The 127,760-nt window shown below is 43.5% G+C and overlaps 2 protein-coding genes across 3 annotated transcripts; one reads left to right on the top strand and one right to left on the bottom strand.

The window, feature by feature from the left end:
- Positions 1-11,545: 11,545 nt before the first annotated feature.
- Positions 11,546-30,629, bottom strand: LOC109887181 (CD81 antigen). The gene is made up of 8 exons (XM_031832949.1): positions 30,367-30,629; positions 27,729-27,843; positions 20,970-21,067; positions 16,188-16,262; positions 15,700-15,813; positions 15,259-15,360; positions 13,508-13,591; positions 11,546-13,433 (listed from the first exon to the last, which is right to left on the bottom strand). The coding sequence occupies exons 1-8, from the start codon at positions 30,430-30,432 to the stop codon at positions 13,368-13,370; spliced, it is 720 nt and encodes a 239-aa protein (XP_031688809.1). The 5' UTR covers positions 30,433-30,629; the 3' UTR covers positions 11,546-13,367.
- A 16,937-nt stretch (positions 30,630-47,566) lies between these two features.
- kcnc1b (potassium voltage-gated channel, Shaw-related subfamily, member 1b) lies at positions 47,567-113,860 on the top strand. Of its 2 annotated transcripts, none has more exons than XM_031832948.1 (4): positions 47,567-49,350; positions 72,921-73,905; positions 82,567-82,743; positions 112,775-113,860. In XM_031832948.1, exons 1-4 carry the CDS (start codon positions 48,769-48,771, stop codon positions 112,906-112,908), a joined length of 1,878 nt encoding a protein of 625 aa, XP_031688808.1. In that variant the 5' UTR covers positions 47,567-48,768; the 3' UTR covers positions 112,909-113,860. The 2 variants fall into 2 exon arrangements, with proteins under 2 accessions (XP_031688808.1, XP_020328867.2); XM_020473278.2 differs by lacking the exon at positions 112,775-113,860 and adding an exon at positions 94,918-95,437 and having other exon boundaries at positions 47,569-49,350.
- Positions 113,861-127,760: the final 13,900 nt, after the last annotated feature.

The following is a 127,760-nucleotide window of genomic DNA, read 5'->3' as shown; positions in this document are numbered from 1 at the left end:
CATTTACAATTGCGACCTGGCCAAGATAAAGCAAAGCAGTTAGACAGATACAACGACACAGAGTTACACATGGAGTAAAACAAACATACAGTCAATAATACAGTATAAACAAGTCTATATACAATGTGAGCAAATGTGGTGAGAAGGGAGGTAAAGGCAAAAAAGGCCATGATGGCAAAGTAAATACAATATAGCAAGTAAAACACTGGAATGGTAGTTTTGCAATGGAAGAATGTGAAGTAGAAATAAAAATAATGGGGTGCAAAGGAGCAAAATAAATAAATAAAAATTAAATACAGTTGGGAAAGAGGTAGTTGTTTGGGCTAAATTATAGGTGGGCTATGTACAGGTGCAGTAATCTGTGAGCTGCTCTGACAGTTGGTGCTTAAAGCTAGTGAGGGAGATAAGTGTTTCCAGTTTCAGAGATTTTTGTAGTTCGTTCCAGTCATTGGCAGCAGAGAACTGGAAGGAGAGGCGGCCAAAGAAAGAATTGGTTTTGGGGGTGACTAGAGAGATATACCTGCTGGAGCGTGTGCTACAGGTGGGATATGCTATGGTGATCAGCGAGCTGAGATAAGGGGGGACTTTACCTAGCAGGGTCTTGTAGATGACATGGAGCCAGTGGGTTTGGCGACGAGTATGAAGCGAGGGCCAGCCAACGAGAGCGTACAGGTCGCAATGGTGGGTAGTATATGGGGCTTTGGTGATAAACGGATTGCACTGTGATAGACTGCATCCAATTTGTTGAGTAGGGTATTGGAGGCTATTTTGTAAATGACATCGCCAAAGTCGAGGATTGGTAGGATGGTCAGTTTTACAAGGGTATGTTTGGCAGCATGAGTGAAGGATGCTTTGTTGCGAAATAGGAAGCCAATTCTAGATTTAACTTTGGATTGGAGATGTTTGATATGGGTCTGGAAGGAGAGTTTACAGTCTAACCAGACACCTAAGTATTTGTAGTTGTCCACGTATTCTAAGTCAGAGCCGTCCAGAGTAGTGATGTTGGACAGGCGGGTAGGTGCAGGTAGCGATCGGTTGAATAGCATGCATTTAGTTTTACTTGTATTTAAGAGCAATTGGAGGCCACGGAAGGAGAGTTGTATGGCATTGAAGCTTGCCTGGAGGGTTGTTAACACAGTGTCCAAAGAAGGGCCGGAAGTATACAGAATGGTGTCGTCTGCGTAGAGGTGGATCAGGGACTCACCAGCAGCAAGAGCGACCTCATTGATGTATACAGAGAAGAGAGTCGGTCCAAGAATTGAACCCTGTGGCACCCCCATAGAGACTGCCAGAGGTCCGGACAGCAGACCCTCCGATTTGACACACTGAACTCTATCAGAGAAGTAGTTGGTGAACCAGGCGAGGCAATCATTTGAGAAACCAAGGCTCTTGAGTCTGCCGATGAGGATGTGGTGATTGACAGAGTCGAAAGCCTTGGCCAGATCAATGAATACGGCTGCACAGTAATGTTTCTTATCGATGGCGGTTAAGATATCGTTTAGGACCTTGAGCGTGGCTGAGGTGCACCCATGACCAGCTCTGAAACCAGATTGCATAGCAGAGAAGGTATGGTGAGATTCGAAATGGTCGGTAATCTGTTTGTTGACTTGGCTTTCGAAGACCTTAGAAAGGCACGGTAGGATAGATATAGGTCTGTAGCAGTTTGGGTCAAGAGTGTCCCCCCCTTTGAAGAGGGGGATGACCGCAGCTGCTTTCCAATCTTTGGGAATCTCAGACGACACGAAAGAGAGGTTGAACAGGCTAGTAATAGGGGTGGCAACAATTTCGGCAGATAATTTTAGAAAGAAAGGGTCCAGATTGTCTAGCTCGGCTGATTTGTAGGGGTCCAGATTTTGCAGCTCTTTCAGAACATCAGCTGAATGGATTTGGGAGAAGGAGAAATGGGGAAGGCTTGGGCGAGTTGCTGTTGGGGGTGCAGTGCTGTTGTCCGGGGTAGGAGTAGCCAGGTGGAAAGCATGGCCAGCCGTAGAAAAATGCTTATTGAAATTCTCAATTATGGTGGATTTATCAGTGGTGACAGTGTTTCCTATCTTCAGTGCAGTGGGCAGCTGGGAGGAGGTGTTCTTATTCTCCATGGACTTTACAGTGTCCCAGAACTTTTTTGAGTTAGTGTTGCAGGAAGCAAATTTCTGCTTGAAAAAGCTAGCCTTGGCTTTTCTAACTGCCTGTGTATAATGGTTTCTAGCTTCCCTGAACAGCTGCATATCACGGGGGCTGTTCGATGCTAATGCAGAACGCCATAGGATGTTTTTGTGTTGGTTAAGGGCAGTCAGGTCTGGGGAGAACCAAGGGCTATATCTGTTCCTGGTTCTAAATTTCTTGAATGGGGCATGTTTATTTAAGATGGTTAGGAAGGCATTTAAAAAAAATAACCAGGCATCCTCTACTGACGGGATGAGATCAATATCCTTCCAGGATACCCCGGCCAGGTCGATTAGAAAGTCCTGCTCGCAGAAGTGTTTCAGGGAGCGTTTTACAGTGATGAGTGGAGGTCGTTTGACCGCTGACCCATTACGGATGCAGGCAATGAGGCAGTGATCGCTGAGATCTTGGTTGAAGACAGCAGAGGTGTATTTAGAGGGGAAGTTGGTTAGGATGATATCTATGAGGGTGCCCGTGTTTAAGGCTTTGGGGAGGTACCTGGTAGGTTCATTGATAATTTGTGTGAGATTGAGGGCATCAAGTTTAAATTGTAGGATGGCTGGGGTGTTAAGCATGTTCCAGTTTAGGTCGCCTAGCAGCACGAACTCTGAAGATAGATGGGGGGCAATCAGTTCACATATGGTGTCCAGAGCACAGCTGGGGGCAGAGGGTGGTCTATAGCAGGCGGCAACGGTGAGAGACTTGTTTTTAGAGAGGTGGATTCTTAAAAGTAGAAGTTCAAATTGTTTGGGTACAGACCTGGATAGTAGGACAGAACTCTGCAGGCTATCTTTGCAGTAGATTGCAACACCGCCCCCTTTGGCAGTTCTATCTTGTCTGAAAATGTTGTAGTTTGGAATTAAAATGTCTGAATTTTTGGTGGTCTTCCTAAGCCAGGATTCAGACACAGCTAGAACATCCGGGTTGGCAGAGTGTGCTAAAGCAGTGAATAGAACAAACTTAGGGAGGAGGCTTCTAATGTTAACATGCATGAAACCAAGGCTATTACGGTTACAGAAGTCATCAAAAGAGAGCGCCTGGGGAATAGGAGTGGAGCTAGGCACTGCAGAGCCTGGATTCACCTCTACATCGCCAGAGGAACATAGGAGGAGTAGAATAAGGGTACGGCTAAAAGCTATGAGAATTGGTCGTCTAGAATGTCTGGAACATAGAGTAAAAGGAGGTTTCTGGGGGCGATAAAATAGCATCAAGGTATAATGTACAGACAAATGTATGGTAGGATGTGAATACAGTGGAGGTAAACCTAGGTATTGAGTGATGAAGAGAGAGATATTGTCTCTAGAAACATCATTGAAAGCAGGAGATGTCATTGCATGTGTGGGTGGTGGAACTAATAGGTTGGATAAGGTATAGTGAGCAGGACTAGAGGCTCTACAGTGAAATAAGCCAATAAACACTAACCAGAACAGCAATGGACAAGACATATTGATATTAAGGAGAGGCATGCTTAGTCGAGTGATCAAAAGGGGCCAGTGAGTGGAGAGGTGGGTTGGTGATTTAGACAGCTAGCCAGGGCATCGGTAGCAAGCTAGCATAGGATGGAGGTCTGTTGTTAGCCACCTCTTGCGTTCCGTCAGTAGATTAGTGGGGTTCCGTGTGGTAGAGGGGATTAATCCAAATCACACAACAACAACAAAAATAAAAACAATAGATATAGTTATAGAGGCCCAAGAAGAAAACATAATAATAATAAAAATAAATATTATATTCAGATAGCAGCCGGTAAGACAGCTAACGGTTAGCAGGCCGCAGATTGTCGTTCAGGTAACGTCGCGACGGAGGAGCCAGCTGGATAACTCCTTCGGGTAGATAACGTCGGCAGTCCAGTTGTGAAGGCCCGGTGGGGCTCTGCGTAGGCAGTAAAACGGGTCCGGATAGGTGACTGCAGCCCAGGAGTGATTGATGGAACTCAGGAGTGATTGACGGAGCTGGCTAGCTCCGGAATAATTGATGTTTGCTCCGGAATCGACGAAGGCCGATAGTCACACGGATAGCAGCTAGCTAGCTGTGAGATCCGGGTATGAATGTCCAGAGAGCAGTCGAAATCCAGGGACATGGAGAGAAAAATTGGTCCGGTATGTTCCGTTCCGAGCCGCGCTGCGCCGTACAGAACTGGCGATAGATTTTCGAGCTAAAGGATAGCTGATGACCACAAACCGTGGTTAGCTGAATACTAACGATTTGCCAGTAAAGGAGCTAACTAGCTTCTGAACTAGCTTCTGGTTAGCTTCTGGATTAGCTTCTGGCTAGTTTCAGGCTAGCTTCTTGGAGTTTCTGGCTAGCTTCTTGGAGGATTACAGATTTGAGGTAAATAATACTTTTTTATAAATATACATTGGTGAGGCGGGTTGCAGGAGAGTGTTTTGAAGATGAGTTGATGGAAAATAAAAATAAAATGTATGTGAAAAAAGTTGTAAATATATATATATACAGGACACGACAAGACGAGGACAAAAGACGTCTGAACTGCTATGCCACCTTGGTTTATATCATATTTTAATATAAATATTAAAATGTCATACAAAGAACAGCATACAAACAAATGGATAACATACGTTCATAGATGAATTTGACTACACAAACTTACAAACAATTACAATGGCAAAGTCACAATAATCACAAGAATGGCTTCAGATCAAAGTCTACGTTGAGACCGAAGGGAGCAAAGGGTCGTTAGGTTAAAGATCCAGGCAGCCTCTCGTTTTAACAATACATAATAAGGAGAGATCCACATTGCCAGATGGAGAAAAGAGAGAAAAGAGCACACTTTTCCTCCAGTCTCAGCTCTGTTGTATGGAAGAGCTACGCCAACGAACTTCCACTGGGTTTATCCTTCGAGGAGCCGTGTCGTAGACTGTTGTCACGTTCTGACCTCAGTTCCTTTGTTATGTCTTTGTTTTAGGTTGGTCAGGCCGTGAGTTGGGGTGGGTTGTCTATGTTCTTTTTTCTATGTTGTGATTGTGTTTGGCCTGGTTTGGTCCTCCTCTCCTTCCACCACAGACAGCTGTTACAACTGTGGAGTCTTAAGAGGACTTATTTCCCCCGGGGTTTTCTTTCACTTTTATGTGAGTTATCTCACAGATAGACAAAATACCTGGATTCAATCGGATCGAGCCGTTAACCTCGGCGGTAGCCGACACACCCTCCTTTCTGCTGATGTGTTTTGGCGTGTCGGAGGTGTTAAACTTCGTTGGAGATGTCAAATCAGTGAGCAGCTGCTCTTGATCATTGTCCCGAAGCCACGCCCGTCCCATTGGCGTTTCAGAATGACATAAGTGTAGGCTATAGAGAAATAGTAGAAAATCGTTATCAAATCAAAATGTTATTGGTCACACACACGTGTTTAGCAGATGTTATTGCGGGTGTAGTGAAAAACGGAATATATTTAAGTATAAGGCCAGGAGCCCCTTGTGGATTCGACAGTTCTAACACAGTTCCACCTCAGACAAAACAAACGCAATGCGGATGTCGGCTAAAGCGGATTTGATTGAATAGAGACCCTAAGTATTCATATATTAAAAATGCAAGGTAAAACCTTAAACCCTAGAACATTATAACACATTTATTAGCCATGTATAACATATTGATAAGCATTATTATATTGATCAGTCCAGATACTATGATTCATTTGGCTACAACAGGTGTATAGCCAATTGTTTTCTTCCTAGCAGATGATCAGAGCCCAGAACAGACTTCAGAGGAACAGTAGCTGAGAGACCATCCACTACAGGGTGTTGACTCAGAGAGACCATCCACTACAGGGTGTTGACTCAGAGAGACCATCCACTACAGGGTGTTGACTCAGAGAGACCATGTAGTACAAAAGAGTCAAGGAAAGTGAGTGGTCGAGGGTGAGGAGAGGAGGGTGCAAGCATCTGTGACAGAGGGAGATTTATAGGAGGGGGAGTTTCCGGGTCTGGTGCTTTTTTCCACCTACAGTATTGTGGTGAATTCAGGGGATAGCTGTTATCGGGACTTGAACCTGGGTCCCTGAGAGTGTCAGCCCAATAGCTGTTACTCCACGAGGTCTAAACCTCTAGATAAGGTTGGTAGATTTTGTACAAATTTTGTACTAGATTGTGTACTTGTTGATGGTATGTTTAATCATCTCTATCACATCTATAACAATTATATTAAGAGGTAAATATATCTACAGTGGCTTGCAAAAGTATTCGGCCCCCTTGAACTTTGCGACCTTTTGCCACATTTCAGGCTTCAAACATAAAGATATAAAACTGTATTTTTTGTGAAGAATTTACAACAAGTGGGACACAATCATGAAGTGGAACGACATTTATTGGATATTTAAAACTTTTTTAACCAAAAAAATGAAAAATTGGGCGTGCAAAACTATTCAGCCCCCTTAAGTTAATACTTTGTAGCGCCACCTTTTGCTGCGATTACAGCTGTAAGTCGCTTGGCGTATGTCTCTATCAGTTTTGCACATCGAGAGACTGAATTTTTTTCCCATTCCTCCTTGCAAAACAGCTCGAGCTCAGTGAGGTTGGATGGAGAGCATTTGTGAACAGCAGTTTTCAGTTCTTTCCACAGATTCTCGATTGGATTCAGGTCTGGACTTTGACTTGGCCATTCTAACACCTGGATATGTTTATTTTTGAACCATTCCATTGTAGATTTTGCTTTATGTTTTGGATCATTGTCTTGTTGGAAGACAAATCTCCGTCCCAGTCTCAGGTCTTTTGCAGACTCCATCAGGTTTTCTTCCAGAATGGTCCTGTATTTGGCTCCATCCATCTTCCCATCAATTTTAACCATCTTCCCTGTCCCTGCTGAAGAAAAGCAGGCCCAAACCATGATTCTGCCACCACCATGATTGACAGTGGGGATGGTGTGTTCAGGGTGATGAGCTGTCTTGCTTTTACGCCAAACATAACGTTTTGCATTGTTGCCAAAAAGTTCAATTTTGGTTTCATCTGACCAGAGCACCTTCTTCCACATGTTTGGTGTGTCTCCCAGGTGGCTTGTGGCAAACTTTAAACAACACTTTTTATGGATATCTTTAAGAAATGGCTTTCTTCTTGCCACTCTTCCATAAAGGCCAGATTTGTGCAATATACGACTGATTGTTGTCCTATGGACAGAGTCTCCCACCTCAGCTGTAGATCTCTGCAGTTCATCCAGAGTGATCATGGACCTCTTGGCTGCATCTCTGATCAGTCTTCTCCTTGTATGAGCTGAAAGTTTAGAGGGACGGCCAGGTCTTGGTAGATTTGCAGTGGTCTGATACTCCTTCCATTTCAATATTATCGCTTGCACAGTGCTCCTTGGGATGTTTAAAGCTTGGGAAATCTTTTTGTATCCAAATCCGGCTTTAAACCTCTTCACAACAGTATCTCGGACCTGCCTGGTGTGTTCCTTGTTCTTCATGATGCTCTCTGCGCTTTTAACGGACCTCTGAGACTATCACAGTGCAGGTGCATTTATACGGAGACTTGATTACACACAGGTGGATTGTATTTATCATCATTAGTCATTTAGATCAACATTGGATCATTCAGAGATCCTCACTGAACTTCTGGAGAGAGTTTGCTGCACTGGAAGTAAAGGGGCTGAATAATTTTGCACGCCCAATTTTTCAGTTTTTGATTGTTAAAAAAGTTTGAAATATCCAATAAATGTCGTTCCACTTCATGATTGTGTCCCACTTGTTGTTGATTCTTCACAAAAAAATACAGTTTTATATCTTTATGTTTGAAGCCTGAAATGTGGCAAAAGGTCGCAAAGTTCAAGGGGGCCGAATACTTTCGCAAGGCACTGTATGTATATACATGATATATGATATATGTATATATGATGATACAGAATTATTAAGTAATAAATAATAAATAATAACAATAATCAAAGGTTCTGAATTAATGCTAAGATGGTTGTCAATATTTACACTGCTGATCCATACATCCTGATGTTGTGTTTTAATACAGAGACAGAGAGAGAGAGACACCCAGTTGAGATGTTACTAACTTCTACATACCGTAACCACGACAACTGGAATGCTTACAGGACACACATTTTTACTTATTTGATTTATTTAACATTATATTTAACTAAGGCCAGTCAGTTAAGAACAAATTCTTATTTACAATGAAGGCCTACCCCCCCCCCCCCCGGTCAAACCCGGACGAGGCTGGGCCAATTGTGCGCCACCCTATGGGACTCCCAATCATGGCCGGATGTGATACAGCCTGGATTCGAACCAGGGACTATAGTGACGCCTCTTGCACTGAGATGCGGTGCCTTAGACCACTGCGACACCCGGGGGCCCAAAACAAGTAAAAATGTTTTACTCTATTCTCAGGGTAATCTTGGTTAGAGTTCCTGTGGTAAATCGGCTCGTCATCTCGGCAACCCAGAAAAAAAAAAATGTCAGCTATGTTATGGCTATATCGGTCCATGAGAGATTAGTTGGCTCCTGACATTTAACTGGGGTTGTAGAACTGATGGCTGATGAGAGGGAATAACTGACACAGAGAGAGTGTATGTATGTGCGTGTGTGTGCGTGCGTGCGTGAGTGTGTGCGTGTTTGTGTGCGTGTTTGTGTGTGTGTGTACGTGTGTGTATGTGTGTGTGTGCATGTGTTTGTGTGTGTGTGCGTATGTGTGTACGTGTGTGCGTGCGTGTGTGTGTATGTGTGTGCGTGCGTGTGTGTCTGTGAGTGTGTATGTGTGTGTACGTGTGTGCGTGTGTGTGTACGTGTGTGCGTGTGTGTGTGCGTGCGTGCGTGTGTGTGTGTTTGTGTGTGTGTGTGTGTGTACGTGTGTGCGTGAGTGTGTGTATGTGTGTACGTGTGTGTGTGTGAGTGTGTGTGTGTGTGTGTGCGTGTGTGTGTGCGTGTTTGTGTGTGTGTGTATGTGTGTGCGCCCGTGTGTGTCTGTGTGTGTGTATGTGTGTGTACGTGCGTGTGCGTGTGTGTGCGTGCATGCGTGCGTGTGTGTGCATGTATGCGTGTGTGTGTGTGTGTTTGTGTGTGTGTGTATGTGCGTGCGTGTGTGTCTGTGTGTGTGTATGTGTGTGTACGTGCGTGTGCGTGTGTGTGCGTGCATGCGTGCGTGTGTGTATGTGTGTGTACGTGCGTGTGCGTGTGTGTGTGTGCATGTATGCGTGTGTGTGTGTGTGTGTGTGCGCGGACAGGTACACTAAACCAGTTTGGAGCGGAGCAGAGAGGGTCTCCAGTAGTTGTATCTGTTGGTACCTAATGGGCGTTGGTACACCTTCCCAAGGTTCGGGACGAGCAGTACTTTGTGGGGTTGAGCAGACACTCCTATTGAGGATTGAGAATAGAGGTGGGTACCAACAAGTCTGAGAGATGAATCAAGCATGTGATTTTTAAATGACATACTATACTGCCCTACCAAGCAAAGAGGCAGTAACTGCTCATAGTGTGGAACTGAGAAAAATAGCTTTTATTTACCTTGGTTTAACAGTAACTTTGTGCAGTCACTGCTAACATGACCTCCATTTTCTCCTGAATACAATACAATAGAGGCAGGATACTTGTCCACATGATTAATGTAGAAAAAGAAATGACATTAACAAAACATTCGACCAAATGAGCAGTTATTACCTTCTTGCTTGGTGTTTTGGTTAGTAGGGCAGTGACATGTTCTACTTGGTAGGGCAGTGACATGTTTGGGTTAGTAGGGCAGTGACATGTTTTGGTTAGTAGGGCAGTGACATGTTTTGGTTAGTAGAGCAGTGACATGTTTTGGGTTAGTAGGGCAGTGACATGTTTTGGTTAGTAGGGCAGTGACATGTTTTGGTTAGTAGGGCAGTGACATGTTTTGGTTAGTAGGGCAGTGACATGTTTTGGTTAGTAGGGCAGTGACATGTTTGGTTAGTAGGGCAGTGACATGTTTGGGTTAGTAGGGCAGTGACATGTTTGGGTTAGTAGGGCAGTGACATGTTTTGGTTAGTAGGGCAGTGACATGTTTGGGTTAGTAGGGCAGTGACATGTTTGGGTTAGTAGGGCAGTGACATGTTTGGGTTAGTAGGGCAGTGACATGTTTTGGTTAGTAGGGCAGTGACATGTTTGGGTTAGTAGGGCAGTGACATGTTTTGGTTAGTAGGGCAGTGACATGTTTGGGTTAGTAGGGCAGTGACACGTTTTGGTTAGTAGGGCAGTGACATGTTTTGGTTAGTAGGGCAGTGACATGTTTGGGTTAGTAGGGCAGTGACATGTTTTGGTTAGTAGGGCAGTGACACGTTCTACTTGGTAGGACAGTGACACGTTTTGCTTGGTAGGGCAGTGACACGTTCTACTTGGTAGGGCAGTGACACGTTCTACTTGGTAGGGCAGTGACACGTTTTGCTTGGTAGGGCAGTGACATGTTTTGGTTAGTAGGGCAGTGACACGTTCTACTTGGTAGGACAGTGACACGTTTTGCTTGGTAGGGCAGTGACATGTTCTACTTGGTAGGGCAGTGACACGTTCTACTTGGTAGGGCAGTGACACGTTATACTTGGTAGGGCAGTGACACGTTCTTGGTAGGGCAGTGACACGTTCTACTTGGTAGGGCAGTGACACATTCTGCTTGGTAGGGCAGTGACACGTTCTACTTGGTAGGGCAGTGACACATTTTGCTTGGTAGGGCAGTGACACGTTCTACTTGGTAGGGCAGTGACACGTTCTACTTGGTAGGGCAGTGACACGTTTTGCTTGGTAGGGCAGTGACACGTTCTACTTGGTAGGGCAGTGACACGTTCTACTTGGTAGGGCAGTGACACGTTCTACTTGGTAGGGCAGTGACACGTTCTACTTGGTAGGGCAGTGACACATTTTGCTTGGTAGGGCAGTGACATGTTTTGCTTGGTAGGGCAGTGACACATTTTGCTTGGTAGGGCAGTGACACACTTGGTAGTTATGTTGGTTGGACTTGGTTGGAAATTGTTCTAAAATACGTGGTATGTTGAATATTATAAACTGGGTGGTTTGAGCCCTGAATGACAACAAATTACTATTTACTGCTCTAATTACGTTGGTAACCAGTTTATAATAGCAATATGGCACCTCAGGGGTTTGTGGTATATGGCCAAGGCACCCAGCATTGCATCGCGTGTAAGAACAGCCCTTAGAAGTGGTATATTGGCCATATATCACACCCCATCGGGCCTTATTGCTTATTTAGACACTTATTACATACTTTAAATGATCTTTACTCATTACTCTGATCTGAATGGTAGAACAAAATCGAAAGTGAATTAAATTCGTGGTCACCGAAGGGGCAGAGAACATGCAAGAAGCACCAGCAGTGCCATCCAATAGGACTCTGCCCTCTGGTGGTCAAGAGTGAAAATAAAACTTAGAACAACATAACACAATAACAAACAAACCACAACAAATACATAGAGAAACAGACAAAAAGGTTTTTAATAGAAGTATAAATTTGCATAATTTAGTTGTGGTTCATTATGAATTAGATCCTTATAGCTTTACTATGCATGGCCATTCCTGTTAGCGCCATTATCTTGGAGGAGGGAAGGACGGCCTGGCACCCTATTCCCTATATAGTGCACTACTTTAGACCAGGGCCCCATATAACTATGGTCAAAAGAAGTGCACTATATAGGGAATAGGGTGCGAGCCCTGGTCTAAAGTAGTGCACTATATAGGGAATAGGGTGCGAGCCCTGGTCTAAAGTAGTGCACTATATAGGGAATAGGGTGCGAGCTCTGGTCTAAAGTAGTGCACTATATAGGGAATAGGGTGCGAGCTCTGGTCTAAAGTAGTGCACTATATAGGGAATAGGGTGCGAGCTCTGGTCTAAAGTAGTGCACTATATAGGGAATAGGGTGCGAGCTTTGGTCTAAAGTAGTGCACTATATAGGGAATAGGGTGCTATTTTATTAGTGGTTGGTAGGCAGGCAGTGCTTGAAGTTGAATAAGCAAAGGTTCTGTCCGGTGTATATATATATATATATACTGTACCCGTCAAAAGTTTGGAAACACCAACTTATTCCAAGGTTTTTCTTCACTGTAACTATTTTTCTACATTGTAGAATAATAATGAAGACATCACAACTATGAAATAACAGATATGGAATCATGAAGTAACCAAAAAAAGTGTTAAACAAATCGAAACATATTTTATATTTGAGATTCTTCAAAGTAGCCACCAAATGCCTTGATGACAGCTTTACACACTCTTGGCATTCTCTCAACCAGCTGTGTTATTATGTGTTATTTCATAGTTTTTATGTCTTCACTTGTATTTTTTAAATTTATTTTAACCTTTATTTAACTAGGCAAGTCAGTTAAGAACAAATTCTTATTTTCAATTACGGCCTACCGGGGAACAGTGGGTTAAACTGCCTTATTCAGGGGCAGAACGACATATTTTTACCTCGTCAGCTCGGGGATTTGAATGTAGAAAATAGTAAAATAAAGAAAAACCCTTGAATGAGTAGGTGTGTTCTGTATATTAGAGTTAATATTCTATAAGACGTTGCCAGTACTGTACTCAAGCTGTAGGAAATGTGAGATGTTGGTACTCTGTACCAGTGAGCACTGTTCTAACTAAAGCCCTGTTTGTCAAGCTATCTGTGAGTTACTCCCAAATGGCAATTCCCAATGTAGTGCACAATGGTTTACTGACGCCCCATGGACCTTGAGGTGAAAAGTAGTGCACCATAAGGGAACAGGGTGTCATTTTGGACTCACACAATGATTGTGTACAGTTTATACACCATACAACCTTGGAGAAGCACTTCTGGAAAACATACAAAACCTTGGAAAAGCACTTCACGGAAAACATACAAAAAGCTCAAAGATAACAAGAAAATAGTCAAAAGTTTAGCATTAGAGAGATGCTGAATGTCTGTTGGTCATCGACAGACTCAAACAGTCAAATCAATTTTTATTGGTCGCATACCCATATTTAGCAGATGTTATTACGGGTGTAGTGAAATGCTTATTAGGAGTATTGTTAAAACATAGAAAATACTGTAATAAAATCTAGTCTCTATTTATAATACTGATAGAAATGTACATACTTCTGCAATATAAAAAGAAGTAACCAGGAACTACAACACGTAACATTTTCAATCCCCTTCGATGACTTCGATCTGTAGAGGATTTGTGTACATTTGAGCCCCTCCACCGTGGTTCTCCGGTTCTATGGTTCCTTGGTTCTAGTAGGGTTCCGTGGTTCTAGTAGGGTTCCGAGGTTCTAGTACACTGGGGCGGCGTTGCGAATCCCACAGCAGAGAACCATGGTGAAGATCATCTCAAAGATCTAGAATGAAAATCAACATCAACAAAGGAAGTCCAACAGCTGTCCAGGCGCGTCTCCACGGTAACACTACTCACCATGATGACAGCGACCGCCAGGGCAACTAGACCAATCAGGTAGAGCTTCTCAGAGAACAGATCCTTCAGTTTCAGATGACAGCTCTAGTGGGAAGGGAACACAGAGCCAGAGGGTATCAGGACCTTCATTTAAACTGCTGTTTTTCCCCCTCCTGCATACTACTGTGCCATATAAAGCATTCATTCATATAATACATGGTGTTATTCTCCTCACGTGTTGACAATATTGAAGTAGCAGTGTTTACACATATGGAATTGCAAATTCTGTACTGCCATTCCTTATCTCTATAAAACAAATCTTAAATTACAGCTCAATTTGAGCAAATATTGGAGACCCAGGTTCTAATCTAGCTTGTTACAAAAGCAGAAAACCACCTGTCTGCCTCATGTGATTTTTGACATGTGATTTTTGTCATGTGATTTTACATGGATGTGTGTGTACTGCAGTGGAGGCTCCTCGGCGGAGGAAGTGGAGGATCATCCTCCTCAGTGAATTACATAAACAATAAAAATGTAAGTTATCCTTTTTAGATAAAACTATACTAAATATGTTCACATGTCATCAAATAATTGATTAAAACCCACTGCAACATGGTGTAGCTGGAGGACAGCTAGCTTCCGTCCTCTTCTGGGTATATTGACTTCAATACAAAACCTAGGAGGCTCATGGTTCTCACCCCCTTCCATAGACTTACACAGTAATTATGACAACGTCTGGAGGACGTCCTCCAACCTATCAGAGCTCTTGCAGCATGAACTGACATGTTGTCCACCCAATCAAAGGAACAGAGAATGAATCTATTACTGAAAACATAAGCTACTGCTAGCTAGCACTGCGGTGCAATTTTTTTTGGGTGATAGTTGACTCAAAGAGAGAGAAAGAGAATAGTTGAACAGTCTTGAACAAATTTGTTTCTTTAAAAATGAAGGAGAAACAAGACCGATAGAGAGATATATTTTGTTTTTAAATAGATATATATATTTTTTTTAAACTTTCACTTACTTAGCTAAGTGACGGCAACTGGCTAGTTTAGCCTACTCAAATCCCCGGCTCAAATAGAGAGGGATGCTATGTTAGCTAGCGGGCTATGGCTATCCAACAGAGAGGGATGCTATGTTAGCTAGCGGGCTATGGCTATCAAACAGAGAGGGATGCTATGTTAGCTAGCGGGCTATGGCTATCCAACAGAGAGGGATGCTATGTTAGCTAGCGGGCTATGGCTATCAAACAGAGAGGGATGCTATGTTAGCTAGCGGGCTATGGCTATCCAACAGAGAGGGATGCTATGTTAGCTAGCGGGCTAAGGCTATCAAACAGAGAGGGATGCTATGTTAGCTAGCGGGCTATGGCTATCAAACAGAGAGGGATGCTATGTTAGCTAGCGGGCTATGGCTATCAAACAGAGAGGGATGCTATGTTAGCTAGCGGGCTATGGCTATCAAACAAAGAGGGATGCTATGTTACCTAGCTGGCTATCCAACACTGGAACTCTTTCAAGTCAAGGTCAACTTTCGGTTTTATAAATGTATTGCCATCGGGTTTACTAACGTGTTAGTTCTAGTAGCTATGTTGACTATGGTGTTAACTAATATGGTGACAACAATGTACAGTAGGCTGTCTGTAGTGGTTAGTGTTTATGTAATGAAGGTTTGGCTTGGAAAGTCAACCAATATGCTGTAATAGAAATAATCATTAAAGACGTTATTGTTCTCCATCTGAAACGGCACCGACTACCACCGGTGTACTGTACCGAAGGTTTCAGCAGGGCATCTTCCAGGCTCTTCTTGGGACACAGGGCTCCGGTTACTTGTGCGAATAAGGGGGAGTCGTCTCCTTTACCACAGCAGTCCAGCTAACGAAAACACAGGTAGAGACAACCGATTAGTCATGCCATTTCTTGATTGATTCATTGATTGATTGGCAATTTTTCTCTCCCCCCCCAGCCCTCCCGTAATGTGCTACCGAACCATCACACAACAACTATCACATTGAGGAGAACACATTTCATAGAGGTATTGTAACAAACATTAAAAGACCCCACTGAAATAACTCTGTAAATCAGCCGTGCATCTATTTCTCTCATCAATGACAGATATATTGTCAACCAACTACCGCCATATGATCACATGACTAGATTACCACTATGACAAGTTAACAGACGTATAGGATGCTGGTGAGAGTGGTGACCTACGGTCTCGTGGAACACCTCCAGGACTTTGATAGCAGCTGTTTTGCTGGGAGAGTCTACGACTTCCACGGACTTGATGTACGCCTCGTCATAGAAGGTTATCATCTCCTTGGAGATCTGGAACAGAAGGCTGTGGATGAGGGTCTGTGTGTGTGTGGATGGGGGTCGGTGTGGGTGGGTGGGAGTCTGTGTGTGTGGATGGGGGTCTGTATGTGTGTGGATGGGGGTCTCTGTGTGTGGATGGGGGTCGGTGTGTGTGGATGAGGGTCTGTGTGTGTGTGGATGGGGGTCGGTGTGGGTGGGTGGGAGTCTGTGTGTGTGTGGATGGGGGTCGGTGTGGGTGGGTGGGGGTCGGTGTGTGTGGATGGGGGTCGGTGTGTGTGGATGGGAGTCTGTGTGTGTGGATGGGGGTCTCTATGTGTGGATGGGGGTCTGTTAGGGTGTGATCTCGTGTCCTACTGTGTGAGTTAGGGTGTGATCTAGTGTCTTACTGTGTCTCGGTTACTGAATCCCCAGATCCCAGCAGCCACCTCACAGACGAACAGGCACACCAACATGAAAAAGAACTGAAAGAGAAACAAACATAAACGGTTCATTTGTCAACCTTTTATAATAAGGTATAAATGTAATCTCAGGGCTTTACATTATTCTACTTTACTGAGGGCCAAAATCTAACTTGATTTTACACTAAAATGATTGGACCATGAGAGAGTGAGCTGGAGGGCTTGTTACTGAGAGAGAGAGAGAGAGAGAGAGAGACAGAGAGAGAGAGAGAGAGAGAGAGAGAGACAGACAGACAGACAGACAGACAGACAGACAGACAGACAGACAGACAGACAGACAGACAGACAGACAGACAGACAGACAGACAGACAGACAGACAGACAGACAGACAGACAGACAGACAGACAGTGAGTACCTCACATAACCATTCAGCCCTCAGATGTCATGCTTAAAAAGTACCAGCTGGATATAACAACACAATGTCAGATCTCCCTCCTCCTTGACAGAGCACAATACCCCCCTGTACCAATCAAATCACATTTTATTTGTCACATATGCATGTTTAGCAGATTGTTTGTGTGGGTGTAGCGAAATGCTTGTAAAAAAATATACATATCATAACTGGTCCACTGGCAACAATCCCACAACCCTGTCATTTCAAGCGCCTTGCTATACCAACTGAGCTACATGATGGGCAACTCAATCATCAAACTATACTTCATTAACAAACAGATGGGAAGAGAACAATCTGGTTAACAGTGTAATCAGCTTCAAGACCTCCCAGAAGGCATAGAACCAGCTGGTTAACAGTGTAAACAGCTTCAAGACCTCCCTGAAGGCAACGAACCAGCTGGTTAACAATGTAAACAGCCCCCATACCTCCCCGAAGGCAAAGAACCAGCTGGTTAACAGTGTAAACAGCCCCCAGACTTCCCCCAAGGCAGACAACTAGCTGGTTAACAGTGTAAACAGCTTAAAGACCTCCCAGAAGGCAAAGAACCAGCTGGTTAACAGTGTAAACAGCTTCAAGACCTCCCAGAAGATAGAGAACCAGCTGGTTAACAATGTAAACAGCCCCCAGACCTCCCCGAAGGCAAAGAACCAGCTGGTTAACAATGTAAACAGCCCCCAGACCTCCCCGAAGGCAAAGAACCAGCTGGTTAAGAGTATAAACAGCCCCCAGACCTCCCCGAAGGCAAATAACCAGCTGGTTAACAGTGTAAACAGCCCCCAGACCTCCCCGAAGGCAAAGAACCAGCTGGTTAACAATGTAAACAGCCCCCAGACCTTCCCGAAGGCAAAGAACCAGCTGGTTAACAGTGTAAACAGCCCCCAGACCTCCCCGAAGGCAAAGAACCAGCTGGTTAACAATGTAAACAGCCCCCAGACCTTCCCGAAGGCAAAGAACCAGCTGGTTAACAATGTAAACAGCCCCCAGACCTCCGTAAAGGCAAAGAACCAGCTGGTTAACAGTGTAAACAGCCCCCAGACCTCCCCGAAGGCAAAGAACCAGCTGGTTAACAATGTAAACAGCCCCCAGACCTCCCCGAAGGCAAAGAACCAGCTGGTTAAGAGTATAAACAGCCCCCAGACCTCCCCGAAGGCAAAGAACCAGCTGGTCAACAGTGTAAACAGCCCCCAGACCTCCCCGAAGGCAAAGAACCAGCTGGTTAACAGTGTAAACAGCCCCCAGACCTCCCCGAAGGCAAAGAACCAGCTGGTTAACAATGTAAACAGCCCCCAGACCTTCCCGAAGGAAAATAACCAGCTGGTTAACAATGTAAACAGCCCCCAGACCTCCCCGAAGGCAAAGAACCAGCTGGTTAACAGTGTAAACAGCCCCCAGACCTCCCCGAAGGCAAATAACCAGCTGGTTAACAGTGTAAACAGCCCCCAGACCTCCCCGAAGGCAAAGAACCAGCTGGTTAACAGTGTAAACAGCCCCCAGATCTCCCCGAAGGCAAAGAACCAGCTGGTTAACAATGTAAACAGCCCCCAGACCTCCCCGAAGGCAAAGAACCAGCTGGTTAACAGTGTAAACAGCCCCCAGACCTCCCCGAAGGCAAAGAACCAGCTAGTTAACAATGTAAACAGCCCACAGACCTCCCCGAAGGCATCGAACCAGCTGATTAAAAGTGTAAACAGTCCCCAGACCTCCCCGAAGGCAAAGAACCAGCTGGTTAACAGTGTAAACAGCCCCCAGATCTCCCCGAAGGCAAAGAACCAGCTGGTTAACAATGTAAACAGCCCCCAGACCTCCCCGAAGGCAAAGAACCAGCTGGTTAACAATGTAAACAGCCCCCAGACCTCCCCGAAGGCCAAAAACCAGCTGGTTAACAGTGTAAACAGCCCCCAGACCTCCCCGAAGGCAAAGAACCAGCTGGTTAACAGTGTAAACAGCCCCCAGACCTCCCCGAAGGCAAAGAACCAGCTGGTTAACAGTGTAAACAGCCCCCAGATCTCCCCGAAGGCAAAGAACCAGCAGGTTAACAATGTAAACAGCCCCCAGACCTCCCCAAAGGCAAAGAACCAGCTGGTTAACAGTGTAAACAGCCCCCAGACCTCCCCGAAGGCAAAGAACCAGCTGGTTAACAGTGTAAACAGCCCCGAGATCTCCCGAAGGCACAGAACCAGCTGGTTAACAATGTAAACAGCCCCCAGACCTCCCCGAAGGCAAAGAACCAGCTGGTTAACAATGTAAACAGCCCCCAGACCTCCCCGAAGGCAAAGAACCAGCTGGTTAACAGTGTAAACAGCCCCCAGACCTCCCCGAAGGCAAAGAACCAGCTAGTTAACAATGTAAACAGCCCACAGACCTCCCCGAAGGCATCGAACCAGCTGATTAAAAGTGTAAACAGTCCCCAGACCTCCCCGAAGGCAAAGAACCAGCTGGTTAACAGTGTAAACAGCCCCCAGATCTCCCCGAAGGCAAAGAACCAGCTGGTTAACAATGTAAACAGCCCCCAGACCTCCCCGAAGGCAAAGAACCAGCTGGTTAACAATGTAAACAGCCCCCAGACCTCCCCGAAGGCCAAAAACCAGCTGGTTAACAGTGTAAACAGCCCCCAGACCTCCCCGAAGGCAAAGAACCAGCTGGTTAACAGTGTAAACAGCCCCCAGACCTCCCCGAAGGCAAAGAACCAGCTGGTTAACAGTGTAAACAGCCCCCAGATCTCCCCGAAGGCAAAGAACCAGCAGGTTAACAATGTAAACAGCCCCCAGACCTCCCCAAAGGCAAAGAACCAGCTGGTTAACAGTGTAAACAGCCCCCAGACCTCCCCGAAGGCAAAGAACCAGCTGGTTAACAGTGTAAACAGCCCCGAGATCTCCCGAAGGCACAGAACCAGCTGGTTAACAATGTAAACAGCCCCCAGACCTCCCTGAAGGCAAAGAACCAGCTGGTTAACAGTGTAAACAGTCCCCAGACCTCCCCGAAGGCAAAGAACCAGCTGGTTAATAGTGTAAACAGCCACACCAGTCTGGGACATAGGATAAAAAGATGAGCTAGCAACTCAGACTGAGGACAACCCTCCCCAAGACTAGGATCCAGGTGGACCAGATGCCTGTTGGTGGCTATCGCCGCATGTATTATCCTCTATTGGAGGTCAGCTGTCCTTGTATCAATTGGCAGCGTGTATAGAGACCATCAGCAGCCTTTTGGGAAATCGATTGGTCCAAACAAAATCAGCCCATCTCGTTGATCTCACCCCTGCCAGGGAGGACGCACGCGACACTTTTACACATATTGTGAACATCGCCTTTCTTCCTACTGCCGTGGATTCCCCCAGTTCTGGGGTCTTGAAAGACAGCATCATACCCTCACCCACCTACATCGCCCCCTCAGCAGCAGTTGGTGACATTCAGTGTAGGGATAACGTAATCTTGGCCCTCCTTCCACTGGTCAGTGTGTGTATTGTTGGACACAAGTTGCTGGAAAGGATTCAGAGACCTCTGTTACCAGGTGCTGCAGCAGGCCGGATGACTGGACCTCTGTTACCAGGTGCTGCAGCAGGCCAGATGACCGGACCTCTGTTACCAGCTGCTTCAGCAGGCCAGATGACCGGACCTCTGTTACCAGCTGCTGCAGCAGGCCAGATAACTGGACCTCTGTTACCAGCTGCTGCAGCATGCCGGATGACTGGACCTCTGTTACCAGCTGCTTCAGCAGGCCAGATGACTGGACCAATGTTACCAGCTGCTTTAGCAGGCCGGATGACTGGACCTCTGTTACCAGCTGCTTCAGCAGGCCAGATGACCGGACCTCTGTTACCAGCTGCTGCAGCAGGCCAGATGACTGGACCTCTGTTACCAGCTGCTTCAGCAGGCCGGATGACAGGACCTCTGTTACCAGCTGCTTCAGCAGGCCAGATGACTGGACCAATGTTACCAGCTGCTTTAGCAGGCCGGATGACTGGACCTCTGTTACCAGCTGCTTCAGCAGGCCGGATGACCGGACCTCTGTTACCAGCTGCTTCAGCAGGCCGGATGACAGGACCTCTGTTACCAGCTGCTGCAGAAGGCCGGATGACTGGACCTCTGTTACCAGCTGCTGCAGCAGGCCGGATGACTGGACCTCTGTTACCAGCTGCTTCAGCAGGCCGGATCCCCGATCTCTCGTCCAGCTTCACCACTACTCATGCTCTGCATCATGTACCTCAACTACATAACCAACGTTAGGTAGTAAAACTGGTCCCATGTGTATAGAGCTTTAGAGGTATGCCCTGACATATTTGCGGTGTCCTGCTTCCCTCTAGTGGTCACTCACTCACCGTTCCAAGAAGACACTGAGATTCCTGGATGGCACCGTAGCAACCGAGAAACCCTACAAACATCATCACAGCTCCCACAGCTATCAGGATGTACACACCTAGAGAACAGGAGAGGAGAGGAGAAGAGAAGAGAAGAGAAGAGAAGAGAAGAGAAGAGAAGAGAAGAGAAGTGAAGTGAAGTGAAGTGAAGTGAAGTGAAGTGAAGTGAAGTGAAGTGAAGTGAAGTGAAGTGAAGTGAGGAGAGGAGAGGAGAGGAGAGGAGAGGAGAGGAGAGGAGAGGAGAGGAGAGGAGAGGAGAGGAGAGGAGAGGAGAGGAGAGGAGAGGAGAGGAGAGGAGAGGAGAGGAGAGGAGAGGAGAGGAGAGGAGAGGAGAGGAGAGGAGAGGAGAGGAGAGGAGATAAGGAGATAAGGAGATAAGGAGATAAGAGTTTCGACAAGTTTGTGAGATATGGAAAGTGTATGTGAGAGCACACCACCAGATGGTAGTCAACCTCCACAAAACCCAACTGTTGTGATGGAGTCGTTGGTGTCTCCCTGACGTGGTCCCAGTGACACGACGTCTGAGACGAAGCGGACATCCTGTAACATTCTGTTACTGGAACAGAAAGACATCAACTTCCCAGATCCGTCCTGACTGAAAGGGAGGAGTTAGTACACACACACACACACACACACACACACACACACACACACACACACACACACACACACACACACACACACACACACACACACACACACACACACACACACACACACACACACCAATGCAGACCAAGGCAGGACATGCCTCCCTCCCCTCTCCCCAGAAACGATTGAGTTAAATATTTTCAGGAAAATCTACCTAATCTTGTCCTTTCTGAGAAATGTGCAAGGCCTTCCCAGTAATCCTGCTGTTTCTGTTCAAACTGGACATGCTGTTTTAAAGCACATAATACCAGTAAAAACAATCTGTAGAAAAATACAGATGGATCTAACGGTTTCTGCTCTGGACACTGGTTACCGGTATTAAACCCTACAAAAACAACTTTCCTCAGTGAACTTTAACCTCTGACCTCCAGCACCGTCTAACTCCAGGAAATAGGAGCACCTGATTTCCTTCACCGCAGGGTAATTTACACACACACACCAGTCAGAGTGTGTACTGCCTTCCTGAAACACTGGAGTGTTGATTCTCTTTTCACTGGATAGTTACTGTAGCTCTGTGACCGCCTGTGAATGCTATACAATAAAGGGTTACGTCACAAATGGCACCATCTTTCCTTTAAATGACACCCTCTTTCCTTCAAATGGCACCCTCTTTCCTTCAAATTGCACCATCTTTCCTTTAAATGGCACCATCTTTCCTTCAAATGGCACCCTCTTTCCTTCAAATGGCACCCTCTTTCCTTCAAATTGCACCATATTTCCTTTAAATTGCACCCTCTTTCCTTCAAATGGCACCCTCTTTCCTTCAAATGGCACCCTCTTTCCTTCAAATGGCACCCTCTTTCCTTTAAATGGCACCCTCTTTCCTTCAAATGGCACCCTCTTTCCTTCAAATGGCACCCTCTTTCCTTTAAATACACTTAAGTTGGAGTCATTAAAACTCGTTTTTCAACCACTCCACAAATTTCTTGTTAACAAACTAATGTTTTGGCAAGTCGGTTAGGACATCTACTTTGTGCATGACACAAGTCATTTTTCCAACAATTGTTTACAGACAGATTATTTCACTTATAATTCACTGTATCACAATTCCAATGGGTCAGAAGTTTACATGCACTAAGTTGACTGTGCCTTTAAATTCCAGAAAATTATGTCATGGCTTTAGAAGCTTCTGATAGGCTAATTGGTCAGAAGTTTAACATTTCACACAGAAGTTCTGACATTTCACATCATTAAAATAAAGTGGTGATCCTAACTGACCTAAGACAGGGAATTTTCACAAGGATTAAATGTCAGGAATTGTGAAAACTGAGTTTAAATGTATTTGGCTAAAATGAATGTAAACTTCTGACTTCACCTGTATCTGTCACACCTTGGTCTTAGTATTTAGTGTTTTCTTTAATTATTTGTTCAGGCCAGGGTGTGACATGGGTTTGTGTGTTGTGTTTCGTATTGGGGTTTGTAGTATTTGGGATCGCGGCTGATTAGGGGTGTTGTATAGGCTTGGCTGCCTGAGGCGGTTCTCAATCAGCAGTCAGGTGCTTCTCGTTGCCTCTGATTGGGAACCGTATTTAGGTAGCCTGAGTTCGCTTTGTCTTTCGTGGGTGATTGTTCCTGTCTCTGTGTAGTGTTCACCAGATAGGCTGTAATAAGTTTCACGTTCCGTTTGTTGTTTTTTGTATTTATAAGTTATTTCATGTATCGTCGTTTATTTCATTAAAGATCATGATTAACCACCACGCTGCATTTCGGTCCGACTCTCTTTCAACAAACGAAGAACGCCGTTACAGTATCTCTCAGTGTGTGTGTCTCTCTCTCGCTCTCTGTCTCTCTGTCTCTTTCTCTCTCGGTTTCTCCCTCTCTCTTTCTCTCTCTGTCATTCGCTCTCTCTCTTTCCCTCTCTCTCTCTCTTTCCCTCTCTCTCTCCCCTCTATTTCTCTCTCTCTAGCTCGCTCTTTCAATTTCAATTAAATTCAAAGGGCTTTATTGTCATGGGAAACATGGGAAACCAAAGTTTTAAAAGAAAATAGACATTTATTCTATAGACACATAAATATAGGTTTCTCCGCAGGTTTCCCTTCTCTCATGGCAACGGGCCACAAATCTTGCTGCTGTGATGGCACACTGCGGTATTTCGCATAACAGATATGGGAGTTTATCACGGTTTGATTTATTTTCAAATTCTTTGTGGGTCTGTGTGAAATGTGTGTCTGTAATGTGGTCATGGATTTGGCAGGAGAATAAGAAGTGCAGGTCAGGTTCCACCTCATTTTGAGGGCATTGGGCACATAGGTCGCCATAGGCAGAAGACAGGCTTTCTCAATAACAAGACTATGCTCACGGAGTCTGTCTCTCTCTCTCTCTCTCACACACACACACACACACACACATACACACACACACACACACACACACACACACACACACACACACACACACACACACACACACACACACACACACACACACACACACACACACAAATACATACACACACACACACACACTAACACACACACACACACACACACACACACACACATACACACACACACACACGGTGACCATGCTGCATGTTGTGTACATTATTTGATTAATAGTTGATAACTATAACCCCAGATTCAAATGATTCTGCCAATCAAATATTCTGTTTTCACATTTTTTTTAATGACATATAGCAGGTCAACATCAAGGCTTTAATCATCAGCGGCATTTCTTCAACCCTCTCCACCCACTAGTCTGACCGAATCAACTACAGAGTCCACCTTCACAAAAAGACAGACGACAATTACAGATTACTTCCCCAAGACACACAGTCTGAGAAAGCTCGGACACACTGCCCTTGCAGCAATAACTAACTAGTTCAGCTGGTCTGGTAGGAGGGGAGCCTAGGAGTCGGTGTTTATTTATATATTCTCCTACATAAACACCAGTTTGGTGTTCCAGGCAAGCTAAAAACATCCTCTCTCAACTCTAATTTACAACAAGCCCAGATGTACAAGGTTTATTTGAATTATGCAAGGGCGTGTGTTTGAGGGGTAGGAGAGAAGAAAGCCTCTCTTGATGTTCCTTTGGGTGGGCCTACCCTGCCGCCGTACCCTTCCAATCATCAGTGAGCCCTGCTGGGTTGGGTTGGTATGTTCTCTGACATAAAAATAGTTTTATCCTCTCTGTACACTTAGCTGCGGTAAGTATGGGAGTGGAGAAGTTTGAATTAATGGGCGTACAGTGTGTACATTTTTACTACCAAAACTAACAAAATAGAAGAAGCCAACACACAGACCTTTGAAAACGTTCAGAACATGTACATTTACCATGTACTGTATATTACCATGTATATTTACCATGTACTGTATATTACCATGTGTATTTACCATGTACTGTATATTACCATGTACATTTACCATGTACTGTATATTACCATGTACATTTACCATGTACTGTATATTACCATGTACATGTACCATGTACTGTATATTACCATGTGTATTTACCATGTACTGTATATTACCATGTATATTTACCATGTACTGTATATTACCATGTACATTTACCATGTACTCTATATTACCATGTGTATTTACCATGTACTGTATATTACCATGTACTGTATGTTACCATGTATATTTACCATGTATATTACCATGTATATTTACCATGTACTGTATATTACCATGTATATTTTCCATGTACTGTATATTACCATGTACATTTACCATGTACTGTATATTACCATGTATATTTACCATGTATATTACCATGTATATTACCATGTATATTTACCATGTACTGTATATTACCATGTATATTTACCATGTACTGTATATTACCATGGACATTTACCATGTACTGTATATTACCATGTACTGTATATTTGCCATGTATATTTACCATGCACTGTATATTACCATGTGTATTTACCATGCACTGTATATTACCATGTGCATTTACCATGTACTGTATATTACCATGTATATTTACCATGTACTGTATATTACCATGTGTATTTACCATGTATTGTATATTACCATGTATATTTACCATGTACTGTATATTACCATGTATATTACCATGTATATTTACCATGTATATTACCATGTATATTACCATGTATATTACCATGTATATTACCATGTATATTACCATGTATATTTACCATGTACTGTATATTACCATGTATATTACCATGTATATTACCATGTATATTACCATGTATATTTACCATGTACTGTATATTACCATGTATATTACCATGTATATTTACCATGTACTGTATATTACCATGTATATTTACTATGTACGGTATATTACCATGTACGGTATATTACCATGTACGGTATATTACCATGTATATTTACCATGTATATTTACAATGTATATTTACCATGTACTGTATATTACCATGTATATTACCATGTACTGTATATTTGCCATGTATATTTACCATGCACTGTATATTACCATGTGTATTTACCATGCACTGTATATTACCATGTATATTTACCATGTACTGTATATTACCATGTATATTACCATGTATATTACCATGTACTGTATATTTGCCATGTACTGTATATTACCATGTACATTTACCATGTACTCTATATTACCATGTGTATTTACCATGTACTGTATATTACCATGTACTGTATGTTACCATGTATATTTACCATGTACTGTATATTACCATGTATATTTACCATGTATATTACCATGTATATTACCATGTACTGTATATTACCATTTATATTTACCATGTACTGTATATTACCATGTATATTTTCCATGTACTGTATATTACCATGTACATTTACCATGTACTGTATATTACCATGTATATTTACCATGTATATTACCATGTATATTACCATGTATATTTACCATGTACTGTATATTACCATGTATATTTACCATGTACTGTATATTACCATGGACATTTACCGTGTACTGTATATTACCATGTACATTTACCATGTATTGTATATTACCATGTATATTTACCATGTACTGTATATTACCATGTATATTCCCATGTATATTTACCATGTATATTACCATGTATATTACCATGTATATTACCATGTATATTTACCATGTACTGTATATTACCATGTATATTACCATGTATATTACCATGTATATTTACCATGTACTGTATATTACCATGTATATTACCATGTATATTTACCATGTACTGTATATTACCATGTATATTTACCATGTACGGTATATTACCATGTACGGTATATTACCATGTACGGTATATTACCATGTATATTTACCATGTATATTTACAATGTATATTTACCATGTACTGTATATTACCATGTATATTACCATGTACTGTATATTTGCCATGTATATTTACCATGCACTGTATATTACCATGTGTATTTACCATGCACTGTATATTACCATGTATATTTACCATGTACTGTATATTACCATGTATATTACCATGTATATTACCATGTACTGTATATTTGCCATGTATATGTACCATGCACTGTATATTACCATGTGTATTTACCATGCACTGTATATTACCATGTGCATTTACCATGTACTGTATATTACCATGTATATTTACCATGTACTGTATATTACCATGTGTATTTACCATGCACTGTATATTACCATGTATATGTACCATGTACTGTATATTACCATGTACATTTACCATGTACTGTATATTACCATATATATTTACCACTTACATTTACCATGCACTGTATAATACTGTCTACATTTCCATGTACTGTATATTACCATGTATATTTACCATGTACTGTTTATTACCATGTACATTTACCATGTACTGTATATTACCATATATATTTACCATGTACTGTATATTACCATATATATTTAACATGTACTGTATATTACCATGTGTATTTTTAAGTGTGCACTAGGGGTCAGAGGTAGAAGAGGCTGAGAGAGAAGTAAGTGATGGGTGAAATAATTCAGTAGACCTTGACTCTGCAGGACCTGGGAGACACACACACAACCCAACACACCCTTAGGGGTGGGACACAACCCAACACACCCCAGGGTTCACACTCAGATATTGAAACAACAACAATATTGAAATGGTTTGTAGATACTTACTGATATAGAAGGTGCTGGGAGCCTGCTGATCTTCAAACTGCTGCATGAGAAGACTGCTGGTCTGGTTGTCATGACGAAGCCATAGAGCCACTCCCAATATCACACCTCCAGCCAACTGTCAGAGAGAGAGAGAGAGAGAGAGAGTCAGACAGACAGACAGACAGAGAGCGAGCGAGAGACAGACAGACAGACAGACAGACAGACAGACAGACAGACAGACAGACAGACAGCGAGCGAGCGAGAGACAGACAGACAGACAGACAGACAGACAGACAGAGAGAGAGACAGACAGACAGACAGACAGACAGACAGAGCGAGCGAGCGAGCGAGAGACAGACAGACAGACAGACAGACAGACAGAGAGAGAGTCAGTTTACACAGTCTTCCGGTTAGTTTGTCTTCTCTGCTGTACCCCTGCTTGCTCTTTGGGGTCTATGCCAGGGGTGTGGGGGGGGGGTACTATAAAGCACTTTGTGACAACAGTCACCCTCTCCAACAGTCACCCTCTCCAATCTGTCACCCTCTCCAACAGTCACCCTCTCCAACAGTCACCCTCTCCAACAGTCACCCTTTGTCAGTGTTGGTGAAAACCTAGCTTGTGGCTCCGTTGTCCTCTCCAAATAAGCAGGAAATCGAATCCCCAGCGTGAAGAGAGTTATAGAGAGAGAGACTGCCATTCTAGCAGCTCACCAGTAAAAAAAAACAGTAAATCACAGAGAAGCTAGGCTCCAGGATATGCTGTGTGACTTTTAATGATAAGGAGTCCCCCCCCCCCCCCCCTAAAATAGGGTTGAATAAAAAGCAAGAGGGGGAAACAATGATTGCAACAAGCCTCTCTAGCCTCAACACTACCAAGTCAACATACTTTGACCGTAGACTACATCATACTAAAAGTAATCCTACATTTGAGGGATTTATATCCAAAACCCTGTATCCAACAATTTTTGTTTGTTGTTTTTGTTGTTGTTTTTTTCCGTAAGAAATGATTGCTTATGGGTACCTTCATATGTGTGTGTGTAAAAAATATTACTGTTCTCAGGATGTTTTATTTATAGATTTTAGATGTGTATTAAAATAAAAAATAATTATTAAAAGTATTAAAATAATAATGTTTTGCAAAACACTATACTGTATATCGATTGTTTAGCTGTAATGGAATGTTTTATATCCTGTATATTAGACTGTGATATGTAGTTGTCTCACCTAGATATCTTAAGATCAATGCACTGACTGTAAGGCACTCTGGGTAAGAGCATCTGCTAAATTAGAAATGTCAAATGTAAATGTTTTACACACAGATCTCATATTAATGTATTGATTCATTTAAAAAAAAATATATATATATATATTTATATCATTTGTACAGTTCTTTATTGAAAATGTAGTTAATTGTTCCATTTGACTGTGTAAAACCTAGCAGTGCTACTTATTTCTCTGAGAGTGAGGCAGATATATAGCTTTTTTTGCAAACAAACATGATTATTTGACTCTCTGAAATGAAACCATCAAGTGATATATTTCAAATCAATTTGTGTCCGTCATTGAACAACCCCATGCGATGATTATATATAGTGAAAAAACACGCCAAATCTACTTCCTAAATTCTTCAAAACAATAAAAAGCTAATTTACCACCATTTCTGAAAATGGATATATAGAGTTTTGGAACGAGACTCTTCATTTGAGCCTGAACCTGAGCAAACCATTAGAGTCACAACATCTTAGCTACTGCAGTTCATTTGAAAAAGGAAGCATGTAGGAACAAAGGAAATGTCAATAAAAAGAAATAGTCCCTCCCCCCAATCTTCCAAATCAGACCTGGGTTCAAATGGTAATTGAAAACATTTCAAATACTTTTTACTATGTTTGATTGAGAATATTTGGTGCAATGGAAATAATAGAATAGCTTTTAAAAAAAGCATACCCAGTCCTCCTGGCTCATCAGGCAGACTGAAGCAAGCGCTGAAAGTATCGGAATGATTCCAAGTACTATTTGAAACCATGCAGGTCTGCTCCCCATTTGCCTGGAACATCTGGTAAAAACTGGATGGAGTCACACTCGCATGCTTCCTACTACAGCACACACACACGCACAAACTATCTCCAAGTTTCTGTTGTGAGCAACAGTAAAATACTAGGCTTTTATGTCTCAATATATAAATTCTACAATCCAATTGTTGTTGGATTGTATGTGTTTTGTGTAGGGAATTATTGAAAAGTGACTTATTGAAAAGTGTATGGTATCTCCTTTAGGACAGGCTTACTATTTTGAGCCACTACAGTTTTCACACGGTTAAATCTTCAGTTGGATCATTGAAAAATATAGGCCTATCCTACGAGAGAACCTCACACGATATAACAGTTTGTGATATAGTCTCATAGGATATATACCTATATGAAAGTAGTATTGAATAGGAGCTCATCAGTACCTCAGTGATACTCTGTGGCTGATCTGAAATAGACAGGTTGGTAATCACAACAGTTCTATAACAAGCTAAAAGTAACATTTAAGATGCACTTTTATCGACCACAGATTGAAGAAGTGTGTCGATAATAATCCATATTAAGTAACATCGTTTAAAAATTACGAGATAAAAAATAAATAAATTAAAAAACATTTTTAAAAAGTCTCAACTCACCCAGAAAACAAAATTAAAGAAAAATAGCATGAATTTAATGCACAATGTGCAGCCCACTACTGGCATGATGCTCGAGTGTTCAGGTCCGTTCTTAAAAAGATAAATTAATTATTAAGGTGCACGCGTGATACCAAGATTATGTCCAAGATTCTAAGAAGAAGGACCGTTAAGAGATTCTCCTCCTTTATAGCAACTTAACATCTGTGACAGAGGAACTCGAGGTCTGTCCTCCTTCTACTCGAAAAACTCCTCCTTCTACTAATGAGTGTGTAAGCCAGACTGGAGACTGAGGTGGTATAGACATGGAGAGAAGGGCGCTGCCCACCAAGTGGCGAGGGTGGTAGAGTAGGGTGATGCCCACCAAGTGGTGAGGGTGGTAGAGCAGGGTGATGCCCACCAAGTGATGAGGGTGGTAGAGTAGGGTGATGCCCACCAAGTGGTGAGGGTGGTAGAATAGGGTGATGCCCAACAAGTGGTGAGGGTGGTCGAGCAGGGTGATGCCCACCAAGTGGCAAGGGTGGTAGAATAGGGTGATGCCCACCAAGTGGTGAGGGTGGTAGAGCAGGGTGATGCCCACCAAGTGGCGAGGGTGGTAGAGCAGGGTGATGCCCACCAAGTGATGAGGGTGGTAGAGTAGGGTGATGCCCACCAAGTGGTGAGGGTGGTAGAATAGGGTGATGCCCAACAAGTGGTGAGGGTGGTCGAGCAGGGTGATGCCCACCAAGTGGCAAGGGTGGTAGAATAGGGTGATGCCCACCAAGAGGTGAGGGTGGTTGAGCAGGGTGATGCCCACCAAGTGGTGAGGGTGGTAGAGCAGGGTGATGCCCACCAAGTGGTGAGGGTGGTAGAGCAGGGTGATGCCCACCAAGTGGTGAGGGTGGTAGAATAAGGTGATGCCCACCAAGTGGTGAGGGTGGTAGAATAGGGTGATGCCCACCAAGTGGTGAGGGTGGTAGAGCAGGGTGATGCCCACCAAGTGGTGAGGGTCGTAGAGCAGGGTGATGCCCAACAAGTGGTGAGGGTGGTAGCGCAGGGTGATGCCCAACAAATGGTGAGGGTGGTAGAATAGGGTGATTCCCACCAAGTGGTGAGGGTGGTAGAGCAGGGTGATGCCCACCAAGTGGTGAGGGTGGTAGAGCAGGGTGATGCCCACCAAGTGGTGAGGGTGGTAGCATAGGGTGATGCCCACCAAGTGGTGAGGGTGGTAGAGCAGGGTGATGCCCACCAAGTGGTATAGACATGGACAGCAGGGCTTGGCTCTCTTATCATCTTATAGGCTATAGAAGTCAGGAATAGCTGAGTCATATAGTGGTCGGTAGGGTATAGTGGTTGGTAGGGTATAGTGGTTGGTAGGGTATAGTGGCTGGTAGGGTATAGTGGTTGGTAGGGTATAGTGGTAGGTAGGGTATAGTGGTTGGTAGGGAATAGTGGTTGGTAGGGTATAGTGGTAGGTAGGGTATAGTGGCTGGTAGGGTATAGTGGCTGGTAGGGTATAGTGGTTGGTAGGGTATAGTGGTAGGTAGGGTATAGTGGTTGGTAAGGAATAGTGGTTGGTAGGGTATAGTGTTTGGTAGAGTATAGTGGTTGGTAGGGTATAGTGGTTGGTAGGGTATAGTGGTTGGTAGGGTATAGTGGCTGGAAGGGTATAGTGGTTGGTAGGGTATAGTGGTTGGTAGGGTATAGTGGTTAGTAGGGTATAGTGGTTGGTAGGGTATAGTGGCTGGTAGGGTATAGTGTTTGATAGGGTATAGTGGTTGGTAGGGTATAGTGGCTGGTAGGGTATAGTGGTAGGTAGGGTATAGTGGTTGCTAGGGTATAGTGGCTGGTAGGGTATAGTGGTTGTTAGGGTATAGTGGTAGGTAGGGTATAGTGGTTGGTAGGGTATAGTGGCTGGTAGGGTATAGTGGTTGGTAGGGTATAGTGGTTGGTAGGGTATAGTGGTTGGTAGGGTATAGTGGTTGGTAAGGTATAGTGGTTGGTAGGGTATAGTGGTAGGTTGGGTATAGTGGTTGGTAGGGTATAGTGGTAGGTAGGGTATAGTGGTTGGTAGGGTATAGTGGTTGGTAGGGTATAGTGGTTGGTAGGGTATAGTGGTAGGTAGGGTATAGTGGTAGGTAGGGTATAGTGGTTGGTAGGGTATAGTGGTTGGTAGGGTATAGTGGTTGGTAGGGTATAGTGGTTGGTAGTGTATAGTGGTAGGTTGGGTATAGTGGTTGGTAGGGTATAGTGGTAGGTAGGGTATAGTGGTTGGTAGGGTATAGTGGTTGGTAGGGTATAGTGGTTGGTAGGGTATAGTGGTTGGTAGGGTATAGTGGTTGGTAGGGTATAGTGGTTGGTAGGGTATAGTGGTTGGTAGGTATAGTGGTTGGTAGGGTATAGTGGTAGGTAGGGTATAGTGGTAGGTAGGGTATAGTGGTTGGTAGGGTATAGTGGTAGGTAGGGTATAGTGGTAGGTAGGGTATAGTGGTAGGTAGGGTATAGTGGTAGGTAGAGTATAGTGGTAGGTAGGGTATAGTGGTAGGTAGGGTATAGTGGTAGGTAGGGTATAGTGGATTCCAGTTTCTCCGGGAACTTTATTGACCACACCCTTGCCTCCTCTCTGAACATAATCTCTTTCCCGCTCTCCTCTCCGTTTCCAGTCCAAGCCCTTGATAAATCAACCACTAGGATCCGGAACCATCACACACATCACCACACCACTCACCCTCACCGTAGAGTCCATTCATCTGGAAAACATTCCCTTCTTCATCATTAGTGCACCAGTTCACATTGATCATCCTCGGCCTCCCATGGTTCCAACTCCATAACCCCACCATCTCATGGTCAAGGATGAGAATCACGGACTGGGCACCCGAATGCCGGAGGACCTGCTTTCCCCGCCCCCTCTTGAGTTCCATCTGGTTTCCCTACTGTTCCTACTGTTCTTCCAGCATTATGGCCTTCCGGGGGGACATCGTGTCTGACCGTGGCCCCCAATTCACATCACGGTTATGGAAAGCCTTCATGGAGAAGCTCAGGGTCACGTCAGCCTCACTTCCGGGTATAAGCCTCAGTCTAACAGGCAGGTGGAGAGGATGAACCAGGAGCTGGGAAGGTTCCTGAGTAGCCACTTCCAGGACCGGCAGGGGGAATGGGCCCGATTAATTCTCTGGGTGGAGTACGATGAGAATTCATTACATCAATCCTCCACTGGGCTGACTCACTTCCAGTGTGTTACCCTCTAACAGCCGGCCTTGACTCCGTGGACACCGGGCCAGACCGAAGCTCCTGCGGTGGATGAGTGGTTCAGGCGCGCAGAAGAAGTATGGAGCGATGCCCATGTGAGACTCCAGCGCGCCGTCCATCATCAGAAGGAGCAGGCGGATCGCCACCGCAGGGAGGAACCCGTGTTCCATCCTGGTGATCGCATTTGCAAGAAGCTGAGCCCCCGTTTTGTGGGGCCGTTCAAGGTTCTCCGGAGGGTCAACAAGGTGACATAGATTACAGCTCCCAAGTGACTACCGTATCTCACCTTCCTTTCATGTCTCCCTTCTCAGGCTGGTGGTTCCAGGTCCCTTAGCTGAGGCTGTTTCCCACAACACCCCTCTCTGCCTCCCCTGGAAGTCGAAGGAAGTCCCGCCTATGCCGTCAGATCCCTACTGGACTCCCGACGTCGTGGGTGTTGGCTCCAGTACCTGGTGGACTGGCAGGGGTACGGTCCAGAGGAGCGCTGTTGTGTTCCGGTGGAGGACATTCTGGATCTCAACATCATTCAAGATTTCCACCTTCGCTGACTGGCCCGTTCCTCAAACTCGAGGAGCCCCCTACTTCCTGTGGGTATGGTAAACGGGGTGTCCGGGAGGTCCTTCACCCAGATTTTTTGTTGTTGATATTTTAAAATAGATTTCCGCCAATTCTGCACAGTTTGACATGACTTTTTATGCCTCTTTTGAGGGGTGTATTGAGGAGTATTTTTAAAACACAGTATAATGGAAGGATATGGATTTTTGCACCTTTAAAGATTTTGCCACGGGGCAGAGAAAAATGTGCTGTTTTATAGCTCGTCTCATGCTATTCTTCAAATTTTACTATGAGGATGAGACAACGTTTTGCAGTTTTAAAATACATTTCCTGCTACTCTACACATTTTGTCATGAGGCTGAGAGGAAAATGTTGCAGTTTTAAACTGTTCAGGGAAAAATCTCACTTTTAAAAGTTAATATTCTGTCAACTCAAACCCAAATAATGTTGACTTATCCTATACTTGTATTTGTGGCCAAAGCTAACTTGATGAGGAAAAAAAACACTTCAAAAACCCCATCTCAAACTTGTATCTCAAACAGACCATTTAAAAAATGCTTGCTACTTCCTCACAATAAAATAGCCAGGCTACATACAAGGAGTACCAGTACTGAGTTAATGTGCAGGCGGTACGGGGTAATTGAGGTAATACATCATGTACATGTCGGTGGGGGTAAAAGTGACGAGGTAATCAGGAGACATAATAAACAGAGTCGCAGCAGAGTGTGTGAGTGTGCATAGAGCCAGTGCAAGAGTCAAACAAATATTATAATAGTGGGTGTAAATAGTCCAGTGACCATTTGATTAACTGTTCAGCAGTCTTATGGCTTGGGGGTAAAAGCTGTTGAGGAGTATGGAGCGATGCCCACGTGAGACTCCAGCGCGCCGTCCATCGTTTCCAGACTTGGTGCATCGGTACCAATTTATTTTATTTGACCTTTATTTAACCAGGAAAGTCAGTTAAGAACAAATTCTTACTTTCAATGACAGCCTAGGAACAGTGGGTTAACTGCCTGTTCGGGGGCAGAATGACAGATTTGTACATTGTCAGCTCAGGGATTTGAACTTGCAACTTTCTGGTTACTAGTCCAACACTCTAGCCACTAGGCTACCCTGCCGCCCCACTAGGCTACCCTGCACTTGCTGTGCAGTAGCAGAGAACCGTCTATGACAGGGGTGGGGAACTCCAAGGGCGTCACTTGGTTTCACTTTTTCTACATCCCTAGCAAGACACAGATGATTAATCAAATGTCATTCTAAACTGAAGATCATGATTAGGTGATTATTGGAGACAGGTGTGTTAGCTGGGGCTGGGACAAAACTGTGACACCAATCAGGGCCCTCGAGGACTGTAAATGCCCACCCCTGGTCTATGACATGGGTGGCTGGAGTCTTTGACAATTTCTTAAGGCCTTCCTCTGACACCGCCTGGTATAGAGGTCCTGGATGGCAGGGAGTTCTGCCCCAGTGATGTACTGGGCCGTATGCACTACCCTCTGTAGTGCCTTGAGGTCGGATGCCAAGCAGTTTCCATACCAGGCGGTGACGCAACTAGTCAAGATACAGCTGTAGAACCTTTTTGAGGATCTGAGGACCTATGGCCAAATATTTTCAGCCTCTTGAGGGGGAAGAGGCATTGTTGTGCCTTCTTTATGACTGTGTTTTGGAGTATGGAGTATGGAGTATGGAGCGATGCCCACGTGCCCACGTGAGACTCCAGCGCTCCGTCCATCGTTTCCAGACTTGGTGCATCGGTATTATTTGACCTTTATTTAACTTGGCAAGTCAGTTAAGAACAAATTCTTATTTTCAATGACGGCCTAGGAACAGTGGGTTAACTGCCTGTTCAGGGGCAGAACGACAGATTTGTACCTTGTCAGCTCGGGGAATTAAACTTGCAACCTTTCGGTTACTAGTCCAACGCTCTAACCACTAGGCTAACTTGCCGCCGAGCTGGACACCAAGGAACTTGATCACAATCATCTCCTTTGTCTTGATGTCATGTTGAGGGAGAGGTTGTTGTCCTGGCACCACACGGTCACAACGTCTCCTCCCTATAGGCTGTCATCGTCGTCGGTGATCAAGCCTACCACTGTCGTGTTGTCGGCAAATTGAATGATGGTGTTGGAGTCATGCACAGTCGTGGGTGAACAGAGAATACAGGAGGGGACGGAGCACAAACCCGTGAGTGGCCCCGATTGCTTACCTCACTATAGCCTGAGTACGATGGATAGTTTACCTCAATATAGCCTGAGTACCATGGATTGCTTACCTCAATATAGCCTGAGTACCATGGATTGCTTACCTCAATATAGCCTGAGTACGATGGATAGTTTACCTCAATATAGCCTGAGTACCATGGATTGCTTACCTCAATATAGCCTGAGTACCATGGATTGCTTACCTCACTATAGCCTGAGTACGATGGATAGTTTACCTCAATATAGCCTGAGTACCATGGATTGCTTACCTCAATATAGCCTAAGTACCATGGATTGCTTACCTCAATATAGCCTGAGTACCATGGATTGCTTACCTCACTATAGAGTTTACCTCACTATAGCCTGAGTATGATGGATAGTTTACCTCACTATAGCCTGAGTACCATGGATTGCTTACCTCAATATAGCCTAAGTACCATGGACTGCTTACCTCAATATAGCCTGACTACCATGGATTGCTTACCTCACTATAGCCTGAGTACGATGGATAGTTTACCTCAATATAGCCTGAGTACCATGGATTGCTTACCTCAATATAGCCTGAGTACCATGGATTGCTTACCTCACTATAGCCTGAGTACGATGGATAGTTTACCTCAATATAGCCTAAGTACCATGGATTGCTTACCTCAATATAGCCTGAGTACCATGGATTGCTTACCTCACTATAGCCTGAGTACGATGGATAGTTTACCTCACTATAGCCTGAGTACCATGGATTGCTTACCTCAATATAGCCTAAGTACCATGGATTGCTTACCTCAATATAGCCTGAGTACCATGGATTGCTTACCTCACTATAGCCTGAGTACGATGGATAGTTTACCTCAATATAGCACGAGTACCATGGATTGCTTACCTCAATATAGCCTGAGTACCATGGATTGCTTACCTCACTATAGCCTGAGTACGATGGATAGTTTACCTCAATATAGCCTGAGTACCATGGGTTGCTTACCTCAATATAGCCTAAGTACCATGGATTGCTTACCTCAATATAGCCTGAGTACCATGGATTGCTTACCTCACTATAGCCTGAGTACCATGGGTTGCTTACCTCAATATAGCCTAAGTACCATGGATTGCTTACCTCAATATAGCCTAAGTACCATGGATTGCTTACCTCAATATAGCCTGAGTACGATGGATAGTTTACCTCAATATAGCCTGAGTACCATGGGTTGCTTACCTCAATATAGCCTAAGTACCATGGATTGCTTACCTCAATATAGCCTGAGTACCATGGATTGCTTACCTCACTATAGCCTGAGTACGATGGATAGTTTACCTCAATATAGCCTGAGTACCATGGATTGCTTACCTCACTATAGCCTGAGTACGATGGATTGCTTACCTCAATATAGCCTGAGTACCATGGATTGCTTACCTCAATATAGCCTGAGTACCATGGATTGCTTACCTCACTATAGCCTGAGTACGATGGATAGTTTACCTCAATATAGCCTGAGTACCATGGATTGCTTACCTCAATATAGCCTGAGTACGATGGATAGTTTACCTCAATATAGCCTAAGTAGCATGGATTGCTTACCTCAATATAGCCTGAGTACCATGGATTGCTTACCTCACTATAGCCTGAGTACGATGGATAGTTTACCTCACTATAGCCTGAGTACGATGGATAGTTTACCTCAATATAGCCTAAGTACCATGGATTGCTTACCTCAATATAGCCTGAGTACCATGCGTCACTTTAAAAGCTGATGGGAATAGAAATACCATATTGTTGGCATCCTAAATGGCACCCTATTCCCTATATAGTGCACTACTCTTGACCAGGGCTGGCACCCTATTCCCTATATAGTGCACTACTCTTGACCAGGGCTGGCACCCTATTCCCTATATAGTGCACTACTCTTGACCAGAGCTGGCAACCTATTCCCTATATAGTGCACTACTCTTGACTAGGGCTCTGTTGGTGGTGGACTATATATGGAACAGAGTGCCATTTGGAATACAGACATCATTCCCAGCGACGTCCTCCTGCCTCCCTGCCACAGCTACAGAGGCTCAGCTCTTTAGTTTATCAGTTAGTAGGCGTGGAGGCTCCGCAGGAGGAGGAAGGGGAGGACCATCCTCCTCAGAGAATTTCATATACAGTGAGGCAAAAAAGTATTTAGTCAGCCACCAATTGTGCAAGTTCTCCCACTTAAAAAGATGAGAGAGGCCTGTAATTTTCATCATAGGTACACTTCAACTATGACAGACAAAATGAGAAAAACAAGCAAGAATTCTGGCTCTCACAGACCTGTAACTTCTTCTTTAAGAGGCTCCTCTGTCCTCCACCCGTTACCTGTATTAATGGCACCTGTTTGAACTTGTTATCAGTATAAAAGACACCTGTCCACAACCTCAAACAGTCACACTCCAAACTCCACTATGGCCGAGACCAAAGAGCTGTCAATGGACACCCTGGGGCGGCAGGGTAGCCTAGTGGTAAGAGTGTTGGACTAGTAACCGAAAAGTTGCAAATTCAAATCCCCGAGCTGACAAGGTACAAATCTGTCGTTCTGCCCCTGAACAGGCAGTTAACCCACTGTTCCTAGGCCATCATTGAAAATAAGAATTTGTTCTTAACTGACTTGCCTAGTCAAATAAAGGTGAAATATATTTTTTAAAGAAACAAAATTGTAGACCAGCACCAGGATGGGAAGACTGAATCTGCAATAGGTAAGCAGCTTGGTTTGAAGGAATCAACTGTGGGAGCAATTATTAGGAAATGGAAGACATACAAGACCACTGATAATAGTGGTCCCTCGATCTGGGGCTCCACGCAAGATCTCACCCCGTGGGGTCAAAATTATCACAAGAACGGTGAGAAAAAATCCCAGAACCACACGGGGGGACCTAGTGAATGACCTGCAGAGAGCTGGGACCAAAGTAACGAAGCCTACCATCAGTAACACACTACGCCGCCAGGGACTCAAATCCTGCAGTGCCGGACGTGTCCCCCTGCTTAAGCCAGTACATGTCCAGGCCCGTCTGAAGTTTGCTAGAGAGCATTTGGATGATCCAGAAGAAGATTGGGAGAATGTCATATGTTCAGATGAAACCAAAATAGAACTTTTTGGTAAAAACTCAACTCGTCGTGTTTGGAGGACAAAAATTCAGAGTTACATCCAAAGAACACCATACCTAATGTGAAGCATGGGGGTGTAAACATCATGCTTTGGGGCTGTTTTTCTGCAAAGGGACCAGGACGACTGATCCGTGTAAAGGAAAGAATGAATGGGGCCATGTATCGTTCGATTTTGAGTGAAAACCTCCTTCCATCAGCAAGGGCATTGAAAATGAAATGTGGCTGGGTCTTTCAGCATGACAATTATCCCAAACACACCTCCCGGGCAACGAAGGAGTGGCTTCGTAAGAAGCACTTCAAGGTCCTGGAGTAGCCAGTCTCCAGATCTCAACCCCATAGAAAATCTTTGGAGGGAGTTGAAAGTCCGTGTTGCCCAGCAACAGCCCCAAAACATCACTGCTCTAGAGAAGATCTGCATGGAGGAATGGGCCAAAATACCAGCAACAGTGTGTGAAAACCTTGTGAAGACTTACAGAAAACGTTTGACCTCTGTCATTGCCAACAAATGGTATATAACAAAGTATTGAGATAAACTTTTGTTATTGACCAAATACTTATTTCCCACCATAATTTGCAAATAAATTAATTAAAAAATGTTTTTTCAAATTTTGTCTGTCATAGTTGAAGTATACCTATGATGAAAATTACAGGCCTCTCTCATCTTTTTAAGTGGGAGAACTTGCACAATTGGTGGCTGACTAAATACTTTTTGCCCCACTGTAAATAAAAACTGTAAAACATTAAAGTTATCCTTTTTTAGATATATTCACGTCAACAAATAATAACTGTTTTGCAATGGTCTTCAGTAGCCTCAACATCACTCTGTAGTGTAGCACCATGGTGTAGCTGAGGACAGCTAGCTTATGTCGTCCAATGGGTACATTGACTTCAATACAAAACCTAGGAGGCTCATTGTTCTCACCCCCATCCATAGACTACTCAGTAATGATGACAACTTCCTGGAGGATGTCCTCCAACCTATCAGAGCTCTTGCAGCATGAACATGTTGTCCACCCAATCAAAGGATCAGATAATGAATATAGTACTGAAAGCATAGGATACAGCTAGCTAGCACTGCAGTGCATAAAATATGGTGTGTAGTTGAACAGTTTTTAACAAATTATTTTTTTCAAAAAAGGAGAAGCAAGAGAGAGCAATTACATTTTTTTTCAGCTTCACCTACTTAGCTAACAAATGCAGCTAGCTAGTTTAGCCTACTCAAACACTCTGCTCAAACAGAGGGATGCTATGTTAGCTAGCTGGCTATAACAGAGGGATGCTATGTTAGCTAGCTGGCTATAACAGAGGGATGCTATGTTAGCTAGCTGGCTATAACTATCCAACACAACACTGGAACTCTTTTCCAAGGTAAGCTTTTGGTTTTAAAAATGTTTTGTCAACGGGGCCCACCGGTGTAACTGCTTACTGACTATACACTAGCATTACTGCATGATTGTAGCAGGTTTACTAATGCATTAGTTATATTAGCTATGTTGACTATGACGTTACTTTAGCTAATATGGTGACAACTATGTAGGCCGTGTTTAGCGGTTATATGTTTTGGCTTGGAAAGGTTTTTTGGCCTAGTCACATACAGCTGATGTCTTGTGAATTGAAGTCCACAAACGAAGGGAAAATGTGAGAGGGGGAGAGCGCATAGATGCGAGACGGAATACAACGTGGCTGCTATGGAAGTGAACTGTGTTTAGGCTCGACCCGGGGTGTATTCATTCTGCCCATTCTGTTGAAAAACATTTCTTAAATGGAAGGAAACACGGAAATGGGGATAAACATACCTGAATTTGTCCAATGGAAACTATTGTTTGCAACTGTTGATTAACTAATGATTTACACCCTAGATCAGCTAGATGCAGGCAAGTGTTCACGGCACACCTGTATATCTTTGCCAGGTCATACAGTAAGTATGAACAAGGAGTACAGGAGGGAACTAAGCATGCACCCCTGAGGGGCCCCCGTGTTGCGGGGCAGTGTGGTGGATGTGTTGTTGCCTACCCTCACCACCTGTGGGTGGCCTGTCAGGAAGTCCAAGATCCAGTTGCAGAGGGAGGGGTTCAGTCCCAGGATCCTTAGCTTAGTGATGAGCTTGGACTGCACTATGGTGTTAAACACTGAGCTGTAGTCATTGAACAGCATTCTCCCGTAGGTGTTGCTTTTGTCCAAGTGGGAAAGGGCAGTGTGGAGTGCAATATCGATTGCATCATCTGTGGATCTGTTGGGCGGTATACGAATTGGAGTGGGTCCAGGGTAGCATTTCATGGCTACAGATGTGAGTGCTAAGGGGCGATAGTCATTTAGACAGGTTACCTTGGAGTTCTTGGACACAGGGACTATGGTGCTATGCTTGAAACATGTAGTTATTACAGACTGGGTCAGGGAGAGGTTGAAAATGTCAGTGAAGTCACTTGCCAGCTGGTCAGCTCATGCTCTGAGTACGTGTCCTGGTAATCCGTCTGGCCCTGCAGCCTTGTGAATAATGACTTGTTTAAACATCTTACTCACATTGGCTATGGAGAGCGTGATCACACAGTTGTCCAGAACAGCTGGTGCTCTCACGCATGGTTCAGTGTTGCTTGCCTCAAAGCGAGTATAAAAGGCACTTAGTATGCCTGGAAGGCTTGCATCACTGAGCAGCTCTTGGCTGGTTTCCCTTTGTAATCCGTGATAGTTTGCAAGCCCTGTCACCTGACGAGCGTCAGAGCTGGTGTTAGTAGGATTCGATCTTAGTCCTGTAGGGACACTTTTCCTGTGTAATGGTTTGTCGGAGGCATAGCAGGATTTCTTCTAAGTGTTCAGTTTAGTGTCCCACTCCTTGAAAGCAGCAGCTCTAGCCTTTAGCTCAGTGTGGATGTTGCCTGTAATCCATGGCTTCTGGTTGAGATATTTAAGTATCGTCACTTTAGGGACAACATCGTTGATGCACTTTATTAATGAACCGGTGACTGATGTGGTAAACTCCTCAATGCCATTGGATGAGTCCTGGAACATATTCCAGTATGTGCTAAAGGAAAAAAGTATTGTAGTTTAGGATTGGCTTCATCTGACCACTTCTGTATTGAGCGTGTCACTGGTACTTCCTGTTTGAGTTTTTACTTTTAAGCCAGAATCAGGAGGATAAAGTTATGGTCAGATTTGCCAAAGTGAGGGTGAGCTTTGTATGCGTCTTTGTGTGTGTAGTTAAGATGATCTTTCGCCTCTGGTTGCACAGTTGACATGCTGGTAGAAATGAGGTCAAACGGATTTCAGTTTTCCTGTATAAAATCATCGGCCACTAGGAGCTCTACCTCTGCATGAGCATGTTCTTGTTTGGTTATCGCCCTATACAGCTCGTTGAGTGTGGTCTTAGTGTCAGCATCGGTTTGTGGTGTTAAATAGACAGCTACAAAAAATATAGATTAAACTCTCTTGGTAAACAGTGTGGTCTACAGCTTATCATGAGATACTCTACCTTAGGCGAGCAGAACCTCAAGACTTCCTTAATATTAGAGATCAGCAAGCACACACCAGCTGTTGTTAACAAAGAGACACACCATCCCCCTTGAGCTTACCCGATGCTACCGTTCTGTTCTGCCACTGCACAGAAAAACCAGCTAGAATATTATCTATGACCTTCTTCAGCCAAGTTTCCAAGAAACATAGGACGTTACAGTTCTTCAGGTCCCGTTGATAGGATAGTCTCAAACGGAGCTCGTCCAATGTTTCGTATATTCGCCAATTTTAGAGAGGGTAGAGGCAGTTAATTTACTGGCCGCCATAATTTCATCATGGTGCCCGCACTTTGACCTCTATATCGCCATCTTTCTCTCTTCCGAGTGTCTGGGATTAGGCCCTGCCCAGGGGGTGAGCAGTATGATTGAAGTAAAAATCTTCATCCAAATCAAGGATGCTAGCCTTCTGGGCAGAGTTGCAAAGAAAAAGCCATCTCTCTGTCCAGTGTCTGTGTTCTGTTGCCCATCTTAATCTTTTATTTTTATTTGCCAGTCTGAGATATGGATTTTTCTTTGCAACTCTGCCTAGAAGGCCAGCATCCCGGGGGACGCCTCTTCACTGTTGAGACTTGTGTTTTGCGGGTACTATTTAATGAAGCTGCCAGTTGAGAACTTGTGAGGTGTCTGTTTCTCAAACTAGACACTCTACTGGTCCTCTTGCTCAGTTGTGCACCGGGTCCTCCCACTCCTCTTTCTATTTTGGTTAGAGACAGTTTGCGCTGTTCTGTGAAGGAACTAGTACACAGCGTTGTACAAGTTCTTCAGTTTCTTGGCAATTTATCGCATTGAGATAGCCTTAATTTCTCAGAACAAGAATAGACTGATGAGTGTCAGAAGAAAGTTATTTGTTTCTGGCCATTTTGAGCCTGTAATTGAACCCACAAATGCTGATTCTCCAGATACTCAACTAGTCTAAAGAAGGCCAGTTTTATTGCTTCTTTAAGCAGGACAACAGTTTTCAGCTGTGCTAACATAATCGCAAAAGGGTTTTCTAATGATCAATTAGCCTTTTAAAACGATAAACTTGGATTAGCTAACACAATGTGCCATTGGAACACAGGAGTGATGGTTGCTGATAATGGGCCTCTGTACGCCTATGTAGATATTCCATTAAAAAAATCTGTCGTTTCCAGCTACAATAGTAATTTACAACATTAACAATGTCTATATTGTATTTCTGATCAATTTGATGTTAATGGACAAAAAATGTGCTTTTCTTTCAAAAACAAGGACATTTCTAAGTGACCCCAAACTTTGGAACGGTAGTGTATATGTTACAAATTCCAATTAGTTGTGGCTAACGTTAGCTAGGCTTAGGGGTTAGGGTTAGGTTAGGGGAAGGGTTAGCTAGCATGCTAAGTAGTTGCAAAGTATCTGAAAAGTAGTAAGTAGTTGCTAAGTAGCTAATATTGTCCATGATGAGATACAAACATGCAACTTTTGGGTTGCTAAACACTCAAGTTCGCACACCTAGTGCAATGTCATAGTAATATTGAGGAGGCACTAAGATGACTGAGGTAGCCTCAGGTAGACTGAGGTAGCCTACAGGGACTGAGGTAGCCTACAGGGACTGAGGTAGCCTCAGGTAGACTGAGGTAGCCTACAGGGACTGAGGTAGCCTCAGGTAGACTGAGGTAGCCTACAGGGACTGAGGTAGCCTACAGGGACTGAGGTAGCCTACAGGGAACTAAATGTTGGTCCCATGTTTCATGAGCTTAAATAAAATCGACTTCACTGGGCAATGCATTTTGCTTATGTCAATGTTGTGAACAGAGTGCCCCATTGTGGCAGCGGGATTATGGTATGGGCAGGCATAAACTACAGACAATGAACACAATTGCATTTTATCGATTGCAATTTGAACCCACAAAGATACCGTGACGAGATCCTGAGGCCCTTTGTCGTGCCATTCATCCCCAGCCATGATCTCATGTTTCAGCATGATAATGCACAGCCCCATGTCACAAGGATCTGTACACAATTCCTGGAAGCTGAAAATGTCCCAGTTCTTCCATGAGCTGCATACTCATCAGACATGTCACCCATTGAGTATGTTTGGGATGCTCTGGATCGACGCATACGACAGCGTGTCCCAGTTCCAGCCAATATCCAGCAACTTCCCACACCAATTGAAGAGGAGTGGGACAACATTCCACAGGCCGCAATCAACAACCTGATCAACTCTATGCGAAGGAGATGTGTCACGCTGCATGAGGAAAAAGGTGGTCACACCAGATACAGACTGGTTTTCTGATCCAACGTCCATATATATATATTTTTAATTACGTTATCTGTGACCAACAAATGCGTATATCTGTATTCCCAGTCATGTGAAATCCATAGATTAGGGCCTAATGAATGTATTCCCAGTCATGTGAAATCCATAGATTAGGGCCTAATGAATGTATTCCCAGTCATGTGAAATCCATAGATTAGGGCCGAATGAATGTATTCCCAGTCATGTGAAATCCATAGATTAGGGCCTAATGAATGTATTCCCAGTCATGTGAAATCCATAGATTAGGGCCGAATGAATGTGTTCCCAGTCATGTGAAATCCATAGATTAGGGCCGAATGAATGTATTCCCAGTCATGTGAAATCCATAGATTAGGGCCGAATGAATGTATTCCCAGTCATGTGAAATCCATAGATTAGGGCCTAATGAATGTATTCCCAGTCATGTGAAATCCATAGATTAGGGCCTAATGAATGTATTCCCAGTCATGTGAAATCCATAGATTAGGGCCTAATGAATGTATTCCCAGTCATGTGAAATCCATAGATTAGGGCCTAATGAATGTATTCCCAGTCATGTGAAATCCATAGATTAGGGCCTAATGAATGTATTCCCAGTCATGTGAAATCCATAGATTAGGGCCTAATGAATGTATTCCCAGTCATGTGAAATCCATAGATTAGGGCCTAATGAATGTATTCCCAGTCATGTGAAATCCATAGATTAGGGCCTAATGAATGTATTCCCAGTCATGTGAAATCCATAGATTAGGGCCTAATGAATGTATTCCCAGTCATGTGAAATCCATAGATTAGGGCCTAATGAATGTATTCCCAGTCATGTGAAATCCATAGATTAGGGCCTAATGAATGTATTCCCAGTCATGTGAAATCCATAGATTAGGGCCTAATGAATGTATTCCCAGTCATGTGAAATCCATAGATTAGGGCCTAATGAATGTATTCCCAGTCATGTGAAATCCATAGATTAGGGCCTAATGAATGTATTCCCAGTCATGTGAAATCCATAGATTAGGGCCGAATGAATGTATTCCCAGTCATGTGAAATCCATAGATTAGGGCCTAATGAATGTATTCCCAGTCATGTGAAACCCATAGATTAGGGCCGAATGAATGTATTCCCAGTCATGTGAAATCCATAGATTAGGGCCTAATGAATGTATTCCCAGTCATGTGAAATCCATAGATTAGGGCCGAATGAATGTATTCCCAGTCATGTGAAATCCATAGATTAGGGCCGAATGAATGTATTCCCAGTCATGTGAAATCCATAGATTAGGGCCGAATGAATGTATTCCCAGTCATGTGAAATCCATAGATTAGGGCCGAATGAATGTATTCCCAGTCATGTGAAATCCATAGATTAGGGCCGAATGAATGTATTCCCAGTCATGTGAAATCCATAGATTAGGGCCGAATGAATGTATTCCCAGTCATGTGAAATCCATAGATTAGGGCCGAATGAATGTATTCCCAGTCATGTGAAATCCATAGATTAGGGCCGAATGAATGTATTCCCAGTCATGTGAAATCCATAGATTAGGGCCGAATGAATGTATTCCCAGTCATGTGAAATCCATAGATTAGGGCCTAATGAATGTATTCCCAGTCATGTGAAATCCATAGATTAGGGCCGAATGAATTTATATTGACTGATTTCCTTATATGAACTGTAACTCAGTAAAAATATTTTAAATGGTTGCATTTTGCGTTTATATTGTTGTTCAGTGTTCATGGGCAATATCACTATCTCTGTTGGCAATGGGCATAATGACATCATAACGATTTTATTATAGCCTCCTACCATACGGTGGAGAGAGGGAATTGAAATCAGAGGCCGTTGTGGCACCATTGGTTGTCTGTCTCTGTTCATACAAAATCACGTTGTATAAAAAGGGAAGACATTTGCATAAACTCTTAGTTTTTTTTGTTTATATTCATTTACATTCAATTATTTATTTTTTTTCGTAATATTTCGTTAAACACTATGAAATCCCCTGTACGACATTTGCTCTATAAATAGAGATTGATTTGATTCATTTGCATACATTTATTTCCTTGTCTGATGTAGGATGGGATTAGGCGTTTAGCCTAATGATGTAAGGGTCATATCCAGCATGCCCTCAAAATAAAAACCTATTGACTACGTCAAATGTCGGTTCGGACAACAGTCCAAAATACTTAAGTCTACTGTAACAAATAAAGAACTTAAGGATGGAAAAGGGGTGGGGCTGCCTCGCTGGCAAATATCGCAAACAAATCAGTGAACGCATGAACTCCATGACTGACAGTTTAAAACAGAACAATGGTTATGACTTGGCATGCTCCATGTCATTTGAGACGAGGTGAAACTAGGAAGAGAGGGAACCAGCTGTCAACAATGATTTATTGTTAGCTTATATTTTCGGTGTTTTTTTTGACATATGGTGAGTCTCTAGTCTGACAGTCCTACTCCCTCGTCTTCTTCCTCCTCTTCTTCCTCTACGGTGTTTCCAGAACCAACGTTGTTCTGAGTTCGTGACAATTCTAAAGAGAATCCTTACCCACCGCGAGCACACAAATACAGAGAACATAGGACGTGCGCGTGCCTTCTTGTCTTCCGTCGTTTATCTTCTTGAGACTTCACACCCGTGAACACGGTTGACTGCTCGCCCTCCTGCAGGCTCTAAGCACGAGGGAATCACTCGCATCGGTCCGTCAAAATGCATACACGAAAACAACAATTACCGGCTGAAGATTAACATACAGACACCTGCGTGAGAATAAAAGGCGCGGCGCCTGATCTTTACAGATATCGGTTTCGTTCAACGGAAAACTGGATTTTTCTGTGTTCTTTTGGGGAGGGGGTAAGCGACAGTAGATACATGAGAGGAAGGGTAGCAGTCTGAATAGCAAGGAGGGTGTCTCGGAGAGGAGGGAGAGAGAGAGACTGGTGCTGTCCTTTCAGAACCACGGAAAGCAGTCACCCTTGGCACAGCAGTCACCCTTGGCACAGCAGTCACCTTACTGCCCGTGGATGTCATAAACAGGTTCTACCAAAACCCCCACAACAGGAGGAGAGTCATTGTGTTGGATTTGGATAAAAAGAAAAACAAAACAATTATATCATCATCTTTATCTCTCGGATGTATACCACTACGAGGTGACGTCCATTGTTTATGGGAAGCCATTGACTACAATCATTTGTGCAATTATATGTTCTCCCTCCAGTAGGTCTGGCTGGTGATTGATTTCCGTGACAGGTTGGAGAACCGTTGGAGCTCCTGGCATTATCAGTGCGAATATGTGCTAAATGAGGTCTATACGTGTATTCTTTGAGGGTCTGTAGTCTGTAATAGCAGCAGCAGATTTATTTTGTGCATTGTTCTATTTCCTATAGCATCCTACTTCCCCCCCCCCCCTCCCCTGGTTATCCCGGGTGTGCATGTGTTGCACTTGCGAGAGTTCTCCCTCCCTCCCTCCCGTTGAGGCGTGCGGTGCTCCTAGAGTTGCCGTTGTGATGCCGGGAACTTACTGGAGACATGCCTAAGGGATGCAATGGGCTTGAGCGACGAGAAGGATCGCATTGTGATAAACGTGGGAGGTATCAAACATCAGACATATCGCGGTACCCTGCGTACCCTGCCCGGCACCCGCTTATCCTGGCTCGCCGAACCCGACGCGCCTAGCCACTTCGACTGGGATGACAAACATGAGGAATTCTTCTTCGACCGCCACCCGGGTGTTTTCGCCCATATCCTTAATTATTACCGGACAGGTAAACTGCACTGCCCTGCCGATGTCTGCGGACCACTGTATGAGGAGGAACTGGCCTTCTGGGGCATCGACGAGACGGACGTGGAGCCGTGCTGTTGGATGACCTATAGCCAGCATCGGGAGGCGGAAGAGGCACTTGATAGTTTTGGCGGGGGGGCCCTGCTCGACCTGACTGGTAACGATGATCCAGACCCGGAGATTGCAGCCGACCAGGGGGACGGGGTTGGTGATGAGGCTGATGAGATGACAAGGAGGCTGGCACAGGGGGATTCTCCAGATGCCAAGGCAGGGGGGGTTTGGGGCCGCTGGCAGAAACGCATGTGGGCTCTGTTTGAAGACCCCTACTCCTCTAAATACGCACGGGTAAGTAGGAAAGAGATTTCTCCTCTGTCCATACCTAACCATGTCTATACACTTACATGTTCCTTCTCCAGTTGATGCACAATGATGGATATGTTTTTGAATTATGAATGAATGAGAGATTGAGATGGAGATTGATAGTGTCTCTAGCCATGTGATGTGGAGAGGGTCTGTGTGAGAGTGACCTTGAGACGGTAGACTAGTCTACTCCCCAGGGACTCCTCAGGGAGCTTCACAGCAGGAGTCTGTTTTAAGAGTGAGGTAGGCAGGAGGAAATATTGACCAATGAATCCTCTGATTTGACAGATGGCATTTAGAACCAGGCCAATAACCACTAGCCTACATTAACTTCCTAGATGTCAGAAAACAAAGGAAGCTGTCTGCATCCTATCATGACTCCCATATCCCTTTCACCTTACTGTGCTGAGCTGAGCCGAGCCAAGCTGAGCTGTACTGCATTGGCCTAGTTAAGCATCCACAATGGTTCCTGGAACAGTGCCGTAAAGGACAATGTGAAAAAGAAAATATCAAAGACAGCACAGTTGGCCTTTGGTTCAGATTGGAACAGTAGTGTGAAAAAGTACTACAGGTCTTTGTACCCAGAACCTCTTGGACATGAGACCCCCACGGTGTGTTGATTTAAACGATGCCCGTAAGCAAACAGAGAAAATGTGTCGGATTTTGAATAGCATTATGAGTCCAGCGGGTCTTTGGGCTGAGACCTCCTGGACTATTCTGGTGCCAGATCTGTATTCTGGTGCCAGATCTGTATTCTGGTGCCAGATCTGCCTGTGCTGTCTTGGTAAGTGTGACAATGGCCATAGAAGTATGCAAGACAGCGCCAACCAGCAGGCTACTCCTGGACATGAGAATAGAATCCCAGAGTGGAATGTTGGGTTGTGAATTGAGTTGTGAATTGTTCTTTAATTCCATTTAAATTCTAGAATTGTAATTGGTCTTTTAATTGGCCACACCCCACGGGAATCAGAATTTTGAATAGAATTTGAATTAAAAGGAAGTACAATTTGATTCAATGAAATTCAAATAGCTTATTTATTCAACACATCACCATAGTCATGTTTATTTTGATAACATGTATGGGGTTACCAATACCATGTAGCATAAGGTTAAAACATTTCATTTTTAAAACTTATTCTCTTAAAACCATTTTAAATAATTAAAGTGGTCTGGAAATATTCCAAGATCATGTGTGTTGTCTACAATAATTCATAATTCCCTTAATGTTTTTAAATATCGGAATACATTTTCCAGAATGCACTAGATCAAATACTGCATTATGGAAGGGAATCTAACATCTCATGACAAATAATAAATAGTGTGTGACATCTTTGAGTTATTATCAAACTAATATTTGAAATGGAATGTGTATTTGTTGCTTAATAAATAAGTGACATATCTTTTTGGTTAAATAATTTGTCAAATTAATGAGACTTTCATGTTTCATGTCTTATTTGAATTGATTTGAATTCAATTTAACTTCTTTAGATTCAAATTCTATTCAAATACTGCTTCCATTGTTTGAATTGAGTTAAATTCTGAATTGACCTCAACCCAGTTTGGCAATATGAGAATACTTGGGATTTTGGCAGTTAGTTTGGTTTGAATACCTGGCTGGGTGGATGTTCAAATCAAATCACATTGTATTGGTCACATGCACATATCTAGCAGATGTTATTGGTCACATACACATATCTAGCAGATGTTATTGGTCACATACACATATTTAGCAGATGTTATTGGTCACATACACATATCTAGCAGATGTTATTGGTCACATACACATATCTAGCAGATGTTATTGGTCACATACACATGGTTAGCAGATGTTATTGGTCACATACACATATTTAGCAGATGTTATTGGTCACATACACATATTTAGCAGATGTTATTGCGGGTGTAACGAAATGCTTGTGTTTCTAGCTCCAACAGTACAGTAGTATCTAACAATTCACAAGAATACACACAAATCTAAAAGTAAAATAATGGAATTAAGAAATATATAAATATTAAGATGAGCAATGTCAGAGTGGCATTGACTAAAATACAGTAGAATAGCATACATTATATACATATGAAATGAGTAAAGCCGTATGTAAACATTATTAAAGTGACCAGTGATTCTATGTATATAGGGCAGCAGTCTCTAAGGTGGAGGGTTTAGTAGCCGGGTGGTAGCCAGCTAGTGATGGCTACTTAACAGTCTGATGGCTTTGAGATAGAAGCTGTTTTTCAGTCTCTCGGTCCCAGCTTTGATGCACCTGAACCGACCTCGCCTTCTGGATGGTAACGGGGTGAACAGGCAGTGGCACCGGGTGGTTGATGTCCTTGATGATCTTTCTGGCCTTCCTGTGACATCGGGTGCTGTAGGTGTCTTGGAGGGCAGGTAGTTTGCCCCTGGCAGTGGCGGATTTAGGTATAGGTGACATGGGCAGCCGCCCAGGGTGGCATCTTGCCACAGGACGCCCGCACAAAAAAAAATCTGAATGGTGACATTTGCGTGATTGGTTTTCTATCGCTCATTTGCATGTCAAGTCAATGATATCATGTCACCATGTGGGACTGTGGGTCAATTAACCTTGTCAGAGTGGGAGCCCTGATTCTAGTTTGTGATCTAGACAGGATACTCAGAAGTACGAGATGGCAAGGGGAGCGGGGGGGGGGTAGGTTGACCTCAGGTCTCCCCATTGGAAGCCCGAGGTAGGGGGCGGGGGTAGGTTGACCTCAGGTCTCCCCATTGGAAGCCCGAGGTAGGGGTGGGGGTAGGTTGACCTCAGGTCTCCCCATTGGAAGCCCGAGGTAGGGGGTGGGGCTAGGTTGACCTCAGGTCTCCCCATTGGAAGCCCGAGGTAGGGGTTGTATATTTATATAGTTTGAAATATCATTGTTATTTATTTGTGTTTTTCAAATGTCTGAAGGGGGGGTTTGTCCAGGGAGCTTTACAAGCTAGAACCGCCACTGGCCCCTGGTGATGCGTTGGGCAGAACGTATCACCCTCTGGAGAGCCTTGCGGTGTGAGGGTCTTAGGGGCCAAGCAGAATTTATTCTGCCTCCTGAGGTTGAAGAGGCCGCTGTTGCTCCTTCTTCACCACACTGTCTGTTTGGCTGGACCATTTCAGATTGTCAGTGATGTGTACACCGAGGAACTTGAAGCTCTTCAACCTCTCTACTGCGGCCCCGTTGATGTGGATAGGGGTGTTCTCCCTCTGCTGTTTTCACGATCAGCTCTTTCGTTTTGACTTTGAGTGAGAGGTTATTTTCCTGGCACCACTCCACCAGGACCCTCACCTCCTCCCTGTAGGCTGTCTCATCATTGTTGGTAATCAGGTCTACCACTGTTGTGTCGTCTGTAAACTTGATGATTGTGTTGGAGGCATGCGTGGCCACGCAGTCATGGGTGAACAGGGAGTACAGGAGGGGGCTGAGCACACACCCTTGTGGGGCCCCCTTGAGGGGCCCCTGTGTTGTTTCCTACCTTCACTACCTGGGGGGTGGGGGGGGGGTTAAATGCTGAGCTATAGTCAATAAACAGCATTCTTACATAGGTATTCCTCTTGTCCAGATGGGATAAGGCAGTGTGCAGTGCGATGGCGATTGCATCTATTGGGGCGAATGTATGCAGCAGCATGTAGTCTACCTAAAGGCAGCTCTTTAGACTGACACAGAACACAAGTTGGAGAGGTGAGAGACTTGGACTTGTTTTTACGGGCAGGTTCCTTATGACATGGCCCTGGTCCAATACCACTTGATGGCAATGATAATATTTTTTATTTTTATGTTTCACCTCATGTTGCTCCTGCAGCTGTGTAACATGGTGATTGGTGTAATTACAGGATTAGGTGAGCCGGGCACGGGGCCAATCAACATGCAGTTAACACTCGTGATGTAATCACCCGCTTTATAATAATTTGTTATTATAGGTACAAATACACAACCCAGTTCTGGTCAGAAATGGATTGGATTGGATTATTAAGTGAGTAGCAGTTCCTATTGAAATTGTTGGAGTTGTTAATTGATTGGTCATGTCTTACTGGTTGTTGTTGTGTGGTAGACAGGGGAGATGAGTTGTTAATTGATTGGTCATGTCTTACTGGTAGTTGTTGTGTGGTAGACAGGGGAGATGAGTTGATGAGTGGTGATTATTAAACTCAATGAGAGGAGCCTACATCACCCAAATATTTCAGTGTGAAAGCCAATACATATATTTTTTAAATGATAGGTTCAGTGAAATATGTTTGTTTTACAGGGTCAGTCATAGTAGTACAGCGCCCCTGGAGCAAATTAGGGTTAAGTGCCTTGCTCAAGGGCGCGTGGACCGACAGAGGGAGCACGCCCCCCCCCCAACACCGATTTTTCGCCATGTCAGCTCCGGGATTTGAACCAGAGATCTTTCGGTTACTGGCCTCGCCCAACACTCAAGCCTCCCGTACCCATTTCAGTGTGAGCAAGACAAAATCTCAGTAGATTGAAGTTTGACAGAGCACAGCATGTGGTTAATTAGATCAATGTCTGTTAATTACAGACTGTAGTATTCACATCACAGTGGAACAGCCCCTTTACCACTCATTTAGCAGATCCTCTTATCCAGAGCAACTAGGGTGAAGTGCCTTGCTCAATGGCACATCAACAGATTTTTTTGTTGTTGGTGTCACCTAGTTGGCCCAGGGATTCGAACCAGTGACCGTTCAGTTACTGGCCCATACGATTTTAACCGCTAGGCTACCTGCCTCCTACCACTGTCGTCCCTCTGTCTGCCCTGTCACTCCTAGAGACATTAACAGCCTGGAATTAGCCAACCAGAACAAGAACATAGAAACATAATCTAGTCATTATCTAATAATTGTATTTCTATAGGCAAAACCTGAATGTTCAGTGACTGGCCTGGTAAATGCTGCTAATGTAGAGCGCTGCCTGATAGCTTTGACTCCCCAGGAGCATCAACATACATTAACAGGGATTAGCCAACCTTAGCAAACCAGGGCCAAACAAGCCTCAGTGATCATCCCTATAGGCCAGAATCATGTTCATTGTCTGTCCTGGCAAAGACTGCTAATGTAGGTGCTGCCTTATGAGCTGAAATCAAACCCTAATCACTCTTTGGCCTGTCACTCCCAGCTAATGTAAGGGGCTGCCTAATGCCTGCCACTCCCAGCTAATGTAAGGGGCTGCCTAATGTAAGGGGCTGCCTAATGTAAGCGGCTGCCTAATGCATGTCACTCCCAGCTAATGTAAGGGGCTGTCTAATGCCTGTCACTCCCAGCTAATGTAAGGGGCTGTCTAATGCCTGTCACTCCCAGCTAATGTAAGGGGCTGCCTAATGCCTGTCACTCCCAGCTAATGTAAGGGGCTGCCTAATGTAAGGGGCTGCCTAATGTAAGGGGCTGCCTAATGTAAGGGGCTGCCTAATGCCTGTCACTCCCAGCTAATGTAAGGGGCTGCCTAATGTAAGGGGCTGCCTAATGCCTGTCACTCCCAGCTAATGTAAGGGGCTGCCTAATGTAAGGGGCTGCCTAACGCCTGTCACTCCCAGCTAATGTAAGGGGCTGTCTAATGCCTGTCACTCCCAGCTAATGTAAGGGGCTGCCTAATGTAAGGGGCTGCCTAATGTAAGGGGCTGCCTAATGCCTGTCACTCCAAGCTAATGTAAGGGGCTGTCTAATGTAAGGGGCTGTCTAATGTAAGGGGCTGCCTAATGTAAGGGGCTGTCTAATGTAAGGGGCTGCCTAATGTAAGGGGCTGCCTAATGTAAGGGGCTGCCTTATGCCTGTCACTCCCAGCTAATGTAAGGGGCTGCCTAATGTAAGGGGCTGCCTAATGCCTGTCACTCCCAGCTAATGTAAGGGGCTACCTAATGTAAGGGGCTGCCTAATGCCTGTCACTCCCAGCTAATGTAAGGGGCTATCTAATGTAAGGGGCTGCCTAATGTAAGGGGCTGCCTAATGTCTGTCACTCCCAGCTAATGTAAGGGGCTGCCTAATGTAAGGGGCTGCCTAATGCAAGGGGCTGCCTAATGCAAGGGGCTGCCTAATGCAAGGGGCTGCCTAATGTAAGGGGCTGCCTAATGTAAGGGGCAGCCTAATGTAAGGGGCAGCCTAATGTAAGGGGCTGCCTAATGTAAGGGGCTGCCTAATGCAAGGGGCTGCCTAATGCAAGGGGCTGCCTAATGTAAGGGGCTGCCTAATGCAAGGGGCTGCCTAATGTAATGTGATTAGCAATACCGGGTAGTGTTCATTGGGGAATTAACGTTTTAAAAAGTCCCAGGTAGGTCCCTCCCCCTGTTTCAGTCTGTTTGTTTGCAAATACAGGTGTGCCAAACTTGTAGTGTCACATTTGAAAATATATATATTTAAAAAATGTTTAGTTTTTTTTCTCATTATGGGGTATTGTGATGTCATTATGGGGTATTGTGATGTCATTATGGGGTATTGTGATGTCATTATGGGGTATTGTGTGTTGATTGATGAGGAAAAAAAGTCAAGGGGTCTGAATACTTTTTGACGGCACTGTATGTTGCCTACGAGCTGATAAACTCAACTATATGGCAGAAGGGTCAGAGTTGATCCTCTGTGGCAGGGAATCACAAGGACATCGCTGGGAATGAGGGTTGTATTCCAAATCTCACCCTATTCCTTATATATACAAATCAATTCCAATTTTATTAGTCACATGCACCGAATACAACAGGTGAAATGTTTACTTACGAGCCCCTAACCAACAGTGCAGTTAAAAAAAATATGGATAAGTTTAAGAGAAAGAAGTAACAAGTAATTAAAGAGCAGCAGTAAAAAAGAACAACATATACAGGGGGGTGTCGGGAACAGAGTCAATGTGTGGGGCCACCGGTTAGTTGAGGTAATATGTACATGTAGGTAGAGTTAATTAAAGGGACTATGCATAGATGACAACATAGAGTGGCAGTGATGTGGAGAGGGGAGTGGGAGGGGAAATATGAGTAGTCTGGGTAGCCATGTGACTAGATAGGGAATAGGGTGCTATAGGCCCTGGTCTAAAGTAGTGCACTATATAGGGAATAGGGTGCTATAGGCCCTGGTCTAAAGTAGTGCACTATATAGGGAATAGGGTGCTATAGGCCCTGGTCTAAAGTAGTGCACTATATAGGGAATAGGGCCCCATAGGCCTATGGTCTAAAGTAGTGCACTATATAGGGAATAGGGTGCTATTAGGGACGTATCTGAAGTGCTAACATGAAAGAAGCCTTGATCTTATTGGAAGCACTGAAAGTGTTACATATGATGCTGTACTGTGTTCACTGTTAAGCAACAGGCAGCATGGCCTGCTTTAAAACTACAAATAGTCATTCATGTCATTAGTGGAAACAGTCCTTTTGAACTGCAGTAAATTCTTTTGAACAGCATTAAACATCACTTTGAACAGCATTAAACAGTCCTTTGAACAGCATTAAACAGTCCTTTGAACAGCATTAAACAGTCCTTTGAACAGCATTAAACACTTCCTTTGAACAGCATTAAACAGTCCTTTGAACAGCATTAAACAGTCCTTTGAACAGCATTAAACAGTCCTTTGAACAGCATTAAACAGTCCTTTGAACAGCATTAAACAGTCCTTTGAACAGCATTAAACAGTCCTTTGAACAGCATTAAACAGTCCTTTGAACAGCATTAAACAGCACTTTGAACAGCATTAAACAGTCCTTTGAACAGCATTAAACACTTCCTTTGAACAGCATTAAAAAGCACTTTGAACAGAAAAGTCCACTGAACAGTGATTTTGTCAAAACAAAGCAGCCCAAGGGAAACTTTTTAAGTAATTTCCATCTTTGCCCTAAACTGACCACATCGCGCATGTTTTAGGATTGAAATTGTACGTTATCTCTCACGTCAATATCTTTGACAATTGTCAAGGGGGGTGAATCATTGATTTTTCTGTTCTGATGGTGGGCCTGGCTGATTTGTTTCAGTTCTGATGGTGGGCCTGGCTGATTTGTTTCAGGTCTGATGGTGGGCCTGGCTGATTTGTTTCAGGTCTGATGGTGGGCCTGACTGATTTGTTTCAGTTCTGATGGTGGGCCTGGCTGATTTGTTTCAGTTCTGATGGTGGGCCTGACTGGTTTGTTTCAGTTCTGGTGGTGGGCCAGGCTGGTTTGTTTCAGTTCTGGTGGTGGGCCAGGCTGGTTTGTTTCAGTTCTGGTGGTGGGCCAGGCTGGTTTGTTTCAGTTCTGGTGGTGGGCCTGACTGATTTGTTTCAGTACTGATTTGTTTCAGGTCTGATGGTGGGCCTGACTGATTTGTTTCAGTACTGATGGTGGGCCTGACTGATTTGTAACGTGAACCCTGAATGACTATTTGTGATGGAATCAGACAGAATGGATTGGATGTTCAGAAAACTGTCCCAAATAGCACCCTATTCCCTATATAGTGCACTACTTTTTACCAGAGATGGCACCCTATTCCCTATATAGTGCACTACTTTTGACCAGAGCCCATAGGGTGTCATTTGGGACACAGGGAGGCCTAACGCTCAGTTCCATCTGGTCCATCATGAGAATATTACAGGAGAGACACAGAAGCTGTAGAGAGGTGTGTGTGTGTGTGTGTGTATGTGTGTGCGTGCGTGCGTGCGATGAATGGTTGATGATGATGGTTTTTCCTGGTTTAATGGCTGCGCTGCTGCTTCCTTACCCTATACGCATAGAAATATAATGACTGGAACTGACAAACCCAATCAAGACCAAGGCAATTTGACTGAAACACTGTTTGACTCACAAATACCACCCTATTCCCTACATAGGGCCCGATTCCGACCCGAGTTTAGCGCGCATAAATGATACATAAATTCCCTTTTTTTTAATAGACTTTTCTCTCTAGCACTGTATTCTGACCTTGATCTCATTCCCTCATAATTCCACCGCCTTTTACGCGCGATTGGAACAATGAATTAGGTCGAGCGAACGAACTTGCTCTGTTCCAAGTGTAAAAAGCATCTAATTTCTTTTAATTTGACACGAGCTATTGATAAGAGCTAGGTAAAATTAGTAATCTGTTTGGTAGGAGGGGACTGTAAATAAAAATAACAATTGTTTTACCGTAGATTACTTGTCCTTGTGAAACCAGTCATATGAAAGCAAACTGAAAGTAAAATCAACGTGACATGCATTGCGGTCCCTTTTCCACGGTGAATTAGACTAGAAATAGCTCTGCCGTTATTCAGAATTGTAATTTTTTTTCTGCCCTCGTAATTTGCGTGGATGAAATTTGGAAACCCAAGATATAGCATTCTGTCAAGTTGATGCATGCGCTTTGGAATGTTCTAATTATATGCTTGGGCTTTTCTGCGGTTTTTAAAATGTAACAATTTGTGTCATGTCAAATATTAGCCATCGTCAGTAATACCAACAGACATTTATTTACTATAAGTGTTAGTTTTCTTTAATTTGTAGCCTACATTTAGCATCATTCCATTCTATTCCTTTGACCTGTCTTTTCCCCGTCACGTCCTGTGTAGTTGTTGTTATGGGTTTAACATTCAAACAGTTGTTCCTGAGGGTCACGAGCATTAGTGAGGCTAATGTTGCGCGATTTAATTTAGGACGTCGTGGAACTCAGACCACACGTAGCAGGTTGAAACCTGGAGCCTGGAGCACAATAACTGGATCTTTGTGATACAGTTCCGTGATTTAGTGAGGATTATGGTAGATGTTATAGGACTATTGTTCAACTCCTTATTGTAGACTTTTACCACCTTCCAATATTTAATGATTTTGATTCATCGATATATTTTGTGTTGTAAACGCTCTCCATTTTTTTTTACAATGATTCATACACACTTTCCTAACCCTAAAATTTGCCAAGAATAATCTAGAAAATCAGATTTTTTCAGCACCAACTGGTAGATTAAAAAATACAAAAATGCATATATTTAGATGGTTTTCTTTCATTGTGTCACGGGCGTCGTAAGAAGTGGACCAAAGTGCAGCGTGGTGAGCATCCATATTCCTTTTATTTATAGAAAACGTAGCCAACAAAACGACCGTGAAGCTTAACTTTGGCTATAATGCCTCTAACAAAGTCAACTACCCACAAATACAACAGGGAAAGAAGGCTTCCTAAGTATGATTCCCAATCAGAGACAACGATAGACAGCTGTCCATGATTGAGAACCATACCCGGCTAAAACATAGAACTAAAGAACATAGAATACAGAACATAGAATGCCCACCTAAATCCCACCCTGACCAAACCAAAATAGAGACATAAAAAGGCTCTCTCAGGTCAGGGCGTGACACATTGATCCCTAATATTCTGAACCTGTTCTCTCCATGTATTCTAGTGAGTCTGTCGACAAAATTATAATTAAAGGTACAGCGTATTTAAAGGGATGGCTTAAGATAAATGTACTGAAAACCCTATTGAATGAAAACTGCATGAGAAAATATGTTGGCCACCAAGTGGGAGGGTTTTCAGCGGCTGAATTAAATGTATTCAGTGCACGCATGGGAACCATGCATGTAAAACCATTTACACAACTGCATAAGGTAAGTCTGAATACCAACTACTGAACAGGAAAGGTGTGCATAGGAAAAGGCATGTACAGGAAAGGCCTTCATTTCCTATAGTGAACTACTTTTGACCATATAAGCCCTGGTCAAGAGTAGTGCACTATATAGGGAATAGGGTGCCTTCCCTGGTCAAGAGTAGTGCACTATATAGGGAATAGGGTGCGAGCTCTGGTCAAGAGTAGTGCACTATATAGGGAATAGGGTGCCATCCCTGGTCAAGAGTAGTGCACTATATAGGGAATAGGGTGCCATCCCTGGTCAAGAGTAGTGCACTATATAGGGAATAGGGTGCGAGCTCTGGTCAAGAGTAGTGCACTATATAGGGAATAGGGTGCCAGCCCTGGTCAAGAGTAGTGCACTATATAGGGAATAGGGTGCCATCCCTGGTCAAGAGTAGTGCACTATATAGGGAATAGGGTGCCTTCCCTGGTCAAGAGTAGTGCACTATATAGGGAATAGGGTGCGAGCTCTGGTCAAGAGTAGTGCACTATATCGGGAATAGGGTGCCTTCCCTGGTCAAGAGTAGTGCACTATATAGGGAATAGGGTGTGTGCTCTGGTCAAGAGTAGTGCACTATATAGGGAATAGGGTGCCATCCCTGGTCAAGAGTAGTGCACTATATAGGGAATAGGGTGCCTTCCCTGGTCAAGAGTAGTGCACTATATAGGGAATAGGGTGCGAGCTCTGGTCAAGAGGTAGTGCACTATATAGGGAATAGGGTGCCAGCCCTGGTCAAGAGTAGTGCACTATATAGGGAATAGGGTGCCATCCCTGGTCAAGAGTAGTGCACTATATAGGGAATAGGGTGCCATCCCTGGTCAAGAGTAGTGCACTATATAGGGAATAGGGTGCGAGCTCTGGTCAAGAGTAGCGCACTATATAGGGAATAGGGTGCCATCCCTGGTCAAGAGTAGTGCACTATATAGGGAATAGGGTGCCATCCCTGGTCAAGAGTAGTGCACTATATAGGGAATAGGGTGCGAGCTCTGGTCAAGAGTAGTGCACTATATAGGGAATAGGGTGCCAGCCCTGGTCAAGAGTAGTGCACTATATAGGGAATAGGGTGCCTTCCCTGGTCAAGAGTAGTGCACTATATAGGGAATAGGGTGCGAGCTCTGGTCAAGAGTAGTGCACTATATCGGGAATAGGGTGCCTTCCCTGGTCAAGAGTAGTGCACTATATAGGGAATAGGGTGTGAGCTCTGGTCAAGAGTAGTGCACTATATAGGGAATAGGGTGCCTTCCCTGGTCAAGAGTAGTGCACTATATAGGGAATAGGGTGCGAGCTCTGGTCAAGAGTAGTGCACTATATCGGGAATAGGGTGCCTTCCCTGGTCAAGAGTAGTGCACTATATAGGGAATAGGGTGTGAGCTCTGGTCAAGAGTAGTGCACTATATAGGGAATAGGGTGCCATCCCTGGTCAAGAGTAGTGCACTATATAGGGAATAGGGTGCCTTCCCTGGTCAACAGTAGTGCACTATATAGGGAATAGGGTGCGAGCTCTGGTCAAGAGGTAGTGCACTATATAGGGAATAGGGTGCCACCCCTGGTCAAGAGTAATGCACTATATAGGGAATAGGGTGCAACCCCTGGTCAAGAGTAGTGCACTATATAGGGAATAGGGTGCCACCCCTGGTCAAGAGTAGTGCACTATATAGGGAATAGGGTGTGAGCTCTGGTCAAGAGTAGTGCACTATATAGGGAATAGGGTGCCATCCCTGGTCAAGAGTAGTGCACTATATAGGGAATAGGGTGCCTTCCCTGGTCAAGAGTAGTGCACTATATAGGGAATAGGGTGCGAGCTCTGGTCAAGAGGTAGTGCACTATATAGGGAATAGGGTGCGAGCTCTGGTCAAGAGGTAGTGCACTATATAGGGAATAGGGTGCCACCCCTGGTCAAGAGTAATGCACTATATAGGGAATAGGGTGCAACCCCTGGTCAAGAGTAGTGCACTATATAGGAAATAGGGTTCCAGCTCTGGTCAAGAGTAGTGCACTATATAGGAAATAGGGTTCCAGCTCTGGTCAAGAGTAGTGCACTATAGGGGCCTCCCGGGTGGTGCAGTGGCTAAGGGCACTGTACTGCAGCGCTAGCAGTTCCACCAGAGACTCTGGGTTTGCGCCCAGGCGCTGTCGTAACCGGCCACGACCGGGAGGTCCGTGGGGCGACGCCTAGCATCGACGCCTAGCGTCGTCCGGGTTAGGGAGGGTTTGGCCAGTAGGGAAGTCCTTGTCTCATCGCGCACCAGCGACTCCTGTGGCGGGCGGGGCGCAGTGCGCGCTAACCAAGGTTACCAGGTGCACAGTGTTTCCTCCGACACATTGGTGCGGCTGGCTTCCGGGTTGGATGGCGCTGTGTTAAGAAGCAGTGCGGCTTGGTTGGGTTGTGTATTGGAGGACGCATGACTTTCAACCTTCGTCTCTCCCGAGCCCGTACGGGAGTTGTAGCGATGAGACAAGGTAGTAGCTACTAAACAATTGGATACCACGAAATTGGGGAGAAAACGGGGTAAAATAAATTTTTTAAAAGTTGTACACTATATAGGGAGTACCACCATCCGTGGTACTCGGGCTGTAGTGAGGTAAACCATCCGTGGTACTCAGCTATAGTGAGGTAAACCATCCGTGGTACTCAGCTATAGTGAGGTAAACCATCCGTGGTACTCAGCTGTAGTGAGGTAAACCATCCGTGGTACTCGGGCTCTAGTGAGGTAAACCATCCATGGTACTCGGGCTATAGTGAGGTAAACCATACGTGGTACTCGGGCTGTAGCGAGGTAAACCATCCGTGGTACTCAGTTGTAGTGAGGTAAACCATCCGTGGTACTCAGCTATAGTGAGGTAAACCATCCGTGGTACTCAGCTATAGTGAGGTAAACCATACGTGGTACTCGGGATATAGTGAGGTAAACCATCCGTGGTACTCAGCTATAGTGAGGTAAACCATCCGTGGTACTCGGGCTGTAGTGAGGTAAACCATACGTGGTACTCGGGCTATAGTGAGGTAAACCATCCGTGGTACTCGGGCTATAGTGAGGTAAACCATCCGTGGTACTCAGCTATAGTGAGGTAAACCATCCGTGGTACTCAGCTATAGTGAGGTAAACCATCCGTGGTACTCGGGCTATAGTGAGGTAAACCATCCGTGGTACTCAGCTATAGTGAGGTAAACCATCCGTGGTACTCAGCTTTAGTGAGGTAAACCATCCGTGGTACTCGGGCTCTAGTGAGGTAAACCATCCATGGTACTCGGGCTATAGTGAGGTAAACCATACGTGGTACTCGGCTATAGTGAGGTAAACCATACGTGGTACTCGGGCTATAGTGAGGTAAACCATCCGTGGTACTCGGGCTGTAGTGAGGTAAACCATACGTGGTACTCAGGCTATAGTGAGGTAAACCATCCGTGGTACTCGGGCTATAGTGAGGTAAACCATACGTGGTACTCAGGCTATAGTGAGGTAAACCATCCGTGGTACTCGGGCTGTAGTGAGGTAAACCATCCGTGGTACTTGGGCTATAGTGAGGTAAACCATCCGTGGTACTCGGGCTATAGTGAGGTAAACCATACGTGGTACTCAGGCTATAGTGAGGTAAACCATCCGTGGTACTCGGGCTGTAGTGAGGTAAACCATCCGTGGTACTCGGGCTATAGTGAGGTAAACCATCTGTTGTACTCGGGCTATTGTGACGTAAACAATGATGTGTATAAACCCATTGAGAGGCTTTGAAGCCTCCGGTCGGCCATATTGGCTCTCCCCAGTAGGAGCAGTGCTCCATAGGAATGAATGGAATTCTACAGTATTTCAATCAATGTTCAATAAAGACCTAAATTACATGTATATAAGAATTGTTGTTGTTGTAGTGCAGACAGTAACATTAGTACTCTCTGAAAAGAATACTTTAAAGATTATTTTTATGTTTAGCTCACATAATCTTACATGCATTTAATATTTTTTGGATGTTATAGTGGGGACAGTAACATTAGTACACTCTTAACATAAATTATTTATAAATTATATATATATGTGTTTTTATGTTTAGCTAACATAATTTAAAGATACGCATTAATTAAGGTGTCTGTAATAGAATATATAGAGGAATACCAAGATGGCTGCACGTTGGCTTCAATACAGCGCCCCTGTCAGTCATCCAGGGTTTATATACATCATTTGATGTAAACGATCCATGGTACTTACTCCAAGTGAGCTTATGCTAAAGTTTAAGGGGTGATTTGCATGTTATTTACTATGTGTTAATATGCCAAACATGACTCATTTTAAGTAGCATTTTTATAGTATCAACTGAATGACCTTATGCTAAAGGGAAGGGGGTAATTTGCATGGTATTCTCTGTACTGTATGTGAGTATGGCACGCTAATTGTGTGTGTGTGTGTGTGTGTGTGTGTGTGTTGCATTTACTCGCTGGAGTATCAAGCACCACTCGGTTTCAATCATACCCTGACTTGTCTCACTTAGCAACAGAGACACACACACACACACACACACACACACACACACACACACACACACACACACACACACACACACACACACACACACACACACACACACACACCTCCCCCTCCCAGATGTATCATTCATTCCATTAGTCTGCCTGGCTGGCTGGCTGAAACATATACGTATCTATCTCTATGTGTACCAGGTTTGGGTTCAGTTACTATCTGAAATCTTTCAAAGACTTTGAGTCTTTTCTTTAGCCTGTCTGTGGTGCCAGGTGGGAGGGGTTTCACTCTTTTATTTAGCCTGTCTGGGGTGCCAGGTGGGAGGGGTTTGAGTCTTTTCTTTAGCCTGTCTGGGGTGCCAGGTGGGAGGGGTTTGAGTCTTTTCTTTAGCCTGTCTGGAGTGCCAGGTAGGAGGGGTTTGAGTCTTTTCTTTAGCCTGTCTGGGGTGCCAGGTGGGAGGGGTTTGAGTCTTTTCTTTAGCCTGTCTGAGGTGCCAGGTGGGAGGGGTTTGCATTTTTGTGACTATTCTATTAATTCCATTTGTTACAGGCTTTGGTTTTTCCATTTTATGTTTTGAGGTTGGACTCGAGTTCGTATAGCTCGTTAGCATGTAGGGCGCACCGATTGTCGTCACCTCGTTAGTCAGTATGTGGTACACCTGTGTTGGTGGATATCTCATTAGTGGGAAGGTGTAAACACCTTTGGTTGCCCTATTTTGATTTCTAGAAAACATTCCTTTGTCTGATTTTCGTTTTGCTTCCACTTTTTTTTCGTTTGCTTCTTGTCTCTAAGTTTGGTGTGGGATTTTTTTTTGTGCAAATTTATAGGCACATTTAGTGGCCGTCTTTTTAGGCTCCAGTTGTTGTTGCTAGGCAAGAGTAGCCGTAGCGTAAAAGAGGTGTTGGCGGGTGGTGGGAGGTGGAAACACAATGCAGACAGCCCGGTTAGCCTGGTTGGTCGGCCCAATTGAGGTAGTACGTGCATGAATGTATAGTTAAAGTGACTATACATATATGACAAACAGAGAGTAGCAGCAGCGTAAAAAAGAGGGATTGAGCACAACGAAAGGGGAACAGGAACGTGAGCGTGCCATTTGACTGAGATATACTCTGAATCCAGTCAGGCCATCCTGCACCCTCAACAGAGTTTGATTTTGGTCGGAACAGCCGGCTTGTACCGCCTTTCAATAAAAAGGAGGTGGATATATATTTTACTCTGTTTGAGTGGATTGCCACCTCCCTAAAATGTACCAGAGACATTTAGTCACTGCTCCTTCAAAGTGTTCTGGTGGGAAAGACAAAGTGTTCTGGTGGGAAAGACAAAGTGTTCTGGTGGGAAAGACAAAGTGTTCTGATGGGAAAGACAAAGTGTTCTGGTGGGAAAGACAAAGTGTTCTGGTGGGAAAGACAAAGTGTTCTGGTGGGAAAGACAAAGTGTTCTGGTGGGAAAGACAAAGTGTTCTGGTGGGAAAGACAAAGTGTTCTGGTGGGAAAGACAACGTGTTCTGGTGGGAAAGACAACGTGTTCTGGTGGGAAAGACAAAGTGTTCTGGTGGGAAAGGCTCAGAAAGTGTTCTGGTGGGAAAGGCTCAGAAAGTGTTCTGGTGGGAAAGGCTCAGAAAGTGTTCTCTACTTTATCTCTTGGCCAGAGTTCAGATTATGAAACTGATAAAGCTGTTATCCTTCTGGTTTACGAGTTGGTCCCAGAGGCATACAGACAACAGTTCCCTAAATTACAAAAAAAAAACAGAATAACAAATCCATTTTGAGTTGCAAGGGAGCAAGCAGGTCTATTTGATCAGACGGTGTGGTTCTCAAGAGGTCTAGGATCTTGAGGATTTAAATACTTCTAGAGCAGTTCGAGAATTGCCTTCAAACAAAAGGGTTGAGACCTACATTTATGAGCACAAGGGTCTTACACTTGAGAAAAGCTGCAGTTCTTGCAGATGAGTTTGTGTTGACACATAACTACCTTCACAAACAAAGCACCCACAAACACAAACAAACAAAGCTACGCGACAAATCAACCCAGAGAAGTCAACTCCAAGGTTTCATCCCATTTCTACAGTATCCGTCAGCTTGTCATTACTGCCGTGGGAAAGGACACATTTTCTCTGTGTTGAAACAGAAAGGTTTCAGTCCATTTCTACTAATGGAGGAGTAGATTACATCTATCATCCTAATGGAGGTGTAGATTACATCTATCATCTATCATCCTAATGGAGGAGTAGATTACATCTATCATCCTAATGGAGGAGTAGATTACATCTGTCATCTATCATCCTAATGGAGGTGTAGATTACATCTATCATCCTAATGGAGGTGTAGATTACATCTATCATCCTAATGGAGCAGTAGATTACATCTGTCATCTATCATCCTAATGGAGGTGTAGATTACATCTATCATCTATCATCCTAATGGAGGAGTAGATTACATCTATCATCTATCATCCTAATGGAGGAGTAGATTACATCTATCATCCTAATGGAGGAGTAGATTACATCTATCATCCTAATGGAGGAGTAGATTACATCTATCATCCTAATGGAGGAGTAGATTACATCTATCATCCTAATGGAGGAGTAGATTACATCTATCATCTATCATCCTAATGAAGGAGTAGATTACATCTATCATCTATCATCCTAATGGAGGTGTAGATTACATCTATCATCCTAATGGAGAAGTAGATTACATCTATCATCCTAATGGAGGTGTAGATTACATCTATCATCCTAATGGAGGAGTAGGTTACATCTATCATCCTAATGGAGGAGTAGATTACATCTATCATCCTAATGGAGGAGTAGATTACATCTATCATCTATCATCCTAATGAAGGAGTAGATTACATCTATCATCTATCATCCTAATGGAGGTGTAGATTACATCTATCATCCTAATGGAGAAGTAGATTAAATCTATCATCCTAATGGAGGTGTAGATTACATCTATCATCCTAATGGAGGAGTAGGTTACATCTATCATCTATCATCCTAATGGAGGAGTAGATTACATCTATCATCTATCATCCTAATGGAGGAGTAGATTACATCTATCATCTATCATCCTAATGGAGGAGTAGATTACATCTATCATCCTAATGGAGGTGTAGATTACATCTATCATCCTAATGGAGGAGTAGATTACATCTATCATCTATCATCCTAATGGAGGAGTAGATGACATCTATCATCCTAATGGAGGAGTAGATTACATCTATCATCCTAATGGAGGAGTAGATTACATCTATCATCTATCATCCTAATGGAAGAGTAGATTACATCTATCATCTATCATCCTAATGGAGGAGTAGATTACATCTATCATCCTAATGGAGGAGTAGATTACATCTATCATCCTAATGGAAGAGTAGATTACATCTATCATCTATTATCCTAATGGAGGTGTAGATTACATCTATCATCTATCATCCTAATGGAGGAGTAGATTACATCTATCATCTATCATCCTAATGGAGGAGTAGATTACATCTATCATCCTAATGGAGGAGTAGATTACATCTATCATCTATCATCCTAATGGAGGAGTAGATTACATCTATCATCTATCATCCTAATGGAGGAGTAGATTACATCTATCATCTATCATCCTAATGGAGGAGTAGATTACATCTATCATCCTAATGGAGGAGTAGATTACATCTATCATCCTAATGGAGGAGTAGATTACATCTATCATCCTAATGGAGGTGTAGATTACATCTATCATCCTAATGGAAGAGTAGATTACATCTATCATCCTAATGGAGAAGTAGATTACATCTATCATCCTAATGGAGGTGTAGATTACATCTATCATCCTAATGGAGGAGTAGGTTACATCTATCATCTATCATCCTAATGGAGGAGTAGATTACATCTATCATCTATCATCCTAATGGAGGTGTAGATTACATCTATCATCCTAATGGAAGAGTAGATTACATCTGTCATCTATCATCCTAATGGAGGAGTAGATTACATCTATCATCTATCATCCTAATGGAAGAGTAGATTACATCTATCATCTATCATCCTAATGGAGGAGTAGATTACATCTATCATCTATCATCCTAATGGAGGAGTAGATTACATCTATCATCTATCATCCTAATGGAGGAGTAGATTACATCTATCATCTATCATCCTAATGGAGGAGTAGATTACATCTAGCATCCTAATGGAGGAGTAGATTACATCTATCATCTATCATCCTAATGGAGGAGTAGATTACATCTATCATCTATCATCCTAATGGAGGTGTAGATTACATATATCATCTATCATCCTAATGGAGGTGTAGATTACATCTATCATCTATCATCCTAATGGAGGTGTATATTACATCTATCATCCTAATGGAGGAGTAGATTACATCTATCATCCTAATGGAGGAGTAGATTACATCTATCATCTATCATCCTAATGGAGGAGTAGATTACATCTATCATCTATCATCCTAATGGAGGTGTAGATTACATCTATCATCTATCATCCTAATGGAGGTGTAGATTACATATATCATCTATCATCCTAATGGAGGTGTAGATTACATCTATCATCTATCATCCTAATGGAGGAGTAGATTACATCTATCATCCTAATGGAGGAGTAGATTACATCTATCATCTATCATCCTAATGGAGGAGTAGATTACATCTATCATCTATCATCCTAATGGAGGAGTAGATTACATCTATCATCCTAATGGAGGAGTAGATTACATCTATCATCCTAATGGAGGAGTAGATTACATCTATCATCTATCATCCTAATGGAGGTGTAGATTACATATATCATCCTAATGGAAGAGTAGATTACATCTGTCATCTATCATCCTAATGGAGTAGTAGATTACATCTATCATCTATCATCCTAATGGAAGAGTAGATTACATCTATCATCTATCATCCTAATGGAGGAGTAGATTACATCTATCATCTATCATCCTAATGGAGGAGTAGATTACATCTATCATCTATCTTCCTAATGGAGGAGTAGATCACATCTATCATCTATCATCCTAATGGAGGAGTAGATTACATCTATCATCTATCATCCTAATGGAGGTGTAGATTACATCTATCATCTATCATCCTAATGGAGGAGTAGATTACATCTATCATCTATCATCCTAATGGAGGTGTAGATTACATCTATCATCTATCATCCTAATGGAGGAGTAGATTACATCTATCATCCTAATGGAGGAGTAGATTACATCTATCATCTATCTTCCTAATGGAGGAGTAGATTACATCTATCATCCTAATGGAGGAGTAGATTACATCTATCATCTATCATCCTAATGGAGGTGTAGATTACATCTATCATCTATCTTCCTAATGGAGGAGTAGATTACATCTATCATCTATCATCCTAATGGAGGTGTAGATTACATCTATCATCTATCATCCTAATGGAGGAGTAGATTACATCTATCATCTATCATCCTAATGGAGGAGTAGATTACATCTATCATCTATCATCCTAATGGAAGAGTAGATTACATCTATCATCCTAATGGAGGAGTAGATTACATCTATCATCCTAATGGAGGAGTAGATTACATCTATCATCTATCATCCTAAAGGAGGAGTAGATTACATCTATCATCTATCATCCTAATGGAGGTGTAGATTACATCTATCATCCTAATGGAGGTGTAGATTACATCTATCATCCTAATGGAGGAGTAGATTACATCTATCATCCTAAAGGAGGAGTAGATTACATCTATCATCCTAATGGAGGAGTAGATTACATCTATCATCCTATTGGAGGTGTAGATTACATCTATCATCCTAATGGAGGAGTAGATTACATCTATCATCCTATTGGAGGTGTAGATTACATCTATCATCCTAATGGAGGAGTAGATTACATCTATCATCCTAATGAAGGAGTAGATTACATCTATCATCCTATTGGAGGTGTAGATTACATCTATCATCCTATTGGAGGTGTAGATTACATCTATCATCTATCATCCTAATGGAGGAGTAGATTACATCTATCATCCTAATGGAGGAGTAGATTACATTTATCATCTATCATCCTAATGGAGGTGTAGATTACATCTATCATCTATCATCCTAATGGAGGAGTAGATTACATCTATCATCTATCATCCTAATGGAAGAGTAGATTACATCTATCATCTATCATCCTAATGAAGGAGTAGATTACATCTATCATCTATCATCCTAATGGAGTAGTAGATTACATCTATCATCTATCATCCTAATGGAAGAGTAGATTACATTTATCATCTATCATCCTAATGGAGGAGTAGATTACATCTATCATCTATCATCCTAATGGAGGAGTAGATTACATCTATCATCTATCATCCTAATGGAGGTGTAGATTACATCTATCATCTATCATCCTAATGAAGGAGTAGATTACATCTATCATCTATCATCCTAATGGAGTAGTAGATTACATCTATCATCTATCATCCTAATGGAAGAGTAGATTACATCTATCATCTATCATCCTAATGGAGGAGTAGATTACATCTATCATCTATCATCCTAATGGAGGTGTAGATTACATCTATCATCTATCATCCTAATGGAAGAGTAGATTAAATATATCATCTATCATCCTAATGGAGGAGTAGGGAAAAGGGCCCTGGTCTAAAGTAGTGCACTATATAGGGAATAGGGCCCTGGTCTAAAGTAGTGCACTATATAAGGAATAGAGTGCCATTTGGGATGCAGACTCTGTAACAAGAGAGACTGTACAAACTGTTATAACCTTCCTGTTGTTACATTGATGTGGACTGTACAGACTGTTATAACCTTCCTGTTGTTACATTGATGTGGACTGTACAGACTGTTATAACCTTCCTGTTGTTACATTGATGTGGACTGTACAAACTGTTATAACCTTCCTGTTGTTACATTGATGTGGACTGGACAGACTGTTATAACCTTTCTGTTGTTACATTGATGTGGACTGGACAGACTGTTATAACCTTTCTGTTACATTGATGTGGACTGGACAGACTGTTATAACCTTTCTGTTGTTACATTGATGTGGACTGGACAGACTGTTATAACCTTCCTGTTGTTACATTGATGTGGACTGGACAGACTGTTATAACCTTCCTGTTGTTACATTGATGTGGACTGTACAGACTGTTATAACCTTCCTGTTGTTACATTGATGTGGACTGTACAGACTGTTATAACCTTCCTGTTGTTACATTGATGTGGACTGTACAAACTGTTATAACCTTCCTGTTGTTACATTGATGTGGACTGGACAGACTGTTATAACCTTTCTGTTGTTACATTGATGTGGACTGGACAGACTGTTATAACCTTTCTGTTACATTGATGTGGACTGGACAGACTGTTATAACCTTCCTGTTGTACCAATGTCAATCAATACATGGTATACATAAGAGTATGTTGTACAAATAAAAATGTATATTTCTCTCTCTTCCTCCACTCCCCTTTCTCTCTCCTCCCCTGTAATACGGTCTGACCAGTCCACATCAGTGTTGTAATGGAGGGGAGGAAAGAGAAAGGGCAGGGGATGAGGGAGAGAGGGAGGGGAGGGGAGGGGAGGAGAGAGAAAGGGGAGGGGAGTAAGAGAGAGAGGGAAATAGAAAGAGAAAGGGGAGGGAGAGAGTGGAGGGAAATAGAAAGAGAAAGGGGAGGGAGAGAGTGGAGGTCTCGTTCCCCTTTCTTCTCCCCTTTCTCTCTCCCCTCCCCTCCTCTTTCTCTCTCTCCTCCCCTCCCCTTCTCTCTCTCCTTCCTCCCCGGCTATCTTTCCTCCCCCTCTCTCTCCTCTCCTCCTCTTTTCTCTTACCTCCCCTCCCCTCTCTCTTCTCCCTACCCTGTCTCTCCTCCCCTCTCTCTTTCCTCCCCTCCCTTTTCTCTCCCCTCCCCTTTCCCTCTCTCCTCCCCTTTTCGCTTACCTCCCCTCCCCTCTCTCTCCTCCCTACCCTGTCTCTCCTCCCCTCTCTCTTTCCTCCCCTCCCTTTTCTCTCTCCTCCCCTTTTCTCTTACCTCCCCTCCCCTCTCTCTCCTCCCCTCTCTCTTTCCTCCCCTCCCTTTTCTCTCTCCTCCCCTTTCCCTCTCTCCTCCCCTTTTCGCTTACCTCCCCTCCCCTCTCTCTCCTCCCTACCCTGTCTCTCCTCCCCTCTCTCTTTCCTCCCCTCCCTTTTCTCTCTCCTCCCCTTTCCCTCTCTCCTCCCCTTTTCTCTTACCTCCCCTCTCTCTCCTCCCTCCCCTGTCTCTCCTCCCCTCTCTCTTTCCTCCCCTCCCTTTTCTCTCTCCTCCCCTTTTCTCTTACCTCCCCTCCCCTCTCTCTCCTCCCTACCCTGTCTCTCCTCCCCTCTCTCTTTCCTCCCCTCCCTTTTCTCTCTCTCCTCCCCTCTCTCTCTCTGGTGTCCATCTCCATCTTCTGTACATCTCTGCACTGCTTATAATTGTATTATGAAGTCCTTATGTCACAACCTTCAAATAATAATCTCTCTTTCCCTTGTTCTCTCTTTCCATTCCTCTCTTTTCTCCCTCCTCCACAGTGGATAGCCCTGGCCTCTCTGTTCTTCATCCTCGTGTCCATCTCCACCTTCTGCCTGGAGACCCACGAGTTCTTCAACCCCATCGTGAACCGCACCGAGCTGGAGCTGGTGGACAACGTGACGGTGGAGCATGTGTACCAGGAGACGGAGACGGTGGTCTATCTCACCTATATCGAGGGCGTCTGCGTGGTCTGGTTTACCTTTGAGTTCATGATGAGAGTCATATTCTGTCCGGACAAGATGGAGTTCATGAAGAAAGCTCTCAACGTTATCGACTTCGTGGCTATCTTACCGTTCTATCTGGAGGTCGGGCTGAGCGGGCTGTCGTCTAAAGCGGCTAAGGATGTTCTGGGGTTCCTGAGGGTAGTGAGGTTCGTCAGGATCCTGCGTATCTTCAAGCTGACCCGTCACTTCGTGGGCCTGAGGGTTCTGGGTCACACATTACGGGCTAGCACCAATGAGTTCCTCCTCCTCATTATCTTCCTCGCCCTCGGAGTCCTCATCTTCGCCACGATGATCTACTACGCCGAACGGATGGGAGCGGACCCGACCGACCCGCGCGCCAGCGATCACACGCACTTCAAGAACATCCCCATCGGATTCTGGTGGGCCGTCGTTACCATGACGACCCTTGGCTACGGCGACATGTACCCCCAGACGTGGTCGGGAATGCTTGTCGGCGCGCTGTGCGCCCTGTCGGGTGTACTGACCATCGCCATGCCCGTCCCCGTGATCGTCAACAACTTTGGAATGTATTACTCCCTGGCCATGGCGAAGCAGAAGCTACCAAAGAAGAAGAACAAGCATATCCCGCGAGCACCCCAACCAGGATCACCCAACTACTGTAAGTCCAGCATCAACTCTCCTCCAACGCCCCATAAAGCACCGCTCCTTCCTGAAAGCCCGAACTTAGTCCACCCCGTTTTGGCTCTGGCTCAAAACATGGCTCTGACACACGACGACGTCTTTGAAGTACAGTTTCCAGGTAAGAAACCATGATAGAAGTCTATAGGCCGACAGTCTGTGTTATAGACCACCATAATAGATGTCTATAGGCCGACAGTCTGTATTATAGACCACCATGATAGAAGTCTATAGGCCGACAGTCTGTATTATAGACCACTATAATAGATGTCTATAGGCCGACAGTCTGTATTATAGACCACCATGATAGATGTCTATACTGGAGGCCGACAGTCTGTATTATAGACCACCATTATTGATGTCTATAGGCCGACAGTCTGTATTATAGACCACCATGATGGATGTCTATACTGGAGGCCGACAGTCTGTATTATAGACCACCATGATAGATGTCTATACTGGAGGCCGACAGTCTGTATTATAGACCACCATGATAGATGTCTATACTGGAGGCCGACAGTCTGTATTATAGACCACCTTGATAGATGTCTATAGGCAGACAGTCTGTCTTATAGACCACCATGATAGAAGTCTATAGGCCGACAGTCTGTATTATAGACCACCATGATAGATGCCTATACTGGAGGCCGACAGTCTGTATTATAGACCACCATGATAGATGTCTATAGGCCGACAGTCTGTATTATAGACCACCATGATAGAAGTCTATAGGCCGACAGTCTGTATTATAGACCACCATGATAGAAGTCTATACTGGAGGCCGACAGTCTGTATTATAGACCACCATGATAGAAGTCTATAGGCCGACAGTCTGTATTATAGACCACCATGATAGATGTCTATAGGCCGACAGTCTGGGTTATAGACCACCATGATAGATGTCTATAGGCCGACAGTCTGTGTTATAGACCGCCATGATAGATGTCTATATTGGAGGCCGACAGTCTGTATTATAGACCACCATGATAGATGTCTATAGGCCGACAGTCTGTATTATAGACCACCATGATAGAAGTCTATAGGCCGACAGTCTGTATTATAGACCACCATGATAGATGTCTATGGGCTGACAGTCTATCTTATAGACCACCATGATAGATTTCTATAGGCCGATAGTCTGTCTTATAGACCACCATGATAGATGTCTATACTGGAGGCCGACAGTCTGCCTTATAGACCACCATGATAGATGTCTATACTGGAGGCCGACAGTCTGCCTTATAGACCACCATGATAGATGTCTTATGTAAACTGTAAACTAAAGGAGGACAGTCTTCTCTCTTCTCTGTTCTCTTCCTCTCTTCTCTGTTCTCTGTTCTCTTCTCTGTTCTCTTCCTCTCTTCTCTGTTCTCTTCCTCTCTTCCTCTCTTCTATGTTCTCTGTTCTCTTCTCTGTTCTCTTCCTCTCTTCCTCTCTTCTATGTTCTCTGTTCTCTTCTCTGTTCTCTTCTCTGTTCTCTGTTCTCTTCTCTGTCCTCTTCCTCTGTTCTCTGTTCTCTTCCTCTCTTCTCTGTCCTTTTTCTCTCTTCTCTGTTCTCTTCCTCTCTTCTCTGTCCTCTTCCTCTCTTCTCTGTCCTTTTCCTCTCTTCTCTGTTCTCTTCCTCTCTTCTCTGTCCTCTTCCTCTCTTCTCTGTCCTCTTCCTCTCTTCTCTGTCCTCTTCCTCTCTTCTCTGTTCTCTTCCTCTCTTCTCTCTTCTCTGTCCTCTTCCTCTCTTATCTGTTCTCTGTTCTCAACTGTCCTGCAACTTCCCAACATCATTCTGCTGTCTCACTGTTTGTCTGTAGACGCCCTCCCTCTCCTGTCTCAATCAGATGACTCAGTCACATCCGATTTAAACAAATTAATCTCTCATTCAAGGATCAATAAGCTGTATGGCTTACAGATTGAGATTCTGAGAAAGGGAGTAAAGAGGGAGATATGGAGTATGACCATGAGTAATGCACCAGTTCTCAATACCACGGCCCTAATGGTACCCTGTTCCCTATAGTCCAGTGGGCCCTGGTCAGAATCATTGCACTATGTAGGGAATATGGTATCATTTAGGACGTAGCCCATGACCCAGTGCCGCCTTCCTAGAACTCACACCCTTCCCAGATCTCACACCCTTCCCAGAACTCACACCCATCCCAGAACTCACACCCTTCCTAGAACTCATACCCTTCCTAGAACTCACACCCTTCCTAGAATTCACACCCTTCCTAGAACTCACACCCTTCCTAGAACTCACACCCTTCCCAGAACTCACACCCATCCCAGAACTCACACCCTTCCCAGAACTCACACCATTCCCAGAACTCACACCCTTCCTAGAACTCACACCCTTCCTAGAACTCACACCCTTCCCAGAAATCACACCCTTCCTAGAACTCACACCCTTCCTAGAACTCACACCCTTCCCAGAACTCACACCCTTCCCAGAACGGACACCCTTCCCAGAACTCACACCCTTCCTAGAACTCACACCCTTCCCAGAACTCACACCCATCCCAGAACTCACACCCTTCCTAGAACTCATACCCTTCCTAGAACTCACACCCTTCCTAGAATTCACACCCTTCCTAGAACTCACACCCTTCCTAGAACTCACACCCTTCCTAGAACTCACACCCTTCCCAGAACTCACACCCTTCCCAGAAATCACACCCTTCCTAGAACTCACACCCTTCCTAGAACTCACACCCTTCCTAGAACTCACACCCTTCCTTGAACTCACACCCTTCCCAGAACTCACACCCTTCCCAGAACTCACACCCTTCCCAGAAATCACACCCTTCCTAGAACTCACACCCTTCCTAGAACTCACACCCTTCCCAGAACTCACACCCTTCCCAGAATGGACACCCTTCCCAGAACTCACACCCTTCCTAGAACTCACACCCTTCCCAGAACTCACACCCTTCCTAGAACTCACACCCTTCCTAGAACTCACACCCTTCCCAGAACTCACACCCTTCCTAGAACTCACACCCTTCCTAGAACTCACACCCTTCCCAGAACTCACACCCTTCCCAGAACTCACACCCTTCCTAGAACCCACACCCTTCCCAGAACTCACATCCTTCCCAGAAATCACACCCTTCCTAGAACTCACACCCTTCCTAGAACTCACACCCTTCCTAGAACTCACACTGTTCCTAGAACTCACACCATTCCCAGAACTCACACCCTTCCCAGATCTCACACCCTTCCCAGAACTCACACCCATCCCAGAACTCACACCCTTCCTAGAACTCACACCCTTCCTAGAACTCACACCCTTCCTAGAACTCACACCCTTCCCAGAACTCACACCCTTCCCAGAACTCACACCCTTCCCAGAACTCACACCCTTCCCAGAACTCACACCCTTCCCAGAACTCACACCCTTCTCAGAACTCACACCCTTCCCAGAACTCACACCCTTCCTAGAACTCACACCCATCCCAGAACTCACACCCTTCCTAGAACTCATACCCTTCCTAGAACTCACACCCTTCCTAGAATTCACACCCTTCCTAGAACTCATACCCTTCCCAGAACTCACACCCTTCCTAGAACTCACACCCTTCCTAGAACTCACACCCTTCCCAGAACTCACACCCTTCCCAGAACTCACACCCTTTCCAGAACTCACACCCTTCCTAGAACTCACACCCTTCCTAGAACTCACACCCTTCCTAGAACTCACACCCTTCCTTGAACTCACACCCTTCCTAGAACTCACACCCTTCCCAGAACTCACACCCTTCCCAGAACTCACACCCTTCCTAGAACTCACACCCTTCCTAGAACTCACACCCTTCCCAGAACTCACACCCTTCCCAGAACTCACACCCTTCCCAGAACTCACACCCTTCCTAGAACTCACACCCTTCCCAGAACTCACACCCTTCCCAGAACTCACACCCTTCCCAGAACTCACACCCTTCCTAGAACTCACACCCTTCTCAGAACTCACACCCTTCCTAGAACTCACACCCTTCCTAGAACTCACACCCTTCCTAGAACTCACACCCTTCCTAGAACTCACACCCTTCCCAGAACTCACACCCTTCCCAGAACTCACACCCTTCCCAGAACTCACACCCTTCCTAGAACTCACACACTTCCTAGAACTCACACCCTTCCCAGAACTCACATCCTTCCCAGAAATCACACCCTTCCTAGAACTCACACCCTTCCTAGAACTCACACCCTTCCTAGAACTCACAACGTTCCTAGAACTCACACCCTTCCCAGAACTCACACCCTTCCCAGAACTCACACCCTTCCCAGAACTCACACCCATCCTAGAACTCATACCCTTCCTAGAACTCACACCCTTCCCAGAACTCACACCCATCCCAGAACTCACACCCTTCCTAGAACTCATACCCTTCCTAGAACTCACACCCTTCCTAGAACTCACACATCCTGTCTGGCGTCTGCATCAGTGTCACACACCTCTATAGATCTGTCACGTGTGATGATGAGGATGGTTATGATTATTAAGCCTTATATCAAGGTAATTTGATCAGCAGCATACCACCCTGCATCCCACTGCTGGCTTGCATCTGAAGCTAAGCAGGGTTGGTCCTAGTTGGTCCCTGGATGGGAGACCAGATGGTGTTGTAAGTGGTGTTGGAGGGCCATGAGGAGGCACCCTTTTCTCTGGTCTAAAAAATTATCCCAATGCCCCAGGGCAGTGATTGGGGATATTTCCCTGTGTAGGGTGCTGTCTTTCGGATGGGGCGTTAAACAGGTGTCCTGAATCTCTGTAGTCGCTAAAGATCCCATGGCACTTATTGAGAGTAGGAGTGTTAACCCTGGTGTCCTGGCTAAATTCCCAACTTGGCCTTCATACCATCATGGTCACCTAATCATCCCCCCCCACCTTACAGTTGGCTCATTCATCACCCATTCCCTCCACTCTAACTATACACCAGGTTGTTGCTGTAAATGAGAATGTGTTCTCAGTCAACTTACCTGGTTAAGTTAATTTAAAGGTATGTAAGGGATTCTGTAAACTAAAGTTCCGGTACAAAGTTAATAATTGTTACCATGTAATAATTTGGAATCAATAACAACAATGTTGTTACTGTATAAATTGCAGTGCTATTACAAAGGTGTGAGAGAGCAGGGCTACCCAACCCTGATCCTGGAGAGCTACCCTCCTGTAGGTTATAACTCCAACCCTGTTCCTGGAGAGCTACCCCCCTGTAGGTTTAACTCCAACCCTGATCCTGGAGAGCTACCCTCCTGTAGGTTTTAACTCCAACCCTGTTCCTGGAGAGAGACCCTCCTGTAGGTTTTACCCCAACCCTGTATCTGGAGAGAGACCCTCCTGTAGGTTTTACTCCAACCCTGTAAAACCTAGAGGGTTGGAGTAAAACCTACAAGAGTGTATCTCTCCAGGAACAGGGTTGGAGTAGCACCTACAGGAGGTTAGCTCTCCAGGAACAGGGTTGGAGTTAAACCTACAGATTGGTATCTCCAGGAACAGGGTTGGAGTTAAACCTACAGATTGGTATCTCCAGGAACAGGGTTGGAGTAACACCTACAGGAGGGTAGCTCTCCAGGAACAGGGTTGGAGTTAAACCTACAGATTGGTATCTCCAGGAACAGGGTTGGAGTAACACCTACAGGAGGGTAGCTCTCCAGGAACAGGGTTGGAGTAACACCTACAGGAGGGTAGCTCTCCAGGAACAGGGTTGGGCAGCCCTGTTTTAGCACCTATATGATACATTAGTACTGATCATTGATTACACTCAGGTTTTACTGAGCTACTAGGCTTCTACTGAGGTACTAGGATGCTACTGAGGTACTAGGATGCTACTGAGGTACTAGGATGCTAGTGAGGTACTAGGATGCTACTGAGGTACTAGGATGCTAGTGAGGTACTAGGATGCTAGTGAGGTACTAGGATGCTAGTGAGGTACTAGGATTCTAGTGAGGTACTAGGATGCTAGTGAGGTACTAGGATGCTAGTGAGGTACTAGGATGCTAGTGAGGTACTAGGATGCTACTGAGGTACTAGGATGCTAGTGAGGTACTAGGCTGCTACTGAGGTACTAGGCTTCTACTGAGGTACTAGGCTGCTACTGAGGTACTAGGCTTTTACTGAGGTACCAGGGTACTACTTGTCAAGTGGGTTGATGTTTTAGGCTAACATGTTTTTTTTCACATTGACACCATCCCACGTACCATACTAAAATACCATCCATACACCCACCACTACACCCACTAACCATCTGAGTCCATGCACCATTACGCACTAATACTACTGTTCACACTGTAATATCCTAATGCAGCATGCCTCAAATAATACTGTTGACTGTCCAAATCAGTGCTATTATAATTGATTGAGTCAGTAATATTTTATTTGAAACATGCTAGGATATGATAGCATGCTAGGATATGATAGCATGCTAGGATATGATAGCAAGCTAGGATATGATAGCATGCTAGGATATGACAGCATGCTAGGATATGATAGCAAGCTAGGATATGATAGCATGCTAGGATATGATAGCAAGCTAGGATATGTGCAGTATAGAATGTAGCACTTGACAAAGCTTTTGTACCCCATTTTATGAGATTTTCAAGGTGGGATAATTAAACTGGCAATATAGTGGTTTGTTTCTAAACCACATATGATTAACTTTAGCCAGACCTCAGCATCGATTGGAGGTTAGCTTCCCAGGGAATACATAACGTTGTATTCAATTGAATTGGATGCCCATATCTCTACTTGTTGCATTCATCGACTCTAGTCTTTTGTTTGGCAGTTGGAACAGCAGCATTTCCTAAAATGCTTTATTTGATCAGTGTTTGATTCTGTTGTCTGTATCTCCCAGATTTATTTTCTAATATTCTTCTAGGTGTTATGATTCTATTTCCATGGAATCTCCTGTTCTGATTCTATTTCCATGGAATCTCCTGTTCTAATTCTGTTTCAATGGAATCTCCTGTTATGATTCTATTTCCATGGAATCTCCTGTTCTAATTCTGTTTCAATGGAATCTCCTGTTATGATTCTATTTCCATGGAATCTTCTGTTCTGATTCTATTTCCATGGAATCTCCTGTTCTAAATATATTTCTATGGAATCTCCTGTTCTGATTCTATTTCCATGGAATCTCCTGTTCTAATTATGTGTCAATGGCATCTCCTGTTCTAATTATGTTTCAATGGAATCTCCTGTTCTAATTCTGTTTCCATGGAATCTCCTGTTCTTATTCTGTTTCCATGGTATCTCCTGTTCTGATTCTATTTCCATTGAACCTCCTGTTCTAATTGTTTTTCCATGGAATCTCCTGTTCTAATTCTATTTATATTTCTATGGAATCTCCTGTTCTGATTATATTTCTATGGAATCTCCTGTTCTAATTCTATTTCTATGTCTATGGAATCTTCTGTTCTCATTCTATTTCTATTTCTATGGAATCTCCTGTTCTAATTCTATTTCTGTTTCTATGGAATCTCCTGTTCTAATTCTATTTCTATGTCCATGGAATCTACTGTTCTAATTCAAATTTTATTTCCATGGAATCTCCTGTTCTAATTCTATTTCTATTTCCATGGAATCTACTGTTCTAATTATATTTCTTTTGAATCTCCTGTTCTAATTCTAGTTATATTTCCATGGAATCTCCTGTTTTAATTCTAGTTCTGTTTCTATGGAATCTCCTGTTCTAATTCTAGTTCTGTTTCTATAGAATCTCCTGTTCTAATTCTATTTCTATTTCCATGGAATCTACTGTTCTAATTATATTTCTATTGAATCTCCTGTTCTAATTCTAGTTATATTTCCATGGAATCTCCTGTTCTAATTCTAGTTCTGTTTCTATGGAATCTCCTGTTTTAATTCTAGTTCTGTTTCTATGGAATCTCCTGTTCTAATTCTAGTTCTGTTTCTATAGAATCTCCTGTTCTAATTCTATTTCTATTTCCATGGAATCTACTGTTCTAATTATATTTCTATTGAATCTCCTGTTCTAATTCTAGTTATATTTCCATGGAATCTCCTGTTCTAATTCTAGTTATATTTCCATGGAATCTCCTGTTTTAATTCTAGTTCTGTTTCTATGGAATCTCCTGTTCTAATTCTAGTTCTGTTTCTATAGAATCTCCTGTTCTAATTCTATTTCTATTTCCATGGAATCTACTGTTCTAATTATATTTCTATTGAATCTCCTGTTCTAATTCTAGTTATATTTCCATGGAATCTCCTGTTCTAATTCTAGTTCTGTTTCTATGGAATCTCCTGTTCTAATTCTAGTTCTGTTTCTATGGAATCTCCTGTTCTAATTCTAGTTCTGTTTCTATGGAATCTCCTGTTCTAATTCTAGTTATATTTCCATGGAATCTCCTGTTTTAATTCTAGTTCTGTTTCTATAGAATCTCCTGTTCTATCTCTAGTTCTGTTTCTATAGCATCTCCTGTTCTAATTCTAGTTATATTTCCATGGAATCTCCTGTTTTAATTCTAGTTCTGTTTCTATGGAATCTCCTGTTCTATCTCTAGTTCTGTTTCTATAGAATCTCCTGTTCTATCTCTAGTTCTGTTTCTATTGAATCTCCTGTTCTAATTCTAGTTATATTTCCATGGAATCTCCTGTTTTAATTCTAGTTCTGTTTCTATGGAATCTCCTGTTCTATCTCTAGTTCTGTTTCTATAGAATCTCCTGTTCTATCTCTAGTTCTGTTTCTATGGAATCTCCTGTTCTATCTCTAGTTCTGTTTCTATAGAATCTCCTGTTCTAATTCTATTTCTATGGAATCTCCTGTGTGTCTGTCTGAAGATTCCAAGCTGAATGGGGAGGCGGCCAATGCAGCTCTAGCCAATGAGGACTGTCCTCATATAGACCAGGCCATCTCGCCAGAGGAGATCTTCAGCCCCAGTGAGAGAGAACGGCCTTGTTGTCTTGTCACCACAGCTGCAGAACGACCCAACCACACAGGGGGTAGAGTCAGGAGGGGTACGTACACCTACAGTAACAGCCAAATACAGCCCAACCACACATGGGGAGGAGGGAGGAGAGTTACGTACTGTAACAGCCAAACACAGGCCTCTATAAAACGTGTTGCATTCCCTACGACTTGATTATTCATTGATTATTCACATTGTGTCTGTGTGTGGCCCAACACACACAGACACAGGTTGACCTTTATTGTCAAGAGTCTTGTCCTGGAGCCAGAACTGAGCGATTTCCACTTAGATAGGCCAGCTGCAAAGTTAAAATTGGCTACATTGTAAAAAATATATGAAAATAAAAATGTGCTTGTTGGTAATAAAAAAAAAAATCTGATTCATTCATCTCCAGCACCTTCCCAACATCAACTAATGTGAAAATGGCACATTTCTAAATAATAGTATCGCCAATGACATCACAACCAATTAGTAGGCAATACCTCCTCGTAATTGGTTAAAATAGCATGATTCACACAGATGAATGTCATTGGTTAACACCTTCCTCTATCTTTGACATATGTCGGAGTGATGCTGGAGATAATGAAAATGAAGTTGAATTTTCCCCTTTAAGGTTAGGGTTATGCATTAGGCTTCAAATCTGATTTGATGACTTTGTGGCTGTACTAGCTAGTGATTCTGCGGAGCTGCTTCCAGAACAATATTCATGATGAAAACCGCTAACCTGACACACAGACAGACGCACATGCATGTGTAGACACACACACACACACACACACACACACAAACACGCATGTGCACGTGCAACACACAAACACGCACATAGGGCTTGGCAATATATTGTGAATACTGGTATACCTGTATGGATCCACATGCCGGTATGGATTTTTTTTTTACAATATCGTCTATAACGATATTTTTGATAAAGTGCTAATTTGAATGAAAAGTGTCAGCTTTGTCCTAGTTTGGTTGAGTAGAAAACCATCAGCATGTAAAAGACATCAAAAATAACTAATGTGTTACCATATAAGGCACATGCACTATTGATAAAACATATTGCAAACTTGTATTATGCTGGAACATAAAATACCACAACACTGCCCAAAATGAGAAACATATTGGGATATTATGTTTTGGGGATATTGCCCAGCCCTACACACACACACACACACACACACACACACACACACACACACACACACCTGCATTCTGGGAAAACCCAGGGTCTCATTCTCAAGGGTTCCCTGATCACAGTAATACAACAATCGAATACAATGTGAAACAAAACAACAATGAAAATACAGAACAAAACAAAATGTAAGAATAACAATTACATTCCTCACACCCTAGGTCGTTAACCAGCTCTTTAAACTCCCAGAGCAGCACCCACCACACCCTAGGTCGTTAACCAGCTCTTTAAACTCCCAGAGCAGCACCCACCACACCCTAGGTCGTTAACCAGCTCTTTAAACTCCCAGAGCAGCACCCACCACACCCTAGGTCGTTAACCAGCTCTTTAAACTCCCAGAGCAGCACCCACCACACCCTAGGTCATCAACCAGCTCTTTAAACTCCCAGAGCAGCACCCACCACACCCTAGGTCGTTAACCAGCTCTTTAAACTCCCAGAGCAGCACCCACCACACCCTAGGTCGTTAACCAGCTCTTTAAACTCCCAGAGCAGCACCCACCACACCCTAGGTCGTTAACCAGCTCTTTAAACTCCCAGAGCAGCACCCACCACACCCTAGGTCGTTAACCAGCTCTTTAAACTCCAAGAGCAGCACCCACCACACCCTAGGTCATCAACCAGCTCTTTAAACTCCCAGAGCAGCACCCACCACACCCTAGGTCGTTAACCAGCTCTTTAAACTCCCAGAGCAGCACCCACCACACCCTAGGTCGTTAACCAGCTCTTTAAACTCCCAGAGCAGCACCCACCACACCCTAGGTCGTTAACCAGCTCTTTAAACTCCCAGAGCAGCACCCACCACACCCTAGGTCATTAACCAGCTCTTTAAACTCCCGAGCAGCACCCACCACACCCTAGGTCGTTAACCAGCTCTTTAAACTCCCAGAGCAGCACCCACCACACCCTAGGTCGTTAACCAGCTCTTTAAACTCCCAGAGCAGCACCCACCACACCCTAGGTCGTTAACCAGCTCTTTAAACTCCCAGAGCAGCACCCACCACATCCTAGGTCGTTAACCAGCTCTTTAAACTCCCAGAGCAGCACCCACCACACCCTAGGTCGTTAACCAGCTCTTTAAACTCCCAGAGCAGCACCCACCACATCCTAGGTCGTTAACCAGCTCTTTAAACTCCCAGAGCAGCACCCACCACACCCTAGGTCGTTAACCAGCTCTTTAAACTCCCAGAGCAGCACCCACCACACCCTAGGTCATTAACCAGCTCTTTAAACTCCTAGAGCAGCACCCACCACATCCTAGGTCGTTAACCAGCTCTTTAAACTCCCAGAGCAGCACCCACCACATCCTAGGTCGTTAACCAGCTCTTTAAACTCCCAGAGCAGCACCCAACACATCCTAGGTAGTTAACCAGCTCTTTAAACTCCCAGAGCAGCACCCACCACACCCTAGGTCGTTAACCAGCTCTTTAAACTCCCAGAGCAGCACCCACCACACCCTAGGTCATCAACCAGCTCTTTAAACTCCCAGAGCAGCACCCACCACACCCTAGGTCGTTAACCAGCTCTTTAAACTCCCAGAGCAGCACCCACCACACCCTAGGTCGTTAACCAGCTTTTTAAACTCCCAGAGCAGCACCCACCACACCCTAGGTCGTTAACCAGCTCTTTAAACTCCCAGAGCAGCACCCACCACATCCTAGGTCGTTAACCAGCTCTTTAAACTCCCAGAGCAGCACCCAACACATCCTAGGTAGTTAACCAGCTCTTTAAACTCCCAGAGCAGCACCCACCACACCCTAGGTCGTTAACCAGCTCTTTAAACTCCCAGAGCAGCACCCACCACACCCTAGGTCATCAACCAGCTCTTTAAACTCCCAGAGCAGCACCCACCACACCCTAGGTCGTTAACCAGCTCTTTAAACTCCCAGAGCAGCACCCACCACACCCTAGGTCGTTAACCAGCTTTTTAAACTCCCAGAGCAGCACCCACCACACCCTAGGTCGTTAACCAGCTCTTTAAACTCCCAGAGCAGCACCCACCACACCCTAGGTCGTTAACCAGCTCTTTAAACTCCCAGAGCAGCACCCACCACACCTAGGTCGTTAACCAGCTCTTTAAACTCCCAGAGCAGAACCCACCACACCCTAGGTCATCCACCAACTCTTTAAACTCCCAGAGCAGAACCCACCACACCCTAGGTCATCAACCAACTCTTTAAACTCCCAGAGCAGCACCCACCACACCCAAGGTCGTCAACCAACTCTTTAAATTCCCAGAGCAGCACCCACCACACCCTAGGTCGTCAACCAACTCTTTAAACTCCCAGAGCAGCACCCACCACATCCTAGGTCGTCAACCAACTCTTTAAACTCCCAGAGCAGCACCCACCACACCCTAGGTCGTCAACCAACTCTTTAAACTCCCAGAGCAGCACCCACCACATCCTAGGTCGTTAACCAGCTCTTTAAACTCCCAGAGCAGCACCCACCACATCCTAGGTCGTTAACCAGCTCTTTAAACTCCCAGAGCAGCACCCACCACACCCTAGGTCGTTAACCAGCTCTTTAAACTCCCAGAGCAGCACCCACCACACCCTAGGTCATTAACCAGCTCTTTAAACTCCCAGAGCAGCACCCACCACACCCTAGGTCGTTAACCAGCTCTTTAAACTCCCAGAGCAGCACCCACCACATCCTAGGTCGTTAACCAGCTCTTTAAACTCCCAGAGCAGCACCCACCACATCCTAGGTCGTTAACCAGCTCTTTAAACTCCCAGAGCAGCACCCACCACACCCTAGGTCGTTAACCAGCTCTTTAAACTCCTAGAGCAGCACCCACCACATCCTAGGTCGTTAACCAGCTCTTTAAACTCCCAGAGCAGCACCCACCACATCCTAGGTCGTTAACCAGCTCTTTAAACTCCCAGAGCAGCACCCAACACATCCTAGGTAGTTAACCAGCTCTTTAAACTCCCAGAGCAGCACCCACCACACCCTAGGTCGTTAACCAGCTCTTTAAACTCCCAGAGCAGCACCCACCACACCCTAGGTCGTCAACCAACTCTTTAAACTCCCAGAGCAGCACCCACCACATCCTAGGTCGTCAACCAACTCTTTAAACTCCCAGAGCAGCACCCACCACACCCTAGGTCGTTAACCAGCTTTTTAAACTCCCAGAGCAGAACCCACCACACCCTAGGTCGTTAACCAGCTCTTTAAACTCCCAGAGCAGCACCCACCACACCCTAGGTCGTTAACCAGCTCTTTAAACTCCCAGAGCAGCACCCACCACACCCTAGGTCGTTAACCAGCTCTTTAAACTCCCAGAGCAGAACCCACCACACCCTAGGTCATCCACCAACTCTTTAAACTCCCAGAGCAGAACCCACCACACCCTAGGTCATCAACCAACTCTTTAAACTCCCAGAGCAGCACCCACCACACCCTAGGTCGTCAACCAACTCTTTAAATTCCCAGAGCAGCACCCACCACACCCTAGGTCGTCAACCAACTCTTTAAACTCCCAGAGCAGCACCCACCACATCCTAGGTCGTCAACCAACTCTTTAAACTCCCAGAGCAGCACCCACCACACCCTAGGTCGTCAACCAACTCTTTAAACTCCCAGAGCAGCACCCACCACACCCTAGGTCGTCAACCAACTCTTTAAACTCCCAGAGCAGCACCCACCACACCCTAGGTCGTCAACCAACTCTTTAAACTCCCAGAGCAGCACCCACCACATCCAATTTTAATGAGTTTGGTCAATTGTTCCAGCAATTCTCCATTCTGGTTAGATGACTCACTCCTAACAATAGATAGCAGTCACTTTTACAAAGGTTTTATCTTAATTTTGACCAACATATTTGTTTTCAAAGTCTTTGTAGATGAAACTTAAATACAGTAATGTGCACACACTTAAGCGTAAAAAAAAATATCCTTTTGGAGGTGGCGTTGCAGCTATGATGAAGAGAGAGCCTCACTCTCTTGGTGGAAAGGCTTTTATGGAGAAAAAAAAGAGGCACAAGACAACCAATTTTATAATATTTATATGAAATAAAATGCTTGCTTGTGAAGAAGGTGTTGTTGGGTATGCTTTGTGTTTTTACTGGCTGTAAGGTGTATGTAGCTGCCTTGTATATCTGCACTACTAATTATTTACCTTTATTTAACTAGGCAAGTCCGTTAAGAACAAATTCTTATTTTCAATGACGGCCTAGGAACAGTGGGTTAACTGCCTGTTCAGGAAATCCTTGTCTCATCACAAGAAAAAGGGGTCAAATAAAAAAAATATATATATATATTGTAGCTGCCAGGATATTCTCCAATATACTGCAGTAGACTGACAACTTTTTCTCCAATATACTGCTGCAGACTGACAACATATTCTCCAGTATACTGAAGCAGACTGCCAACATATTCTTTGATATAATGTAGCTAACAACATATTCTCCAGTATATTATAGCAGACTGCCAACATATTCTACAATATACTGTTTCAGACTGCCAACATATTCTCCAATATACTGTTTCAGACTGCCAACATATTATCCAGTGTACTATAGCTACCAAACATATTCTCCAATGTACTATAGCTACCAAACATATTCTCCAATGTACTATAGCTACCAAATATATTCTCCAATGTACTATAGCTACCAAATATATTCTCCAATGTACTATAGCTACCAAATATATTCTCTAATGTACTATAGCTACCAAACATATTCTCCAATGTACTATAGCTACCAAATATATTCTCCAATGTACTATAGCTACCAAATATATTCTCCAATGTACTATAGCTACCAAATATATTCTCCAATGTACTATAGCTACCAAATATATTCTCCAATGTACTATAGCTACCAAATATATTCTCCAATGTACTATAGCTACCAAATATATTCTCCAATGTACTATAGCTACCAAATATATTCTCCAATGTACTATAGCTACCAAATATATTCTCCAATGTACTATAGCTACCAAATATATTCTCCAATGTACTATAGCTACCAAATATATTCTCCAATGTACTATAGCTACCAAATATATTCTCCAATGTACTATAGCTACCAAATATATTCTCCAATGTACTATAGCTACCAAATATATTCTCCAATGTACTATAGCTACCAAATATATTCTCCAATGTACTATAGCTACCAAATATATTCTCCGATATACTATAGCAGACTGCCAGCATATTATCCAATATATTGACGCAGACTGCCAACATATTCTACAATATATTGAAGCAGCCTGCCAACGTATTCTCCAATATATTGTCACAGCCTGCAAACAGTTTCTCCAATATATTGTCACAGCCTGCCAACATATTCTCCATTATACTGTAGTAGCCTGTCTTCATTTTCCCAGTATACTGTGGCATCCTGCCAAGATATTCACCAATAAGCTGTAGCTGCCAAAACATTCCCTAATATACTATAGCTGTCAACATATTTTCCAATATACAGCGGGCTGCCAAAATAATCTCCAATACACTAGAGGACTGTCAACACATTCTCCAATATATTGTAGCAGACTGCCAAAATCTTCTCCAATATATTGTAGCAGACTGCCAACATATTCTCCAATATACTATAGCAGACTGCAAACATATTCTCCAATATACTGTAGCAGACTGCCAACATATTCTCCAATATACTGTAGCAGACTTCCAACATATTCTCCAATATACTGTAGCAGACTGCCAACATATTCTCCAATATATTATAGCAGACTGCAAACATATTCTCCAATATACTGTAACAGACTGTCAACATATTCTCCAATATATTATAGCAGACTGCCAACATATTCTCCAATATACTGTAGCAGACTGCCAGCATATTCTACAATATACTGTAACAGACTGTCAACATATTCTCCAATATATTGTAGCAGACTGCCAACATATTCTCCAATATACTGTAGCAGACTGCCAACATATTCTCCAATATACTGTAGCAGACTGCCAACATATTCTCCAATATATTATAGCAGACTGCAAACATATTCTCCAATATACTGTAGCAGACTGCAAACATATTCTCCAATATACTGTAGCAGACTGCCAACATATTCTCCAATATACTGTAGCAGACTGCAAACATATTCACCAATATATTATAGCTGCCAACATATTCTCCAATATACTGTAGCAGGCTGCCAATATATTCTCCAATGTATTCTAACTGCCAACATATTCTATACTTTACTGTAGCAGGCTGCCAATATATTCTCCAATATATTATAGCTGCCAACATATTCTCCAATATACTATAGCTTCCAACATTTTCTCCAATATATTGTAGCTGCCAACACATTATCCAATATATTGAAAAAGACTGCCAACATGTTCTCCAATATATTGTAGCTGCCAACATATTCTCCTGTATACTGTAGCTGCCAACATATTCTCCTGTATACTGTAGCTGCCAACACATTATCCAATATATTGTAACTGCCAAGATATTCTCCAATATATTGTAGCTGCCAAGATATTCTCCAATATATTGTAGCTGCCAAGATATTCTCCAATATATTGTAGCTACCAGGATATTCTCCAATATATTGTAACTGACAAGATATTCTCCAATATATTGTAACTGCCAAGATATTCTCCAATATACTGTAGCTGCCAAGATATTCTCCAATATATTGTAGCTGCCAAGATATTCTCCAATATATTGTAACTGCCAAGATATTCTCCAATATACTGTAGCAGGCTGCCAATATATTCTCCAATGTATTCTAACTGCCAACATATTCTATACTTTACTGTAGCAGGCTGCCAATATATTCTCCAATATACTGTAGCAGGCTGCCAATATATTCTCCAATATACTATAGCTTCCAATATATTCTCCAATATACTATAGCTTCCAACATATTCTCCAGTATACTGTAGCTGCCAACACATTATCCAATATATTGTAAATGACTGCCAACATATTCTCCAATATATTGTAACTGTCAACATATTATTCAATATACTGTGGCAGACTGCCAACATATTCTCCAGTATACTGTAGCTGCCAACACATTATCCAATATATTGTAAAAGACTGGCAACATATTCTCCAATATATTGTAGCTGGCAACATATTCTCCAATATATTGTAGCTGCGAAGATATTCTCCAATATATTGTAGCTGCCAACATATTCCCAAATATATTGTAGCTGCCAAAATATTCTCCAATATACTGTAGATTCCAACATATTCTCCAATATACTATAGCTTCCAACATTTTCTCCAATATATTGTAGCTGCCAACACATTATCCAATATATTGAAAAAGACTGACAACATATTCTCCAATATATTGTAGCTGCCAACATATTCTCCTGTATACTGTAGCTGCCAACATATTCTCCTGTATACTGTAGCTGCCAACACATTATCCAATATATTGTAACTGCCAAGATATTCTCCAATATATTGTAGCTGCCAAGATATTCTCCAATATATTGTAGCTGCCAAGATATTCTCCAATATATTGTAGCTGCCAAGATATTCTCCAATATATTGTAGCTACCAGGATATTCTCCAATATATTGTAACTGCCAAGATATTCTCCAATATATTGTAACTGCCAAGATATTCTCCAATATACTGTAGCTGCCAAGATATTCTCCAATATATTGTAGCTGCCAAGATATTCTCCAATATATTGTAACTGCCAAGATATTCTCCAATATACTGTAGCTGCCAAGATGTTCTCCAATATATTGTAGCTGCCAACATATTCTCCAATATATTGTAGCTGCCAAAATATTCTCCAATATACTGTAGCTGCCAAAATATTCTCCAATATACTGTAGCTGCCAAGATATTCTCCAATATACTGTAGCTGCCAAGATATTCTCCAATATATTGTAGCTGCCAAGATATTCTCCAATATATTGTAGCTGCCAAGATATTCTCCAATATATTGTAGCTGCCAAGATATTCTCCAATATATTGTAGCTGCCAAGATATTCTCCAATATATTGTAGCTACCAGGATATTCTCCAATATATTGTAACTGCCAAGATATTCTCCAATATATTGTAACTGCCAAGATATTCTCCAATATATTGTAACTGCCAAGATATTCTCCAATATATTGTAACTGCCAAGATATTCTCCAATATACTGTAGCTGCCAAGATATTCTCCAATATACTGTAGCTGCCAACATATTCTCCAATATATTGTAGCTGCCAAGATATTCTCCAATATACTGTTGCAGACTACCAACATATTCTCCAATATACTGTTGCAGACTACCAACATATTCTCCAATATATTATAGCTGCCAACATATTCTCCAATATACTGTAGCAGGTTGCCAATATATTCTCCAATGTATTCTAACTGCCAACATATTCTATACTTTACTGTAGCAGGCTGCCAATATATTCTCCAATATACTGTAGCAGGCTGCCAATATATTCTCCAATATACTATAGCTTCCAATATATTCTCCAATATACTATAGCTTCCAACATATTCTCCAGTATACTGTAGCTGCCAACACATTATCCAATATATTGTAAATGACTGCCAACATATTCTCCAATATATTGTAACTGTCAACATATTATTCAATATACTGTGGCAGACTGCCAACATATTCTCCAGTATACTGTAGTTGCCAACACATTATCCAATATATTGTAAAAGACTGGCAACATATTCTCCAATATATTGTAGCTGGCAACATATTCTCCAATATATTGTAGCTGCGAAGATATTCTCCAATATATTGTAGCTGCCAAGATATTATCCAATATATTGTAGCTGCCAAGATATTCTCCAATATATTGTAGCTGCCAACATATTCCCAAATATATTGTAGCTGCCAAAATATTCTCCAATATACTGTAGATTCCAACATATTCTCCAATATACTATAGCTTCCAACATTTTCTCCAATATATTGTAGCTGCCAACACATTATCCAATATATTGAAAAAGACTGACAACATATTCTCCAATATATTGTAGCTGCCAACATATTCTCCTGTATACTGTAGCTGCCAACATATTCTCCTGTATACTGTAGCTGCCAACACATTATCCAATATATTGTAACTGCCAAGATATTCTCCAATATATTGTAGCTGCCAAGATATTCTCCAATATATTGTAGCTGCCAAGATATTCTCCAATATATTGTAGCTACCAGGATATTCTCCAATATATTGTAACTGACAAGATATTCTCCAATATATTGTAACTGCCAAGATATTCTCCAATATACTGTAGCTGCCAAGATATTCTCCAATATATTGTAACTGCCAAGATATTCTCCAATATACTGTAGCTGCCAAGATGTTCTCCAATATATTGTAGCTGCCAACATATTCTCCAATATATTGTAGCTGCCAAAATATTCTCCAATATACTGTAGCTGCCAAGATATTCTCCAATATACTGTAGCTGCCAACATATTCTCCAATATATTGTAGCTGCCAAGATATTCTCCAATATATTGTAGCTGCCAAGATATTCTCCAATATATTGTAGCTGCCAAGATATTCTCCAATATATTGTAGCTACCAGGATATTCTCCAATATATTGTAACTGCCAAGATATTCTCCAATATACTGTAACTGCCAAGATATTCTCCAATATATTATAACTGCCAAGATATTCTCCAATATATTGTAACTGCCAAGATATTCTCCAATATACTGTAGCTGCCAAGATATTCTCCAATATACTGTAGCTGCCAACATATTCTCCAATATATTGTAGCTGCCAAGATATTCTCCAATATATTGTAGCTGCCAACATATTCTCCAATATATTGTAGCTGCCAAGATATTCTCCAATATATTGTAGCTGCCAACATATTCTCCAATATATTGTAGCTGCCAAGATATTCTCCAATATATTGTAGCTGCCAAGATATTCTCCAATATATTGTAGCTGCCAAGATATTCTCCAATATATTGTAGCTACCAGGATATTCTCCAATATATTGTAACTGCCAAGATATTCTCCAATATACTGTAACTGCCAAGATATTCTCCAATATATTATAACTGCCAAGATATTCTCCAATATATTGTAACTGCCAAGATATTCTCCAATATACTGTAGCTGCCAAGATATTCTCCAATATACTGTAGCTGCCAACATATTCTCCAATATATTGTAGCTGCCAAGATATTCTCCAATATATTGTAGCTGCCAAGATATTCTCCAATATATTGTAGCTGCCAAGATATTCTCCAATATATTGTAGCTGCCAAGATATTCTCCAATATATTGTAGCTGCCAAGATATTCTCCAATATATTGTAGCTGCCAGGATATTCTCCAATATATTGTAACTGCCAACATATTATTCCCCACTGTCAACTTGTTGTCTGCTCTTCTAAACCATTCCAGTACCTCCAGTACCATTCCAGTACCTTTGCAGTACCTTTGCATGCATGCAGCTGAACTATCTCCTGCTACATCTGATGCATGTAGTGATAATGGACGATAATGCTAATAATAATAATAATAATCGTTGACCTCACTGACTAACTGAAATCTGTTGACTATTGTGTTTGGAGAAAAACTAAAACAAGAAAGCAACAGGTTGTAAGAAATACAAAGAAATGTTGAGACATTCTCAGAAATGTATTGGCTTGTACTTGAGTGAAAACACTGCAATGTACAACACTCTAAACTTTCAGTCCACTGTACTCAACTTTCAGTGTACTGTACTCAAAACACTGCATTGTACTGTACTGAAAACACTGCAATGTGCAGTACTCAAAACACTGCAGTGTACTGTACTCAAAACACTGCAGTGTACTGTACTCAAAACACTGCAGTGTACTGTACTCAAAACACTGCAGTGTACTGTACTCAAAACACTGCAGTGTACTGTACTCAAAACACTGCAGTGTACTGTACTCAAAACACTGCAATGTACTGTACTCAAAATGTTCAGTGCCCTGTACTCAACTTTCAGTGCACTGTACTTAAAACCTTCAGTGTACTGTACTCAAATCTTTCAGTGCATTGTACTCAAAACATGCTGCACTGTACTGTACTCAAAACACTCTCTGTTTTCCAACTGAAGGTTATGACAAGCCTTGGAGCGCCCTAAACAGCATGTCTGGCATGAGCGTGAGTGGCCTGGGCGGCCATGACACCTCTGGAGTGTCGTCCTCCTGCGTTGCCGCGCTACCCTGCAGTCCATCCTGTCTCATCCAGCACTCCCACTCCCCCATCCCATCCATTCTCTGAACTCTAGCATGGTTCACCAGGACACTTTGGCCCTGTCCAGAATCAACCCCTAACGGTAGACCCGGACAACCCACTAGACACTTGTGGAGATCTGAGAGGATTGGATAGGTGTAGGCAATATGGTGATAGCGCCAACCAGCCTATCAGAGGGAAAGGTGGAGTTGCCACCATATATTATTGCGTAGTTACACCTCTCCAATCCTCTCAGATCTCTAGGGGTTGTTTCTGGACAAATCCTATCACTATGTGACCTGACCTCTCGCTACTGCTCTCTCCTCTCTCTACTTCTCTCTCCTCTCTCTACTGCTATCTTCTCTCTCTCCTTCTCTCTCCTCTCTCTACTTCTCTCTCCTCTCTGTACTGCTATCTTCTCTCTCTCTTCTCTCTCCTCTCTCTACTGCTCTCCCCCTCTCTCTACTGCTCTCCCCCCTCTCTCCTCTCGCTACTGCTCTCTCCTCTCTCTACTTCTCTCTCCTCTCTCTACTGCTCTCTTCTCTCTCTACTTCTCTCTCCTCTCTCTACTGCTCTCCCCTCTCTCCACTGCTCTCCCCCCTCTCTCCTCTCTCTACTGCTCTCTCCTCTCTCTACTGCTCTCTCCTCTCTCTACTGTTCTCCCCTCTCTCTACTGTTCTCCCCTCTCTACTGCTCTCTCCTCTCTACTGCTCTCTCCTCTCTCTACTGCTCTCTCCTCTCTCTACTGTTCTCCCTCTCTCTACTGCTCTCCCCCCTCTCTACTGGCTCTCTCCTCTCTCTACTGCTCTCTCCTCTCTCTACTGCTCTCTCTTCTCTCTACTGCTCTCTCCTCTCGCTACTGCTCTCTCCTCTCTCTACTTCTCTCTCCTCTCTCTACTGCTCTCTTCTCTCTCTACTTCTCTCTCCTCTCTCTACTGCTCTCCCCTCTCTCTACTGCTCTCCCCCTCTCTCCTCTCTCTACTGCTCTCTCCTCTCTCTACTGCTCTCTCCTCTCTCTACTGCTCTCTCCTCTCTCTACTGTTCTCCCCTCTCTCTACTGTTCTCCCCTCTCTCTCCTCTCTACTGCTCTCCTCCTCTACTGCTCTCTCCTCTTCTACTGTTCTCCCTCTCTCTACTGCTCTCCCCCCTCTCTACTGCTCTCTCCTCTCTCTACTGCTCTCTCTTCTCTCTACTGCTCTCTCCTCTCTCTACTGCTCTCTCCTCTCTCTACTGCTTCTCTCCTCTCTCTACTGCTCTCTCCTCTCTCTACTGCTCTCTCCTCTCTCTACTGCTCTCTTCTCTCTACTGCTCTCCCCCTCTCTCTCCTCTCTACTGCTCTCTCCTCTCCTCTACTGCTCTCTCCTCTCTACTGCTCTCTCCTCTCTCTACTGCTCTCTCCTCTCTCTACTGCTCTCTCCTCTCTCCACTGCTCTCTCCTCTCTACTGCTCTCCCCTCTCTCAACTGCTCTCTCCTCTCTCTACTGCTCTCTCCTCTCTCTACTGCTCTCCCCTCTCTCTGCTCTCTCCATCTCTCTACTGCTCTCCCCTCTCTCTACTGCTCTCCCTCTCTCCTCTCTCTACTGCTCTCTCCTCTCTCTACTGCTCTCCCTTCTCTCTGCTCTCTCCTCTCTCTACTGCTCTCCCCTCTCTCTACTGCTCTCCCCTCTCTATACTGCTCTCCCCTCTCTCTACTGCTCTCCCCGCTCTCCCCTCTCTCCACTGCTCTCCCCTCTCTCTACTGCTCTCCCCGCTCTCCCCTCTCTCTACTGCTCTCCCCTCTCTCTACTGCTCTCCCCTCTCTCTACTGCTCTCCCCCTCTCTCTACTGTTCTCCCCTCTCTGCTACTGCTCTCCCCCCTCTCTACTGCTCTCTCCTCTCTCTACTGCTCTCTCCTCTCTCTACTGCTCTCTCTTCTCTCTACTGCTCTCTCCTCTCTCTACTGCTCTCTCCTCTCTCTACTGCTCTCTCCTCTCTCTACTGCTCTCTCCTCTCTCTACTGCTCTCTCCTCTCTCTACTGCTCTCTTCTCTCTACTGCTCTCCCCTCTCTCTCCTCTCTACTGCTCTCTCCTCTCTCTACTGCTCTCTCCTCTCTACTGCTCTCTCCTCTCTCTACTGCTCTCTCCTCTCTCTACTGCTCTCTCCTCTCTCCCACTGCTCTCTCCTCTCTACTGCTCTCCCCTCTCTCTACTGCTCTCTCCTCTCTCTACTGCTCTCTCCTCTCTCTACTGCTCTCTCCTCTCTCTACTGCTCTCCCCTCTCTCTGCTCTCTCCTCTCTCTACTGCTCTCCCCTCTCTCTACTGCTCTCCCCTCTCTCCTCTCTCTACTGCTCTCCCCTCTCTCCTCTCTCTACTGCTCTCTCCTCTCTCTACTGCTCTCCCTTCTCTCTGCTCTCTCCTCTCTCTACTGCTCTCCCCTCTCTCTACTGCTCTCCCCTCTCTATACTGCTCTCCCCTCTCTCTACTGCTCTCCCCGCTCTCCCCTCTCTCCACTGCTCTCCCCTCTCTCTACTGCTCTCCCCTCTCTCTACTGCTCTCCCCGCTCTCCCCTCTCTCTACTGCTCTCCCCTCTCTCTACTGCTCTCCCCTCTCTCTACTGCTCTCCCCTCTCTCTACTGCTCTCCCCGCTCTCCCCTCTCTCTACTGCTCTCCCCTCTCTCTACTGCTCTCCCCTCTCTTTACTGCTCTCCCCAGTCTCCCCTCTCTCTACTGCTCTCCCCTCTCTCTACTGCTCTCCCCTCTCTCTACTGCTCTCCCCGCTCTCCCCTCTCTCTACTGCTCTCCCCTCTCTCTACTGCTCTCTCCTCTCTCTACTGCTCTCTCCTCTCTCTACTGCTCTCTCCTCTCTCTACTGCTCTCCCCTCTCTCTACTGCTCTCTCCTCTCTCTACTGCTCTCCCCTCTCTCTACTGCTCTCTCCTCTCTCTACTGCTCTCCCCTCTCTCTACTGCTCTCCCCTCTCTCTACTGCTCTCCCCCCTCTCTACTGCTCTCCCCCCTCTCTACTGCTCTCCCCCCTCTCTCCTCTCTCTACTGCTCTCTCCTCTCTCTACTGCTCTCCCCTCTCTCTACTGTTCTCCCCTCTCTCTCCTCTCTACTGCTCTCCCCTCTCTCTACTGCTCTCCCCTCTCTCTACTGTTCTCCCCTCTCTCTACTGCTCTCCCCTCTCTCTACTGCTCTCCCCCCTCTCTACTGCTCTCTCCTCTCTTTTTCTTTACTCTAGCGTTCCTTTTTTTGCTTTCCTTTTTCTTTTCTCTTTTTTTTCCCGTCTCCAATGTATCTCCAAATTGAAATAATGGTACAACAGCTCCCAAGACAAGGTCTTAGCATGGGAGTCTCAGCTGCTCCCAAGACAAGGTCTTAGCATAGGAGTCTCAGCTGCTCCCAAGACAAGGTCTTAGCATGGGAGTCACAGCTGCTCCCAAGACAAGGTCTTAGCATAGGAGTCTCAGCTGCTCCCAAGACAAGGTCTTAGCATGGGAGTCTCAGCTGCTCCCAAGACAAGGTCTTAGCATAGGAGTCTCAGCTGCTCCCAAGACAAGGTCTTAGCATAGGAGTCTCAGCTGCTCCCAAGACAAGGTCTTAGCATGGGTGTCTCAGCAGCTCCCAAGACAAGGTCTTAGCATGGGAGTCTCAGCTGCTCCCAAGACAAGGTCTTAGCATGGGAGTCTCAGCAGCTCCCAAGACAAGGTCTTAGCATGGGAGTCTCAGCTGCTCCCAAGACAAGGTCTTAGCATGGGAGTCTCAGCTGCTCCAGTACATTGTCACACGGGCCTCTTTGCATGGATTGCCTAGTTCAGAGGCAGAGATAGCTCCAGTAAAGCATTTTTATTTATTTTACCTTTATTTAACCAGGCAAGTCAGTTAAGAACAAATTCTTATTTTCAATGACGGCCTAGGAACAGTGGGTTAACTGCCTGTTCAGGGGCAGAACGACAGATTTGTACCTTGTCAGCTCGGGGGTTTGAACTTGCAACCTTTCGGTTACTAGTCCAACGCTCTAACCACTAGGCTACACTGCCGCCCCTGATGATATACTAGTCTGATATGTGATTCTACAGGATATTATCCCCTATTGTCTATTTGTTCTACCTTTCTATCATTGCCTGTTGCTCTGTTGTTTTTGATTTCTCATACTTTTCCCGTTCTATATTAACAACTTTCTCATCTGCTTTTTTATAACAAAACTTGTGAAATAAAGACAATTTCATAAGATGTATTTAACCCCTGCTTTAAAATGTTTATGATGCTGAAGCTATGGTTTTACTTATTGGGAGCGAACAGCTGCCTGCTGTTTGCTGGTGTCCCAAATAACACCCTATTCCCTACATAGTGCACTACTGGCACCCTATTCCCTACATAGTGCACTACTTTAGACCAGAGACCCTATGGGCCCTGGTCAAATGTTGTGCACTTTATAGGGAATTGGGTGCCATTTGGGACGCAGGGGTTGTTGAGTATCTCCCATGAAGTATTTCCTTGTTGCAAAGTGAAGAAGTTCTGAATACAGGATGTGTATGATGAGACAAAGACTTCATATCTCTGAGAGTGGCAGTATAGATTTCACATCTGGAATGAGTAGAGATCTGATGATGATTCTAGAATGAGCAAGAGATTTAGAATGATGATGATTCTAGAATGATGAAGAGATCTAGAATGATGATGATTCTAGAATGAGCAAGAGATTTAGAATGATGATGATTCTAGAATGATGAAGAGATCTAGAATGATGATGATTCTAGAATGATGAAGAGATCTAGAATGATGATGATTCTAGAATGACAATTTTTCTGAGACTAGTGATGATGATACGTTTTTGTCAACAGAAACTAAACTTTCGTTTCATTTGCATGTGTTGCATGAGATTATGTTCAACGAGAAGCTAACTGTGTCACATGTTGCGTTCTTTCAAAAGCTGCTTCTTCTTCTGTTTATTATGCACATTCTGAAGCAGCTTATTCTATAGCAAGAGACTCATAGCAGAACTATTCATGTAGCTGCCATGTTTTGCCTTTCCCAAATTCATGTATTGTTTACTTACTATGTGGTTTTAGGAAATCATTTTTTTTTTATATAGGAACCTACTTTCAAAAGAGTAACACTTGACTTAATATACCAGACTTCATTAAGATTTACATGGTGATATTATGAACTGTTTTGCAGTTTAACGACACATAATGATACACAGTCTGCAGACATGATGATATATCGTTTACACCTGTTCTTAGGCAGTAAAACATAGAGAAAAAAGCACTTTATCAAGTCTCAACTTATTTATCAGACAAATGAAATCCTAATAAAATAAATATCCTGCTTTATTTAGGCAAGGTTTTCAATTTCCTTTTGTCTGATCATCTTCTGTGGTGGTGCTTGATGTTAACTGTTAAAACCCTTGTGAAGAATAAATATCAAAAGAGATACAGGTGAACTATATGTTCGTACGTAATGCAATTATATAAGGGTCCAGTACAGTACAGTATGTTTTTTTTTGGGGGGGGGGGGGGGGGATGTTGGGAGAAAGGAGCATGCATGTATTTTACATTATGCAAAAGAAAAGTATTCAAATACAAAATGTAAATAAATAAAAAATCATTGCATGAAATAAATTTTGTATACAACAGTGTTTTAGACTCTGTTTTTTATTTAACAGACAAAACATGCATTCATGTTTGTAACTTTTTCGTTAGCATATAGCTAGTCCGTTGTATAGCCTATGGTTCATGGGTGTAGGTTCAAAGAGTGCTTCCATGACTTGGGACTATGGGAGCATGACACAATGTCCAAACAAAGCATGGCAACTACTGACTGAACCTCTGACACAACAACAGCATGGTCTGGGCATGAGTATCAACATTCTCAACAATCCAACCTTTAGGAAACAAACAATACATCTCCGTCTGATGCCTTTGCCTTGATTCTAAGCATGTGAGATACATGGTCAAACTGACACCTTTACCATGATGACAAGCAGAGCGCATTTTATTTACTGTCATTCCACCACCCGCCGCCATACACTGTTCTAGTAGAGATATCCTAGTCCATCCGCCCCCATACACTGTTCTAGTAGAGATATCCTAGTCTACCTGTCCTCTACACTGTTCTAGTAGAGATATCCTAGTCTACCTGTCCTCTACACTGTTCTAGTAGAGATATCCTAGTCTACCTGTCCTCTACACTGTTCTAGTAGAGATATCCTAGTCTACCTGTCCTCTACACTGTTCTAGTAGAGATATCCTAGTCTACCTGTCCTCTACACTGTTCTAGTAGAGATATCCTAGTCTACCTGCCCCATACACTGTTCTAGTAGAGATATCCTAGTCTACCTGTCCTCTACACTGTTCTAGTAGAGTTATCCTAGTCTACCTGTCCTCTACACTGTTCTAGTAGAGATATGCTAGTCTACCTGTCCTCTACACTGTTCTCGTAGAGATATCTTAGTCTACCTGCCCCCATACACTGTTCTAATAGAGATATCCTAGTCTACCTGTCCTCTACACTGTTCTAGTAGAGATATCATAGTCTACCTGTCCTCTACACTGTTCTAGTAGAGATATCCTAGTTTACCTGTCCACTACACTGTTCTAGTAGAGATATCCTAGTCTACCTGTCCTCTACACTGTTCTAGTAGAGATATCCTAGTTTACCTGTCCTCTACACTGTTCTAGTAGAGATATCCTAGTCCATCCGCCCCCATACACTGTTCTAGTAGAGATATCCTAGTCTACCTGTTCTCTACACTGTTCTAGTAGAGATATCCTAGGCCACCTGTCCTCTACCCTGTTCTAGTAGAGATATCCTAGTCTACCTGTTCTCTACACTGTTCTACTAGAGATATCCTAGTCTACCTGTCCTCTACACTGTTCTAGTAGAGATATCCTAGTCTACCTGTCCTCTACACTGTTCTAGTAGAGATATCCTAGTCTACCTGTCCTCTACACTGTTCTAGTAGAGATATCCTAGTCTACCTGTCCTCTACACTGTTCTAGCAGAGATATCCTAGTCTACCTGTCCTCTACACTGTTCTAGTAGAGATATCCTAGTCTACCTGTCCTCTACACTGTTCTAGTAGAGATATCCTAGTCTACCTGTCCTCTACACTGTTCTAGTAGAGATATCCTAGTTCACCTGTCCTCTACACTGTTCTAGTAGAGATATCCTAGTCTACCTGTTCTCTACACTGTTCTACTAGAGATATCCTAGTCTACCTGTCCTCTACACTGTTCTAGTAGAGATATCCTAGTCTACCTGTCCTCTACACTGTTCTAGTAGAGATATCATAGTCTACCTGTCCTCTACACTGTTCTAGTAGAGATATCCTAGTCTACCTGTCCTCTACACTGTTCTAGCAGAGATATCCTAGTCTACCTGTCCTCTACACTGTTCTAGTAGAGATATCCTAGTCTACCTGTCCTCTACACTGTTCTAGTAGAGATATCCTAGTCTACCTGTCCTCTACACTGTTCTAGTAGAGATATCCTAGTTCACCTGTCCTCTACACTGTTCTAGTAGAGATATCCTAGTCTACCTGCCCCATACACTGTTCTAGTAGAGATATCCTAGTCTACCTGTCCTCTACACTGTTCTAGTAGAGATATCCTAGTCTACCTGTCCTCTACACTGTTCTAGCAGAGATATCCTAGTCTACCTGTCCTCTACACTGTTCTAGTAGAGATATCCTAGTCTACCTGTCCTCTACACTGTTCTAGTAGAGATATCCTAGTCTACCTGTCCTCTACACTGTTCTAGTAGAGATATCCTAGTTCACCTGTCCTCTACACTGTTCTAGTAGAGATATCCTAGTCTACCTGCCCCATACACTGTTCTAGTAGAGATATCCTAGTCTACCTGTCCTCTACACTGTTCTAGTAGAGATATCATATTCCACCTGTCCTCTACACTGTTCTAGTAGAGATATCCTAGTCTACCTGTCCTCTACACTGTTCTAGTAGAAATATCCTAGTCTACCTGTCCTCTATACTGTTCTAGTAGAGATATCCTAGTTCACCTGTCCTCTACACTGTTCTAGTAGAGATATCCTAGTCCATCCGCCCCCATACACTGTTCTAGCAGAGATATCCTAGTCTACCTGTCCTCTACACTGTTCTAGTAGAGATATCCTAGTCTACCTGTCCTCTACACTGTTCTAGTAGAGATATCCTAGGTCACCTGTCCTCTATACTGTTCTAGTAGAGATATCCTAGTCTACCTGTCCTCTACACTGTTCTAGTAGAGATATCCTAGTCTACCTGTCCTCTACACTGTTCTAGTAGAGATATCCTAGTCTACCTGTCCTCTACACTGTTCTAGTAGAGATATCCTAGTCTACCTGTCCTCTACACTGTTCTAGTAGAGATATCCTAGTCTACCTGTCCTCTACACTGTTCTAGTAGAGATATCCTAGTCTACCTGTCCTCTACACTGTTCTAGTAGAGATATCCTAGTCTACCTGTCCTCTACACTGTTCTAGTAGAGATATCCTAGTTCACCTGTCCTCTACACTGTTCTAGTAGAGATATCCTAGTCTACCTGCCCCATACACTGTTCTAGTAGAGATATCCTAGTCTACCTATCCTCTACACTGTTCTAGTAGAGATATCATATTCCACCTGTCCTCTACACTGTTCTAGTAGAGATATCCTAGTATACCTGTCCTCTATACTGTTCTAGTAGAGATATCCTAGTCCATCCGCCCCCATACACTGTTCTATTAGAGATATCCTAGTCTACCTGTTCTCTACACTGTTCTAGTAGAGATATCCTAGTCTAAGTGTCCTCTACACTGTTCTAGTAGAGATATCCTAGTCTACCTGTTCTCTACACTGTTCTAGTAGAGATATCCTAGTCTACCTGTTCTCTACACTGTTCTAGTAGAGATATCCTAGTCCACCTGTCCTCTACCCTGTTCTAGTAGAGATAGCCTAGTCTACCTGTCCTCTACACTGTTCTAGTAGAGATATCCTAGTCTACCTGTCCTCTACACTGTTCTAGTAGAGATATCCTAGTCTACCTGTCCTCTACACTGTTCTAGCAGAGATATCCTAGTCTACCTGTCCTCTACACTGTTCTAGTAGAGATATCCTAGTCTACCTGTCCTCTACACTGTTCTAGTAGAGATATCCTAGTCTACCTGTCCTCTACACTGTTCTAGTAGAGATATCCTAGTTCACCTTTCCTCTACACTTTTCTAGCAGAGATATCCTAGTCTACCTGTCCTCTACACTGTTCTAGTAGAGATATCCTAGTCTACCTGTCCTCTATACTGTTCTAGTAGAGATATCCTAGTTCACCTGTCCTCTACACTGTTCTGGTAGAGATATCCTAGTCCATCCGCCCCCATACACTGTTCTAGTAGAGATATCCTAGTCTACCTGTCCTCTACACTGTTCTAGTAGAGATATCCTAGTCTACCTGCCCCATACACTGTTCTAGTAGAGATATCCTAGTCTACCTGTCCTCTACACTGTTCTAGTAGAGATATCCTATTCCACCTGTCCTCTACACTGTTCTAGTAGAGATATCCTAGTCTACCTGTCCTCTACACTGTTCTAGTAGAGATATCCTAGTTCACCTGTCCTCTACACTGTTCTAGTAGAGATATCCTAGTCTACCTGTCCTCTACACTGTTCTAGTAGAGATATCCTAGTTCACCTGTCCTCTACACTGTTCTAGTAGAGATATCCTAGTCTACCTGCCCCATACACTGTTCTAGTAGAGATATCCTAGTCTACCTGTCCTCTACACTGTTCTAGTAGAGATATCCTAGTCTACCTGCCCCATACACTGTTCTAGTAGAGATATCCTAGTCTACCTGTCCTCTACACTGTTCTAGTAGAGATATCCTATTCCACCTGTCCTCTACACTGTTCTAGTAGAGATATCCTAGTCTACCTGTCCTCTACACTGTTCTAGTAGAGATATCCTAGTTCACCTGTCCTCTACACTGTTCTAGTAGAGATATCCTAGTCTACCTGTCCTCTACACTGTTCTAGTAGAGATATCCTAGTTCACCTGTCCTCTACACTGTTCTAGTAGAGATATCCTAGTCTACCTGCCCCATACACTGTTCTAGTAGAGATATCCTAGTCTACCTGTCCTCTACACTGTTCTAGTAGAGATATCCTAAGTCACCTGTCCTCTACACTGTTCTAGTAGAGATATCCTAGTCTACCTGCCCCATACACTGTTCTAGTAGAGATATCCTAGTCTACCTGTCCTCTACACTGTTCTAGTAGAGATATCATATTCCACCTGTCCTCTACACTGTTCTAGTAGAGATATCCTAGTATACCTGTCCTCTATACTGTTCTAGTAGAGATATCCTAGTCTACCTGTCCTCTACACTGTTCTAGTAGAGATATCCTAGTCTACCTGTCCTCTATACTGTTCTAGTAGAGATATCCTAGTTCACCTGTCCTCTACACTGTTCTAGTAGAGATATCCTAGTCCATCCGCCCCCATACACTGTTCTAGCAGAGATATCCTAGTCTACCTGTCCTCTACACTGTTCTAGTAGAGATATCCTAGTCTACCTGTCCTCTACACTGTTCTAGTAGAGATATCCTAGGTCACCTGTCCTCTATACTGTTCTAGTAGAGATATCCTAGTCTACCTGTCCTCTACACTGTTCTAGTAGAGATATCCTAGTCTACCTGTCCTCTACACTGTTCTAGTAGAGATATCCTAGTCTACCTGTCCTCTACACTGTTCTAGTAGAGATATCCTAGTCTACCTGTCCTCTACACTGTTCTAGTAGAGATATCCTAGTCTACCTGTCCTCTACACTGTTCTAGCAGAGATATCCTAGTCTACCTGTCCTCTACACTGTTCTAGTAGAGATATCCTAGTCTACCTGTCCTCTACACTGTTCTAGTAGAGATATCCTAGTCTACCTGTCCTCTACACTGTTCTAGTAGAGATATCCTAGGTCACCTGTCCTCTACACTGTTCTAGTAGAGATATCCTAGTCTACCTGCCCCATACACTGTTCTAGTAGAGATATCCTAGTCTACCTATCCTCTACACTGTTCTAGTAGAGATATCATATTCCACCTGTCCTCTACACTGTTCTAGTAGAGATATCCTAGTATACCTGTCCTCTATACTGTTCTAGTAGAGATATCCTAGTCCATCCGCCCCCATACACTGTTCTATTAGAGATATCCTAGTCTACCTGTTCTCTACACTGTTCTAGTAGAGATATCCTAGTCTAAGTGTCCTCTACACTGTTCTAGTAGAGATATCCTAGTCTACCTGTTCTCTACACTGTTCTAGTAGAGATATCCTAGTCTACCTGTTCTCTACACTGTTCTAGTAGAGATATCCTAGTCCACCTGTCCTCTACCCTGTTCTAGTAGAGATAGCCTAGTCTACCTGTCCTCTACACTGTTCTAGTAGAGATATCCTAGTCTACCTGTCCTCTACACTGTTCTAGTAGAGATATCCTAGTCTACCTGTCCTCTACACTGTTCTAGCAGAGATATCCTAGTCTACCTGTCCTCTACACTGTTCTAGTAGAGATATCCTAGTCTACCTGTCCTCTACACTGTTCTAGTAGAGATATCCTAGTCTACCTGTCCTCTACACTGTTCTAGTAGAGATATCCTAGTTCACCTTTCCTCTACACTTTTCTAGTAGAGATATCCTAGTCTACCTGTCCTCTACACTGTTCTAGTAGAGATATCCTAGTCTACCTGTCCTCTATACTGTTCTAGTAGAGATATCCTAGGTCACCTGTCCTCTACACTGTTCTGGTGGAGATATCCTAGTCCATCCGCCCCCATACACTGTTCTAGTAGAGATATCCTAGTCTACCTGTCCTCTACCACTGTTCTAGTAGAGATATCCTAGTCTACCTGCCCCATACACTGTTCTAGTAGAGATATCCTAGTCTACCTGTCCTCTACACTGTTCTAGTAGAGATATCCTAATCCACCTGTCCTCTACACTGTTCTAGTAGAGATATCCTAGTCTACCTGTCCTCTACACTGTTCTAGTAGAGATATCCTAGTCCACCTGTCCTCTACACTGTTCTAGTAGAGATATCCTAGTCTACCTGTCCTCTACACTGTTCTAGTAGAGATATCCTAGTCCACCTGTCCTCTACACTGTTCTAGTAGAGATATCCTAGGCCCCTGTCCTCTACACTGTTCTAGTAGAGATATCCTAGTCTACCTGTCCTCTACACTGTTCTAGTAGAGATATCCTAGTATACCTGTCCTCTACACTGTTCTAGTAGAGATATCCTAGTTCACCTGTCCTCTACACTGTTCTAGTAGAGATATCCTAGTCTACCTGCCCCATACACTGTTCTAGTAGAGATATCCTAGTCTACCTGTCCTCTACACTGTTCTAGTAGAGATATCATATTCCACCTGTCCTCTACACTGTTCTAGTAGAGATATCCTAGTATACCTGTCCTCTATACTGTTCTAGTAGAGATATCCTAGTCTACCTGTCCTCTACACTGTTCTAGTAGAGATATCCTAGTCTACCTGTCCTCTATACTGTTCTAGTAGAGATATCCTAGTTCACCTGTCCTCTACACTGTTCTAGTAGAGATATCCTAGTCCATCCGCCCCCATACACTGTTCTAGTAGAGATATCCTAGTCTACCTGTTCTCTACACTGTTCTAGTAGAGATATACTAGGCCACCTGTCCTCTACACTGTTCTAGTAGAGATATCCTAGTCTACCTGTTCTCTACACTGTTCTAGTAGAGATATCCTAGTCTACCTGTCCTCTACACTGTTCTAGTAGAGATATCCTAGTCTACCTGTCCTCTACACTGTTCTAGCAGAGATATCCTAGTCTACCTGTCCTCTACACTGTTCTAGTAGAGATATCCTAGTCTACCTGTCCTCTACACTGTTCTAGTAGAGATATCCTAGTCTACCTGTCCTCTACACTGTTCTAGTAGAGATATCCTAGTTCACCTGTCCTCTACACTGTTCTAGTAGAGATATCCTAGTCTACCTGTCCTCTACACTGTTCTAGTAGAGATATCCTAGACTACCTGTCCTCTATACTGTTCTAGTAGAGATATCCTAGTTCACCTGTCCTCTACACTGTTCTAGTAGAGATATCCTAGTCCATCCGCCCCCATACACTGTTCTAGTAGAGATATCCTAGTCTACCTGTTCTCTACACTGTTCTAGTAGAGATATACTAGGCCACCTGTCCTCTACACTGTTCTAGTAGAGATATCCTAGTCTACCTGTTCTCTACACTGTTCTAGTAGAGATATCCTAGTCTACTACCTGCCCCATACACTGTTCTAGTAGAGATATCCTAGTCTACCTGTCCTCTACACTGTTCTAGTAGAGATATCCTAGTCTACCTGTCCTCTACACTGTTCTAGTAGAGATATCCTAGTCTACCTGTCCTCTACACTGTTCTAGTAGAGATATCCTAGAGTACCTGTCCTCTACACTGTTCTAGTAGAGATATCGTAGTCTACCTGTCCTCTACACTGTTCTAGTAGAGATATCCTAGTCTACCTGTCCTCTACACTGTTCTAGTAGAGATATCCTAGTCCACCTGTCCTCTACACTGTTTTAGTAGAGATATCCTAGTCTACCTGCCCCATACACTGTTCTAGTAGAGATATCCTAGTCTACCTGTCCCCATACACTGTTCTAGTAGAGATATCCTAGTCTACCTGTCCTCTACACTGTTCTAGCAGAGATATCCTAGTCTACCTGTCCTCTACACTGTTCTAGTAGAGATATCCTAGTCTACCTGTCCTCTACACTGTTCTAGTAGAGATATCCTAGGTCACCTGTCCTCTATACTGTTCTAGTAGAGATATCCTAGTCTACCTGTCCTCTACACTGTTCTAGTAGAGATATCCTAGTCTACCTGTCCTCTACACTGTTCTAGTAGAGATATCCTAGTCTACCTGTCCTCTACACTGTTCTAGTAGAGATATCCTAGTCTACCTGTCCTCTACACTGTTCTAGTAGAGATATCCTAGTCTACCTGTCCTCTACACTGTTCTAGCAGAGATATCCTAGTCTACCTGTCCTCTACACTGTTCTAGTAGAGATATCCTAGTCTACCTGTCCTCTACACTGTTCTAGTAGAGATATCCTAGTCTACCTGTCCTCTACACTGTTCTAGTAGAGATATCCTAGTTCACCTGTCCTCTACACTGTTCTAGTAGAGATATCCTAGTCTACCTGTCCTCTACACTGTTCTAGTAGAGATATCCTAGTCTACCTGTCCTCTACACTGTTCTAGTAGAGATATCCTAGTCTACCTGTCCTCTACACTGTTCTAGTAGAGATATCCTAGTTCACCTGTCCTCTAAACTGTTCTAGTAGAGATATCCTAGTCTACCTGCCCCATACACTGTTCTACTAGAGATATCCTAGTCTACCTGCCACATACACTGTTCTAGTAGAGATATCCTAGTCTACCTGTCCTCTACACTGTTCTAGTAGAGATATCCTAGTCTACCTGTCCTCTACACTGTTCTAGTAGAGATATCCTAGTTCACCTGTCCTCTACACTGTTCTAGTAGAGATATCCTAGTCTACCTGCCCCATACACTGTTCTAGTAGAGATATCCTAGTCTACCTGTCCTCTACACTGTTCTAGTAGAGATATCATATTCCACCTGTCCTCTACACTGTTCTAGTAGAGATATCCTAGTATACCTGTCCTCTATACTGTTCTAGTAGAGATATCCTAGTCTACCTGTCCTCTACACTGTTCTAGTAGAGATATCCTAGTCTACCTGTCCTCTATACTGTTCTAGTAGAGATATCCTAGTTCACCTGTCCTCTACACTGTTCTAGTAGAGATATCCTAGTCCATCCGCCCCCATACACTGTTCTAGTAGAGATATCCTAGTTCACCTGTCCTCTACACTGTTCTAGTAGAGATATCCTAGTCCATCCGCCCCCATACACTGTTCTAGTAGAGATATCCTAGTCTACCTGTTCTCTACACTGTTCTAGTAGAGATATCCTAGTCTACCTGTCCTCTACACTGTTCTAGTAGAGATATCCTAGTCTACCTGTCCTCTACACTGTTCTAGCAGAGATATCCTAGTCTACCTGTCCTCTACACTGTTCTAGTAGAGATATCCTAGTCTACCTGTCCTCTACACTGTTCTAGTAGAGATATCCTAGTCTGCCTGTCCTCTACACTGTTCTAGTAGAGATATCCTAGTTCACCTGTCCTCTACACTGTTCTAGTAGAGATATCCTAGTCTACCTGTCCTCTACACTGTTCTAGTAGAGATATCCTAGACTACCTGTCCTCTATACTGTTCTAGTAGAGATATCCTAGTTCACCTGTCCTCTACACTGTTCTAGTAGAGATATCCTAGTCCATCCGCCCCCATACACTGTTCTAGTAGAGATATCCTAGTCTACCTGTTCTCTACACTGTTCTAGTAGAGATATACTAGGCCACCTGTCCTCTACACTGTTCTAGTAGAGATATCCTAGTCTACCTGTTCTCTACACTGTTCTAGTAGATATATCCTAGTCTACTACCTGCCCCATACACTGTTCTAGTAGAGATATCCTAGTCTACCTGTCCTCTACACTGTTCTAGTAGAGATATCCTAGTCTACCTGTCCTCTACACTGTTCTAGTAGAGATATCCTAGTCTACCTGTCCTCTACACTGTTCTAGTAGAGATATCCTAGAGTACCTGTCCTCTACACTGTTCTAGTAGAGATATCGTAGTCTACCTGTCCTCTACACTGTTCTAGTAGAGATATCCTAGTCTACCTGTCCTCTACACTGTTCTAGTAGAGATATCCTAGTCCACCTGTCCTCTACACTGTTCTAGTAGAGGTATCCTAGTCTACCTGTCCTCTACACTGTTTTAGTAGAGATATCCTAGTCTACCTGCCCCATACACTGTTCTAGTAGAGATATCCTAGTCTACCTGTCCCCATACACTGTTCTAGTAGAGATATCCTAGTCTACCTGTCCTCTACACTGTTCTAGCAGAGATATCCTAGTCTACCTGTCCTCTACACTGTTCTAGTAGAGATATCCTAGTCTACCTGTCCTCTACACTGTTCTAGTAGAGATATCCTAGGTCACCTGTCCTCTATACTGTTCTAGTAGAGATATCCTAGTCTACCTGTCCTCTACACTGTTCTAGTAGAGATATCCTAGTCTACCTGTCCTCTACACTGTTCTAGTAGAGATATCCTAGTCTACCTGTCCTCTACACTGTTCTAGTAGAGATATCCTAGTCTACCTGTCCTCTACACTGTTCTAGTAGAGATATCCTAGTCTACCTGTCCTCTACACTGTTCTAGCAGAGATATCCTAGTCTACCTGTCCTCTACACTGTTCTAGTAGAGATATCCTAGTCTACCTGTCCTCTACACTGTTCTAGTAGAGATATCCTAGTCTACCTGTCCTCTACACTGTTCTAGTAGAGATATCCTAGTTCACCTGTCCTCTACACTGTTCTAGTAGAGATATCCTAGTCTACCTGTCCTCTACACTGTTCTAGTAGAGATATCCTAGTCTACCTGTCGTCTACACTGTTCTAGTAGAGATATCCTAGTCTACCTGTCCTCTACACTGTTCTAGTAGAGATATCCTAGTTCACCTGTCCTCTAAACTGTTCTAGTAGAGATATCCTAGTCTACCTGCCCCATACACTGTTCTACTAGAGATATCCTAGTCTACCTGCCCCATACACTGTTCTAGTAGAGATATCCTAGTCTACCTGTCCTCTACACTGTTCTAGTAGAGATATCCTAGTCTACCTGTCCTCTACACTGTTCTAGTAGAGATATCCTAGTCTACCTGTCCTCTACACTGTTCTAGCAGAGATATCCTAGTCTACCTGTCCTCTACACTGTTCTAGTAGAGATATCCTAGTCTACCTGTCCTCTACACTGTTCTAGTAGAGATATCCTAGTCTACCTGTCCTCTACACTGTTCTAGTAGAGATATCCTAGTTCACCTGTCCTCTACACTGTTCTAGTAGAGATATCCTAGTCTACCTGTCCTCTACACTGTTCTAGTAGAGATATCCTAGTCTACCTGTCCTCTACACTGTTCTAGTAGAGATATCCTAGTTCACCTGTCCTCTACACTGTTCTAGTAGAGATATCCTAGTCTACCTGCCCCATACACTGTTCTAGTAGAGATATCCTAGTCTACCTGTCCTCTACACTGTTCTAGTAGAGATATCCTATTCCACCTGTCCTCTACACTGTTCTAGTAGAGATATCCTAGTCTACCTGTCCTCTACACTGTTCTAGTAGAGATATCCTAGTCCACCTGTCCTCTACACTGTTCTAGTAGAGATATCCTAGTCTACCTGTCCTCTACACTGTTCTAGTAGAGATATCCTAGTCCACCTGTCCTCTACACTGTTCTAGTAGAGATATCCTAGGCCACCTGTCCTCTACACTGTTCTAGTAGAGATATCCTAGTCTACCTGTCCTCTACACTGTTCTAGTAGAGATATCCTAGTCTACCTGTCCTCTACACTGTTCTAGTAGAGATATCCTATTCCACCTGTCCTCTACACTGTTCTAGTAGAGATATCCTAGTCTACCTGCCCCATACACTGTTCTAGTAGAGATATCCTAGTCTAGCTGTCCTCTACACTGTTCTAGTAGAGATATCCTAGTCTATGTGTCCTCTACACTGTTCTAGTAGAGATATCCAAGTCTATCTATCAACCATCTCCATCACAAAGATGTCATTTGTTGTAATAATTGTCTGTGTTGTTTTGTTTTTGATATGTTTGTAGAGACCACCCAGCGACAGCCTCGGAGCAGACCAGCAGCATCTGACTCAGTTTGTGTAATGAACCATGGTGTTCCCACCACGATATGTCTGTCCCATAATAAGACCCCCTCACCGCAACTCCAGCCCCCCATCTGATAATACAGTAGCCTTGTTTGTTGTGTGTATAAAATGAGCAGTTTTTAACAAATGGGTGTTACACTGGCAACCTGTACATCACAAACCAAATGGCACCTCATTCCCTATGTAGGGCACTACTTTTGAACAGGATTATTCCCACCTACTGTATGCAGGCCCTCGGTCAAAAGCAGTGCACTACATAGGGAATAGGGTGCCAGTTGGTTTAAGACACATCCTAACTCTGCATCGGTGTAGCACAGAGGGAGTGTTGTTGTCAAGCCTCATGTAGCTCAGTATCTGTGACTGGTTATTGTGCTGTAATGTGCTGTAATGCTGTATGTGTATGTGCCTGTATATGCTTTTGTGTGCAGAAGTTGTGTACTAGTACTCTCAAATGTTTTTGGGAGTGATTATCAAATATTTGTGTGCTGATTCTGTGCTGCTTCTGTTAAAAAAAGATGTGTTTACTTCGATTACTTATATCCATAGAACTAGAATGAGATTCTTTTTATATCCATAGAACTAGAATGAGATTCTAGAATGAGATTCTTTTTATATCCATAGAACTAGAATGAGATTCTAGAATGAGATTCTTTAATGGGATTCTAGAATGAGATTATTTTTATATCCATAGAACTAGAATGAGATTCTAGAATGAGATTGTTTAATGAGATTCTAGAATGAGATTCTTTTTATATCCGTAGAACTAGAATGAGATTCTAGAATGAGATTCTTTAATGAGATTCTATTTCTATCACCCCTTCCCCAAAAAATGATCAGCAAGTCTTCATATTTATTTACCTAGGCAAGTCAGTTAAGAACAGATTCTTATTTTCAATGATGGTCACGGGCAGAATGACAGATTTTGTACCTTGTCAGATTCGGTCTTGCAACCTTGTGGTTACTAGTCCAACGCTCTAACCACTAGTCTACGCTGCTGCCCAAAATGAGGATAATATGAGGATAATATTATTAAAAATAATTATTAACAATAATGATCATAATAATATTAATAATAATATTAATAATAACAATAATGATAATGATAACATTAATAATAGCAATTAACAATAATGCTAATAATAACAATGATAATGATAATAATATTAATATTAATAATAGCAATAACAATAATGATAATAATAATAGCAATAATAACAATAACGCTAATGATAATAATAATAATAATAATATTAACAATAATGTTAATAATAATATGAACAATGACCATAATAATAATGGCGATAATATTAATAATAACAATAATGATAATGATAATATTAATACTAACAATAATGATAATGATAACATTAATAATAACAATGAACAATAATGGTAATAATAACACTGATAATGATAATATTAATAATAATGATAATAATAATATTAATAATAACAATAATGATAATGATAACATTAATAATAACAATGAACAATAATGGTAATAATAACACCGATAATGATAATATTAATAATAATGATAATAATAATATCAATAATAACAATAATGATAATGATAACATTAATAATAACAATGAACAATAATGGTAATAATAACACTGATAATGATAATATTAATAATAATGATAATAATAATAGCAATAATAGCAATAATGATAATGATAACATTAATAATAACAATGAACAATAATGGTAATAATAACAATGATAATGATAATATTAATAACAATAATGGTAATATTAATATTAATAATAACAATAATGATTCTGATAATAATAATATCAATAATAACAATACCGCTAATGATAATAATAATACAATTAATAATAACAATAATAATGGGGATAATATGAATACTAACAATAATGATAATGATAATAATAATACAATTAATAATAACAATAATAATGGGGATAATATGAATACTAACAATAATGATAATGATAATAATAATACAATTAATAATAACAATAACGATAATGATAATAATAATACAATTAATAATAACAATAATAATGGGGATAATATGAATACTAACAATAATGATAATGATAATAATAATACAATTAATAATAACAATAACGATAATGATAATAATAATACAATTAATAATAACAATAATAATGGGGATAATATGAATACTAACAATAATGATAATGATAATAATAATACAATTAATAATAACAATAACGATAATGATAATAATAATACAATTAATAATAACAATAACGATAATGATAATAATAATACAATTAATAATAACAATAACGATAATGATAATAATAATACAATTAATAATAACAATAATAACAATGAGGATAATATTAATAATAACAATAACAATAATGAAAATATTGTTAACAACCATAATAGCCTTTTGCACTGGTTGCGCCTGTGAACTTTAACATTCCTTTCATTATAATTGAATATATCAAAGTTAGGAACTAAATACTGTATATAAGAGACCAAACACAATATATGAAATACTGTATATCCCCATAGGAGACCAAACACAATAACATTCAATATCATTATTGATAAAAACACACCACAAATTCCTCTTCTGTTGATCACTAAGCCAAGGCATCACAACGACCAGATCTGCTGGTTAAGCAAATCCCCCTTTAGGGCTAACTTCCTGATAGAAAATGCCACACATATTTATGCATATCAAGTATCAACATAAGATTGCAGTTGAATAACATCGAGTTCATCTTATTCAATGTCATGACTGTAGGATGAAAATACCAAATGAGCTACAGTCACCCTACATTTTCAACGGACAATCATGTGTAACACACATCATTTCAATGTTCTTTAAAAAAAAACTTTTAGCATTTGAGGGCACTTAATAGGTAAAAACCAACCTAACCTTAAATCATAGCCAGAATATTGTCGCTCATCGTAGTGAAAAAGTGCCTCTGTTTTATTGAATCGTCCATGTTGTCTTCACCAACATCGATGATGATGTGGTCGTTCAGCTGTCAGTCACGTCGATGGTCAGTAATAATAGAAGAGTTTCTGAAAACAACCTGTTCCACTGTTAGGGTCAAAACAAATAATAACAGGCAGGCAAAGGAAGTCTAACAAACTCAACGTGTATATATAACATACAAAAAAAGTAATAATTTAATAAAAGTACTAGTAATTTGGTTGTAAAAAACATACATTTGGTAATACTTCGCCTACAGTCTGCTGGGATAATATTTTATTACTTCTTTATAAGCATATATGCACTTTTATAATGTCTAATTATAAGGCTTATAATATCTTATGTTTCTATATGTGTATTATGCACAACCCACTCTAAATGACTTATTTGGTCACAATGAGATGATAAGACATTGCTGTATAACCACGTCATAATGCATTATACCTGCAGGCTTTAAGTAATGTGTTATCAACCAATTTACATCCTTTGTAATATTAAATACACTAGTTATCCAGTGGTTATTAAGGGACCAACATTTTTTTATGAAAACAACTGCAAAAACACTGCCTACTGATGTCGATGTGCTTCCTGACAGAACACAGCTGGACCAATGGCTGCCAATGGAACTCACTGAGCACAATGGGAGGGAACTATGGTGTCCATCATAGACCAAATAACAGGGTCGTGTTCATTAGGAAGCAAACGGTAGTAGATAGAGTGAAACGTGGAGGGACTTCACATTGTCCAATGATAAAACCACATTTTTGTTTCCGTTGTAAAATGTTTTGAAATGTTTTCCGTTGCATGCTCTAATGAATACGACCCAGCAGTAATCCTTTATAACAGAATCATTAACACAACAAACAGGCCACTAATGCTGTTTTGTGACACGGGAACAGTGTGTGTTTGGTTTGAACAACATACATTTTGTGCGTATAGTTATTTAATTAAAAACAAACAAGGTGTTTGTTCCCTTCACTGATCGTTTCAACTGGTTTGTTGTTTAAGGATTTCTGTGTATTTTTTTCTGAGCAGTTCAGACCAGTTCTGACCAGTTCAGACCAGTTCTGACCAGTTCTGACCAGTTCAGACCAGTTCAGACCAGTTCTGACCAGTTCTGACCAGTTCGGACCAGTTCGGACCAGTTCGGACCAGTTCTGACCAGTTCTGACCAGTTCAGAGTCAGACTTGTACAATAAATAGTGGATAAAAAAATGAAATAAAAAAACACATCATTATTTTTCAGTGTGTTGATTTATTTTCTGAAGAAGGTTCTTTGTTCATCTTCTTTTTATGTCAATTTGGTGGATTATGTTGATAATATGTTATGTCAGCTCCCTACCAGTCTCAAATCGTAATTTCTTTGCACAGATAAACTTGTAGCATATTCTGCTAACTGTATGGTCTCTACAGCTTTATTCTAAAATTGATTAAATAAATGTTTTCCTCATCAATCTACACACAATACCCCATAATGACATCACAATACCCCATAATGACATCACAATACCCCATAATGACATCACAATACCCCATAATGACAAAGTGAAAACTCTTTTTAATTTATTACAAATAAAAAACAGAAATACAACTGATTGACATACATATTCATACACTTTGCTATGAGACTCGAAATTGAGCTCAGGTACATCCTGCTTCCATTGATCATCCTTGAGATGTTTCTACAACTTGATTGGAGTATACCTGTGGTAAATTCAATTGATTGGACATGATTTGGAAAGGCACACAGCTGTCTATATAAGGTCCCACAGTTGACAGTGCATGTCAGAGCAAAAAACAGGCCATGAGATCTAAGGAATTCTCTGTAGAGCTGCGAGGCAGGATTGTGTCAAGGCACAGATCTGGGGAAGGGTACCAAAACATTTCTGCAGCATTGAAGATCCCCAAGAACACAGTGGCCTCCATCACTGTTAAATGGAAGAAGTTTGGAACCACCTAGGCTTTTCCTAGAGCTGGCCGCTCGGCAAAACTGAGCAATCAGGGGGAGAAGGGCTTTTGTCAGGGAGGTGACCAAGAACCCGATGGTCACTCTGACAGAGCTTTAGAGTTCCTCTGTGGAGATGGTAGAACCTTCCAGAAGGACAACCATCTCTGCAGCACTCCAGCAATCAGGCCACTCCTCAGTGAAAGGCACAGGACAGACCACTTGGAGTTTGCACAAAATGCACCTAAAGGACTCTCAGACCATGAGAAACAAGATTCTCTGGTCTGATGAAACTAAGATGAAACTCTTTGGCCTGAATGCCAAGCGTCACGTCTGGAGAAAACCTGGCACCATCCCTACGGTGAAGCATGATGGTGGCAGCATCATGCTGTGGGGATGTTTTTCAGTGGCAGTGACTGGGAGACTAGTCAGGATCGAGGGAAAGGTGAACGGTGAACAAGTACAGAGAGATGAAAACCTGCTCCAGAGCACTCAGGACCTCAGACTGGAGTGAAGGTTCACCTTCCAACAGGACAACAACCCTAAGCACACAGCCAAGAAAAGGAGTGGCTTCGGGTCAAGTCTCTGAATGTCCTTGAGTGGCCCAGCCAGAGCTTGGACTTAAACACGAGAGAACATCTCTGGAGTGACCTGTAAATAGCTGTGCAGCATCGCTCCCCATCCAACCTGACAGAGCTTGAGAGGATTTGCAGAGAAGAACGGGAGAAACTCCCCAAATACAGGTGTACCAAGCTTGTAGCGTCATACCCAAGAAGACTGGAGGCTGTAATCAATGCAAAAGGTGCTTCAACAAAGTATTGAGTAAAGGATCTGAATAATAGTTTTTTTCATAATAGTTTCTTTAGCAAACATTTCTACAAATCTGTTTTTGCTTTGCCATTATGGGGTATTGTGTGTAGATTGATGGATATTTTTTTAATCACTCCCTGAGAGAGAGAACAGGGAAGGAGAGGACAGCTCTACCTACAGTAGAGTGTCTGGAGCTGGATGGAACTGTGTGTGTGTGTGTGTGTGTGTGTGTGTGTGTGTGTGTGTGTGTGTGTGTGTGTGTGTGTGTGTGTGTGTGTGTGTGTGTGTGTGTGTGTGTGTGTGTGTGTGTGTGTGTGTGTGTGTGTGTGTGTGTGTGTGTGTGTGTGTGTGTGTGTGTGTGTGTGTGTGTGTGTGTGTGTGTGTGTGTGTGTGTGTGTGTGTGTGTGTGTGTGTGCGGATATGGATGTGTGCGGATATGGGTGTAGGGCTGGGCAAAATCACCAAAACATAATATCCCAATAGGGCAATAGGGTCATACGCATCATGTATTGGACTTGGGCTAGACGTACATTACGTTTTGGAAAGACATGGGAGGCGAGAGGAGAGGGTCATAGGGTCATACGCATCATGTATAGACTTGGGCTAGACGTACAGTACGTTCTGGGAAGACATGGGAGGGGAGGGGAGAGGGGGGGGGTCATAGGGTCATACGCATCATGTATGGACTTGTTCATCTGACATGCAGCCATGTTACTGGACTCAGGGGAGGGACGTATGGACTTGTTACTGGGGTCAGGGGAGGGACGTATGGACTTGTTACTGGGGTCAGGGGAGGGACGTATGGACTTGTTATGGGGGTCAGGGGAGGGACGTATGGACTTGTTATGGGGGTCAGGGGAGGGACGTATGGACTTGTTACCGGGGTCAGGAGAGGGACGTATGGACTTGTACCAGACGTATGTGTCTTGTGTATCCATCTACCTGAACCCCCCCAAATCATATCCATCAATGGGACGGGCTGCTCTGGCCCGGCATGGGAAAAATGTTGGCTTCTGTCCCCGACTATACATCACTCACCACAACAATATTTATTAGGACGTTTTACCGTGACAATACAGACCTGGGGCCGTATGTATCAATTGTCTCAGAGTAGGACTGCTGATCTGGGAACAGATCACCCCCCCCCCCCCCCCCCCCCCCCCCCCAGTCCATGTAATATTATTCATTCTGACCTAAAAAGCTAAACTGATCCTAGATCAGCACTTCTACTCCAGGCTGCTTTCTGTGTATGGGCTCCTAGAACTGAGGCAGTGTGCCATCGATATATATGTATATATATTTTTTAAGTTACAAAGGGTATTATAATTTACAGTTCATACTAAATTAACAACGTGCATCATGTTTTGTGTTACTCTGCTTCCCCCCCCACCCGCTACAAAAAAACAACAGAATTTATTAGTGCTTTGTTTATTTTGCTCAGCTTCAACCCACATACTTTTTTTTTTACCTTTATTTAACCAGGCAAGTCAGTTAAGAACACATTCTTATTTTCAATGACGGCCTGGGAACAGTGGGTTAACTGCCTGTTCAGGGGCAGAACGACAGATTTGTACCTTGTCAGCTCGGGGGTTTGAACTCACAACCTTCCGGTTACTAGTCCAACGCTCTAACCACTAGGCTACCCTGCCGCCCCAATACTTGACATCATTTACAATTTCCTCCTCCCAGATTTCCACAGAGACTACATCCCTCAGAGACTGAATTATAATGATTCATGTCTTATCGATGCATATTACTCTCAGAGACTGAATTACCATGATTCATTCCTTATCAATGCATATTACTCTCAGAGACTGAATTATCATGATTCATGTCTTATCGATGCATATTACTCTCAGAGACTGAATTACCATGATTCATTCCTTATCAATGCATATTACTCTCAGAGACTGAATTATCATGATTCATGTCTTATCAATGCATATTACTCTCACGCCACAGACCCAGCTGGCTTTCCTCTGCCATAGAGCTAATACAATAGAAAGGACATTGGGTTTGAATCTGTGGCAGAAGCGGCCATGTTACCCAGGTACAGGGCTGATAAGCCAGCTCAAACGCGCTAGTTTAAAACTAGTGTAGCTTGTTCTATCTCCACGTCCTCTGTAGACTTCTCTTCACCTGTCCTCACAGCACACAACGCCATTGAGTGACCAGCTCCACAGCCAATCGGAAGAGGCCCCGAGGGCAGGAATGGACTGTGGTTGACGTCTGACGTCTGTCCTCAGAACCGTCCCGACACATTCCATGTTCGTTCCACACACAGGAGAGCAGGCGAATGCCTGAAGAGGAGAGAGGAGAGGAGATAGTGGTCAGTCAGTCAGATAACAAGACAGGAGATTACTTGCCTGGTCCCAGACCATAGGAGTTGGTGAGATAGCACAAACTGATCTGGTGTGACCAGGCTAAGAGAAGACAACACAAACTGATCTGGTGTGACAAGGCTGAGAGAAGACAGCACAAACTGATCTGGTGTGACGAGGCTAAGAGAAGACAGCACAAACTGATCTGGTGTGACCAGGCTAAGATGAAGACAACACAAACTGATCTGGTGTGACCAGGCTGAGAGAAGACGGCACAAACTGATCTGGTGTGACAAGGCTGAGAGAAGACAGCACAAACTGATCTGGTGTGACGAGGCTAAGAGAAGACAACACAAACTGATCTGGTGTGACCAGGCTGAGAGAAGACAACACAAACTGATCTGGTGTGACCAGGCTAAGAGAAGACAACACAAACTGATCTGGTGTGACCAGGCTGAGAGAAGACGGCACAAACTGATCTGTTGTGACCCGGCTGAGAGAAGACGGCACAAACTGATCTGGTGTGACCAGGCTGAGAGAAGACGGCACAAACTGATCTGGTGTGACCAGGCTGAGAGAAGACGGCACAAACTGATCTGGTGTGACCAGGCTGAGAGAAGATGGCACAAACTGATCTGGTATGACCAGGCTGAGGGAAGACAACACAAACGGATCTGGTGTGACCAGGCTGAGAGAAGACAACACAAACGGATCTGGTGTGACCAGGCTGAGAGAAGACGGCACAAACTGATCTGTTGTGACCCGGCTGAGGGAAGACAACACAAACGGATCTGGTGTGACCAGGCTGAGAGATCAACAACTAGAAAAGCAAAACAAATGGTTGGGCACAAACACATTTCCCAACTATTTTGGCAGCTAACAGAGACTGGATGTTGACGCTAACAAAGACGGGTAGGTTCGAGCTAACAGAGACTGGTCAGTTGGAGCTAACAGAGACTGGTCAGTTGGAGCTAACAGAGACTGGTCAGTTGGAGCTAACAGACAGTTCCGTTGGAGCTAACAGAGACTGGTCAGTTGGAGCTAACAGATACTGGTCAGTTAGAGCTAACAGAGATGAGATGTTGGAGCTAACAGAGACTGGATGTTGACGCCAACAAAGACGGGTCAGTTGGAGCGAACAGAGACTGGTCAGTTGGAGCTGACAGACTGGCCAGTTGGAGCTAACAGACTGATCAGTTGGAGCTTACAGACTTGTAAGTTGGAGCTAACAGAGACTGGTCAGTTGGAGCTAACAGACTGGTCAGTTGTAGCTAACAAACTAGTCATTTGGAGCTAACAGAGACTGGTCAGTTGTAGCTAACCGAGACTGGTAAGTTGGAACTAACAGACTGGTCAGTTGGAGCTAACAGACTGGTCAGTTGGAGCTAACAGACTGGTCAGTTGGAGCTAACAGAGACTGGTCAGTTGGAGCTAAAAGAGACTGGTCAGGAGGAGCTAACAGAGACTGGCCAGTTGGAGCTAACAGACTGGCCAGTTGGAGCTAACAGACTGGTCAGTTGGAGCTTACAGACTTGTAAGTTGGAGCTAACAGAGACTGGTCAGTTGGAGCTAACAGAGACTGGTCAGTTGGAGCTAACAGACTGGTCAGTTGTAGCTAACAAACTAGTCATTTGGAGCTAACAGAGACTGGTCAGTTGGAGCTAACAGACTGGTCAGTTGGAGCTAACAGAGACTGGTCAGTTGGAGCTAACACAGACTGGTCAGTTGGAGCTAACAGAGACTGGTCAGTTGGAGCTAACAGACTGGTCAGTTGTAGCTAACAAACTAGTCATTTGGAGCTAACAGAGACTGGTCAGTTGGAGCTAACAGACTGGTCAGTTGGAGCTAACAGAGACTGGTCAGTTGGAGCTAACAGACTGGTCAGTTGGAGCTAACCGAGACTGGTAAGTTGGAACTAACAGACTGGTCAGTTGGAGCTAACAGACTGGTCAGTTGGAGCTAACAGACTGGTCAGTTGGAGCTAACAGAGACTGGTCAGTTGGAGCTGAAAGAGACTGGTCAGGAGGAGCTAACAGAGACTGGCCAGTTGGAGCTAACAGACTGGTCAGTTGGAGCATACAGACTTGTAAGTTGGAGCTAACAGAGACTGGTCAGTTGGAGCTAACAGACTGGTCAGTTGGCGCTAACAGACTGGTCAGTTGGAGCTAACAGAGACTGGTCAGTTGGAGCTAACAGACTGGTCAGTTGGAGCTAACAGAGACTGGTCAGTTGGAGCTTACAGACTGGTAAGTTGGAGCTATCAGAGACTGGTCAGTTGGAGCTAACACACTGGTAAGTTGGAGCTAACAGACTGTTCAGTTGGAGCTAACAGACTGGTCCGTTGGAGCTAACAGACTGGTCAGTTGGAGCTAGCTGACTGGTCAGTTGAAGCTAACAGAGACTGGTAAGTTGGAGCTAACAGACGGGTCAGTTGAAGCTTACAGACTGGTCAGTTGGAGCTAAAAGACTGGTCAGTTGGAGCTAACAGACTGGTCAGTTGGAGCTAACAGAGACTGGTCAGTTGGAGCTAACAGACTGGTCAGTTGGAGCTAACAGACTGGTCAGTTGGAGCTAACAGAGACTGGTCAGTTGGAGCTTACAGAGACTGGTCAGTTGGAGCTAACAGACTGGTCAGCTGGAGCTAACAGACTGGTCAGTTGGAGCTAACAGACTGGTAAGTTGGAGCTAACAGACTGGTCAGTTGGAGCTAACAGAAACTAGTAAGTTGGAGCTAACAGACTGGTCAGTTGGAGCTAACAGAGATCGGTCAGTTGGAGCTAACAGATTGGTCAGTTGGAGCTAACGGACTGGTCAGTTGGAGCTTACAGAGACTGGTAAGTTGGAGCTAACATACTGGTCAGTTGGAGCTAACAGACTGGTGAGTTGGAGCTAACAGAGACTGGTCAGTTGGAGCTAACAGGCTGGTCAGTTGGAGCTAACAGAGACTGGTCAGTTGGAGCTAACAGAGACTAGTCAGTTGGAGCTAACAGAGACTGGTCAGTTGGAGCTAACAGACTGGTAAGTTAGAGCTAACAGACTGGCCAGTTTGAGCTAACAGACTGGTCAGTTGGAGCTTGCAGACTGTTAAGTTGGAGCTATCAGAGACTGGTCAGTTGGAGCTAACAGACTGGTCAGTTGGAGCTAACAGACTGGTCAGTTGGAGCTAACAGAGACTGGTCAGTTGGAGCTAACAGAGACTGGTAAGTTGGAGCTTACAGAGACTGGTCAGTTGGAGCTAACAGACTAGTCCGTTGGAGCTAACAGACTGGTCAGTTGGAGCTATCACACTGGTCAGTTGGAGCTAACAGACTGGTCAGTTGGAGCTAGCTGACTGGTCAGTTGAAGCTAACAGAGACTGGTAAGTTGGAGCTAACAGACGGGTCAGTTGAAGCTTACAGACTGGTCAGTTGGAGCTAACAGACTGGTCAGTTGGAGCTAACAGAGAATGGTAAGTTGGAGCTAACAGACTGATCAGTTTGAGCTAACAGACTGGTCAGTTGGAGCTAACAGAGACTGGTCAGTTGGAGCTAACAGACTGGTCAGTTGGAGCTAACAGACTGGTCAGTTGGAGCTAACAGAGACTGGTCAGTTGGAGCTAACAGAGACTGGTAAGTTGGAGCTAACAGACTGGTCAGTTGGAGCTAACAGAGACTGGTCAGTTGGAGCTAACAGACTGGTAAGTTGGAGCTAACAGACTGGCCAGTTTGAGCTAACAGACTGGTCAGTTGGAGCTTGCAGACTGTTAAGTTGGAGCTATCAGAGACTGGTCAGTTGGAGCTAACAGACTGGTCAGTTGGAGCTAACAGACTGGTCAGTTGGAGCTTACAGAGACTGGTAAGTTGGAGCTAACATACTGGTCAGTTGGAGCTAACAGACTGGTGAGTTGGAGCTAACAGAGACTGGTCAGTTGGAGCTAACAGACTGGTCAGTTGGAGCTAACAGAGACTGGTCAGTTGGAGCTAACAGAGACTAGTCAGTTGGAGCTAACAGAGACTGGTCAGTTGGAGCTAACAGACTGGCCAGTTGGAGCTAACAGACTGGTAAGTTAGAGCTAACAGACTGGCCAGTTTGAGCTAACAGACTGGTCAGTTGGAGCTTGCAGACTGTTAAGTTGGAGCTATCAGAGACTGGTCAGTTGGAGCTAACAGACTGGTCAGTTGGAGCTAACAGACTGGTCAGTTGGAGCTAACAGAGACTGGTCAGTTGGAGCTAACAGAGACTGGTAAGTTGGAGCTTACAGAGACTGGTCAGTTGGAGCTAACAGACTAGTCCGTTGGAGCTAACAGACTGGTCAGTTGGAGCTATCACACTGGTCAGTTGGAGCTAACAGACTGGTCAGTTGGAGCTAGCTGACTGGTCAGTTGAAGCTAACAGAGACTGGTAAGTTGGAGCTAACAGAGGGTCAGTTGATGCTTACAGACTGGTCAGTTGGAGCTAACAGACTGGTCAGTTGGAGCTAACAGAGAATGGTAAGTTGGAGCTAACAGACTGATCAGTTTGAGCTAACAGACTGGTCAGTTGGAGCTAACAGAGACTGGTCAGTTGGAGCTAACAGACTGGTCAGTTGGAGCTAACAGACTGGTCAGTTGGAGCTAACAGAGACTGGTCAGTTGGAGCTAACAGAGACTGGTAAGTTGGAGCTAACAGACTGGTCAGTTGGAGCTAACAGAGACTGGTCAGTTGGAGCTAACAGACTGGTAAGTTGGAGCTAACAGACTGGCCAGTTTGAGCTAACAGACTGGTCAGTTGGAGCTTGCAGACTGTTAAGTTGGAGCTATCAGAGACTGGTCAGTTGGAGCTAACAGACTGGTCAGTTGGAGCTAACAGACTGGTCAGTTGGAGCTAACAGAGACTGGTCAGTTGGAGCTAACAGAGACTGGTAAGTTGGAGCTTACAGAGACTGGTAAGTTGGAGCTAACAGACTAGTCCGTTGGAGCTAACAGACTGGTCAGTTCGAGCTATCACACTGGTCAGTTGGAGCTAACAGACTGGTCAGTTGGAGCTAGCTGACTGGTCAGTTGAAGCTAACAGAGACTGGTAAGTTGGAGCTAACAGACGGGTCAGTTGAAGCTTACAGACTGGTCAGTTGGAGCTAACAGACTGGTCAGTTGGAGCTAACAGAGAATGGTAAGTTGGAGCCAACAGACTGATCAGTTTGAGCTAACAGACTGGTCAGTTGGAGCTAACAGAGACTGGTCAGTTGGAGCTAACAGACTGGTCAGTTGGAGCTAACAGAGACTGGTCAGTTGGAGCTTACAGAGACTGGTCAGTTGGAGCTAACAGACTGGTCAGCTGGAGCTAACAGACTGGTCAGTTGGAGCTAACAGACTGGTCAGTTGTAGCTAAAAAACTAGTCATTTGGAGCTAACAGAGACTGGTCAGTTGGAGCTAACAGACTGGTCAGTTGGAGCTAACAGAGACTGGTCAGTTGGAGCTAACACAGACTGGTCAGTTGGAGCTAACAGAGACTGGTCAGTTGGAGCTAACAGACTGGTCAGTTGTAGCTAACAAACTAGTCATTTGGAGCTAACAGAGACTGGTCAGTTGGAGCTAACAGACTGGTCAGTTGGAGCTAACAGAGACTGGTCAGTTGGAGCTAACAGACTGGTCAGTTGGAGCTAACCGAGACTGGTAAGTTGGAACTAACAGACTGGTCAGTTGGAGCTAACAGGCTGGTCAGTTGGAGCTAACAGAGACTGGTCAGTTGGAGCTAACAGAGACTAGTCAGTTGGAGCTAACAGAGACTGGTCAGTTGGAGCTAACAGACTGGTAAGTTAGAGCTAACAGACTGGCCAGTTTGAGCTAACAGACTGGTCAGTTGGAGCTTGCAGACTGTTAAGTTGGAGCTATCAGAGACTGGTCAGTTGGAGCTAACAGACTGGTCAGTTGGAGCTAACAGACTGGTCAGTTGGAGCTAACAGAGACTGGTCAGTTGGAGCTAACAGAGACTGGTAAGTTGGAGCTTACAGAGACTGGTCAGTTGGAGCTAACAGACTAGTCCGTTGGAGCTAACAGACTGGTCAGTTGGAGCTATCACACTGGTCAGTTGGAGCTAACAGACTGGTCAGTTGGAGCTAGCTGACTGGTCAGTTGAAGCTAACAGAGACTGGTAAGTTGGAGCTAACAGACGGGTCAGTTGAAGCTTACAGACTGGTCAGTTGGAGCTAACAGACTGGTCAGTTGGAGCTAACAGAGAATGGTAAGTTGGAGCTAACAGACTGATCAGTTTGAGCTAACAGACTGGTCAGTTGGAGCTAACAGAGACTGGTCAGTTGGAGCTAACAGACTGGTCAGTTGGAGCTAACAGACTGGTCAGTTGGAGCTAACAGAGACTGGTCAGTTGGAGCTAACAGAGACTGGTAAGTTGGAGCTAACAGACTGGTCAGTTGGAGCTAACAGAGACTGGTCAGTTGGAGCTAACAGACTGGTAAGTTGGAGCTAACAGACTGGCCAGTTTGAGCTAACAGACTGGTCAGTTGGAGCTTGCAGACTGTTAAGTTGGAGCTATCAGAGACTGGTCAGTTGGAGCTAACAGACTGGTCAGTTGGAGCTAACAGACTGGTCAGTTGGAGCTTACAGAGACTGGTAAGTTGGAGCTAACATACTGGTCAGTTGGAGCTAACAGACTGGTGAGTTGGAGCTAACAGAGACTGGTCAGTTGGAGCTAACAGACTGGTCAGTTGGAGCTAACAGAGACTGGTCAGTTGGAGCTAACAGAGACTAGTCAGTTGGAGCTAACAGAGACTGGTCAGTTGGAGCTAACAGACTGGCCAGTTGGAGCTAACAGACTGGTAAGTTAGAGCTAACAGACTGGCCAGTTTGAGCTAACAGACTGGTCAGTTGGAGCTTGCAGACTGTTAAGTTGGAGCTATCAGAGACTGGTCAGTTGGAGCTAACAGA

This window comes from Oncorhynchus kisutch, linkage group LG10 (assembly GCF_002021735.2).
Source record: "Oncorhynchus kisutch isolate 150728-3 linkage group LG10, Okis_V2, whole genome shotgun sequence".
Lineage (NCBI taxonomy): Eukaryota > Metazoa > Chordata > Actinopteri > Salmoniformes > Salmonidae > Oncorhynchus > Oncorhynchus kisutch.
Note: the sequence above shows the minus strand (reverse complement) of the source record. Positions and strands in the feature narration are given on the sequence as shown.

What these genes read in the sequence shown, in the direction of transcription:
- kcnc1b (XM_020473278.2), top strand. Translation starts at nt 48,769, where the DNA reads ATGGGCTTGAGCGACGAGAAGGATCGCATTGTGATAAACGTGGGAGGT. An exon ending in ACTCCTCTAAATACGCACGG is followed by an intron (nt 49,351 to 72,920) that starts GTAAGTAGGAAA and finishes CCTCCTCCACAG; the next exon opens with TGGATAGCCCTGGCCTCTCT. An exon ending in AGGGGGTAGAGTCAGGAGGG is followed by an intron (nt 82,744 to 94,917) that starts GTACGTACACCT and finishes TTCCAACTGAAG; the next exon opens with GTTATGACAAGCCTTGGAGC.
- LOC109887181 (XM_031832949.1), bottom strand. Translation starts at nt 30,432, where the DNA reads ATGCCAGTAGTGGGCTGCACATTGTGCATTAAATTCATGCTATTTTTC. An exon ending in ATGCCCTGCTGAAACCTTCG is followed by an intron (nt 13,592 to 15,258) that starts GTACAGTACACC and finishes CCTTCCCACTAG; the next exon opens with AGCTGTCATCTGAAACTGAA. An exon ending in TGGCGGTCGCTGTCATCATG is followed by an intron (nt 13,434 to 13,507) that starts GTGAGTAGTGTT and finishes TTTTCATTCTAG; the next exon opens with ATCTTTGAGATGATCTTCAC.